The sequence below is a fragment of the Onychomys torridus genome, chromosome 13, assembly GCF_903995425.1.
Source record: "Onychomys torridus chromosome 13, mOncTor1.1, whole genome shotgun sequence".
Taxonomy (NCBI): Eukaryota; Metazoa; Chordata; class Mammalia; order Rodentia; family Cricetidae; genus Onychomys; species Onychomys torridus.
In genome coordinates this window covers 25779172-25923350 of record NC_050455.1, presented here as the reverse complement: position 1 = coordinate 25923350, position 144179 = coordinate 25779172, and the positions used below count along the sequence as shown (strand labels likewise).

The following is a 144179-nucleotide window of genomic DNA, read 5'->3' as shown; positions in this document are numbered from 1 at the left end:
GTCTGTCTATCTGTCTATCTTAATCTTTTAAAAATTACAGTGTGTGTGTGTGTGTGTGTGTGTGTGTGTGTGTGCATGCCAGAGTGGAGGTCAGGGGACAGCTTGCTGGAGTTAGTGCTCTCTTACCATGTAGCTCCCAGGGATCAAATTTAGGTCATCATGCTTGATGTCAAGTGCCTTTAACTGCTGAGCCAATCTCACTGGCCCTGAAAAACAATTCTTTTTTAAGACAAGGTGTCTTATAGCCCAGGCTGGCCTTGAATATCTTAAGTGTCTGAGTCCTAAAGTACTCCTGATCCTCTGCTTCTGCCCCCCAGTTGTTAGGATTACAGGCGTGAGACACCAGGTCTGGGTCTCCAGCCAGGGTTTTGAAACGATGTGAACTGCTTTGAATTCTGTTTGTGCAATGCAGATGTAGTGAGTTGTTTCTTTTACAGTTCTTGCTTTGGCTCTCTGAGCTTTATCCCCTGACTATTTTATTTATCCCTTTTATTACTCTTTGGTTATTTGAAATACAGGTATCATTTAACGGATTTTTGTCTTGTTCATAGTGATCCCGCCGTCTATGAATAGGGTACATTGAGAATTTGGCATAGTATTAGAATTCTGTTCTGACTTTGGTAAATTTCACAGCTTTGGTTAGTATGTTCTGTTTGAATAAATCTGAATTTGACTTAGGTATTTCCTTTCTAAATCAAAGACTTGTTTTTCTTAGGCCTTCACAGAGCTTCAAGCCAAAGTTATTGATACTCAACAGAAGGTGAAGCTTGCAGACATGCAGATTGAACAGCTAAACAGAACGAAAAAGCACGCACACCTTACAGACACAGAGATCATGACGCTGGTAGATGAGACTAACATGTATGAAGGCGTAGGAAGAATGTAAGTAAAATGCAGCTGGAGCGGCGTTTGCCTACGATAGCCTTCTGTGAATTAACTGGTGGAATTATTTATTTTAAAACTTACAAAAGCTTTCTTCCTTCCTTCCTTCCTTCCTTCCTTCCTTCCTTCCTTCCTTCCTTCCTTCCTTTCTTTCTTTCTTTGTTTCTTTCTTTTTTCTTCCCCCTCAAGACAGGGTTTCTCTGTATATTCCTGGCCATCCTGGATCTCACTCTATAGACCAGGCTGGCCTTGGACTCACAGAGATCCCCCTGCCTCTGCCTCCCACACCCACAGAGGCATTGGATTCCCTAGGACCTGGAGTTGTAGGTGTTTATGAGCCTCTTGATGTGGGAGCTGGGAACTGAACCTGGGACCTCTGCAAGAGCAGCTGGAACTCTTACCTGCTGAGCCATCACTCCAGCCCCGCCCCTTTTAAAAGTTTATTTATTTCTTTATTTGGAGCTGAGGATTGAACCCAGGGCCTTGCGCTTGCTAGGCAAGCGCTCTACCACTGAGCTAAATCCCCAACCCTAAAAATTTATTTTTATTAACTATGTATGTACAGTGCGTCTGTGCATTGGTCTGTGCCAAGTGAGTGCAGGCGCCCACTAATTTACTTTTGTACTAATTATCAACTATTTATTTGAAGTTTTTAATGAATGGAAATAGAGACAGTTTACTGAGAAAGGAAGAGCACCGCTCCTGAGAATGTGTGAGTGGGCCAGTGAGGAGGGGAAAGGCTTAAAAGCCTTGGATATTAATATAATTAATATAATTGTCTTGCAATTTTTTCTACCAGAAACGTTCTCCTTATGAGAGAAATTAAGTCTGCTTTATATTTTCTGAGAAAATGAAGAATGGGAAAGCCCTTGTGTATGGGTCACATTCCATTACAGTTAGCTAAAGGGGAAGAAGTGATTTTTTTTTAAAGTAGGGAGGAGGGGGTCCTGTGTTTGGCCTTTGGATATTATGTTCTTACAGACCTCTACTTTAAATTTGGGGATCTTTAGAATGGAATTTGACCTTGGTCTCAGGATGACTTCTTTGTGATTGCCTGGGAGCAAGCAAGTGTGTAAAATTCTGTAATAACTTTAGAATGACATCATGACAAGGTGACCCTTCCCGTGACTAATTCATTCTTTCTGCTAAAAGAGAAGTGATGATTAATGCTGGTTTTGCTTTCTCAAGTGAACCACATACATTTTCCTTTATGTTCATATTTTTCATTTTGTCTTCTTTTAAGAGAATGAGAGTCCCTTTTGTGAGTTTTTGTTTGCTTTTGTTTTTATTTTTGAGAACGTCTCACTCTTGCTCCGTCTGGCCTCAAACTAATTGTGTAACAGAGGGTGACCGAACTCCTGATCCTCCTGCCTCCATGTCACCAAGTGCTGAGATTACAGGTGTTCAGCATTGGCTCCAATCTGTGAGGTTGTTAATGGTATAGAACCCTTGATTGTGTGTCTGTGTAGTGTGAAATACATTTTTGGCATTCACAGAAGGGTAATTTAATCCCTCAATTTGAATATACTTAGGTCTTAAAACAGTAATGCTAGCCTATTAATATCCTTGGATTTTATATGATTACTTTAGCCTTTATTTATAACAGCCAAAGAATTTTTTTTTCTTTTTAATAGTCTCTCTATGGAGCTGTGGAGCCTTGACTGGCCTAGAACTCACTATGTACATCAAATTGGCCTTGAACTCACAGGGAACCATCTGCCCCTGCCTCCTGAGTGCTGGGATTATGCATGTACCCCCATGCCCAGCATTTTGTTGTTTTTTTGAGACAGGGTCCCACATAGCCCAGGCTAGCTTCTTGCTAGCTTCTGATCGTGTATTTTCCAAGGACTAGGATTACTGGGATGTGCTGTATTGGAATTAATGTTTTCAATTTAAAAAAAAAACTTTTCAATTTTAATTGTTTTATGTTTGATTCTGAGAGTCAAAACTAGGTAGGGCTTTGTGCATGCCTGACAAGTCCTTAGCCATTAAGCTGCATCCCCAGCCCTGAAGCGTCATAGCTAATTAGAATAATGTTATTTACTAAACATTCTGCATACGTGATAGGAGTTACTTTTTTTTTTTTTCATTCTGTCCCAAATTCTGCACATAGGTTGCATTTCATGGAAAGAATAATAGAATTTTACTTACTTACATATAAGTAGTTAATGGTAGAATGGTATTATTTCATATAAACTATTTCTTAAGAGTTGTGTGCACTTTTAGAGTTTTGGACAAGCCTTGGTTTTAAAACAAGCTTCTTTGAGTTCCACACTTCATGCAGCCTGAGTCTGCCCTATGTCGTAGGGCATGCGAGGTAACAGCATCTGCCATTTGGACAGAATATTGGTGCCTCAGGGCAGGAGAGATTTGCTGAGTGCCAGTCTGGTCATGAGGATGTTCCCTTTCTTGAAGCCAATCCTGGAATACCTACTTCTGAATTCATGGTCTTGAGAAATCTTGAGTCTAACACTGTTATCCATTTCTTCAATTCCATCCTGTGCCTTTGTTTTTTGAATGCTGTTTGAGAATTCTAATTACAAGAGTTTACCCCAATTTTTGTTTAGAAATGATTTTAAAATCTAGAACTCTGCTTTTGTTGTAGAGCCAGGTGTAGACTTTTCTGCTTCTCTTTTGGCCCACAATTACTTTGATAGCCCAGGTTGGCCTTAAACTATGTGTAACAAGGGTAGTCTTGAACTCTCATCCCTACCTCCTAAGTGCTAAGATTACAGGCCTGCACTGCCATGCCCAGCTTCTTGATTCTTTAGAGAAAAGTTATGCTTAGAAAGTGTCAGAAGTTCAAGAATTAGAGTTTATAATCCTATTTTAATATATGATTTGGTCAAGATGAAATTATAAAAGTAGTATGTAAAGCCATGTGTGGTGGTGAATGCCTTAAATCCCAATACTTGGGAGTCTGAGCAGGATTGAGTTTTTGGCCAATGTGGGCTACAACGGGAGTTCCAGGCTTGCCTGCTTACACAGTGATACCAGCTCAAAACTGACAAAGTAACCATGACTAAAGTCGAAGGGATTGTTTCTTAGCAAAATTGCTTGGTCTGCCTTGATTAATCTGCTAGGATTACTTCTTTTGAGAAAGTTGACTTATTTTTATTGCCAGGCAGTTTCAGAGTGTCAAAACTGACAACAAAGAAATCCCCAAACCTTTAGAATTGTGCTGTAGGCACACTTCGTGGGTGACGGAGACCGTTCTGTACAGTGTCTGGCTTTCTTTATTTTCACGCAGATGGAAGACAGATTTTCCTTTTCAGGGTATGTGTGTATTTAAACAGATCTTTGCAGGCCCACATGCCCTTCCGCTTATATTTAGAGAGAAGGTTGGCAGTGTTGAATAACTTATACGTGGCTATTTCGGGGTTAAAGTGAAGAAAGTCAAGCTGCAGGGTCAGGGAAGATGAATTGCTCTGCACTGTAAGCTCTGAACTTCGCTGTTCGAAGCTGTGTCTGTCCGTCTTTTGGGACGGTGCCAGCACATTCTCGTTCTCTGACTTCATATGCTTTGGAGAGGTGTTACGTAGCCTGATACTACTACCACCAATTTCTAGTTTTGCCGCTGAAGCTGTCTGTGCGCTGACCTCACCACACCGCTTTGAGAAATGTGATGCTAGTCACAACCGTGGGGCGGTCTGTCTGGATACTTGGAAGTGCTGGACTTCGTTTGCGTCTTTCTAGCGTGTAAGGAGGGAATCCAGGTTTCCAATGAGTGTGATGTGAATAGTTCTTGTATTTCTTTCACAAATAAGGAACAATTTCTAATCATGTGAGTTTTCTTTTTTACTCTGTATAGGCTAGGATGAGTTTTTAAAAAATAATTTTAATGTTTTGATAAGAATTCTATTTAAATACACACAAATAACATTTAACCATGCTAGTGTTTGAAAAGACTGTATTTTTATAAACAATAGGCACGATTCTGACCTTGGTTTGATGTGAGAACTATCCTAAATTTTGTTGAGCAGTGCATAAATAACACTTCTAATTTTCAAAACAGATAAATTGTCCTTTTATTTCTCTCTCTCTCTCTCTCTCTCTCTCTCTCTCTCTCTTTTAACATGGGAGCAACTTGAGTAGATTAGCCTTTGAAAAGAATGATAAGTCCCTTTTTAAAGCTTGAAGCCAACTAAAAATAACTTGGTGCCATATTTAAACCAATTTAGAGGTATGCTACCATTCTGTGGGTATTTTTTACATTTAGGGAACTAAGAATGAACAATGGTATAAATCTACCAGCTGGATAAGCGTCTAGCAATGCAGAGGTTGCTGGTGGGGAGTGTGGCTATTTCTACTTGTTGGAGTAATTTTACGGTTGATCTTTGTTGGTTGAAAGATCTAGAAGTATAAGCTTCAGTTAAATGCTGCATAGGTAGAAAGTAAAATAGTAGGTGCACTCCTGATAGCCAAGAGATGCTTTGTAAAAAACGCCCAAGCGAGTTTTCAGCTAATTAGGGTAAAGAAATCTGAACTGTTCATCACAGCTTGGTCAGTTTGCCCTTTGTTTAAAATCGTAATGTTGTCCATGCTTTTGTCTCACTGGTTAGCGTGACCGTTGACATGTCATTTCACTGTGACCTCCGGTCAGGAGAGGTAGGACGAGTAGTTTCCGTACGTTAAATACTAATGTAGGTGGTTGTGTGCCATCTCACGTTTGCAGCCCTTTACAGTTCATGCATCTCTTTAGAGCTTATCTTCCAGTTAAGTGAGGTCATTTTAAAATTTAAGAAAGTAATATTTTATTCCCAAGAGATAAGAAAATAAAATTTAAAAAGTGTAGCACAGCAGACATTGTTGACTTTGTTTATACTGCTGTTGTGGTACAATAATCTATGCTGTTGCTCTTACCAGAATCAGGTTTAGCTATTTATTTATTATTGTTTTTAAAGATTTATTTATTTATGTGTTTTGTCTGCATGTACACTTCCACAGCAGAAGAGGGTATCAGATACAGTGGATCCGCGGTTGTAGCTGGTTGTGAGCCTCCATGTGGTTGCTGGGAATTGACCTCAGGGTGTGTCTGGAAGAGCAGCCAGTGCTCTTAACTGTTGAGCCGTCTCTCCAGCCCCAGGTGTAGATATTTGATGCTAAGTACAGAAGGGAAAAATGTGTCGATTACTTTTAGTGGGAGAGCCCTATTGTAAATGCAAATTTATAAGTTCCTTTTATATTCTCTCCAGAGGGATTAACCTGTATTTTAGGGTTTTAGAAAGCAATGCAAAGATGATTTTCAGAGGTAATATTTTTATTTTTATCTTTTTACTTTAAAACATTTTTATTTTTAAAAGAAGAGGTCCTTGCTGTTCATCTGCTTTTACTAATAGAACACGACTCACCCTTCTTAGGTTTTATGAAGAGCCATTTTAAGTCAGGGCTTTCATTGCTCAGAGTTCTGAGGAAAAGCAAAACAACTTTTCCTGTTGTGTGTTTGGGAAAAATGACTTCAGCTGTGTTGATGTCGAATATGTATAGAACCCCAGATGGGCACATCTCTGGAGAGAGGGACCTTTGAGTAATCTTAATTTTCTTAAGTTGTCAATGATTTAAAAATGTGATGCTCATTATGACTTGTTCTCCTGCTGTGTACAGTGACGTAATTGTTTTTAGGCTGCAGAGCTTAGCAGACATTTGCGTAAGATTACATAGTCATGTTTCTTCTGCAGAAGATGTCTTTAATAATTCTTTCCTGTCTTCCCTCCCATCTTCTCCAGAATGTAAACATTCTCACTGAAACACAGGAAATTAACTTAGAAAATGTTGTGTTAATTAGAGTCAATTGTTAAAAAAAAGTCTCTTGTCTTAAATAGTGCAAACATGCTAAAATGAATTGTTGTTTAATGTGTCCTTGTTATGGGGTTGCTTATTTTTAGGCTTTATGGTTTCTTTTTGTTTTTTGTTTTTAAAGAGTCTAATCCATTCATTCTGTTACTTAGCATCTGCAATTCCCGACACCAACAGACCTGATATAGGGGCTGGAGAGATGACTCAGTGGTTGGGAGCACTGGCTGCTTGTTCTTCCAGAGGACCAGGCTTCACTTGCCAGCACCTACGTGGTGGCTCACAACCACTTGTAACTCCAGGGGATCCGATGTCCTCTTCTGTCCTCCATGAGCTCCAGGCCCACATATGGTGCACAGACATACATGTAGCAAAACACTCATATACATAAAATAGAAATCGCTTTTTAAAAAAAAGACCTGATAAACGGTTTGGGTTTGTTTGGTTATCGTTGTGTGTCTTTTGCACAGAAAGGATTAAACATCGTCTGCCTTGGCGCTATGAAGGCAGCAGGTTCTTCAACAACACAGCAGGGCACCTCGGTGGGTCCTGGTTGATGACAAACAAGAATCCATGGAGTTGGGGCCCAGTACCACTCACAGACACTTGCGTGACCTGTGTTACTCTGTCACCGAGGAACTGTATTCTAGCTGACTTAACTGAGAAAAAAAAAAAAAAAACAGTCAATTTTAAGTTGTACTAAAGAATTTTAACTGCCACTTATGTCAGAGTGACAGATTTAGGCACAGTTTGCTGTCTAATCTGAATGAGATGGCTGACATGCTTGTGTCAAGAACTGTTCAGTGAAATTCCCAAAAAGGAAAGAACTGCCCTAGAGTGTGAGACTAATGGCTTGTTAGTATTCTCTTCTTTCTTGTTACTTGTATCGGCATTGCTGGGATCCAGGCGTGATGGCACACTCCTGTAACCGTGGCTGGGCCCTGAGCTGGACAAAAGGACTGAGAGTAAGCCATGCCTGAGAGAATGTCTCATTGTCTCGGTCAGGAATTCTTACTACCTCTCTCTCTCTCTCTTTTTAAATTAATTTTTTTTTCATTTTACATACCAATCCCTGTTCCCCCTCTCCCTTCTCTTACTCCCCCACTTCATAGGGGAACCTCTTATCACAACCCCCATCCCCTCCTCATAGGGGGTAAGGCCTCCCTTGGGTAGTCAACACTGGCTGACATATCAAGTTGGGGCAGGACCAAGCCCCTCCCCACTGCATCACAGTTGAGTATGGCATTGCACCTTAGGGAATGGGCTCTAAAAGCCAGTTTGTGTACCCAGGGTAAGTCCTGGTCTCATTGCCAGGGGATCCACAAACACATCAAGTCATGCTACTGACTACCTCTCTAAAAAAACAAAAAAATTGTGTGTGTGTGTGTGTGTGTGTGTGTGTGTGTGTGTGTGTGTCTGTCTGGCGCGCGCACACACACATGCGCATGTGCCAGAAGATGTTGTGTCCCCTGGAGTTACAGGTGGTTGTGAGCTGCCTCATGTGGGTATTGGGAACTGAACTTGGGTCCATTGGAACTGCAGCAAGTACTCCTAACCACTGATCCACCCTTCCAGCCCCTATCTCTCTTTTTTAAAATAATCATTTTAATTAATTAATTTGTTAGTTAATTAACTAATTAGTTAATTAGTTTGTGGGAACACATGTAGTAGTCAGGACAACTTGAGGGAGTGGCTCCCCTCCATCCACCGTGTGGGTCCCGGGGATTGAACTCAGGCGGTCAGGTTCGGTGGCAGCTGCTCTTTCCTGCTGAGCCATCCTTCTTGTCTTGAGGCATGTTGGTTACTTTGAAATGGAGCGGGTGTTTGGAAGACATTAGCCTTCTGGCTTCAAAGAGGACTTAAATTATTCTGATATCAGAACTTTCAAGCTTCTAGAGCCTAGTATTAAAAATCTGTCTCTAAATAGGTAAGAACTCATGACTGTTCTCTGCCCATCTTTTTATGTTGTCTGAGAGTAAAAGATTTGGCTGGCAATGTGCATTCTATTTTTTGTTTTGTTTTGCTTCATTTTGAGACATGTTCTCACACAGTAGCCTGGTCTGGCTTGGAGGAATTCACTGTGTAGATCAGGCTAGTCTCAAACTAACATCGATTTTCCTGACTCAGATTCCCAAGAGCTAGGATTGCCACACCAGCTTCCAATATGCATCCTTTATGTAAGTCTCTGACTTTCGACATATGTTAGAAATACTTTTTATAGGGGACTGGAGAGATGGCTGCTCTTCCAGAGGACCCGGGTTCAATTCTCAGCACTCACATGGTGGCTCAGTTCCAGGGGTCTGATCCCTTCACACCAGTGCACATAAAACAAAGTTAAATAAATTATGAAAAAATATTTTTTATCACTTTCTGCTCTTTCATCAGTTTCCTGTCTGTATATGTCTATCAGTACTCATTGAATAGTAACTTTTTTCCTTATCCTTGAGTATATTTTTCCAGCATTTTAAGCTACTAGTGAAATAAAGAGCACATCATAAAAAAAAAAAGAAAAAAAAGGTAAGCTCTCTCACTACTTCCTTCAACATTTGCAGTTTGATGAGGCCAGAATAAAAGTGGTAAACATCAGAGGTGAGTGTTTACCAGAATACTTAGAATGCCAAATAGTAACCCGAAATACACATCTGTTTGAAAATAGACTAACGTACTACAGCTTCCATTTCAGGAGTAATGGTCTTGACTTAAAAATAGATGGCGTTTTTTAAATTAGCACACGCTGAACCTTGCAGTGTACCTTGCATACCTAGAACACAGGACGTTTGTAGGGGGCCCGGGGTCCTCAGGAGCCGGGACGGTCCAGTCCCTGCAGTGAGCGAGTTCTCAGTCTTCACTTCTCCCGCCGGGAAGGACCAGTGTGCCTTTTGTCTTCCAGCTCTTGACTTTGTACCTCACTAGCCTTCCTTCTCAGTCACAGTTTCCTTTTCTTTCACATTTGTAAATTTTAGATCGACTTCGGCTTACTGAGTAGATTTTTTTCCCTCTTTTATATTTAATTGTCTTACTGGGATTCATATTTCTCTCTCTCCCTCTCCCTCTCCCTCCTCTCCCTCCCCTTCCTCCCTCCCTCTCCCTCTCCCTCCCTCCCTCTCTCCCCCCCCTTCTCTCTGACAGAGTATCATATGTAGCCCAGGCTAACCTTGAAGTTCCTCGTGTGTGCGTCTCTCTGTACATGTTCACATGTGTGCCTGTGTGTGAAAATGTGGGTCCTCTGAATTCAGCAAATGCTCTTAACCACCTGAGATCCATCTCCCCAGACCTACCCCCCCCCCCCCTTTTTGTCCCGAGACAAGATTTCACTGAACCTAGAATTCAACAGTTCAGCAAGACTAGTTGGTCAGTTAGCTCCAGGGAGCCTCCTGTCTCTACCTCCCCAGCCCAAGGATTACGAGGTATGCAGTACTAGGTCCGGCTTTTTATGTGAGTGCTGTGGCTCCGAACTCAGATCCTTATGCTTGCAGAGCATGTCTCCAGCCCAGACTTTAAAATCTATGACTCGCTTGCCTCTACATCCATCCTAAGTGCTGGGTTTATAGGTGTGTACTACCATACCTGGCTTACGGTTCAGGAGTTTGAACCCAAGACTTTTTGCATACCAGGCCAGCCCCTAATGACTTAACTACATCACCAGCCTCTAAATGTCTTCTTATATACTGACAAGTCCCACTTTAAAAAAAAAAAAAGATTTATTTATTCATTATGTGTTCTGTTTGCTTGTATCCCTGCAGGCCAGAAGAGGGAGCCAGATCTCATTACAGATGGTTGCCAGCCACCATATGGGTGCTGGGAATTGAACTCAGGACCTCTGGAAAAACAGCCAGTATGAGCCATCTCTCCAGCCCAAGTCCCACATTTTTATCTTTAACTTAGGCTGTCTTCCTGAATTCTGAGCTTGTTTATCCAGCTGTCTACTTTACGTCTCTCTATTGGTGGTCTAATATGTATGTCAGAATTAACTTGGCCAACATAAAGTTCTTGCTCTTTATGAATAAACCATGTTGTTCAGTCTTCCTCATTTTAGCAAATGGCTTTTCCATCCTTCTGTGCTTCCAAGTCTTGGAGAATTCCTTTTTTATTTGATCTTATAGTCAATCCAATAGCAAATACTATTGTTTCTCTGAATTTAGCCTATAATCTGAGCTCTTCTATTTAACACTAGCCTAGTCAAAACTGCCCTGGATTATAACACTTGCCTACTGATTGGGCTCCATCTTTACCATTGTATAGCCTTCTTTCTTTTGTCTTCCCTCCCTCCCTCCCTCCTTTCTTTCTTTTCTTGGAGTGTGTTTTTTGGTTTTTGGAGACAGGTTCTCTTTGTAGCCTTGGCTGTCCTGGAACTCGCTCTGTAGACCTCGAACTCACAGAGATCCACCTGCTTCTGCCTCCCGAGTGCTGGGATTAAAGGCGTGTGCCACCACTGCCTGGCTTTGGTCTTATTTTCTATAAACAATTTTTAGAAAAGATTTATTTATCACTTTATTTTATGTGTATGAATGTTCTGTTCACATGTATGTCTATGTGCTATGTGCATGCCCAGTGCCCATGGAGGTCAGAAGAGGGTGATGTAACTGGAGTTATAGATGTGAACCACCATGTGGATGCTGGGATTTGAACCCAGGTTCTCTGCAAGAACAAGTGCTTTTAACCACCAAGCCATCTATCCAGCCTCTGTAGCATTCTTTTCAACAGAGCAGTCAAAAATGTAAGTCAGATAACTAGTATAAACCTTCTATTACACAGATTTTCACCATGTAGTCCTTGGCTGTCCTGGAACTGGCTCTCTAGACCAGGCTGACTTCTACCTGCCCCTGCCTCTCCAGTGCTGGAATTAAAGGTGTGTGCTACACCCAACCTATTATGACATTTCAGTACAAACTTGCAATATGTAATGATTGGATTAGAGAAATTAGCACATGATTCAGACATAATTTCTTTGTTTTGGTAACATTCGAAATCATTGTCTGTGTGTTTTGAAAGATTTCATTACAAGTTATTTCTCCTTATTCAGTGCTAATTAAGACATAGATGCTGTCCTCTTTAAAGCTTAGTTTTCCTTAGTTCCTCCATTGTAGAAGAGACGGTGTAGAGAATGTAAGAGCCTGAGTGCAGGAAGAAGGGCTGTGAAATGCATTTAAGGACTGTAATTTATTTATACATGTGGCGCATGCATGCGCGCGCACGTGTGTGTGTGTGTGTGTGTGTGTGTGTGTGTGTGTGTGTGTGTGTGTGTCTGGGTTGGGGACATGCAAGTGTATGGAGATCAGAGGATAGCTGATGGGAGTTCGTTCTCTTGTTCCAGGATTGAACTCAGGCTGTCAGCCTCGGCAGCAGGTCCTTTTCTCCTGCTCGCCATCTTGCCAGCCCTAATTCTCTTTGTAGTTGAGGATGACCTTGAATTTCTGATCCCCCTGCTTCCACTACCCAGAGTGTTGGGATTATAGGCACCAAAGCTGGTTTATTGGAGGATAGTGATTGGACCCAGTGTCTCATACATAAAAGGCAAGCACTTTACCATCTGACCTATACCCCTAGCCCCAGGGGATGATTGTCAGCTCTCTGTATTCTTGGTGTTGACCCTTTTCACATAACAGTTGAAAATGTTTTTTCTCATTCTGTAGATTGGTTCTTCGCTGTTGGTTATTTCCTTGTTGTTCAGATGATTACTAGTTTAATGGAATAGCATCTTGTTTCCCATGATGTTGGAGGAGGGGTCCTGTCCAGAAAGTCATTCTGTCTCTATCTCTTTTATTGATTTGAGACAGGATGTCCCACTTATCACTCAGGCTGGAATTTACTGTGTATCCTAGGCTGGCTTTGGATTTATAGCGATCTTCCTGTATGAGACTGTTGAAATGCTGGGATTACAGGTAGGAGTCCCCCCCCCACCAGGACACCCAAACTGTAACAGTGTCTTGATGTGCCCTCTGCTTCCCTCAGGTAGTTTAAGACTGATCTGGATCTCGGATGCAGTTTTGTGTGGGCTAAGAGAACCAAATCTGACCTGCTGCGTCTGTGTCTCCAGCTTCCCCAGCACCGTTTATTGAACAGGCTGTCTTTTCTCCAGTGTGTATTTTTGGTGCCTTTGAGAATTAGCTAGTTATGGAAAAGTGCGGGTTGTCTGTCTTGCAGACAGGGTCTGTGTAGCCAGGGTTTGCCTGGAGCTCACTGTGTGCCAGGCTGTCCTCAGACATAAGCCTATTGCTTTCCCCCTTCCAAGTGCGGAGAGTGTACCCAGGGTCTTGCACATGCCAGGAGGGCGAGTGCGCTGCTGCGCAGCTTTGTCCCCAGCCTCTGCGCTTCTCTTGGTGGAAGAACTCTTTGCGGTATTCCTTATGGCGGGTGTTTGCCAGGATAAATATTCTCAGCTTCTGTTTGAATTTCTCTTTTATTTTTGAAGTATATTTTCACCTTGTATATAATGCTGGTTAATCCTTTTTCTTTTTCTGTACTCTGAAAATGTCATGCCATTGTCTTATTACATGGTTTATATTATAATTCTTATCTCTGAATATAATGTGTCATTTTTCTGGCTGCCCTTCAGACTGTCGTTATCTTTGGTTTGCAGTAGTTTATACTTTGTCTAGTTCTTTATGTGTTTTCACTTTTGAAACTGGCTGGGACTCTGAGTGTCCTAGAGTGATGGTTTATTAGTTTTAGAAAGTGCAAGTTCATGATCTCTTTAATGGTTTCTTTCCTTGTCTCCTTTTTCCTCCTAGGTCTAACTATATTACATAACTTGAGGCCTTTTTTGTGTGTATGTTTTATTATTCATGTTTCTTACTTGACATAAATAAGAGAAGGCTAATTGTTTTTGTTTTTATTTATATTTATATATGTGTATATGTGTATAACACATGTGTTTGGGGCCTACAGAGGCCGGAAGAGGGAGTTTCATCTTCTGGAGCTTATCGTAGGTGGTTGCTAGCCATTGTGGGTGCTGGGAACGTAACTCAGTCCTGGAAGAACAAGTACTCTTAACTCCAGCCCCTGTGGTAGTCAGTTTTTAAAAGTTGAGATGGGGGGATATGGCATGTGTGCGTGCCATGGCATGCGTATGCAAGTCAAAAGACAACTTTGTGGAGCTGGTTCTCCCCACCTTCATGTGGGTTCTGAAGATCAAACTCAGGTCCTTCGGCTCCCACAGCATTTGATTTATCCGCTGAGCTGTCTTGTCGGCCCCTAGAGTCCATTTTATTAGCTTTTCTTATAGTTAACTTTGTAGTTGGATGTTTCTCCTCCACCTGCCAGTTCCAAAATAGCCACTCAAGGGCTGAATATTACTTGTAAATGCTTGACAGATAGCTCAGGCTTGTTACTAGCTAACTCTTACACTTAAATTACCCATATTTCTTATCGATGATTTGCCATGTAGCCCATGGCTTGTTACCTCATTTTCTGCATGCCCTGCTTCCTTGGTGGCTGCCTGGCATCTCCCCTGACTCCTCCCTTCTTCATCCTAGCATCCTCAGTTTGATTGTCCCGTCTAACTTTATCCTTCCTTGTTATAGGCCAGTCAGCTTCTTTATTAACCAATGAGAGTAATGCATATTCACAGTGTACAAAAGGATTATTCCACAGCAGAACTTGAATTGTGCCACTTGGCTAACTAGGAGCAACTGTATGTTAAGTTTTGAATTTGACATATTTGGGGATCTGTGGTTGTTGACTACTATGAGAAAGCTGGCTAATGGTTATTGTTGTGGCCCATGTGGCTGGGTGCTGGAAACCTGAGTGGGAGCAAAGGGAGACTAAGAAAGACAGGCACAGTTAATGAGAAGCTGGGATTGGTTGGGCTGCGCACTCAGATGAAGGTGCACCAACAGCTGTATACTAAGTGTGTTCATTAAGTACACAATGAAGGAGGAGGTGGGCTATCTGATTTTGGTAGGGGTCTTTGTAGGGAAAGGTTGGGGGGTGATCATGTAGCTACCATCCGGGAAGAGAAAGCTGAGGTTGGCAATTTTTGCAGATACTATTTTTAGCTAAAGATTGGCTATTTCTCAGCATTTGTACTTAGACCAGGGGAAGCCTTGCCCTTCCCATGAATCTGAGGCATTGGCATCCTTGACATGACTGTGCTCATACCGTGAATGCTTGTTCACGCAGAGGCACACTCACTCCCCACAGGCTTTTTAGATTCAATTTTTGTTGTTGTTGTTGTTGTTGTTGTTGTGTGTTTTTTGAGATAGGGTTTCTCTGTGTGGCCCTGGCTGTCCTGGGAACTCTCTCTGTAGACCAAGCTGGCTCGAACTTTAGAGATCTGCCTGCCTCTGCTTCCCAAGTGCTGGCATTAAAGGTGTGTTCCACCACTGCCCAGCTTAGATTATTTTTATTACTTTAAATTTTGTGTTTGTATATCTTTGGGGTGTGTGTGCACATGTGTGAGAGACCAGAAGTGTTGGATCCTGGAGCTGGACTTACAGGTGGTAGTGAACTGTCTCACATGGATGTTGAGAGTCAAACTCAGTCCTTTGCAAGAATGGTATGCTGTCTTCATGGCTGAGCCATCTTTCCCGCACCTCTGTATATGGATATATAATATTTTAATTTATTTTGTTTTGATTATTTTATTTTATATGTATGAATGTTTTGCTTGCATATATGTATGTGCACACGTACATGTCTGGTGTTATAGGTGGTTGTGACGTAATCATATGGATGCTAGGAATCAAATCTGGGTCCTGTAGAAGAGCAATGAGTACTCTTAACCACTGAGCCATTGCTCCAGCTCCTGGTTATATATTCTTTTTTATTTGTTTGTTTTGTTTGCTTGTTTTGAGAGAGGGTCTCCCTATGTAGCTCTGGCTGTCCTGGAATTTACTATGTAGACCAGACTGACCTCAAGCTTACAGAGATCTGCCTGTTTCTGCCTCCCAAGTGCTGGGATTAAAGGTGTTCACCACCACCCAACTTCAAATCCAGAATCTTTACTTATTTGTTTATAGAAACAATTAGGCAGTATCTCTGTGAGATTCTCTTTTAGAAACTGTGTTTAATACTTGGGATAATAAGACACGTTGCGATAATAAGATACATTGTCTCCAAATTATTTACTGTCTCTTAGATCGTAGATAAATTATTTCCTAAGGACTTTTCAGAAGTCTTAGCCTTTTGGAGATCTTTCTAATAGCTGTATGGAGTAGAGTATCTGCAGCACTTTCTGAATTGAGGGCTCAAACAACTTTCCATACATTTTGTATTTGAATTTTTTTATGTAACAACCCTTTTAGGCAAACATTTGGGCTTATAAAATTCTCATCTTGTTTAAAATCTGGATGGCCGAGATGTTTTAGGCTCACAGTAGTAGATTGGCTGGGTCTGACTGTGAAGTTGGCCTGGCTAACATGGCCACCTTAGGTATGTGTGACCATGAACAACATGTTTCTGTTGTTTACTGTTCTTGCTTTCTAGTGACTTTATTTTCTGCTCAAGGGATTTAGTGTCTGTTCAGATAACTTCCTTTTTAAAGGCCACATAAAGTAATGACCTCTAATCTTAGCCTTGAAAATTTCCCAGACCTATCATTTGAGAATTCTACTCAATGGTAGGTAACCAGTGCTGTTTGAAAATGTGTATTTTACTTTGAAAATTACTTCCAAGCCTAAATGACTTTAATTAGCAAAATGGTGCATGAATGGTGTGATTGGCAGTTCCTGGACCTTGCCTTGTGTGATGCTTGTCATGTCCTGTCACTAAGACCCAGTGCTGTTCAGAACAGCACTTCCTGAGCAACGTCACCTGATTCTGAGTGAAAACTCCCTTCAATTACAGATTCAGGCTTATCTGAAATAGCACTGGTCTCTTGGATCCAGTAAGAATGTTTAGATATGATAAGTTCTATAGGGAAAGACCTACAATTAATCCTTTTGTTTGTTTGTTTGTTTGCTTGTTTTTTCAAGACAGGGTTTCTCTGTGCAGCTTTGCGCCTTTCCTGGAACTCACTTGGTAGCCCAGGCTGGCCTCGAACTTACAGAGATCCGCCTGGCTCTGCCTCCCGAGTGCTGGGATTAAAGGCGTGCGCCACCACCGCCTGGCAATTAATCATTTTTTATGAGTGTGAGCAGTCTTTCCAGGATATAATAAACAATCATAGTTAAGATAGCTGAACTATGGGTGGCAATGGCGCACGCCTTTAATCCCAGCATTCGGGAGGCAGAGCCAGGCGGATCTCTGTGAGTTTGAGACCAGCCTGGGCTACAGAGCGAGATCCAGGACAGGCACCAAAACTTCACAGAGAAATTCTGTCTCAAAAAGGAAAAGAGAGAAAGAAAGAAAGAAAAGATGGCTGAACTAGGGCCTAGAGAGGTGGCTCAGCCATTCAGAGCACCTGTTGCTCTTAGAGAGCACCCTGGTTCATTTCCCAGCACCACACGGCGGCTCACTACCGTTTGTAACTGCAGTTCTAGGGCATCTGATGTCCTCTTCCAGCCTCCTTGGATGCCAGGCACACGTACAGTGTACACAGATACACACAGACAAAACGCTCATACACATAAAAGTGAAATAAATAAAAAAAAAGATATATGGGCGATTGATATCATGGATAAAGTCTAGTGGTTAGTGACGTGATAAAGAGTCCGTGGGATTGCACTGATATGTATGGTAAGGTGTATTCATGAAGGAGAGTAAGAAACAGTTCTTCTCAGGTATCAGATCTCTAGGTGCCTGGTAGTCTCCTTCCACTGTCCAGTAGCCACGATAACAGGGCTTCTTGGTGAGGTCCCACCTAGGCACAGTAATGTTTCTTTGAAGTTGGCAGAGAAAATTACATGTGGTTACCTTATTTGTTTGACTTCTTTGTTAAAAAGAATGTTTAGTTCTTTGCTGCTGAATCCTTAAATGCAAAGAGGTGAAATCATGCTCTTAAGTAATTGCAATTGTTACTTGAAATCTATTTTAGCCCAGTTAAACAATCCTCAAAGTGATTTGAGTAATTCGGGGTTTTTCCGTGGTTCCAGTAGAAGAGAAATACTTCATTCAACTCTCTTACTTGAGGCAGTGAAACGGTTAGTTCTTCCTTTCCCTGCAGCAAGAATTATGAACATAACGCCCCAAAACAGATTCAGTGTTAATACATAAAGCTTCCCCATATTTGGATCCTCAGCAGTGGTAAATAATGTGCCTGACTGTTAAATGGAAAAAGTTAAAACTCTGTGTTTGTGCATTTTGAGCTTTTCAGAGGTATTACACACTCTGGGAATAATAATAAAAGACAGGCAGGCTTATAGAATGCCTTTGTGTGAGGAGCTCATAGAGACACTAAGGCATTGATCTTAACACAGTACTTGATTGTGACTTTAAAAGGTCATGAGTTACTGCTGTTACAGAAAACCAAGGAGATGGAAGGACGCTGCAATTTACAAATACTGCTTTAAAAAGTCTACACAAAAGTTAGACAGCTCAAATTACCGGAAATTTTGGTAGCTTATATGTTGACTTTGTGATTTTTTTTTTTTTTTTTTGATGCTTTCGCCATTTTTTTCTATCTGGAAATATTTTCAATGTCAGATTGTCTTTAAAATAAGAAAGTAGAATGTACTTTTAACTCTTAATTTTTCCTTGGCCAAGAAAGCTTAAAAACCATCATGGTTTCCAAAGTATTTAATGTAACAGGTTTAGTTTAGTTTCCCCCTGAACCTAGAGCTCACCCTTGTTAATATCTGTGGTGTGTAACTACTGATTTTTGCGTACAGTGGCCATGTGCCTTAATTTTGAACTGTTTTGTTTTCTAGGTTCATTTTACAATCCAAGGAAGTAATTCACAACCAGCTGTTAGAAAAACAGAAAACAGCAGAAGAAAAAATTAAAGAGCTGGAGGTATGTCAACTTGTAGGGAAAAGAAGTGATGGTCCCACGTGTCACATTAAATGAAAACATAGGGCTGACAGCTTAGGTCATATTTCCGTTTTATCTAATTTATTTTAATTGTGTTAAAACCATGAAACAGCCATATTCATGTCAGTATTTGAAGATAAGAAACAAACTGTCTTTTTTTTTTTAAACTGTGGGCAGTTTTAAAGATAAGGTATTGATCTAAATGTATTTTCTTCATTGCCTTTTACTGGACAATTTAAAAAAAAAAAAAAAAAGCCAGACGAAAGGGTACTGCATTGTTTAAATAGTAGACTGTGTCAGAGCGGCAGAATAATGGGCAGTAGTTAACAGCTGCTGGAGGGCTTACTGGACTGTCTCTTTTCCATGCATCTTTTATCTTAGATTTGGGTTTTAGACAGTTTTGAAGTAGGGAGCCATAGTTAATAAACAGTGTGAGGAGTGGTGTGTACTCCTTCAAGTATAAAGTATATAAATGATAATAGATTAGGAAAGTGCTGGGAAACTCAAGCTTATTACAGTTTCCTTACGTGTTGAGACCTTTGATGGGATTTCCCCTCCCCCCCTGGGGCTTTGGTGAAGGGTCTGTCCTCTCTATCACAAAGGTTAGATTAGACCAAAAAATTGGCAGTTTCTTAGGCACCAAGATTTCCTGTGGTCAGGGTGGACACACCATGATTTCATAGGTCACGTGATCTAATCTCTGTCAGTGCTGTTGAGGCAGTGGTTTAGAAGATGATTCAATCCTCTGCTGAATTGAGGAAACATCCCCTCTAGTCTGTGGAGATTTCTCAGGGCACTGGTTTGGCATGGCCTGGGAGTATCTTTTTAGACCTACTTTAGCTTAACTGATAGCTTAAACTAACTTGATATATTAGTGGCTTGGAAAGATGCAATGTAAAAAATAAAACAAAACAAAAACTATAAAGAAAAAGCCCATCAGCCTCTTGTAACCTCATGCCTTTATGCCTCGCAGCTGCTTTAGAGTAAATATCCTTTCTGTTAGTTTCATTCAGAAAAAACAAAAGCATTTGAAAAACCCAAATGAAACTATTTCATATAGGTTAAACAAAAAAAAATTTGTTTTTTGCAGCTGAGTAAATCTAAAAATTGTTCTGATGAATAAATAGCAGAATACAATTTTTTGCCTCTCTGTGTGTGTGTGTGTGTGTGTGTGTGTGTGTGTGTGTGTGTGTGTGTGTGTATGCTATGACACTTGTGTGGAGATCAGGGGCAGCTTTTGAGAGTGGTTCTGTGGGTTTGGGGTTCAGACTTAGGTGGTCCAGCTTGTGTGGCAGGTGTTATACCCTCTGCTCTTACCTTTTTAGCTTTTATATTTAAACATTTTCCAAGGAGGCTGGAGGGATGTTTGTGAGTTTGAGCATGGGCAGCTCCTGCAGGAGACCTCTGTTCAGTCCCAGCACCCATGGCAAGTGGCTCACAACCATCCATAACTCCCAATCCAGGAGATCCAGTGCCCTCTTCTTGCCTCTGTGTGCCTCTGCATTTAGTCTCCCTCTTTCTCTCTCTCTCACACACAGGTTACCAAGGTAAAATCGCCACAGATGATGCTAGCTTATTGCCCAGTTGTAATGAGCACTAGGGAATTTACTTTACAGAGCTTTCCTCTCAGATCTCCCAAATACTGCTGGGTAGTTTGTGTAGTAGAAGCGAGTTAGGGCCATGGGGCCTATCTGAAAGGCTAATTAAAGCTACAGAAAACTACCAGGGCTAATAACATCTACTCTAGGAAGTTAATTTCCTTCTCAGATCTTTAGTTTTACATGTTATTTATATTATAAAAATAATACGTCTACACTAAAACAAAAAATTCAAACAACAGAAAAAAATTAAATATGAAAAAATAATCTTGCTTTCCTGTATTTTTCTGAGTGTTACATGCATATACTTGGTATGTATTATTTTAAACTTCGTTCAGTGTAAGTATTTTTATGCATAATACATATATACAGGCATACATTAAAAAATAAAACATTGTTCTCTGTCACTTGGTAATTGTTGATAGCTTTCTGGCTTAATAATGTAAATTTGCATTTGATTTCTTTTTTTTTTTCAAGACAAGGTTTCTCTGTGTAACAGCCCTGGCTGTCCTGGATCTTGCTCTGTAGACCAGACTGTCCTCAAACTCTCAGAGATCTGCCTGCCTCTGCCTCCTAAGTGCTGGGATTAAAGGCATGCGCCACCACCGCCCAACTTTTTAAAGATTTATTTATTTATTATGCATACAGTGTTATGCCTGCATGCTGGAAGAGGGAACTGGATCTCATTACAGGTGGTTGTGAGCCACCACGTGGTTGCTGGGAATTGAACTCAGGACCTCTGGAAGAGTAGCCAGTGCTCTTAACCTCTGAGCTATCTCTCCAGCCCTGCATTTGATTTCTCAGTTCCCATTTCTTCCACTGTTGCTGGCTCTTACTACCTCTACATTCAATTATGGCATGAGCCTTATGTCTGCATTAGCATTCAGACAGGCCTTGAAGATTTCCCAGATTTGGGTAACAATAAAGCATATTTTATTAAGGTTAAAATGATCATTTTGTTTTGTCCCAGTGCCTATGAGAGTTGTGTTTGCATCATACTTTACCATAACTAGCATCTTACATCATTTTATTTAGAAAATGCATATGCCTTAATTTTTAAAATGCTTTATCAGGGCTGGAAAAGCACATCAGTGGTTAAGAGCACTTGTTCTTGTAGAGGATCCAGTATAGATAGGTTCCCAGCACCCACAGGGCAGCCGACGACATCTATAAATCCAGTTCTAGACTCCCTCTAACCCCTGTTGTCACTAGGCACATAGACATACATGCAAGCCAAACACTCACACCACGTAAGATAAATATGATTTAAAAGAAGATTTAAAACGCTCTATTGCAGGAGGCGTGAATGATCATTTGACCCTTTGGTGAGTGAATCTTTTTCATGCTGGAAGGTCTGTGTTGAATATAGGTGGCTGCTGACTGACTATCAGGGTGGTGGTTGCAGGATGTTGGGGTGGCTGTGACAACTTTAAGAGACAATGATGTTTGCTATCTTAGGGCTCAGTGGATAGAGGGAGTGAGGGAGTGCTTGCCTAGCATACCCAAAGCCCTGGGTTCATAAACAGCATAAACTCAGCACTCTAGTTCTGTAAGAAGTTCTACTGTAGGCAGAATGCTTTCAAGACAGTGTCATGTGTTACATTTAAGAGTCAATCAATGTAGCAATTTTTTTGAGTCAAGTAGCCTAGGGTAGCCTTTAATTCACTGTATATCTGACAGCTACCTTGAACTTCTCTTCTTAAAGTTTTTATTAGTTTTATCTTATGTGTATGATGTTTTGCTTGCATATATGTATGAACACCATATGTATGTGCTTGGTGCCTGAGGAAGACAGAAGAGGTGTCAGGTCCCCTAGGGTTGGGGTTTTAGATGGTCATGGGCTGCCATATAGGTGCTAGGAATTGAACCCCGGTCCTGTGCAAGAATAAGTGCTCTTGACCTCTGAGCTATCTCTCCAGCCCCAACCTTGAGCTTCTGAATGCTGAGGTTGCCAGCATGTACCACCACACTCAGTTTTGTGTGTTATGGCGTACGCTGTGCTGGGGATCCATTCCAGGACCTTAGGAATGCTAGGGAAGCACTGCCGGCTGAGCTATGTCCCCAGCCGGCCTGCAGACTTGGGGTAATCTTGACCTTTCAGCTTTCTCCTGTGAACTACTGGTGTTCTTCATGGCCTTGAAAATAATGAATCCTTTCAACTTACCCTGTCCAGGTCCATCAGAGATGCACCATCTGTGACAGCTGTGATGGACAGCTGTGCTCAGGCCCTGGTCCAGGCACTCTTCCTCTCTCTGTTCACTGTTGTCAGTGAACACACAGTTATCAGTTACATTTGCCATCTTATGAGGACATCGTTTCTAGTGCCCTAAAAACAATAAAGACTAGTGACACCAAAGTGATGCCAAGGACCCAGGTTCAGTCTCCAGCACCTGTCTGTAACTCTAAACTCCTTCTCCTTCTCCTTCTCCTTCTCCTCCTCCTCCTCCTCCTCCTCCTCCTCCTCCTCCTCCTCCTTTTTTTTTTTTTCCAGAGCTGAGGATCGAACCCAGGGCCTTGCACTTGCTAGGCAAGCACTCTACCACTGAGCTAAATCCCCAACCCCTAAACAGCCTTCTTATGCACTGCACAAAGGTGGTACATATACATGTATGCCAGACACAAGCCTCATACACAGGAATAAAAATAAATCAATCTGAACTCTAAAAAAAGCTTGCTCTTGAGCTTAGATCACCTGTAACAGAATAATTAATGAGGAAGTTTGAAGTATCCCGAAGTTCTACAAAATGACACAGACGGAAGTTAGCATATACTGTTGAAGAAGTGCATACCTGTCCAACACAGGCTTGTAAGACACCTTTGAGTGTTAGACGATGCTGGGGTCAGTGAGTTGGCTCAGCAAGTGAAGGTGATTGCTCCCAAGTCAGATGACAATCCCTGGAACCCACCCAGAGGCACCAGGGACCAATTTCCGAAGTTGTCCATTTGACCTACACACACACACACACACACACACACACACACATACACACACATACACACTCTCGCTCTCTCAATAATTGTATAAAAAAAGTAAATAAAAGAAATGCAGTAGCCACAAAACAGTGACATGAGATGCCTTCACTTTCCATCTCTGTCTGTAACCCCTGATTTTTGTTTTTCGAGACAGGGTTTCTCTGTGTAGTCTTGGCTGTCTTGGATCTCGCTCTGTAGACCAGGCTGACCTTGAACTCACAGAGATCTATCCACTGGGCTCTGCCTCCTGAGTGCTGGGATTAAAGGTGTGTACTGCCATGGCCTGTTTCTTAGGTTCTTTTTAACTGCACACATTAATAGTCTGTTCCTGCATCCTGAAACCCACTTGTGCACTTGAACAGACTCATACTAATTGTAATAATTCTCTCTGCTTCTGATTGTTCTTCTGCTTATTCAGTTAGTGATGAGAGATTGGTGGGATCTCCTTCTGTAAGTGTATTGAGGAATATACCTTTCATCCATCAGTCTAGTGGACGGTGGTACAAGAGACTATTGCACGTGTGTGAGTGTCCATGGTTACTGCACGCACACCTCAGAGCATACATTTTATATTTTCAGGGATTTCTCAGCTCTTCTAAGGTAACATTCCACTGGTTTCTGGCATCTGTCGTCAGAGTTGTCAATTTTATTGTCGTTAACCTGTCTCTGTGCTTTTCTGTGTTTCCCAGGTGCTCGATCGTTCTCCCTTCCTTCCTTCCTTCCTTCCTTCCTTCCTTCCTTCCTTTCTTCCTTTCTTCCTTCCTTTCTTTTTTTTTTTTCATTTTTCTTTATTAAGAAATTTTCTACTCACTCCACACGCTATCCACAGACCCCGGTCCTCCTCCCTTCCCCAGGTGCCCTTTCGGGGTCTCTGGGTGTGTGGACTGTTGAGGCTGGACCCTCTAATGCTCTCTTTCCGAAGTTTTTAGGCACATCTGTATGCTCTTTTGCGCCGCCTTTTCCTTCCCTCTCCACCAGGGTTACCACCCTTTCCACCACCCTGGTTAGCTCAGCAGTGACAGAAGTGAGGAGATGCAGGCCTCTGACCCTTGGCTTTGTGCCCTTTCTGAGGCAGAGTGTTGCAACATTAGGGTTGTTGCAATACTTCCCTAACCCAGGCTACACGTAAAATCCAAAACATTTTACTAAATCCTGAAGAAAAGTGATGTAGGAACTCGATAGGAGGTGCCTGTGATCCTGCAGCTGGCTTAGCTCTGACCCCTGATGAGAACATATTTTGGAGGAATTCCCACAGCTAAGGAAATCTTACTCTTCCCATCCCGTTGAGGGTAATTTTTCCAGAGCACAGGTGGCATCTGGACGTACGTCCAGTCTTGCTGTAAGTACTTCATTTTTGAGCTGGCACTGCTTGTGTTGGGACCTGTCTTTGGAGGTCCTTGGATTGTCTTAAAAACATTAAGCATGAGGCTGGAGAGATGGCTCAGTGCTTAAGAGCATGCCCTTTCCTTCAGCAGGACCTGAGTTCAGTTCCCACCGCCCCGGTCGCTTCTCACAACTGCCTGTAACTGCAGCTCCAGGGCATTGAGACGTCTAGCTTCTGTTAGCACCTGCACTCACATGCACATCTCCTTCCCCACCCCACAATCATAAATAAGTCATTCTTTAGAAAAACTAACACAAAACTTAGGCATGGACTATACCCAGTTCATCTACTTGCATAACTCAGTTTAGCATCCATTACAATTTTAGTCTATTTTTTTGTAATGAGATTTGGAATTCAAAGAAATATGTATTAAATATAGTTTAAGAATACTCATAATACTTATAATAATACAGTACTCATAATAATGAAAAGGCTGAGAAATCAAATATGGACAAGATACCAGAGGTGCCCCAGATGTTTGTTTCTCACTCCCTGTTACACTGCCATTTCCCTCTGCCCCCTCCCCACAGGCAGCTGCCACCCTGACTCTTTGAGACAGGGTCTCACTGTATAGCCCTGGCTGGCCTGCAGCTTGCTATATACATCAGGCTGGCTTCAAACTCAGATCCTCCTGCCTCTGCCTCCTGAGTTCAGGGTTTAAAGGCATGCGCTACCATGCCTGGCCACTATCTTACCTGTTTTTTTCTTTTATTCTCAAGACAAGGTTTCTCTACATAGCTCTGTCTGTCCAACTCCTCTGGAGACAAGGTTGATCTTGAACTCAAGAGATCTGCCTGCTTCTACCTCCCAGTGCTGACATTAGACACACGTGTCAGCATGCCTGACTTTTAAAAAAAATTTAGTTAATTATTTTCACTGCCCTAACTTTTGAGGTAAGCATTTCATTTTTCAAAAAAGACTTATTTTGAGGCTGGAGATATGGCCTACCACTTGCTGCTCTTGCAGAGGACCCAGGTTCAGTTCCCACATGTCAGCTCACAACCATCCATAACTCAGTTTTAGGGGATATGACATCCTTTTCCAAATTCCAAAGGTACCAGGCATGCATGTGGTACACATACATGGGCACATGCAAAACATTCCTACACATAAGATAAATTAAAAAAAAAAATCTAAAACACATGTTAAGTTTTCTTTCGAATGATTCAGCATGTGTGTTGTCAGTGTGTGGGTGTGTGCATGAGAGTGCAAGTGCCGGAGGAAGCCAGTGTCGGTCCCCTGGAGCCGGGGTTACAGGCACTTCGGGGTGCTGGGAGTCAGTGTGGGACCTCTGCAAGAGCAGCCAGTGCTCTTAACACCTGAGCTGTCTTTTCAACCCCGGCTGTTCCACTCTTTATGGGTCCAGAGAGGTTGTTCAGCCTTTAAGAGCACTGGCTACCCTTCCAGAGGACCCAGGTTCAATTCCCAGCACCCACACGGCAGCTCACAACTGGAACTCCATTTCCAAGAGATCTGGCGCCCCCTTCTGGCTTCTGTGGGCATTAGGCATGTACATGGTACACAGGTAGACATCAAGGCAAAACACCCATACACATAGAATAAAAATTTTAGCATTGTTACCTGTGAATGTGTCCTAAAAATAATGTAACTTAACCTCTTATTGGACTTTATGAACAAAATTACTCTATATTCTCTTTTCCCTTGTTTCTTCTGCGTAGTGTGTGTGAAGTGTTGTTATGTTATTGGAGGTGACTGTTCATCCTCCTTCTGTCTAGACACATTATATAGATGTTCTAGCAGACATGCATTCTTCTCCTTAGAGATCTCATAGTGCCTGGCAGCTTATGTCACACTCTTGCTGAGGAGGGGACTTTTTATTTTATTGTTTTTTTTTTTAATTTTTAGATTATCCTCTATCTTCACCCCAGCAGAATTTGAGTCCTGGAAAGAAATAGAAAATGTGTCAAAATTAACTACAAACTTCTAGCTTTCAGTAGTAGCTAGTTAGCAAGGCACTTACAGCTAGATTTCTCTCTCTCTCTCTCTCTCTCTCTCTCTCTCTTGGTTTTTCGAGACAGGGTTTTTCTATGTAGTTTTGTGCCTTTTCTGGAACTCACAGAGATCCACCTGCCTCTGCCTCCCAAGTGCTGGGATTAAAGGCGTGTGCCACCACTGCCTGGCCTAGATTTCTTTTTTTATTTTTAAAACATGCAAAAGCCAAGTTTCCAATCAAGTCCTTTGTTTTCACTTGGAATTTTGGACCATGTGATGCTTTCTGGTGCTTCATACATTGAGATTTCAGACATGGCTGGCTAGTTCTTCATAGAGTTCATTTACATTCCCAGCATTTACAAAAGTGGGTGTTCATTTTAAAATAGTTTTTGGGTATTTATGATATAGGTGTAAAAGAGCCTGGTGGGTGGAAACCCAGAGTTGATGATGAATTCTATGTGATCCCTGTGTCCTGATGTCATAAGGAGTAAAGTAGCTTCAGGTCACCTGCCGTAGCCTGCAGCAGTGGTGTAGACATAGGCCCCTCAAAGCCCACAGATACTCCTGTTCTCATCAACTGTTCCCTGGGTCATCAGTTATCCCCAGTGCCTCAGTGTGTATCTGTAAAGTTGGCCAAGTAGAAACTCGGTATATCTCATATCCTCAGAAGAAATATTAGTGGTCTGAGAAGAACTTAGATGTAAACAGTTCAAATGGACTGTTCCTTTTAACTAGATAACTCTTCTTATTTATCTGTAAAATACACGTTAAAGATGCTTTATATATGCACATACCTTTGATTTGCTTTGATCTACCTGTAAAATACACATTACAGATATTTTATATATGTACATACCTTTGATTCGCTTTGATATGCCACCACGCCCGACCTCTGCTTTTGTTTTCAAGAAAATAGTTGTGAGCATGGAACAGTATTCCAGTTCAGGAAACCTTATCAGTTTCCACTGGTGCTTTATACTGAAATACTATTTTTATATGTGACTGTAGAGGGTCAAACTGTGTGATGCGGCAACGATGTGGAAAAGGATTCTTTCTTATGGTTGGAGGAAGTGGTGACTTGGTTGTTGTTTTTTGCTGGTCGTTTCTGATAATCCCCTCCCCTTAGCTGTTCTAGGCTGGTTTAATTGTAAGGCGGTGTCCACTAGACTGCTAAAAATAACAAACAAGCCTAGGGAGTTCTAAGACCTTTGCCAACCAGCTACACCGTGTAGTGTGCAGTTTAGGTCTTGAGGAGAAAGGCAAGGGAACCTGGTATACTTCTCATTGAATGGATTGGTTTGTTTGTTTAAAATACTGGCAGAAACACTGAGCCCTCTCTTTTCTCAAACCCCATAGGGCTGTCTACTCACATCTATTTACATTGGAGAGCCAGAGCCTAGGGGCTCAGAGAGCATGCTGTGACTCACTGTTTGTGCTAGAGATTAGCCATGCAATTGTGGTCTTGTGTTTATGGCTTTTGAAAGGGGGGCGTGTGTTGAGAGAGAAAGCTAGCAGGCAGATGAGGGTTGGTAGTTTGAATGGGAAAGTGAATGTGTGAAAAAGAGATGTACTTAGGCCTAACCAGGTGTTTTGAGTCAGGTTGTTTAAAAAAAAGTTAACCACACATGTGACTCTAGTTCACCTGCATTTAATTTAAAAATGTAAACATTATTTATTTTGTACGTGTTTGTGTGTCATTTACCTGTGGTTGTCTGAAGACAGCTTGACAGAGGAGTAGGGACCCAAAACCAGGCTTTGCAGCAGGCTCCTTGCCTCACTGAGCTATCTCGATGGCCCATCCTGCATTTCATTTTTTCTTTTCTTTTTCAGCTATTTTTTAAAAATAAGTTAATTAATTTTACATCCCAGTCAGTTTAATACCAGAGCCAAAAAATGGGTGGTTTTTATTACAGGTTTGTTTGTTTGTTTGTTTGTTTGTTTTTTGTTTTGGATGGAGGGCTTGGGCATGTCTGAGAGAAGTCTGATGTTCATGTGAAGCTTCGCAGTCTTGAGCACGTGGATACTGCAGACTTTGGGAGTGCTCACTTTTACACCCCCCTCTTCTCTCTGTCTCTTTGGGGCGGGGGCACAGAGTCTCACTTTGTAGCCCTGGCTTTCCTGAAACTCACTATGTGGATTAGACTGGCCTCTGTGCCTGCCTCTGCCTCCCGAGTGCTGTGATTAAAGGTGTGCGCCACCATGCCCGGCTTTTACTCATCTCTTAAATTCCCTGCTTGCTTCAGTAAATAGTTTGATGAAGGCTTCCGCATCATCCAGGTGGGAGGTACTGGCATCTTGGACTGTGGCCATGGCAGTACAGGTAGTCAAGGTGGATAAATTTGAAGGCGGAGAAAAGATGATTGTGTCTTAAGTAAGAAAGAGAGGTGCCAGTCATGGCTGGAATTTTGTCCTGTGATCCTGGAATCATCTCTTCCTCCTGCATTTTACATTTGTTCTCTGGTTGGAGAGGGTCTGGGACAGGTTTACAAGATGGAGACATTCTACATCCTTTAAGATCTGGTGGAATTCTTTGGTTTTGTTTTGTGTTTTGCCTCATTGTGTAGAGGTGCTAGGACTGTAGACATGTGGTACAGCGCCAGCTGATAAACCGGAACTTTGTACTGGTCTGAGCTCTCTGGGGGAAGTGTCACTAATGACCGGGGCAGAGCAGGCAATAAACAGCATAGTGCCATCAGGTTAGGGCTGGCGGTCACATCCCCACAGTAGAGGGGCTGAGGCGGAGCAGAGGGACTTACATCACAGATGATGGGGGCCCTGCCATGTCAGAGTGGAAAGGTCTAGGAGGGGGGTTGGAGGTCAGAGAAAACAAGCCCGTTACCTTCACTCACCTTGTCTGAGTTCTGATTCTGAGGAAGTAGCTGCTCCCGGCACCAGTGAGATTCATTCGGACGGTTTGCATACACTGATCCATGTGCCCTGGGTCCAGAGGTAATCCACTGTAGTTATTCCACGTGTTCATAGGAACGGATGTTGCTAACCTGTGCACCAGTGTTCCCTAGTTAATCTTGAAGTTTCAAAACTAATTTTAAAAGGAAACTGAGGCAAGGCAGTCAAATTTGAAGTTAACCTGGACTGCACAGTGAATTTTGGGCTAACCTGGCGTATGTAGTTCTCCCAAGTGGATATGATACAATTAAAAGAAGAAGGTTTGTCTTGGGGCCAGAGCTGCTCAGTGGTCAAGAAGGCAGGTGTACTGCTTTTCCAGGTGACTTGGCTCAATTCCCAGCACCCACATGGTAGCTCACAACTGTCTGTAACTTCATTTCCTGGGGATCCAACACCCTCTTCTGACCTCTGCAGGTACCAGGCACACAAGTAGTGCCCATAGGTTTAACATTTAGGCAAAACTCTCATGCCTATAAAATAAGAATCTTCAAAATAAAACATTTAAAAAAGAATTGTCTCAAGGATCCAGGCTGTGTAGCTCATCGGTAGAGTGCATTCTTAGTGTGTCAGTGGTTCCTAACTCAAAAACAAAACAAAAAAAGAATTCTCCATAAATTGAGAACTCACAGAGAGCATTTACAGTTACAGAACTTGGGGCTAGAGAGATGGTTAAGTGATCGAGAACAGAGGCTGTTCTTCCAGAGGTCCACACGGCAGCTCACAGCCCAGTCCCAGGGGATCCTCTGCCCTCTGATGGTCACCACGGGCACCAGGCACACTTGTGGCATGCAGATGTACATGCAGACAAAACACGAATACACAAAATGAACAAATTAATTAAAGTATCAAATTAATAAAGTTATGGAACTAATTTAATTAAAAGAAAGGATAGAAGGGTGTGATGGTGCATGCTTCTAATAATAGTACTTGGAAGGCTGAGGCAGGAGGATTGTGAGTTCCAAGTGGGGTGTCAGGATTTAGGCACTGAGCCCTGGGTTACTGCAGTGAACGTAAAGAGACTCCAGAGAACTGAATGAATGTCTACTGTAGGCAAGCTTCTGGCTGCTGGAGAGAAGGATCTGGGCTAAAGGATAGCTCCATCCACAGTTAGAGGGGTGCTTTTCCTTGGATTTTATAGCAGCAGAGGCTGACTGCTTTTGTTTGCTTGCTTATTTCTGTTTTTGTTTTTTTCTCTCTCTGTGTGTGCGCGCGTACATGCCTTGGGGTGCTGGGAATTGAACTTGGAGCCTCACATATGCTAGGCAAGCACTCTACAGCTGAGCTCCAGGCCCAGCTCAGCGGCTGTCAGTTTTCAGTCCTAACCTGCAGATCCCTTTTCTGGCGTTCCATCACTTGCACTGACCTTGGAGCTGGCCACGCCTAGTTTGGCTGAGGAAAGCAGGTTTGCTCAGTTGGGAATGCAGGAGGTGAAAGTTGACATCAAGTTGGCTTCTGAGCTGTGTGTGTTCATGGGACACATGGGAAGGAGTGGATGGCAAAAGACATTAGCTTCTCTTTTTTAAAGACGATTTATTCATGTATTTTATGTAATTTGCATGTATGCCTGCATGGTCAAAGAGAGCATCAGAGAGAAGAGAGGTTCAGATTACATGACAGATGGTTGGGAGCTACCATGTGGGTGCTGGGAATTGAACCCAGGTCCTCTAGAAGAGCAGCCAGTGCTCTTAACTGCTGACCCACCTCTCCAGCTCCAGACATTCATTAGCATCTCTTTAGGGGCCTTTTAACCTTCAGAACTAGAGGCGTGTTTCCTCTTGACAAAGGAAATGCCACCTCCTCAAATTTTACTGATGGTATCACAGAGATGGCACCGTTTTCTGTTTGTTTGATTTGTTTACCGAGATAGAGCTTCACCTGGTAGCCCAAGCAGGCTGGAAAGTCTCTATCCTCCTGCCTCAGCCTCTCCTGTGTAGGGGTCTTTCACCCCACACACTTGAAAAAAACAAGTCCTTTTCTTTCTATGCACGGTCACACATATGCTTGTACGTTTTTCTTAAGATTCAAGTATGTACTAAGAAAAACTTCAACTTTCTCGAATAATGTGTTTACCTTGAAGAGTCTTAGCCTGTCATGGATGCTGTTTGCCGTGACACACACACACACAATATTAACAGATGAGTAGGATGTGTAAGAACAAGAACTCTCTCACTTATTTCTGTGTTGAGGAAATCACTGCTTCTGAGCCCAAACACACCTGTGTGAAGTGTTCCTGGAATGGAGGTGAGAACAGAGAGGTTTCCCACCAGGAATGGAACTAATTGAAAGTCAGATGAATATTGAAGCCTCATCTTTTTTGTTTGTTTGTTTGTTTGTTTTTCAAGACAGAGTTTCTTTGTGTAACAGCCCTGGCTGTCCTGGAACTATCTGTGTAGACCAGGCTGGCCTCGAACTCAGAGAGATCCACCTGCTTCTGCCTCCTGAGCGCTGGGATCAAAGGCATGCGCCACCACCGCTCAGCTGGAGCCTCATCTTAAAAAGCCATTTTTACCTTCTTTATTGATGAGGTCGGGTTGAAGGGGGTGGTATAATGTGCAGCAGTAACGTGGTTCTGATAGTGCTCCAGAATTAGGTGTATAGGCGAAGGGTGCAGCAGTATGGGTCTGCAGAGGGAGACTGAGCTTGTCCAACTCAGAAGGAAAATGTGTGCTGTGCAAGCGAGTCTCCTCTCCTGAGTCAGTCAGCAGCGCCAGTGGGCTCAGGACCATAACTAGCGGGGGTGGGATGAGGAGGAAAGCGTGTCTCCCTAAAAATGTGCCTGCCTTTAGCTTCATATATGTGGACTGCTTAGTGCTGAGCCTCGCCCACGAACATTTTAGTATTCACTCATGGTATAAGCCGACACCAATTTGTTTGTTTGTTTGTTGTTTGTTTGTTTTCTTTTTTGGTTTTTTCAAGTCAGGGTCTCAACTCGGTAGCTGTGGCTGTCCTGGAACTCGCTCTGTAGCCCAGGCTGGCCTCAAACTCATAGAAATCTGCCTGCCTCTGCCTCCCGAGTGCTGGGATTAAAGGTGCTAGTCCCTGCACCTGTTTATTTATGCATATTGTCATCAAGTGTTTATAAAAGTTTTTTTTTTAAATTGGAAAAGAATCAAGACACATAGATAAGCAAAATTTAACCAGTGTTGGGGACTGGGATGTATCTCAGTTCTGAGTTTGGTCAGCAGTGCCCTTTAGACCAGGTGTGGGTCACAGGCTTGCAATCCCAGCATTCAAGAGGAAGATGAGAAATTGAAGGTCTTGGCTAAATAGTGATTTTGAGGGAAGCATGGGTAATGTGAGTCTCAACAAACAAACATGTATTCACTACCCAGAATTAACAAGTGCAAGCTTAATTTTTTTCCCTTTGGCGGTGTTGGAGATTGAATGTTTACTATAGTTTTAGTTTTTACAAATCCAAACTGGATGCAGAGGCACACACCTTTCAGTACTCTGGAGATAGAGGCAGGCCAGCCTGGTCTACAGAGTGAATTCCAGGCCAGTCGGGGCTACATAGTGAACCAAAACAAAATGACTTAAAGAGAAACCAAACAGCCCAAACAAACAACCCTCTTCCATACATAAATGCTGCCGCCACCACCACCATACCACCATACCACCACCACCACCACCACCACCACCACCACCACCACCACCACCACCACCACCACATAATACTGATGAGCCTGGGGTCTTTGAAAATCCCCCCACGTTAGTCTCATTGTGTTTGCCGGAGCAGCTACTGTCAGGGGTGCTGGCTGTTCTGATGCTACATCTGCATGATGGATGACGTTCATATCTTTAACAACTTCGTTTTTTTCACATAATAGCAGGATTTAAAGCTCTATCTGCATAAGTAGATGCAGCTCATTAATATTGAACTGTTGTAGTAAATTCCACAAGAAAAAATAATTTTCGGGGCTGGAGATGGCTCAGCGGTTAAGAACACTGGCTGCTCTTTCAGAGGACCCGGGTTCAATTCCCAGCACCCACGTGGCAGCTCACAACTGTCTGTCACTCCAGGATTTGACACCCTCGCACAGACATACATACAGGAAGAAACAACAATGCACATAAAATAAAAATAAATAAATATTCTTTTAAAATCCTGTATTTTATTCGAAGAATCTACTGTTGGAACCATAGTTTACCCCACATGAGTGTGGCGACTGGGTCTTAGGACACATGATTGGTAGGGCTGGCTGCTGGGCTTGAGGATGTAAATATGGTATCTGCTGCTCTGATTTCTTAATCGCCACGGAGAATGAAGAACACTGTCTTGTGAATTGGTGTCTTTTGCCCATAGTTGGGAAATAAAGATCACGTGTGTTTTTCAGGGCTAGAATCATTCAGAGAAAGAGAGGGGTATCAGAGTAGGAACCCAGGATTCTGGGTTCTAGACCCCAACTCATGCCATCATTCTCTTTGGCTCTAAAGAAATGAAAATTATTTCAAACATCTCTCTCTCTCTCTCTCTCTCTCTCTCTCTCTCTCTCTCTCTCTGTGTGTGTGTGTGTGTGTGTGTGTGTGTGTGTGTGTGTGTGTGTGTGTATCTTGGTTCTCTCCCACTTTGTGGGTTTCAGAGATTTGTAGCAGGCACCTTTCTTTACTCTGAGCCATCTTACCAGCCCAAAAAGTGGAGATTCCTATGGAATGCTTGAATATTCTAGGATTTTTTTATCTTTTTATAAAATGATTAATTCTCTTAAACCTCAGCTCTGAATGGAGATTATGAATGGTTTCTACATAGCCTAGCATCTAGGGGTTGAAGAAAGGGCAAAATGAAACCACTCCTTGAATCATGTTTGCATAGAGAATTGTGCCAAGAACACGTTTATTACTCCCGAGTCATTATAAATTTAATTGGTATTATGTCAGCTACTTAGATCAGAGCTAATAGCACATGAAACTCAGTCTATTTACACCAGCTCCATGGTAACATGGGTGGTGTAGAGCTGGGGACAAATGGCACTGTGACGTTTGATCCGTGAATGATTTCATCATGGTCTGAACTCTGTATCAATCACCCTGGACAGAGAAGTGGGTGATGTGGACCTGGTCTTTCCATCAGAGCACTTGGCTGGGAACAAGGTCCTGGTTGCTTGTCTAGCCTGGAAGTTTAGTTTAGAGACAGCAATGTTTCCTGGGGTGACAAGGACAGGTATTACTGTGAGCCTTCTTCCTTTCCATTTGATGAAGCAGAAGCCAAGGTTTTTGGAAAGCTTTATAAATAGCCTTTGATATCGGAGTGGGTTTGTAGCCTCTGTTGACCCACACAGATCAGCCAGGCGGTGCCTGTGACTCATGCATCTGTGCTTGCCATGGCTTTGAGCTTGTTTGCACCATCTCCAGGTCCTTTTATGGGTTTCCGGTTGCCCTATCTCTATTTTTTCAGTTGTATAAATATGTTAACACAATTGGGGAGTAGTAATGTGATCACATGGAAGTTTCCTTGTCTTTGTTTGCTCATTGGCTCTCCGTTCTCTATTAAATCATCAGTCTGTATGCTTAGTGTTTCTGCTCACAGCATTCAGGTTAATTTTCAGAAATCAGCGTGTTGGTTTGTCTTCCTGCCCACTGTCTGCTGGGCCATTTGCGTTGCTGGGTGGCTGCAGGTTGCTGGGGGTAGAGCTGGGGAGTATCCTCTCGAGCTCCTTTTCTGTGGCACCTGGTTCACACAGGCTGCAGCAGGAAGCCTCAGCCATGTGGTGCACTGGTTTGAGAAGACTTTTCTTAATTGAGTTAAAATGCAGCTGACACAACACTGTTTGGTAACATCACTGTCGTGACCCCAGAAGAGCCCGTCTTGCTTACTGTTGCAGTTCCCTCGCATTCCACCTCCACAGGGCAGCCATTCATCTTTTCCCTGTTTCCCGATTGCCTGATTTCTCTTTAAAAATTTCACTACGCCTTTATTTACTCATTAATGTGCGCGCGCGTGTGTGCGCGCGCGCACACACACACACACACACACACACACACGTATTATGCATAGTGTACTTGTGCTATGGCATCTGTGGTGAGTCAGTGGACAGCTTTTGGGAGTCTGTTCTCTCCTGTGTGGGGGTTCCAGGAATTGAATACAGGCTGTGGTGGGGCTTGGCTCCAGCCACCTTTACCTGCCAATCATCCTAGATTGATTTATTTTTGATATTTGTATAACATGGCTTTTGGGGGTTAGCTAATTGTTTTCAGGGTTTATCTGTGATGTAGCATTTATGAATATTTCCCTCCTTACTTTGTCTGAATAATAATCCATAGTGTGACTATTCCATAATGTCTTAAAACATTCGTGGGCATGTGCACTGTTTCTGCTTTTGGTCACGGAAAGTCTGCAGCAGGCATTCTCAGATTTCTTTGGAATACCTGGGTTTGTTTCCCTTGGTATTCTCCTTCCCGTGAAAATTGTCATATGGTTTAATGTTTGGCCTTCTCCCAAGCTGTTTCCCATGGCATCTGCACAGCTTATATTCTTACCATTAGTACCCAAGGGTTCCAGTTTCCCTATATCCTCACCAACACTTGTTATTTTCTCGTTTTGATTATAGTGGTCCCAGGGAATGTAAAATAGTATCACAATGTGATACTAGGTATTTGTGGTATTTGCAATTTTGTAATAAATAATGATGAACATCTTTTCATGGGCTGTTTGGTCATTAATATGTCATTTTAAAAAATAAATGGCTCAGGGGTTAAGAGCACTGGTTGCTCTTCCAGAGATCCTGAGTTCAAGTCCCAGCCACCACATGGTGTTGCAAAACCATCTGTAATGAGATCTGGCTCCCTCTTCTGGTGGGCAGGTGTACATACAGACAGGACACTGTATACATAGTAAATAAGTAAATTTTTTTTCTTAAAGAAAGAAATGTCTGTTCACATCCTTTGGTTTAATTTATAAATTTTGTTTATTTATTATGTATGATGGTGTGTATGTGTGTGGATTGTGTGGAGGTCAGAGGACAATTTGCCATAGTGAGTCTGCCCTTCACTGTGTGAGCCGGGATTGAATTCAGATCATCTGCTTTGGCAACAAGTTAGTGCACTTACCCACAGAGCTGACTCTCCAGCCTCTTTGCCTGTCTTTTTAATTGCTCTTTTTGTTGTTGAGCTGTAAGAAAACAGCAGTTCTTGATTTAGTTGGAGCAGAGAGCCTGGCCACAAATCCACACACCTGCAGGACTCTTACCCCAACTGAGCTGAGTCAGTCACACCCCCGCCTGGAAGAATGTGAGGTGTTGGCTCCTGCTTCCTCTCCCAGCCCTGGCACGCCCCAGCCACCCTGCTTTACTGTGCCTTCAGGCCAGACTCTACCAAGAACACTTGATTTCTGGATCCTTCTGAGACTGGCAGTCACTGGCTTTGAGATTACTGCTGCTGGAGTTCGAGAGTCCTCCATCCTTTGTACTGAGACCTCTCTTCTTTTTAACCACCTTGAAACACTTGATGTATGTCTGCGTCTGTGTCTGCCGTGTGTGTAGGTGCCCAGGGAGGCAGGAAAAGGGGTCTGACCCTCTGCAGCAGAGTTGCTGGTGGTTCAGTCACCAGGCAGTGTGGGTGCTGGGAACTGAACTCGGGAAGAACAGGAAGCATGCTCAATTGCTGAGCCATCTGCCCAACCCTGTGGGCCAGTTCTTAATCTTGGAAAGACAAAAGTAACATATATTAAGAAAATTCTTGGGTTTTTTATTATTGTTATTATTATTATTTTTAGTGTCTCCATGTTCCTTATTGTAGAAGTACTCGTTTTTCTCCTGTGAGAGAGACGTGAGGTGTGCAGGCTGTAACGTTCATCAGCTGAGAAAGGGATTACACAGGGTTTCTGTGGGGATGGAGGTCGTTCTCTGGGCTGCCTTTTGCTGAGCCCCAAGTACTTAATGAGATTCTCAGCCTTGGCCTTGTATGGTCTCTGAGGACATTTTCTTGGCTGCTGTATTTCCTGAACAAAGCATTTCAGCCCTTCTCAGCACCTCTAGGGGTGATTATACCCATGCTTCTTCAGCAGTCCTGGGTCTTTACAAGGCCCAGTGTCTCACTGGAAAAAATTTGACACTTATAATATTGCCTAATTTCTTTCATGAAACTTTGGGGTCAGGCCTTAAGGTAGAAGATTGCTAGCACTTCTTCCCCTTCCTGCACAGCCCAGCTTCCCCTTCCTTCCTGCACAGCCCAGCTTCCCCTCCACCCCTCCTTTCTTCCTCTCTTCCTCCTAGTTTTGTTATGTTTTTCTGAGACAGGGTCTTGATGTGTCCCTGGCCTGACCTTTTCTAACCCGTCTCAGCCTTCTGGAGGGCTGGGATTACAGGGGTGTGTGACCACATCAGGGCTGGGATTACAGGGGTGTCTGACCACATCAGGGCTGGGATTACAGGGGTGTGTGACCACATCAGGGCTGGGATTACAGGGGTGTCTGACCATGTCAGGGCTGGGATTACAGGGGTGTCTGACCATGTCAGGCACCGCCTGTGATATTGTCACGGCTCCCATTGTCTGATCTCCTGTCCTTTCCTATTCCTACAGCCATAAAACGTTGAATGTCTTTAAGGTTAAATCCCCGTACTCTAAGAGTGTTATCCTTCCTCATGACTTCAAGTGTCACTAATATTTTCTTAATTTAACTTTGATTATGTTTATCTGTGTCAGTGGGTGTGCACATGCCAGTGTGTGTAAGTCAGAGGACAGTTGGCAGGAATGGGTTCTCTCTTCCATCATGTGCGTCTTGTATCAAACCAGGTGGTTGTAGTGGCAGGCACCCTTACCTACTGAACTATCCTACTGCCCATACATACATAAATGTGTGTGTGAGGGAGATTTCATTTATATTTTGGTGGTACTGGGGACTGAATCCAGGACTCCACATGTAGTAGGCAAGTCTGTGCTCTGAACTACATTGCATCCTCAACCTCCCAAATTATACTCCCCAGCTTTCTGTTTTATTTTTTTGAGTCAGGGTCTCACTGTGTATCTCTAGCTAGCCTGCTAGCCTGGAACTCACTGTGTAGCCCAGGCTGGTTTCAGACTCAAAGATCCTCTGGCCTCTGCCTCCTGAGGGCTGGGAATAAGGGCATGCATCACTTTTTTATGCTTTATTTGTTCATGTGTGTGCAGGCGCTTGTGTGCATGCACACATGCGCGTGGAGGCCAGAAGTCAGCCTTGGGTGTCATTCTTAATGGTTTGAGACAGGGTCCCTGAGGGGCCTGGAGCTCACCAAGTAGACTAGGTTGGCTGGTCTGTGAGCCCCATGGATCCACGGCTCTGCATTCTGCAGTTCTGGGGAGTGTGTACCACTGTCCACGGTCCAGCCCATGGGTTCTTGGGACTGAACTTGGGTTCTCATCCTTGAACAGGAAGTGGTTTCCTAGCCAAGCTCTCTCCCTACCCCTAAAAAACACATCTTTGGCTAGCTCTCCTTCATGAACTTCAGATCAGTCTAGTCTTGATCTCACACCTACCTTGGGTATGTTACAGGAGCCTTATACGTAGTATGTGGGAAATAAAGTTTGTAGTCTTCCTTTGCAGTCCTGGCCCTGGGTTCCTCAGTAAAAGGTAACACCAGCCGGCCGGCCAGCATGCAAATCCAAGCAAGGTGTGTTGGGAGAGCATTCCTGTCCTGTCCTCTTCCCCAATGTCTGCTGCCTAATGCAGGGTACAGTGCAGGTCTTGGTGAAATCCTGTTCTCACTCTTCCTCATGAGTCGTTCTTAAATCTCTCTACTTTTCTTTATGTTCACTGTCACCATGAAGATACTGTCCCTTTGTTTGTTTGTTTGTTTTTGTTTTGTGTGTGTGTGTGTTTTTTGTTTTTTTTTTGTTTTTTTTTTTTTTTGAGACAGGGTTTCTCTGTGTAACCCTGGCTGTCCTAGAACTCCTCTGTAGACCAGGCTGGCCTGGAACTCAGAGATCCTCCTGCCTCTGTCTCTTAAGTGCTGGGGTGATGAGCACCACCACCGACTGGCTTTTTTTTCTTTGGGAGGTGATAAGAGGTTGTCTTTTAAAGACTGTTTAAGCACCCTTTAATAAATTTCCAACACTCACAATGTGTGTTCTGTACACAACATATCTAAATTACCGAACTCAGACAACTGCATTTGCACATCCCAGGCAACTGGTCCAGGATGCTTAGCTGCGACTTTGGCTGCCCTGGACAGAGTCAGTCTGGGGGACAAAGAGACACTGTCTTGAACACACCTGTTACCTGTTCATGACTCATAGGCTCTTCTGAGGAAAGCTGTATTCGTTCTGAGCTTCAGTCAGAAGGAGGCTTTGTGAAAAGACTTGACCTTTCTCAGCAGAGTTTAAAACCTAGTGGCTTTATTTTGCTTTTAAGATAAATACCAAAACTTTGGTGGCTTAAGACTCTGTATAATTGATTGGGTATGGTGATGCATGCATTTAATCCCAGCACTCAGGAGGCAGAGGCAGGTGGATCTGAGTTCCAGGACAGCCAGAGCTATGTAGATAGATCTTTCCTCAAAAAACAAACAAACAAACAAACAAACAAACAAAAAACGGAAAGAGAGAGAGAGAGGGCCCTGAAGTGATTACTTATATTGTTCTATTATTAAGTAAAACTCGGGAGTCAGATATCTGGGTAAAAACTTGGTTGATCAGTGAAGCAACCAATGACCTCCTTTCTTTCTCCTCCCTTGATCCAAAAAAGGCCTATGACTATTTCTAAGCCCCTCCCTATTACTTCCTGTATCTCTTTATATGTCCTTGGTCCTCCAAAACCTCTATGGCTAATTCTGGTCAACTAGTTGCTAGCTCTGCCCTCTGATTCAAGCTAAACTTTATTGGCAGTCTCGGGAGTGTCAGTGTGATCAAAATAATCCCACAACAAGACCCTGTATAATTCTCACTGGCCCCATCTCTGTGCTTCAGTTTGATTGATACCCAGTTCTCCAAACACACCTGCTCTGTTCTGTGTTCAAAAGCACCTCTGCGATAGACTGATTACCTCAGATGCTTCCTCCTGTGGACTGTGTCTTTCCTCAGTGCCCTTATTACATTCTGTGGTGGCTTAAATAAGAATGGCCCCCAAAGGTTCATATATTTGAGTGCTTAGGGAGTGGCATTAGGAAGTGGTTCTATTTGAGAAGGATTAGGGGGTGTGGCCTTGTTGCAGGAAGTGTTTCACTAGGGGTGGGCTTTGTGGTTTCAAAACCCACCAGGCCAAGTGTGTCTTCACCTCTCCCCTTTAAAACATCTTTAAAATTCACTTTTATTTTGTTTTGGAGTGCCCTTATATATGCCAGGAGTTCACTGTTGTGTGTGCCCTGGGACAGTGAGTATGAGTGTGACTTGCTCACTCTTCCAGTCCCTGTGCTTTGTGAGCCCGCAGTGTGCTGGGTGCTTGCTAAGTGTTGGCTAAATGAATTGTGTACCAGTTCTTGGTGCTAGGGCTGAAGTGTTTACCCTGTCAGACAGGCTGCTACTCTCACAGAGTTTGTGCAGACATACAGACACAAAGTGAGCTAGAGACTACTGGGGGAGAGGTCATGTTTTGGAGTTTCTTGGGGCTGCCTTAGTTGAATGTTTAGGGAAGGGTTGTCTTCTTATCTTTTGAGATAGATCTCACTGTAGTCTGGCTGACCTGGACTTGCTATGTAGACCAAGCTGGCCTTGAACTCACAGAGATCTGCTTGCCTCTGCCTCCTGAGTGCTGGGATTAAAGGCATGCGCCACTACACCTGGCTGCTATGTAGTTTTTTAATTTTTAAAAATTGAACAACTGGGTGAGTGCCATTTACTGAGTGAAAATGCCTGAAGAAAGTAAGTATAAAGCAGTTGCCTTTGTTGTAAGCAGAGAGGATGTTCTATTACAAAAAAAAAAAAAAAAAGCAAAACTGAGGCATAATAAGATATTTAAATGTCTGAGACTCTGAGAATGGCAAGGAGGTTGGCTGATCAGTATGAGAAGAGTTCAGGACAACTTCTGGGAACTGCCAGGCAGCAGAGGAGGGCTCTCAGGAGGGAGCACTTAGGCAGGAAGCAGTGATGTAGGAGGTAATGTCTAGCGGCCATGAGAGCTAAGACAATCATGATGAAGTTCTAGTGCTTGGGCAGCGGGCCCCCAGGGTAGAGGGGAGGTCCTGTGGAGGTCGAGGAGGTCGGATCGGAGAGGGCTGAGGAACTAGTAGGAGGCGGGGCAGCTCTGGAAACCCTTGCCGTATAGGGGTGCTCCACTCCAGAATGCCGGCACTTCGGGATCCTGAAGCAGGAGGATCACTGTGAGTTCCAAGACTACAGAAAGAGACTCTCAAGAAACAAAACAGGACTAGGCAGTGGTGGTGCACACCTTTAATCCCAGCACTTGGGAAGCACTTGGCCAGCCTGATCTACACAGTGAGTTCCAGGTCAGCCCCAGCTACATTGTGAGACCGTCTCAAAGAAAACAAGCAAAAGCTCCCTGCCCCGGGGCTGGGGGTGGGTACCTGCACCACACTTAGAATTTTTGCTAAGAGGAGGAGAGAGTAAAGAGGCAGTGTCTACGGGGTGCCTGCCCTGAGACCAAGAAAGTCTGGTTTTTAAGAGTGTGTGTGCGGCTTGCCTGTGGGAATACCATGTGTGCAAATGCCAGAAGGTGTTGGATTCGCAGGAGATAGTTACAGGCAGCTGTAAACCACCAATGTGGGTTCTGGGAACCAAACTGGGGGGTCCCTACAAGAAGAGCAAGGATTCTTAACCACTGAGCCCTTTCTCTAGCCCCCCAAAGCTTTTATTTATTTATTTGTTTGTTTGTTTGTTTGTTTATTTATTTATTGTTTTTCAAGGCATAGTTTCTCTGTGTAGCTTTGCGCCTTTCCTGGATCTCACTCTGTAGCCCAGGCTGGCCTCGAACTCACAGAGATCCGCCTGGCTCTGCCTCCTGAGTGCTGGGATTAAAGGTGTGCGACGCCACCACCCGGCAGTTGTTTTTTTTTTTTAACCTGAATTTTATGATATGTGTACATGAGTGTGGGCACCCATGTGGAGGTCAGGGAGCTGCTACCCACCCCTTTTACCTTGTTGGGCAGGGTCCTGTGTTGTGAGCACCCAGGCAATTCTCCTGTCTCTGTAAGAGGGCCAGGCTGTAGATCTTGGCCCCTCGCTGGGCTCTGCTGTTCTTGGTTGGTCCTGGGGATTGAGCTTGGCTTGTCAGGCTTGTGCAGCAAGAACTTTTCCCATGGAGCATCTTGGTGGCCCTCAGGAAACTTTTTCAATATTTATTTTATTTTAATGATTTTCCTCTTCAAGGAAGGATCTTAAACAGCTTAAGGAGAAAGAGGGGCTGGCTGGGAGTGGGGCTTCTGGGAAGGCATGCAGGATTGCAGTCAATGCTGTCCATTCTAACAAGGGGAGAGGTGGGTCGCATAGCGTGCATGGCTTGATTAGATTCAGCAATAGAAAGCAGTGGTGGTTGGATTTTCTTTCCTCGTTGTGAATGGATATTGATTGGACTTAACATAGGCTAACATTTTCCAGGTAAGCACAACAGAGGGAGAGGGTAAAGAGAAAAGTGTTTGCGTGGGGAGTAAGGTGGGGTTTTGTGTTTTGTTTTTTCTTTAAAATTTATTTATTTTATGTGTATGAGTGCTCTATCTGCATGTACACCTTCATAATAGAAGAGGGCATCAGACCCCTCTGTAGAGGCTGTGAGCCACCATGTGGTTGCTGGGAATTGAACTCAGGATCTCTGGAAGAGCACCCAGTGCTCTTAACCTCTGAGCCTTCTCTCCAGCTCCTGTTTTTGTTTTTTAATGAAAATTTAAGAATCCTTTCTGGTCTGTGGCAGCTGAGCTGGGTAGGTAGGAAAGGGACACGGTGGCGCACTGGACAGTGAGTGATAGGGCTGAGGGCATGTTAGAGCGGAGTCAGACACCAGCTGTCCGGACGGTCTCCAGGTTGTAGTAGTGAGTGCTCAGCCTGGAGGGGCAGGCGACTGTGGTTGTGGAGTCTAATGGATGCCCTGAGCTAGGGGCAAAGAGCGGGACTGTCGTCTGCTTTCCAGGCTAAGTCACTTCATAGGCAGGAAGGCAGAGAACCCGCAGTGAATGGGGCTCGTCCAGGCAGTTGGGAGTGGGGTGCCGTGAATGTCTGACACCAGGATTGCTGAAGGAAAAAGTAGGCAAAGCTGTTCCATGAGGTGAGCTGAATGCCTGAGTGAATGACGGGAAAGATGAGTGGAAACAGACAGCGTTGTTAGCTTTGGAAGTTCAAAGTCACTATGCTCTCAACCTGCAATGCTCACTCCACCCTGGAAAGCTCCGTCTTTTTAAGGAGAGGTAGGTCAATTATTGCTGCTGCTGAGCAGGTCTGAGCCTCAGTCCCTTCTCAAAGGCCTGCTGTGCCCATTAGAGAGGTCTCAGCACTGCCTCATTGTCGATGGCCACTTGTGTGCTACAGCAACAGACAGCCCATAAAACAACTATTTATTATCTGCCCTTTTATTGGAAAATTTTACTGACTCCTGATTTGGAACAGTGGCCCTGAGACTTCAGCAGGTTTTGGAATCACCGGATGGCTGTAAAAACACAGATTACTGGACTCAACCCAGAGTTTCTGATTCAGTGAGTCTTGGTTGGGGCCCAAGAATGTGCATTTATGACAAGTTCTCTGCTGCTGCTGTGCTTCTGGGGTGGGAACCACATGAGAACCGCTGCCCTTCAGGTCCCTTCTCCCCGTAATCTACCAGCCTGTATCAGTGGCAGCCACCGGACGGGACATCTGGGTTTTCTTCCTCACTTTTGATGGCTCTTCGGATGAAGCCTGTCCGTTTGCATTGGACAAGCCGCTCTCCCGTCCCTGCGCTCCCTGTAAGCTTTCCTTCACCCCTGTCTCTTCCAGCTTTCTTGGAGCTTCAATGGAACTCTCTGGCAAGGCAGTAGTAGAGGTCACGTGTCCTGGGAGGGGGTGAGGGTCTACACTGGTTTAGAAGAAAGCTTCCTCCCACTGCAATCCTGCTCTGACGTGCTAGAGCAGTGTAGCCCTTTGTCGTGGTGGATTGTGTTGAACAGGGAGTAGAGGACCCAGGCGGCTTGGGGCTTGACCCCACATGGGAGCAGCATCAGCTTCTCTGCAGAACTACAGTCTATGTTTCCTGAACAAGTTACGGGTTCCTGTCCTTGGGCAGAATGGCCTCCAGAGGCTGTTGCTAACGTGTCAGATGCAGGTACTGTGCCTTGCTGAGGTGCTTGCTTTCTTTAGTGTACCGCTCAACTCGGTGCTGAAGCTCCGCAGTGGCCGCGGGGCCTGGCATCTTCAGTGGGTTCACAGAGTCAGATCCTGACTCTCTGTCTTTGTGGTGCCCTCTTCCACAGCTCAGGTCATAGACATCCTTGCTGTCCGAGATGCTCCCCCTGGCTGTGGAGGCCTCCCATTTTGCCTCCTGCTTCCTGTCCTGCCTTCTGTGTCTTCCCTTTCTTCCTGTCCCCCTGGCTTTCCACCTCAGCTCCTGACTGTCAAGACATGCTCCCCTCCCTACAGCACATCTTGGCCTTTTCCCAGCTTCATTAGAGTGGGCACTGCCATCCTCTGACCAGCCACACTCCCGAAGCCCGAGGACTGTGTTTGTGTGCCTGTCTGCATGTACACCAGTGTGTGAGTGCGGGTGGGGGCCAGAGGTCAACACTGGCTGTCTTCCTTAGTCCTCTCCACCTTAGCCTTTGAAGCAGGGTCTCTCAGGACCCGGAGCTTGTCCATTTGCCTAGACTGGCTGGCCAGTGGAATCCAGGGGTGCTCCTGTCGTCCTCTCTACTACAAGGATCATGGGCATGTGCTGCCACACCCAGCTTTATAAGTATGTGCTGAGAACCCAAACTTCACCAGCTGGCCACTTTTGCAACACGTTTTGTTTTGTTTTGTTTTTTTTCCGAGACAGGGTTTCTCTGTGTAGTTTTGGTGCCTGTCCTGGAGTTCATTCTGTAGACCAGGCTGGCCTCGAACTCACAGAGATCCGACTGCCTCTGCCTCCTGAGTGCTGGGATTAAATGTGTGTGTGCCACCACTGCCCGGCTTCTTTCTTTTTTTTTTCTTTTTTAAGTCACAATTGGGTGCTGGGTTCATTGACGTGAGCCACCATACTTGTTTCTTGGCGTTTTAATCTGGGACATCAAGGGGCAGATGAGGAAAGGATAGCCTTTGCCTTCAGTTTGCTGATGAGTAGGAAAACCTGAAGCTGGCAGGTGTCTAGAGAAGCTGGAAGCCAGGATTCACCATAAGGACAGAGTCTGTGGCTGGGAGAGGCAGAGGGTCTCAGAGGACATGAACCTTACAAAATACCTCAAGCAGAAGAGAGCCTGAGTCGACCCTGCCTGCTGCCTGCACAGCCTGGATTGCAGGCATAGTGCTAGCCAGAGGCGGCCTGCTGTGGAGCTAAGGAGAGAGCGACATTTGAGAGGCATATTGAGGGTCCTGTGGAAACCCTAGTAAGAGCAGAGCCTCAAAGAGGGGAGCTTACAATAGCTGGTGTGGCGGTGCACACCTGTATTCCCAACATTTGGGAGGCAGAGGCAGAAGGATTGTGAGTTTAAAGGCAGCCTGGGCTTAAAAAAAAAAAAAAAAGGAAAAAAACAAAACCCTTCTTTTTTATATCCTAAGGCATGGCAGACAGGAAGGAGAAAGTACAGATTTAGAAGAGAGTTAGGGATCAAGTTCCTAAGAGAGAATCCAGTCTGTCTGTCTCAGAAACTGTGTCTGTCATGTTGGGAAAGTTCTGGGTACTTGAGTGTCGTCCCCGATGAGACTGAAAAACCAGCCTCAGACTGTCTCCCAGAAAAAGAAACTTGGATCTGTGAGCAATAACGCCGGCAATGTCACTTCCCTGGCCATGCTGAACCCCACAGGAAGTCTCAGAAATTCTTACCAAAAGAAGGTTCCATAAGAATGTCGCTGCACCCACAGCTCTGTGGTTTGATGAACTAGAGAATTTCCTGGGGAGGGAGAGACAGGAGGCGGCTGCAGTAAGGACAGCGGGCAGCACATGCCTTTTCCAGGACGCCTGCTGGGGGCCGGGGGGGGGGGGCGCAGCTGGAGCTTCCAAGTGACCGCTGTCCCAGTGCAGCTCACAGGAGCCCCGAGGCTGGCACCAGATGCTGAGTGTCTTACAGATTCCAGAGTCTGAAACCTGGGAACTCGAGAAGGTTTGCTTTAGAGCTATAATAGTTGACCTGCCAAAGTCTAAGGGCCTGCTGTGTTTGTGAGATCAAGGCTCTGATGTCCCTGTTGGCATCAGTGAAGATTTAGTTTAAATCTTTATATCCGGGAGCAAAAGATTAGGGGCCAAAGCCCAAACAGGAAAGCTATTGTGAAGGATGGTCACTGTGTGCCTTCGCTCCCTCTGGTACATGGTCCCCATTTATTGACCTTGAGAGGGAAACAAGAACAGTGTTGTGCGCCAGTACTCCCAAGAGTCTCTCAGTGAATGCATGCTACATGCAGCCAGCAGGCGCTGCTGCTGTGCACCAACCATGCTTCTAGACTGTAGGTCCCGGGCATGGACAGAACCAAGTTTTGCCCCCTGGACATTTCCGTCTCAGATAAGGTGAAACTGGAGGAGCTGGTTTGGGAAGTGATTAGGTCATGGGGATGGAGCCCTTTCAATGGGATTAGTGCCTTTATAAGAGACTAAGGAGTTCCCTTGCACACTGTTAGGAGGTACTGTCGTGGGCCAGACAGTGCCAACCAGATCCTCAGTCTGCCTTGGTCTTGGCCGCAGCCTGCAGGACATTTGTGTTTAAAGGCCACACAGGCTATGCTTTTCAGACTTAGTAGCCCATAGACAAAATAGCTTTCCCTTTCCCTCTAAGATAGAAAGTTATTGGAGAGAAAGCTTTGAGCGTAAAAAGGAGCCCCCAGCCACGATGCAGAGGTCAGGAGCAGAAGAAGGACACTTCAGAGGAGGCCCTTCATGATACTTCTGAGACAGGGCTAGCAAGGTGTGACCGACTTGAGGGCGGTGCACAGTGTCAGAGCCAGTTCAAGAAAGGAGCTGACTTTCTGATCCTCTTAAGAATAAACTAGAGAGTCGAGCGAGAAGCAGCTCTCAAGTCTTGCCTCCTTCATTTCTTTATCCTCGCTTATGGTTTCCTTGTGTTTTTGAGAGAAGTAGAGACATTTACCAGTTGATGTAGCCAGAGGTGTGGCAACATTGGGTCCTTTAGGTTCAGAGGGGTCTTTGGTGTGGGCTGTGTCTGGGACACACATCTTCTCAGTTACTGTGCTGATTTCTTAGCTACATGAGAAGTCACCACAAATTCATAGATTAAGAAAAGAAAACAATTTATTTTCCTGTTTCTTGGAGGTGGAGTCCAGAATGAAGGTACAGTAGGCCTGTGCTTCCTTTGAATGCTTGCTCTGCCCTTCCAGCTTGTAGACAGACCACTCAGGTCTCTCCTTAGAGCACATGTGACATCCTCTCCCTGTGTGTGTCTTCATATCACCTTCTTTCAAGGACATTAGCTGGATTTAGAATCCATAATGGGATCAAATCTGGAGACCTCTGTTCCCAATTAAAAGTGTGTTCAGAGGTAGTAGGGATTAGAACTTCAGGACACCTTTTGTGAGAGAGTTCACCTCCCAGCAGGTGCTGTGGTCTGCATTGGATGTCATTGGGCTTAGTTGTACTTGAGGCTAAGATAGGAATTATTGGGTTAGTGATTGTTGTTTTTTTGTTTGGTGTTTTTGTTTGTTTTGTTTTTAGAATTGACCATTACATTTAAACTGAAGATTTAAAGAGCTGGGTTTGATGGTGCACACCTGTAATATCAGCACTTGCAAGACTGAGGCAGGAGGATTACTATAAATTCGGAGCAAGCACAGGCCACATACTGAGTACCATTCTGCCTCTAGAAACAAAAACCAGGGTGGTGGTGGTGCAGGCCTTTAATTCTACCACTTGGGAGGCAGAGGCAGGTGGATCTCTGTGAGTTTGAGGCCAGCCTGGTCTACAGAGCGAGTTCCAGGACAGCCAGGGCTACACAGAGAAACCCTGTCTCAAAAAAGAAGTTAAAAAAAGAAAGAGACAGTTGGGCAGTGGTGGCACACGCCTTTAATCCCAGCACTTGGGAGGCAGAGGCAGGCGGATCTCTGTGAGTTCAAGGCCAGCCTGGGCTACCAAGTGAGTTCCAGGAAAGGCATAAAGCTACATAGAGGAACCCTATCTCGGAAAACCAAAAAAAAAAAAAGAAGAAGAAAGAGACAACAAAATAAAAACCAACCAGACAATGACATTTAAAGAGAGATAAGCTTATTTACATTATCTTAAAAAAAAGATGATTGAAGAAAAAAAAGTCATGGGATAAAAAAGCATTCATGCTGAGGATTATAACCTGCATTTGTTCAGAAGCCTGGGCAGGATGTTGGGGCCCTTATGATGGTCTAAGTTTATGGCTTTGCCGTCTGTGATCTTGTTAGAGCAAAGGCAACAGACCCAGGTCCCTAAGCGTTTTCTCTGGCAGCGAGAGTCCTGCTTTCTCCACCAGCCCTGTCTGCACTTCCCAGGAGGCTGGGTCCAAGGTGCCCAGGTGGTATGTGGCACCATGACTAGCTCTCCTATGTGGGCACATTCTTCAGTGATGAGGCAGCAATTATCAGTGTGTGCCTTTTAAACTCCCAACTCAACTCTAAGGATTGTTTATCAAAGGAAGTTCAATCTCCACACTATCACAGTGATAGGCTGTATCAGGGTTAGCAGTGTACTTAAGCAAAATTCCTTAGCAACCGTACACATTTGGGGCTGCTGAATTGTCACAGTCCTGGTGGCTTTTATGGTCCTCCTGGTGTTGTAAGGAAGTGGATGAGTCAGGGGACTGGGCTTTTCCTGCCCAAGAGGAGGTTTGACTGGAAGGTCAGGCTGGAGACATGCTCACACAGGAGCTGATACAGGTTTGTGTTGCTTCTGCAGAGTGAGCCTTGGAATCATTCTTATCTGGCCAAATGGGAGAAGTTTAAGGCAGAGACCTGAGACCATACATCAGAGGTTTGATGCAAATGGCCACTTGGTGGATACGCACTTTCCCTGTCTTCAGTTCCCAAGTGAGGGCCTGTCAAGCAGGTTGTGATGTCCCTGGAAGCATGGTGATGCGTGGCCCACCTGTCCCCTGCCTTAGGCTTTCCCTGGGTCACATAGGCACTCTGGGTGAAGTGGGGAGGGCAGAAAGGAGGGCACTGGTGGTACCACCCCCAGTGTGGCTCCCTCAGTCATATGTATCCTGAAGGCAATGCTTCTGAGTGTCCTTTGAAGACATGGGCACTTTCATGTCTGCTAAGTAGAAACACAGCCACAACTTTGTTCCCAGGGCAGGAGCCTGTGGTAAAACTACCATACTTTTGAAATGAGCACAGGGCAAGTAATGTACACACATCATTTCCTTTGACTAATCTTTGTGGTCCTGGTCCTGATGTGTCTTCTGAAACTATGTTTCTTTGCTGAAGTTGAGATGTTAATTTAGGACCCAGATGGGACAGAAGGTGAGCTTCTCTAACCGCTTTACTAAACCGTGTGTCATGGCTCTGGATTGCAACGGTGGCAGCAGCAGATTCAGTAGAAAAGCAGATTGCACCCTGACTCATCTGCCTGCCTGAGCTGTGCAGTCGACTGCCCTGGGCTCGCCAGACAGTGTGTGCATGTGTCTGCTCTACACACCAGGGGCTGTGGATGCCTGGCTCAGGCCATGGAAAACCCTCAGAGGCGACAGCCCATTGAGGGCCAGCAGCTTTGTCCTGGAATGTTCTGGCCTTTAGCTGGGGTAATCTCATGTACTTACTTTTGGGTAAGGGTGCTATGGCCTGCCCTCTACAGGGCACTGGTATACCGGGCTAGGTCCTCCTGCTGCCTGAGGGGAGTGCTGTGGACAGGTGAGCTTACCTGCCTTTAATTTGGCAGTATACTTCTGGGGAAGGACACCAGAACCTGTGGCTGTAAGGGCCTCACTTTGGTCCTAACCCTTCTCTCTCATATTACAGCAGAAAAAGTCCTACCTGGAGCGGAGCGTTAAGGAGGCGGAGGACAACATCCGAGAGATGCTGATAGCGAGAAGGGCACAGTAGGAGCTGCTGGCAGAGTCTCCCTCCGACCTCTCCCGGCCCGTCAGGCGGGGGCTCTGCAGGGGCCTGACTCCCTCGGCCCCCACCTGAACGTCTGCCACCCCTGCCCAGGACACTGTTCTCCGGGAGCAAGCCAGGAGCTCTCCACAGAGGGAAGACTGGAAGGCCGATGGAGAAGGCTGTCCAAGCCTGCCACAAAGCATGTGGGTTAGACCAATAAAAGGCTACGTCTTGTTCTGTGACATCTGCTTTTCTCCAGCGGAGGAGGGAGTGAGAAGCAAGTCTTCCTCGGCTCTTGTTGTTCTTCTTCTCTTCCCTTTCTGGCCCTTGGACGGGTAGTTCAAGGGCCTCTACGTGGGCATAGGAGGAAGGAGGAGGAAGAACATGCTACAGTTGCCTTCAAGATCTCTTCCCTGTTTTCTCCCCAGATTCCCAAACCAAGTTTAATAGCAAGCAGCATCTCTGAGGCTCTGTCTCTCATCTGGCCATGGTGGGCTAGTGGTTCTGCCTCCTTGCATCCCCCAAGGGAACAGTGGTGCTGGGGAGGTGGCTTGCACGTTCTCGGGGCAGCTCTTTTATTGTAGAGCTTTCAGGAATTTTATTGCAGGTTGGTTAAACACATCTGTTACTGAAAACTAGGTGTAAACTTAACATTCAGAACTCGTCCCTGCCTGCTGCCCCGCACTTAGCCACTGCAGGGACTCAAGGTTAGTTGCTAAGTCCAGACAGGATGTTACTATTTGGTGGTGGTGGGCTTTGTGCCTCAATAAATTGGGAGTATTGATCCAGTGTATAACGATATAAAATTGTGGGTTATTTCTGAGATACAATACTCACGGTTTGGCCACAGGTAACCCTCACTTCCTGATGCTGGGGACACACGTCCCCTCCCTGCACCCTGTCCTCCACTGCTGCCCTGCAGCCAAGGACACTCTGACTTGTTTTTTTGACAGCTTAGCGACACCCTGTGGCCAAATGTGAGGCGAACAGGCTGGTTAACTTGTTTAGGAGGGGACGGGAGCAGGAAGACCCTGTGACTGTGGAGTCCTGAAGAGCAGCCCTGGGGAGTCAGTCACCCAGAGGTCCCAGGCAAAAGCGAATGTGAGCTATGTTGGTAAATAGGCCTGTCCAAGCCATCCATCTTTGAAGAGATAGCTGGAACAGAAGAAAAGTTCCTCTTTATGAACTAACTGGACAGTGGTCACAGCTGACCTGCTCACCTCTTACAAGCTCTGGTGGATGGAATACAACAGAGTCCAGCCCCGGGTGGTTTAAATTATCTAGAATAATTCAGACAGCAGGGTTTGGACAGGTTTATTGAAACATACAGGGTGTGAGCAGAGAGATCTAGTAGTGTATCACATATTGCCATTACCTTGAGTGTATAATCTAAACATTATAAATATATATTTCATAACTAAGCCTTTGGCCAAAAAAAAGTAAAATTATTTAGCACATTTGTTAAGGATCAGTAAGAAATGACGTTTGAACATTAAAAAGATCAAGTCACTGAATTAAATAGCAGTACCCCTCACTAATCTAAAACTCCGTAGGACTGAAGGTAGAGGTGTCGGTGCAGAGCTAGCCGCTTAGTACAGCAATCAGAAGAGTGGAAGCAGACACACCTATCGGAGGCGCACAGAGCGGCCAGGCACAGAGCTGGGCTCATCAGGTGAGCATGTCCCAGAGGCAGCAGCAACAGAGAGCAGTCCAGCAGGCTGTGAGGCAGGTGGATGGGCCCAGGTCATCTCTTCTTTGGTCTTCTACCACATACACTGGAGAGGGAGGAAAGGAGAATGAGAAGGGCCTGCTGTAAACCTAGACCCTGCAGTGCCCTCCAGGACCACAGCAGATGGACAGCAGAGGTGCCCTGCAGCTTGCCTCTCCTGCCTTTGCCAAGGATGGATAGAGGGAGGGCGGCTCACCGGCTCCTTCCTCTCCCAGCACTCGCAGATAGTGTTCTTCCCTAGGAATGAATACTAGGAACACTACAGAATGACCCTAAGCCAGGGCAGTGAAGCTGGCGGACCCTAGGCAGTGGAGAAGTCAGGAAGTGCTGGCCTGCTCTGCAGAGCTTGTGGGGAGAGGCACTCCCTCAGTTCAGCTAAGCCAAGCAGAATTCAAATCTGTGCCTTAAAGGGGTAATTGGGAGTTACAAACACACACTTGAGTGCTACTCAGTAGCAAACTACAAGGTAGAGCAGGCAGAGAGGGCAGCAAGGTCAAGTGGGGCAGACAGCTGGAGGCCTTCAGAATGGAGCTGAAATCTGAGCCTACTCTGCACACCTCAGTTTCTCTTCTCCTAGGGCCCTATTCTGAATGGGGGGTGGCTGCTACTTTAACCTTAGACAGTCATCAAATCCATAAGCAGTAAGGACTTCAAACTTGCAGAGGAGTGTGTGGATTTTGTGAATCGGCCCAGTTCTCCTGCAGCTGGCCTTCAGCTCTAGTTTTGTGGTTTCTGTCTATTTTTATACCTTGGCCACTCCGGAGCTGGTATAGGAGAGTGTCCTGGCTTGCCGGGGATCTGGCACAGACTTAATGCCAGACCACTTGGCCCCACGGTCTCCAGCTATCACCCATTGGGTGGTTGCTCACAATGCCAAAACTTAGTCAAAAGCCCACAGAGTGTCATCCAACCCTCCACGTCTGTCTCTGAAGGACAGGCGTGGGGCACCAGGCACAGGGCCTTCCCTCCTGTGAGAACCAGTGGACCTTGAGCTCTCGGCTACATCAACACAAATACCAAATCCTGCTTCCTTCACTGCCTTTCCACATCAGCCAAGGCCATTCCCGACAGGTCTCAATTCACAAATTCCTAGACACCTGGGGCCTAGAAACTTCCAGCTCATTCCTCCTAGACTGCTGACAGAGGTTAAAAGATGCCCAAGGCACCCATTTCCAGAGGACAGAGTCTCCCCCCACAGAACCTAGGAGGATGGGGATGGGGACAAGGTGGGGTCTACCCGCCTCTTTCTTGCTTTCAAGTTAACCAAAGCATCAGTGGCCCAGGAGCAAGTCTGAAGGAAGTCCTTCCAGATCCTCGTAGCATGGCTGTGGGCCGAGAAATGGTAAATCTTCCAACAGTCCCTTCCAGATGCCCACCTGCTCATGGGGGGGAAGGCCTTGTGTTTCCAGAGGGTATCTCCTGTACTGAATAGCAAGGACTGGTCTCTGCCTCAGGATCTCTGTCCACCCGGGGCCTCGCTGTCCCTGTCACCTCTGTGAGGGCAGCTGCCTGGGAATTCTCACGCCTTCCCATCATCGAGTCAGTCGTGTATTCTCTGCTCTGTGGGCACGTACTGAAGCTGAGAGTACCAGTCAGTCATAGTCAGATGGACTGTCCTGGCAACTGCCTTCTATAGCCAAGCGGAGCGTGTGCTGCCGAGTACCTTTGTAAGTTGTGCTAGCTCTGTGGGATTTCCCCCACATACCTCCCTCAGTCTTTTTCTTTTAGGAAAAGCAACAGGTAGGTGTGGGTGCAGACTGCACCCGGCCTGGAAGGAGGTTCTGGCACTGCAGAGCTTGCTCGGTTGGAGATCAAGTGCCCCCTTGTGGCCAGACTTGAGACAAAGGCTGGGTTCTAGGTCCTGTGCTTACATTCACTTCAAGCATTAGTAGGAGCCTCTCTACTGGTCCCAGGCAAGGAGGGTCTGCAGGGGCTCCACTTCTAATGACCAGGCGGGGGTGATACCAGATGTTTTGCCTCTTGTGTTAAAGCCATCTCCCCTCCCCCCCTTGAACCAGCTGTCAGTTTCCTCGGCCCCAGCCTGGTATGGGGTCTACAGAGGGACAGGTACCTAGAATACTGCAATCTGGGTGTAAATGCAAGTTGGTGGTGGGGTAGGCCTAAAGGCCCAGCGAAGGTCAGAATGGTGAGAGCATCCCCAGAGGCCTTGGGTGCAGAGCAAGTTTGGGAGGACTCTCTTACAGGAAGGGCAGTTAGTTACCCGTGCCTTGCCTTTGTGCTAGAAGGAAGGTAAACAGGCCATGCTAGCAGGCACAGAGCTTCCTGTGACCACATGTCTACTCACCTATCCCTGGGGTCTTTCTCCAGGACCACCTGACACACCACACTACAAGTCCCTTGGTCCCAGGACAGTCTACGACCTCACAGGTGTCATTTACGAGGGCAGGCAGTGGGCAAGTGGGACAGGGTAGGAGTGAGTCACAAGAATGTGAGCAGAGGCCTTCTCAGGTGATCACGTCAGCTGACATCTGAAACTTCACTGGCTCTGCTCTGACCTTCTAAATGATTAATCCGAGGCTCTGGTATGCTGCTAGAGTCTTCATGGAGACACATGCTTGTGAGTACATCTGAGCAGGCTGGCCTAGGAGTACCGAGGAGAGGCACAGCCTGCCCTCACACGGTTCTGATGCCACAGGCCTTTTCTTTTCTGCAACGAACAGGAAGTGAGACTGCACCTTCAAGTGTCATGTCCCACACCAGTGACAGGCTGGGGCAGGGGGTCCTCCATTGTGAGGACCACATAGCCATAGTACCCCCTGAAAAGTGGGGTCTGAGTTGCCATCACCCCACATGAGGCATCTCGTTAAACAGAAGGCAGCTAACTAGCCTAACCTTCCGGAGGTTACAGAAGATGCCAGAATGCCTTTCTACTGCGTAGACCAAGAGGCAAGTCAAAGGAGAAATCCTGAGCATCTTCATTATACGTAGAACCTTGAGCAGCATAGCATGGCTTGCACCCCTCATGCAGGGAGGGGAGGACATGGACACCCTGAAGGGCTCAGCTCTGCCTCACCCTTTGGAGGATGTCCATGCCAGTGACGTCATTGCTGACAACAAAACGTTCACAGGTACCTGCTTAGTAAGTATGTGAGGGAGGTGGGCACATGCATGGTTACCCGGGACTACAGCAGGGCAGACCCAGCCTCCCCACCCCCTACCCCCAACCGCCCAGGACTCAGCTGGGCAGGCTAAGTCTGTGATGTTTACTCTGGACTCCAAGGCTGAGGGTGGAGAGGTTAGGAGACCCTTCCACACGCCTGTCTCTCCCATAGGATATGGTGCCGTCAGGACTTGGCACAGACTCAGCCAAGTCTGGGACCACAGCTGCCTTTGCCTGCTGAGCCTGGCTGTTCCCAGCCCCTTGTGCCTTCCCTGCCCCTATATTCCTTTCCAACCACAGTTTCCCCTCCCTCCTCTCTTCCCATTGCCTCCCCCCTGCCCCATCCACTCCTCCTCTGTCCAGAAAGGCCTGCTCCTCTATTTCACGATGCCCTCGGAAGCTTCAGTTCTGGTCTCATGATCTTCTATGAAACTGAGCCATGAGAAACCTGGTCTCCTAGATTCCTTTCCTCTCAGTGTCCCAGGATACTCTGAAGTAGAGCAGCCAGGAGCCTGACAGGCAGCTTTCCGCTGATTTAGGAAGTCTCTGACTGACAACCACTTGCTTCCATGTGAGGTCGGGGTTCGTGGACTGATTTGGGAAAGGCAAGAGTGCTGACCTGGGCGTGGGTCCTGTGCCTAGTCTGAGTGAGTGCCACCAGCCTATCTGAGAGCCTGAGGAAACAAACCTAGTGAACCCCTGGGTCATCCAGAGGAGCCCCCAAACAATCCCACCTTTGCCCAAGGCTCAGTCACAAGGTCAGCGTGCTAGTGAGCAGTCCGCCCCCAGTGCTGTGAGCAGAACACCAGACGGTGACTTTTGGATAAACTAACAACTGAAAAGCTGCGAGGCGGCCAGCGCATACCTATAAGCTCAGCACTCCAGAGGCTGCACAACATAGCCCTATCCAAACCATAAACTACAACTGATGCATCTGCACAGACAGTACTGCACTGCCCCGTCTAGCCAAGCACAGGACAGAGCTGGCTACAGTCTCAGGCAGCTCTGAGCCAGAGATGCAAGTCCTGCGTAGGATGGACATCCCCTTGGCCAGTCATGATGGATCCAGGGTGTCTAACAAGAAATCTGTGACTCTGTAGTGAGTTAAAGGTGGATCCTCACCTGTTCATTCCACCCTACTGCCTCCTAGACCTGGGCACTGCACATCAGGATGGCTCATCTCAGAAGACAAGCAGTCTGGCGACACCTGCCATGGGATATGACTCTTGTGACAGGAGGAAGCTCTCCTTCCTGTGCCTGTCCTCCCTTTGAGGCCAACAAAGGGTCAGCATGGTGGTCAGGATCTAGCTTGTGCCCTGCTCCAGAATGTGCTCTGAAGTTGGGGCCCATTCCCCAAGAAGGACCTGCTCCAGTGGTCAGCTGTGACAGTGAACTTCCTACACGCCTGGTGAATGGGTGCCCTGCTGGCCCTTCAAGACATCTCCTTTAGCTTTTCCTCAGCTGCCTGACTCCTCACTGGTGCTGAGAATGGCGGGTATGTGCACAGGCTCCAATCTCAATCCTGACTCTGCTACAGACCCACTGATAATGCGGAACAGGTCAAAGTTCTGACCTTCTCACAAATTGGAAACTAACACGTACAAAGGGTATTATGAACAAAATGAGGAGGTGAAGTGTTTGCTGGGACCTCACATGGGGTTGAGAAGGGAGGACATCCCAGGAGCTGCAATGAGGTGACACCCTACGGGTCAAATCATGAAAATACAGGTTTTCTTATTCTGGGTCTGTGAGGGGAGGGGCTTCTATCAACCTATATTAAGACGTGTTTATAAGTGTGCTTCCATGTTATTAAAGGGTGACAAAGCAGTCTAGACACAGGATGGATCGTGTGTATGTGTAGGGGAGGGAACACACAGATGATGTGCAATCATCCTTTGTGTGGCAGGCCAGGGTAGCAGGCAGGTCCACACAGCTTTAGCTGGTGAGATCCTGCAGGGACTGGAGAGGGTGAAATATCCAGATGTTTATTTCCTTGGATAGAAGGAAGGAGAACCTCACATAGATATGAGACAACATCTTGGGTGTGGTGTCCACAACATCACTAACACACCAATACTAAGTTCTGAAGAGCACAGGAGACTGAGCAGTCGACATGGACATTTAAGGTGCAGGGAGATGGCTCAGCTAGTGAAGTGCCTGTCACACAGTTGTGGGGACCTGAGTTCCATCCCCAGTGTCCCTGTGAAGAAGCCAAGTGTGACGGTATGTGCCTGTTATCCTCACACTGGAGAGATGGAGACAGGATCATCTCCAGCACTCATTGGGCAGCTGGTCAACTCAAGGGTGAGTTCCAAGTTCACTGGACAACCTTGTCTCAAAAAAGGAAAGAGACAAAGGAAATTGAGAGCTACTGCACTCAGGTCTCCATGGTTGTGCGCCAAGCACACTATATAGGCTCCTCAGCTTCATTTCACTTTGGTTTTCAATCAGGGTCTCCACCTGCAGCTCAACAAGGTGACCAGATGGGCTGGGCAGTGAACTCCCCCGTGCTGGGTTTGGACTACGGCTGATGCCACCACACCCAGCTTTTTGGGTGCTGGGAATGGAACCATAGTCTTCAAGCTTGCATGGCAAGCGCTTTGCCGACTGAGCTGTTTTTTAAAGGCTACTCAAAGGTGAGCAGTCTGAATGAGAATGTAAAATCTCCCAGCAAGCCTTGGGGGAGCAAGAGGCTAGAGCATCCCAAGTGCTTACTATTCGCCAGTGAAGATGATGCTCCAGGGTAAGCAGGTAGAGAAGATAAGGACTTTGGTTAGGAGTTGGGGGGCTTGATAGGGCTGAGTTGAGGTGCCAGAACTATTCTTCTGTAGTGGAGGGGCCTCTTTGAAAAGCCTCTGCCTGCTCTACTCTGAATGAAAGGACAAAGTTGTGGAAACTACTACCCAGGCTAACAGCAAGATGCTGCTGAAGAAAAAAGGTAGTATTTACTAAGGTCAAAAATAAAAGCTTTATATAATAAAGGCTTCATATTTGTACATTGAGTTTCTCAAACACTTTTCACAGGGTGTCAGAGGACAACCTGCAGGACTTGGTTCTCTCCTTCCACCATGTGGACCCTGGGGATCAAACCCCAGGCTGGGAGCAAGCACCGTTACCCACTGAGCAATCTTGCCAGCCCAGAGTGGCTTTCTTGATTTGGTAGACATTACACTGTTTTGCCTGACCGAGGACACTGGAGAGTGGAGAGCCCTCCAGTACAGCACAGTACATGCAAATCTTGGCCTTGCAAATTCCGCAGCAAACACCACAGCAAAGCCCTCACACTATGCCACACCCTGCGCACCAGCTGCCTAGGGCTCTATCCAGATGTGTCTATAAAATGAAAGGCTTACGCATTGACTTAGGTAAAACAAAGAGTTCATTTTGCTTTTGTAAGTCTGAAAGAATTTCCCATGCTGTTGAGAGAAGGAAACAAGCCACAGAGACAATCTCAGATGGCCATTTCCTGCCCCAGACCTTGGCTGAGCACTCGGATCTGCCCCAAAGGGAAGAGACCCTTAGCAAATAATGCTTCACATTTAGTAAGACAGAAGCCCAGCTTCCTTTGATCCTGAGGTCAGCCAGAAGACTTCATGGGGGAGACTCGGGGGAAGCAACCTACTCTGAAGTGCCTTCTGGATCACAGCTTAGCTCAGACTGGAGGAAACGAGTGGGAACTGGGCCGATGTCACTGTGAGGGTCAAATGGGAAGGAGGAAGGAGGCACCAAGTCTGGAAGGCTCCAAGGTGCACTGGGGAGAAGACAGTTTGTCTACGGCTGAAAACCCAGCCCCGGGTAACATGACAGCAGAGGATCAATGTCTCCTATTACAAACAGATCCTAATGCACGAATTTTCTTTTGTGTCTTGAAACAGGGTCTATGTAGCCCTAACTAGACCACCACTTGCTATGTAAACCAAACTGGCCTTGAACTCAGAAATCTGACTGCCTCTGTTTCCAAGTGCTGGGATTAAAGGCTTGTGCCAGCACACCTGTCTCTAATGCAGTTTTTAGAGAAATAATTGTGATTGTGTCTGTTAACAGTAGGCAGAAAGCATTCAAATCCAGCCTGCTCATGCCTACTGTACAACAGTGTGTGTCCTGACTGCATGAGTCCTGCACCTCACGTGCTGCCGGGTTTCAACGGAAACCTACATCATCAAACTGGACCTTAACGCCAGTCACCACGCACAGCAAGTGAATGAGCAAGTTGCCTGTGTCATATAAAACAAGCGAAAGATCCATTTAAATACCCGTCAGGATGGGGTCTCAGCCAGGGCTACAAGGTAAGACCCTGTCTCAAGTAAATAAGTAAAAATAAGCCCAGGCTCCACAGTGATCTAGATTTAATGCAATTCCAACAGAAATCACAAGACAGATCACAGATAAAATGTAAGGAAAAGAAAGAGAACATGATAATGAAAACAAGATTCCCTATATAGTTATAGTAGTCAAGACAGTTAACTGATGAATGGTATCTATGTCTCCATGGGTCAAGAATAGACAGACCAGAAAGACTGGCATGAACTTGGCTGGCTGGCTCACAAACATGTAGGGCGGGCCCTGAGGAAGGGGAGCTTCTTCATAAAGAATGCTGAAAACTGAACAATCCTAAACTATCTGATTGATTAATTTATTGATTGACTGACTGACTTGATTGACTGATAGATACAAGGTTTTTTTGAGAGTAGCCTTGGCTATCTTGGAACTCACTCTGTAGTACAGGCTGGCCTAGAACTCAGAGATTTGCTTGCCTCTGCCTCCCAAGTGCTGGGATTAAAGGTGTGCACCACATCTGGTCCCACCCCAGAACTAAAGCATTACATTTTCATTTAAAAAATTAACCTTAGCTGGGCAGTGGTGGCCCAAGCCTTAAGCCCAGCATTTTTTTTTTTTTTTTTTTTTTTTTTTTGGTTTTTCGAGACAGGGTTTAGAAAAGCTTTGCACCTTTTTCCTGGAACTCCACTTGGTAGCCCAGGCTGGCCTCAAACTCACAGAGATCCACCTGCCTCTGCCTCCTGAGTGCTGGGATTACAGGCATGCGCCACCACCGCCCGGCCCCAGCATTCTTGAGACAGAGGCAGGTGGGTCTCTGTGAGTTTGAGGCCAGCCTAGTCTACAGAGTCAGTCCCAGGACAGCCAGGGCTACACAGAGAAACCTTGTTAAAGGAAAAAAATAACCTTAAATGGATCATGAATCTAACTATATAATAAGAAAATTTTTGGAAAAACAACAAAATCCTCATTACCTTAGTTTAGCATTATCTATAAGAAAAATTGGTAAACTGAATTTTATCAAAAATAAAAGCTTTTATTGTATAACATACTGTTAGGATAAAATGGTAGACATAAGGTATAATCCCAGCATTGTGGGGTAGAGGCAGGGGTATCAAGAGCTCATGGTTATCCTTAGTTTCATCACTAGTCCAGGGGTAGCCAGGGCAACATGAAACTCTCTCCAACAAACATACACAACAAGAAAACAAAAATGAGGTTGGGTGATCATGCAGTGGTTAAGAGCCTTTGCTCTTGCAGAGGACCCAGGTTCAGTTCCCAGCATCCACATGGTGGCTCACAACCATCCATAACTCCAGTTCCAGGAAACCTGAAGCTCTCTTCTGACCTCTGTGGATACCGGCATACACAGTTGCCTATACATAAGTGTAGGCAAAACAGTCACACATAAGATACATCTTTTTTTTTTCTTTAACTTTTTTAAAGCTGGGCATGGTGGTTCACACTTTTAATCTCAGCACTCAGGAGCAGAGACAGGTGGATCGCTATGAGTTCAAAGCCAGCCTGATCTATATATCAAGTCCCAGTATAGTCAGTCAGGGCTACATAGAGAGACCTTGTCTCAAAAAAGAAAGAAATACCTCAAACGAAGACCTGCAGCGGATCTGTGCCATACTGACAGTCTAGGGGTCTTGATCGGGTTCCTGTTTTCTTTCAGTTAGAGAATTAAAGGAGCTGATAAAGCAGACACTTACATTCCTTTTTAGATATGGGAACTTGGAAGACGGCAAATCTTATTTCAAATTAATGGGGAAGGGATATATATTTTTTGTCGGTAGCTCATAACTTCTTCCCAGGGCAGCAAAGACACTGGGATTTCTCTTCTTCAAGGCAGGAAAGGGAAGCTAATCTACCCCTACCCCCACCCCTACCTCGGCCCTGGGTCTGGAGCTGGCCATGGAGAAATTCTTTGTGATTTGCCCTGTCTGAGTAATTAGGAAGGAAGGAATTCTGAGTGGAGAGAGAGGCCTGGCAGGGTTCCTCACTCAGTCTGTGGGTATTAGACCAGACCCCTTCCTTCCAGTCCCACCTTACATACAGCCACTGCACTATAGTGACGTCTCCAGGAAAATCTAAAAGAGGGTTCAGGAAATTCAGTATGTAGAGCCTCCTAAAGGGTAATGAATCCAGAAAAAGGCACAAAGGCTCAGCACCCCCTCCTCCACTTCCCCTGCGTCTCTTCACCGGCTCCCTCCAACTGTAATGTCTTTATAATAAACCAGTCAGCAGGATCCCTGAGCTCTGTGAGCCACTTAAGGAAAGGCTGTGGGAATGATTTATGTAGCTGGTATCAGAAGCACCAGGAAAGCTTCCTGAGGCTTGGCCCTGCCATCCGCTATGGGGCCAGTCCTGATAACCCCCACCCTACCCCCACATGTGGATCTAATACCATCTCCTGACAGCGTCACCAGAATGAATGGAGTTGAGGGCACTAGGCTGCTATCTGCCTCTGCTGTACAGACTGCTTGCTTGGTGCCTAGAAAACTTCCCATGTCTAGTGTCAGAAGTGGCCTCTGTTGTGACAACATATAGAGGAAACTGATTCAGGATCTATTTTTTCTACCAACAACCCAATCAAACTGGGGCTGCGGATGGCGGCACATGCTTGTAACCCAGCACTTGAGAGACCAGTCTAACTACACAGTGGACAACAGACACTGGATCAAAGAGTCAACGTTAAGAGGACTAGAGAGATGCTCAGTGGTAAGAGTGTTCGCTAGGCATCAGACTAGAGTTCAGATCCCAGCACCCAGGCACAACCAGCTTCCTACATGTCCTGTGCCCGGCACTACTCAGGGAACAGAAACAGTATCCCTGGGACCTTCTGGCTTCCAACTCAGAAACAAAACCAAAACCAAACCCAAAACACCAGCTCAGGTTCAGGGAGAGTCCCTACCTCAAAGAAATTGAAGGAAAATGATAGAGAAAGACACAGAAGCTTTCCTCTGGCCTCCACAGAGATACACATGCACACAAAGTTAGATAAAACAACACCTACAAGCATACTATAAACAAGTTAAGAACCCGGTAGAAGACATTTGTAAGCCTGCAAGCTTATCAACCAGACAAGCATTGTATCAAAAAGGGACTTCTCAGCTGGGCACAATGGCACACACCTTTAATCCCAACATTTGGAAGGCAGAGGCAGGTGGATCTCTGAGGTCAGCTTGGTCTACATAGTAAAATCCAGGACAGCCAGAGCTACATAGTGAGACCCTATCTTAAATGTTTGCCCCTGCCAACAAAACAAACCAGGCTTCTCTAAAACTGAGCAGGAAAAGACAAATTAATAGGAAAAAAATGGCTCAGTGGTAGAGACACATACCACACCAAGTTCACCTCCTGGGATCCACGTGGTGAACAGAGAGAACCAGCTCCTGCAAGTTGTCTCTGACCTCCACATGTGTGTCACAGCACATAAACACATGGGCACTTGTGTACACATAAATATAAAATAAAATTTTAAATATATAAACAATTATACATCCATACATGATATCTGTTCAAGGTCAATGGTAATCTGGAAGGTAAGAGAGAAATACTATTTCACACCCATTTACAGATGCTAAAATTTTAAAGTCTGCAGATTGGATTTTTTTTTCCAAAGAAAGAAAAAAATTGAACTTGTATAACACTAGCTGTTTATTGCAGTAACAGGAGCAGCAGCCGCGGGGAGAACTGGATCTTGGCTACTCAGTCCAAGCTGTCCAGGAGGCAGCAGCAGCAGAGTGCAGCCCAGCACGCAGCCAGGACTGCCTGACACCCGCCATCCATGTCCGTCTTCCTTTCCCGTTCCAAAACGTACACTGGGAGGGGGCGGGCGGGAGAGAGAGACCAGTTAAGAAGGGGCTTGGAGCAGTGGTGGTCGGGCAGCACTTACCACACTGTAAGACTCACACAGCGCTGTCAGCTCCGTGAGGGCACCACAGGGAGCACTCCAGTGTCTGGCACTCATCAGAAGCTGTCAGGCCACTGATTCCAGCCACCTCACTTTCCACAAGCTCTTGAACCCCACCCAGCACTTCATTCAGTGTTGTCTAGAGTGACCCAATTTACAGCCTTCGTCCTAAGCCCCATGTGTGTGGCTCTGGGAAAGCTTTACCTCTCTCATTTAATCCTTACAACCACTGTATTGCCACCATCGAGGTGACATGCCCAGACGTCTGGGGGGTGGGGGTGGGCATGGCCATCTGGGAAGGGAAATTTTCAGGGATAGGCTACAACTTTGCCTAAGGGGGAAAAGAAATCAGTATCTAGAATTTTCCCTAGAGTCCAATGAGCTAAAGGAAGACAAACACAGAGCAGAACACGAGTCTTTGAACAGAGCTGGGTCGGTCTTTATGTGACCAATAGCGTAAGAAAGGGAGGGATAGAGAAATGCTGTTATATTATTTATATGGAAAGGGTTACCCATGCTTCTGAGACTTGTAAGAAACTTAAGTGTCAGGGTGTGGGGAAGAGTAGAGGTTTTACTTCAGGTTTTCACTTTGCTTAAATCTAGGCTTATTGGATTCCAAAGCCACATTCAAAGATGCTCCTCTAGCTAAAATGGAAGAGAGAGAGGGGAGCAGAGAAGGAAGGTAGCTGTCTGGTTTTGGCTGCCTTGGACACACCCTCCCATCCTCTCTGCAAGTTCCAGACCTGGTGCTGACTGACCTGGACCACTTCCCAAGTCCCAGTCAATTACAAGTCCCACTTGGCCCAGCTGCACCCAATCTATGCCCCCCCTCACAGCCACATCTGCAGCTCTGATCCCTGTCCCGTCCATCCAAAAGCCTCAATTCTAGTTGGACTCCTCCAGACCTTGCTGCCTATGGGCCCTGGGTGAGCACAAGGGCTCAGGCCAGGCAGCAGAAGCCTCATCAGATTACCAGCTCTCCCCATCAGCAGCTCAGGGGCTAGACGGCGGGCACCCAGGTACTTGTCATTCCCAGAGCTGGGCCCTGTGAGTACAAATACAACCCCATACGCCATGACGCAAACATAGTGCTGTCAGGGTTCTGTGGAACCCTCCTCCCTCCAAGCAGCACTCAACATCAGCCACAGCAGCACCAGCCTTACCCTCTTTTCTCTGGGATTTTGTAGGGAGCTGAGAGCTCAGCTGAGCTGGGTCATGAGGAAGAGAGCACAGGAAGCAGTCTGCTGTGAACATCCAGAAGGATTCTAGATCCTGGATCCCTTCTCTGCTCACCTCAGTATAAGGCGCATGCTCTTCTCCAGTCCTAAGTAGAATCCCTGCATCTCAACTCCAGTTTCGGTCACTCTCCACTGGTTCCTTAGGGTACCCTATCAGGAGAAACTCCAAAGCCTTCTCACTTCCCATCCACCAAACTGAGCTCAGCCCGCTGCAAACATCACCACATAGGGTCCTAGGCCCAGACACGGCCTTCATAATTTATCATCACCATCATGGGGCCCACACCCATGAAGCCCTGCACATTTACAGGTGGCCAGCATACTGTGGTCCAATTTTATGGAAAAACAAACTGCTTCAGGTAGAGTTACACGATTTTGTCCAAAGTCAGCTGTCAGCACCCCCACGACAATCTCCCAGCGAATCGGCTGCGGCGGCACCTTCCTACTGTTCCATTTAACTCACCAACCCCTGCACTCAATAGCTCAGCCCCACCTAGGCCCCCTGGCACAGCACTCTTTACTGCCTGCACTATTCAGACTCGGTGGATCCTGTGGTGTGCAGCGCCTCAGCTACCACAGAGCCAAGTGACCTTCCTTGCACTTAAAAGCCCTGGATCTGGCCTGCCTGTCCCCAGGCACGCTGCTTAGCCGCATGACTACAGCACAGCCCGTAGGGAAGCCTTGTAGTGTCCACGGAGAGCAGTAAGATTCAAGGGACCTAACTCCAGGCACACATGCAGTATAAAAGCAAGTACCAGGCTGGGAATGAGCCAGAGAGAAGTGTGAATTCCACGTGATAAAATTCTGTTTCCAGGATAGGGCCTGTGTTTGGTAGCTGTGGAGCTCTGCGGAACTCTGGTCTCTGAAAGCGAGGTGAAGGGGGACTGCTCTGAGTCAGCCAGTGTGCTTGGGGTTTATATCGGAGATTAAAGGCAAAGTCTGCCAGACAGGGGCCTGCATGGCTCACAGCTGTAGCCTGCAATGTGTGCATTAGCATAGGCTCCCAGGGCCCCGGCCAGCTCTGTGAGCACAGGACATCCAAGTGCCTGAAACAGCAGACCCTAGCCCCAGCCTGCAATATGCAAACAAGCAGCCCCTATGTTTTCAAGATCCCTCTGTTCTTATCTCTCGGCCCTTCTCCTTACCTCAGGAACCTGAGGTAGAGCAGGAAGTAGAAGTATGGGAGGGGTGAAAGGGGCCGTAGGTGCTGCCAAGACTCATGATAGAAATTCCCATAAAAGCAGAGAAGGAACCCTGCTGACGTGGCATCTGTAGATGGAAGGATGTGATGCCTCCTTAGTTCTGTCCCAGACTCTGGCTCCTAACTCCCTCCAGAGGCAAGCCATAGAAACTAGGACTTCTCTGCCCTAAACCGGGTTCCCAGAAATACTAAAGCCTTCTCTGCCTTTCTGTCTTGGAGCTGGCTATAAAGAATGAACTCCCTCAGGGCTGAGCATGGTGGCACACACCTTTAATCCTAGTATTTTTGAGTTCGAGGCCAGACTGGTCAACATAGTGAGACCTTGTCTCAAAAAGCAGAACAAAACAAAAATGAACTCTCTGGTGTACCTTGAGGTCAGAAGACCCTTCTCATTCCCTGAGGGTCCTGCCCAACACCCTGAAGGGCGGAATGCTACACTGACAAGCCAAGCTGGTTTCCCTGCTCTATTTGTGTTCTGTCTGACCCTTTAGTCCAATCATAGCCACACGGCTCCCTGTGAAATGTCTCCATAAAGCATTCCAAAGAGCAGAGTTCGGGGCTTCTGGGCAGCCCTTCATGGCAGTCCCTACAAGTGTCAGGCCTGGAGAGGGCACAGAAGCACCACTTCCTGCGATTTCCATGCTCTATGCCTCTTCACCCATGTCTCTGTACTGGCTTTTATAACAAATCAGCAAACAGAAGTGTTCCCTGAGCCACTCAAGCAAACAAATGAACAAGAGGAGGGGTTGTGGGGTCTCCTGTTAAAAGCAAGTTGATCGGAACTACAGGCAAAGCGAAGAGACCAAGACCGGCATCTAGAAGGGGCATACTTAGAGACTGAGCCTTCAGCCTCTGGGGTCTGATGCCATTCTGGGTGGACAACTTGAGAAGCAGATCAGGGGATGCCCAAGGCTGACGTCTGATGCTACAGAGCCAGATGCTTGCCTGTTTGGTGGGAGAAACCTCCATGTTGTTAGAAGTTACAGAAGTCTGCACTGATGGATGATACGGGAACATATGGAAAGGGGTGCTTCGGTTTTCCTGGGTATCCTAAAGGGATGTTGTGTTGATTGTTTTTGCCAACTTGACACAAGTTGGAGTCACCTGGGATGAGAAGGCCTCGGCTGAGGAATTGCCTGGACTGTCCGCAAGTCTATGGGGCATCTTCTTGACTGATGATTGATTAGGGGCGTGGGGCAGCCCACTGTGGGTGGCGCCCTTCCTTACAAGTGGTCCTGTAAGAAAGCAGGCTGAGCGAGCCATAGAGAACAAGCCGAGAGGAGCAGCATCCCTCCAGGGATAGACTGTGATGAGGATGTGTAAGACAAACCCCCCCCCCACCTGACCAGGGTCTTTATCACAGCAACACAAATGAGGGCAGATGTCCTCCATCCAGGTCATAAGCCTCAAGACACCGTGTCTCAATCTTGTGAGAGGCACTACATTCAGGGTTTCAGAATAGTGGTTTTAATAAAACATCAAACTGAATTTAGACATACAGTCATCTACTTCCTAGCCAAGTAATCTTGTGCAGGTGACAAACTCTCCTAGCTGGTTTCCTCTGCTGTGGGAGAGGGTAATATCTTCCACAGAATTGCTGTTGAATTGTTACGGAATTGTTACAACACTCAATAAACATCACTGAGCTCTCACTGTGATTCACATGACTGTGAGCTTTCAGGCAGATCCCCCCTAATCAAGTGAAGAATGTTCCTGCTGTGTAGCCCAGGCTAGCCTTGAACTCTCAATCCTCTTGCCTCAGACTCCCAAATGCTGGGATGACAGGCATGTACCACCATGCCAGGCAAGAGTAGTGATATGGATTCACAACATGCCCCCATGGTTGGGTATGGTTGCGTATGCCCGGCGGGACCTAGTCACTTCCACCTAGTCATTTCAGGGTCAAAACGTCTCGCGTGACCAGGACCCCATGGCTTTGTGTGGTTGCGCGCAACCATGTGATCTACACGCATGAGTGGACTAGCCACATAAGCCTGTGTGTGCAGGAGCTGCCCAGCCTTTATAAGCTGGCATCATGATTCCTGGCCCATCTTTTCTCATGTGTCTTTCCACAGGCCTATGCACATCTGTCTCTTTCCCTTATCTTAATAAAACTCTTGTTAGTGGATTCTGTTGTGTTTTGTGGCATCTCCTTGCAGGGAAAGAGTGCCACAAATAAGCCAACAGGTAGGCCTCTTTAGGCAGATCTAGATAAGAAGGATACAGAGGGGCTCCCTTGGACTCTGGGGAGAAGCTTCTGAAGTCAACAGGAGGTCAGGGGGCAAAGCCATATGCTGTTCCGGAAGCAAGGGGCCCCATGTAATTAGGAAAGAACGGTTCCTTTATGAGGGAAGAATGTGCCACCATGAGGGACAAAGGAATGCAGGTCAGAGCTGGTAGGTGTGGTGATCTATTGTGTACCCTAATAAACTTGCCTGAGGATCAGAGGACAGAGCCAGCCACTAGATTAGACATAGAGGTCAGGCAGTGGTGGCACACACCTTTAATCCCAGCACTTGAGATCTCATGCCTTTGCTTGGGAAACACACAAGCCTTTAATCCCAGGAAGTAATATGGCAGGGCAGAGAAAGGTATATAAAGTGTGAGGAAACAGGAACTCACTCTCTTTAGGCTGAGGAATTCCTCCTTTTCGTAGAGGTAAGAACTAATGGCTAGCTGTTCTGCTTCTCTGATCTTTCGGCTTTTACTCTGATATCTGGATCTGGGTTTTTTATTAAAGGACCATCTAAGATTTGAACAACATGTAGAGCCATGGGAGGAGAATGGAAGAATGTTAGCTTGTGGGTGGCCTTGAAATCAAGGTCTTGCCTATGTGTCTTCCCTCGCTCCAACACACACACATCTGCATACAGTTCCTGTCATTTTTCCTCTGGCCTCAATATAACTGGAGTCCAGGTCACACCTTTGGAAAGCCCAACTCTTAGAAGTCCAGGCAAGACCCAGGCACAGAACTTCCAAGGGCAGTGGAGGGGATCTACATACTGAAACACAGGAACCACTGGGAGGGAGGCACAGGGGTATAGACCAGGGACACAGAGACAGTTACAGCCAGACTGACAGATCCATGCTCAGTAAAAATGTGCCTCACCCACTGAGGGCCTGGATATCCTGGGCACCCCAGCAGGAACCCTGCTCCTCTCATGGACTTCACCTGCACCTGCCTAATCTAACTGCTAGGCCTCAGCCTTTCAAAGCTCCAGAATGGGCGGTAGCATCTATGAATAAACATGCCTGTCCACCTCCAGGAACTGGTCCAGCCGCATACCCTTCGACTAACTCTTCTTTCTCCTTTCCAAGTCAAAGGAATGGACTGCAGGGCTCAGGGCAGAAAGTACCCCCGCTCTGAGTCAGCTGCCTGATTCATTACCTGGTTCCACCCAAGCTGATGCTGGAGACTCGGTTCAAGGTTGGGTCACCTTGTGAGTATCCTCCTTACTCTCTACCCCATAAGACCTCTGATCCTGAGAGGTATCTGATTGTCCTCTAGCACTCAAGACAAATTCAAAACAAGAGCAGGCCATAATCCAGGCCACAGCCCTGACAGCCCTCATCTAGCTCAGCTTTGCCTGACGCCCCTTCCTTCCCTAGTTCAGGCTCTATCAGCCCTGCTCCTAACCTGGGGTGTCCTTGTCACCTCTCAGAGCTGAGATTGCTGCTTTGCAGTGAGTGCCCACGATGAGACTGTCAACAAAATACCACCTGTCCCCGCAGCCATGTGCCAAGCGTGGGAAAGGGGCTGCTCCTCCGCTCTGCACCATCTGGAATCTGGCACTTCTTGAAGGAGCCTGCCATGTGCCAAGCGTGGGGAAAAGGGGCTGCTCCTCCACTCTGCACCATCTAGGATCCAGCACTTCTTAGAGGAACCTTCCTCGCCGTCTCCAGCCCATCAAGGCTCTTTGGAGCCTGAGGCTCCTGCAAGCACACTCTCACTTGCAATCATGCAAGACCAGCCCCATTAGCTGAGCACGGAGGCAGAGAGGGCTAAGTGAACATTCAGATGAGAAGGGCCGACTCCAGGCCAGTCCAGGCTGCGCAGCACACCTGCAGGAAAGAGTGTGCTGGAGTAAGGCAGGCTATGCTGGTGATGCTTTCCTCTCTGCTCTTGTCATCAGAACACAAGAACATGGGACTATCCGAGACGTCCTCACATCCTAACGGGAGTCTGAGTTCTTCGTTCCCACACTGCCTCCACAGGGTCTGAGATCCAAGGAAGGGTGGCAGGGACAGGGGCTGCAGGATCTCTGCGCCATTCACATGGGCTGCATGGCCCACAATCTAGGTCCTCACCTCATGTCTGTGGCTATGCAAAAGAAATCTGGGTGGCTCATCTGTGGGCCTAGAGAATTAAAAATGAACACAGAAAGCACCAATGACCATTAAGACCACAGCTTCACACAACCAGCCATGTCCATTTCTAGCACTAATGCCAGGTGAATACAGAGGAACACAGGCCCAGGAAGCCTTATCTATGACAGGACAGCTGCAGCCATATAAAGCCCACTCCTGTACGGGTATGTCATTAGCCAGCACAACCAGTCCAGTGGCAATTCCTAATGTCAAGTAACCTACAGGTGGACCAGATTTCCTAGGGGACTTCTACATGTAATTCTACGATTCTCCGTGTCCTCTAAGAACCAGTTGAAACAAAAGCAGACCAGAGCCATCAAACTGGGGGACACTGACATGCCTACACAAAGCTGCCATGAGTGGAAGACAAGAGGCCCCAGGCTTCAGCAGCTCATGGTTTCAAGTCCCAGATGGAGCCCTTTCTAGGGAGAAGCCCAAAAGAGAAGCAGGGTTCTGTCTAGCCCAAGACCACCCACTGAATGTCAAGGGTACCCCGACAGTTGCAAGGAAATCACAAACTCAAGAGTACTTCATGGAAGGTGATATGTAAAACTACAACTGTAGCCTATTATGAAGGCCAATCAAATATCCAAATGTAGTGTGGTGCTGAGGTGACCACTCCTGGGTATGCTGCAGTCCAAATTTAGAAGGTGAGTAAAGCTGACTTTGGGTCTGAAGTCCTCAGTAGAGAAAGGTAACTCATCAGCAACTAATCTTTAAAGATATCTTGCCTTAATTTCCTCATCCAAATTATTGAATGAGAGGACCTGAACAAATACTGTAAACCTATTATCATTATTTACACTATCTGAACTTATTTACAGCAGCTGAAAGGTGAACAGAACCTAATATTCACCATGAATGAATAAACTAAATGTAGAATATACCTTCAATGGAATATTATTCAGACTCAAAAAGGAAGAAATTTTGGACACACGCTGTAACATGGATAAACCCTAGAGACACACTACACAAAATCAACCAATCACAGAAGGGCAGATACTTCATGATTATATTTATCTGAAATACATTCAGTAGTCAAATCTATAGGCAAAAAGGAGAATGGCATTGTCAGGGGCAGGACAAAGGAGGGTGTGAGGATCTGTTATTCAAGAGGTGCCAAGTTTCAGTTTAGAAAGAAAAGTTTTGGAGACAGCGACTGGCCAACCATGTGAATGCAACTAACATTAGCCAAAGGGCTCTGTCCTTAGACAAAGTCAAAAGAGCAGGTTTTATGTTATAAATATTTAACTACACATCCTTTCAAGGATCGTGAGTGGCATCAAAACCTACATTCTTTAGTCTTCTACTGATTCATGAGGCTTCCAGGGCTCTTCACATTCAGGAAGTCAGGGCACCACAGCTTAGTTCACAGTGGCGAAATTCTGGTGGTATGGGGTCATTTTGTTCCAGCACCATCTTTGATCCTCCTCTGTCCTGTACTCTCCTGTGTCTAGCCTGGACTCCAGTCAGCCAGAGGCATGTCATGGTTATCAAAAAACCAAGTCTGTTTGGTGCCTGCCTGTTCTGCTTGTAGACTATCCAGACTGCTCCCCTCTGAGCACCTCCAGTGCTCCCGGAGAAACCAGCTGTGGCTGGTGACCCTTGGCTCAGTCTTCTACTTCACATGCCCGCTTCTCTTCTCCTGACACAGCCAACCCTGGGGGGGGGGGTGTGTCTAGAAAAAGAAGACACGGTCTAACGCAGGGAGTTCCCAGAACACTTGGAGAGAAGAAACGAAAAGGGTGCACCCAGGCACACACTAGGAGGTACAGGCAGAATCAACAGGAAACACAACTGAAATTCTAAGTCAGGAAAGGGTCTTCTCATAACGAGCTGAGGGGGGAATGATGTCAATCCTGTATCTCTTTTGATTGGCCCTGTCTTCTTCTGACTAATTCAGTCCTCACAGTCTGGTGGTCCCATCCTCCCAGGATGACATGGTGGTGAGGGTGGTTAGCACATGACCTGTTATTATACTGTATATAGCAGCAGGAAAGATGTTTGGAACCAGAGAACTGGGGGGGGGGGGGGGGGGGGGGGGGAGAGGGAGGAGAACAGAAACATAAAGTAACTTAGCAGGCCAGGCCTAGTGGCTCGGGAGGAGGGTTGCTGAACTCAAGGCCAGCTTGAACTTGGACTTTTAGACTGGCCAGGGCAACTCTGTGAGACCCTGTCTCAAAATTAAAATCAAAAACTGTTTTAAAAGAACTGGAGATGTAGCTCCAGTAGACTGTGCCCGGCCTCTAATGTGGGTGGCCCTGAAAAGAGGCTGCCACAGTGATTTGAGAGAGAGAGCTGACCAGCAATCAGGGGAATGGTCCTGGGTTACAGGAAAAGGGAAAATGGAGAGGTTACTTGGAGGGGAGCTGGCACTTTGCAACCTGCCGAATGGGCAGAGCTCACCCAGGAGGCAGCTGCTGGCTCTTACCTGCTGGTGTCCAGGCACAGAAAGGCACAGGCAGCCGTTATCAGCAACGTCAGCCCGACTCATATGCAGTGCCAGCCCCAGGAGTCTGCCACATTCTCCAGGAGAGCAAACACAACCATATCATTTCTACTGAACACAAAGCATGTTTTATCTTAGGTATACAGACCACAACTGGCTTCTACCCGGAACAGATTTCCAGGTTACTAATTAACAGCTCCCACAGATGTATTTATGCAAAAACACCCCAGGCTGTTTTCTTCCCTGACCAGCAGACATAATTATATGACAGTAAAAATAGCTCTTTTCTCCTGAATGCAGTTAGAGCCCTGGACACAGTGAGTTTTGAGGTCAAGAATGGGACAGGATATGATGAGATAGTACAGATCTCACTAGTAAGAATTGACTGGTCCATGCCTCACCTCTGTGTACTGAGCACAATGCAGGAACAAAGGTTATCCTTGAACATCTGGAAAGAACCGTGTGGGGAGTTCTGTTAGTGCCGTTGTTCTTATAACACTATGACAAGCCAGCATCCACCTGAAAGTCAATGACAAAGGGTCCTGAACACTACTCCCTTGCTCACACAGACATACTATTTGTCAAAGGAGAGGCCAGAGGTTTCCCCAGAGGAGAAAGGGAGACAGAGGCCGTGCTGGGCTTTATGACTGGAACTCTGCTAGCCTTGGAGACAGCCAGCATTTAGAGAAACACCTTCCTCCCATGATCAGTCAGGCCAGCTTACCACCGAGGCAGTCAAAAAAGCCACCACCGTCACATTCCCACTGAAACAGCCGGCCAATCTGTGCCATAAAACCCTGAAGTGGTTTGGCCTTGGAGGTGAAGCAGGTTTACATGGAGTCTCCGCTCTGCCAGGAAGGCTAGAACATGTTTGATTTCTCACAAACTAGTGAGGAGAACTCAGCTGCCCAAAGCAGTGGGCTTATTTTAGTCGCGTCCATCTGGTTAAGGGGAACTAGAAACAGAACAAAAGCACTCTCAGGGAACTCAGAACAAAAGCACTCTCAGGGAACTCAGAAGTCCACCAGGCCACACACTCACCCTCGGGCATGCTCTTGGACCTTCTGCAACATTCCACCATCTGCCTGTGCACAGCAGACCGGTATCTCACCTGGCAACCAGCCCTGCCAAGGAACACTGCAGAGAAAGGAGAGCCAGCCTAGAGCGGGGTACCCCCAGCCAGCCCAAGGCCACTCTGAAGAAGCAATAGCTTCCCATCTGTAAGATGCACAGTCCCCTCCCTGAGATAATCCACATAGGCCAGTGTCCAGAACACTTCAAGTATTCAGTGTATACTAGCTGCTATTGCTACAGACAGACAGACACCCAAAGGGGGAAAGGCAGAGCCACCCCGCCTCCCCGCCAGGGGCTGAGACATCTGGAAGCACTTTGGGCTTTACTTAAAGCTGACAGAGCCCATACATACTTCAATACAACGGACTAACTTGTTTCTGAAGGACCAACCAGAGACAAGGAACTGAGGTATCAATGCCGGGTAAGTGGGTGACAAGCCAGAAGGGCTAGGAGTGCTGCCTCCCAAGAAATAAAATCCACAGCCACACACCATCCTCCTTAGTACTTATGCCCACAGTTCCAGAGGGCTGGAGTTGGCTGACGTCAAGGATTCTTCTAGTACCCTACCCTCATCTCTCTTCTCTCATGACTAAAGGGGCAATGATCATCAATAAATCAAAAGGATTTAGGAATCCTTTTGTCTTCAAGAAGAACCTTGGTGAGCTGCCGGCTCCAAGTTCTCCCTGGGTAAAACTGCTCAGGTCTTCAATGCCAGTCACCACTCTTTGCCCATAACCTGCCAGAGGGAATTCAGAAGACGTGAATAAGCAGTTTGCTTAGAGCCTGTTATTGCCACTGCCATCGCTGCTATCCAAGCCTCACTTTGGAAGCAAGCTGCAGGTATATATTTAGCTGGTTGTTCTCTGAAGAACTATAAATATTAGTAAGAAGAAAGCACCCATCCAACCAGCCTCAAGAGATTAGAAAAGACAGTTAACCATATAGCATTTTTTTTTCCTTTTTTTTTTTTTTTGAGACAAGGCCTCATTATATAATCCAGGCTAGGTTCAAACTCACAACCCCCTGCTGTGGCCTCTAGACTGCTGGAACTACAGGCGTGTGCCGCCACACTCACCTGCCATTCCCCTTCTCTCGGCTGACATGCTTCAAACAAGATCTGGACACACCCTAACGTTTCTGTAAAGGGGCTGACGGCAGTCCCTGGCACCAGGACCAGCACTTTAGACTGTCGAGAGACCTTGGGAGAGGATCAAGCAAGCAAATGGAGCTCAGAGCAGGGGTGGTGCTGAGTTGTTGGCTAGGGAGATCAGGCCTTGAGCCACAGAATGCACCTTCCCACAGGGGCCTTTTTGGAACCTTTCCTTCAGTTCTACAGCACCAGAACATCCTGCCCACAGCTCTAGGAATGCATGGTTACTCAAAGGCTCACAGAGGGTCTTGAAAGGAGTTTTTGGGGACTCTAGAGTAAGGGAAAGGAATTGTAGTCCTTCACACAGGTACATGATACAATCAAAAACTCATTCTGCTCATTTAAGAACCCACAATACAATCTTTCGGGGTTGTTTGTTTGCTTGCTGTTTGAAACAGGGTCTCATTATATAGCCTGGAACTCACTATCACTAAGTAGACCAGACTGGCCTCTTAACTCACTAAGATCTACCTGCCTCTGCTTCCCAAGTACCCAAGTGGTGGGATTAACAGTGTGTGCCACCATGCCTGGCTTTCACATGCCCGACCTTCACAATTCAACCTTGTACTGCCTCGGTAAAACCCTCTAAGCTAGGCAAGTGCTTGGGAGTTGGTGGTGTGGCTCTGTGGTTAAGCATATGTGAGATCCTGGGTACTATCTTCAAAGTTCAGAGAGCATTTAGATACTATCAAAAATCAAATAAAAACGTAAGGAGATTCTACCTTCAAGAAAAGTATAAATGAAAGGCATAAAAATCTTTTCTAGGGGCCTAGAGAGATGGCTCCATGCTTAACATCACTGTTTGCTCCTGCAAAGGACCTGAGTTCAATTCCCAGCACCCACATGGTGGCTCACAACCCCCTGTAACTTCAGTTCCAGGGAGTCTGATGCCTTTTTCTGGCCTCCATGGGCACCAGGCATGTACATGTTACACATACATACATGTAGGCAAAACACCCATTCACATAAAATAAAAATAGATAAACATTAAAAAAAAAAAAAGCTTTTCTAGGCTGCTCCTACGGTCTCTGGAAAGGGATATCTTAGTTAAAGGGCAAAAGGTCTGACATCAAGAAGAAACCTGGACTAACCCAAGAACAGGACATTGTGAGAACATGTACAATCTGCTCTTCCCCATGCTTCAAAAAGCTCCTAATGTCTAACATGCCAAGAGTGAGTCAGGCCAGCTCTAGGAGGGGGATCTTTTCCAATCAGTATCCCAGTCTAAATGCATAAGCCAACTCCCCCAGCAGGGGAGGAAAAAGAAGAGCATCCTATTGGCTTCCCAAAACTCAAGGGTGGCAGCTTTGATGGCACAGAGCAGCAGGCTTCCTGGCGCAAGCTGGTCAGACTTACCCAGAGCTGACAGGAAACTATTTCCTGGAGCATAGCCCTACTCTTCCAGGAGCAAAACAAGAGGATAAGGGCACTGACTTGAGGACTCGGGGTCCATCCACGGGGTCCCTGCCAGCTTCGCTTAGCTGGGGGGGTGGGAGAGGTAGGCTTCGTCAGTTCTGTATGCCCAAGGTCCAGCTCTTATAGACACAGGCTCACTGGATTTAGGTTATGCTTAAAACATTTGCCATAGTCCATTTATGTCAAATGCAAGTCCCTTACCCTCTCTGTGGCTCCGTTTCCTCTCCTGAAAAGTGGCTACACTTATAGCACCACCTCTTAGGACGGTTATAAAGCTCTTATGAGAAACTCCCTGAGAAGCAGATAGACAGCACCTAGCACAAAACAGAAGAAAAATCATGGCTGTTACTGTTATTATTCTTTCTAAATTAGTCAAGGGCTAAAAGGAAAAGCAATCTTTCCGTAGTGTGTTACACTGCTTTGAGATTAAAAAACAAAAACAACTAGTCAGTAAGGTGCTTGCTGTACAGACATGAGGATGTGAATTCAGAGCTGCAAGACTCACATAAAAAGCTAGTCATGATGGTACATTCCTATAACCCTGGCACTTGGAGATGACGGTGAGCAGGCAGATCCTGGGGGCTTACTGCCAGGCAGTCTAGCAGAAACAGTGAAGTCCAGGTTCAGTAAGAGATCCTGTCTCAAATAATAAGGTTGAGAAACAACTGGGGGAGACAGCCCAACATCAACATCATAGGTGAGGTAGACCGGAGTGGAGGGAAACACAGCATGGAGTCAGCAGAGAAAGGCTAACCTCTGAAAGGGAGACCTCAGTAAAAACTGACACCCATTCCTGAAGGCTCACATTCTCAGGGGCCAAGACACAGCCACTGTCAGCCTTGACAATTAACAGAAACAAGGACATCACAACATCCAGGACACTTCTGAGTACAGGATTAGCTTCAACTAAATCCCCTGCATGAAGACCATGTACTAGATGAATTTCAAAAGGGGCTGCACCAAAGACTGGTTCAGCCAGTAAAGCCTGCTGCCAAGCCTGACCGAGTTCAATTCTCGGAACTCCCGTGGTGAAGTGAGAGTACATGCTGGCCACAGGCTCTGCCCTCACCCATCCAGGCTCTGCCCTCACCCATCCAGGCTCTGCCCTCACCCATCCAGGCTCTGCCCTCACCCATCCAGGCTCTGCCCTCACCCATCCAGGCTCTGCCCCTCACCCATCCAGGCTCTGCCCCTCACCCATCCAGGCTCTGCCCCTCACCCATCCAGGCTCTGCCCCTCACCCATCCAGGCTCTGCCCTCACCCATCCAGGCTCTGCCCAACTCAGGAAGATACAGCGGTGTAACTCAGGAGGTTATTTTAAATGATTTATTTTTACTGTTTTCAATTATGTGCGTGTGTGTATCTGTGTGTGGGTATGTGCATGTGTGTGTATCTGTGTGTGGGTATGTGCATGTGTGTGAATCTGTGTGGGGGTTATGTGTATATGAGTGCTGAGGCCCATGGAGACTAGAAGCATCTGATGTCCCTAAAGCTGGAGTCACAGGAGGTTGTAGCGATCGTATATGAGTGCTGGGAACAGAACTCAGTCTTCTGGATGGGCAGTACTTTCTCTTAACCACTGAGTCATCTCTCTAGCCTCCACAAAATTATTTTTTTTTAAGTACCAGGTTTCTTGGTATAAGAACTCAGGCCTAACCACAGGCAGAAGCCCTGGGTATTAGGAGAGCTAACTAAGCTGGGCTTTGGAAGAAACCAGCTCTTCTGGCCACAGATGATTCTGGATTTGGCTTTTCAGCTACTACTGTCTGCCAGGCTAGGTCCTCACTCAGTAGTACAGACACCAATCCTTGTTGTTTTCTTTGTCAGCAATCTAATGACAATCATCCTGTGGCATATCCCAAATCGTACAGCATCTCTACTTGGACAGCCAGGATACTGGTAGAGTGCGGACTTTGAAAAAGGCATCATTCCTGGGGAGCCAGTTCTCTTGAAAGTGACTTCCATGAAAACCCAAGGGAGACATCAGTTGTAAAGAGGTCTTCCTCGGGTTTCCAATATGGCTAACCACACTGACCACTGGGCAGATGGTGCTAGGTGGCTTTGGGCATTGTGCCACATGGGCGGCTGGTGTGACAAGAGCCACATTGCCTAGGTCTTTGAAGTGCAGCTAATGCCTTATTACTATTCAGAAGGAAGTATCCAGGGGAGATCCCTGTCACCTCGGTGTTCCCAGAACTAGTGAGCTGAAGTACATTGGTCCTGCCCAGTAGAGTGAAGCTTGCAAAGAGAAATTCCAACAGTGTGTGCTCAGCCAGTTTTTCTGAGACTGACGCACTCCATCTCAGGCACAGCTTGGACCTCCTTCATGTTTGTTTGTGATTTGTTCTCCTTGCCCACCACACCAGGGTCCTCATTGTTCCTACTGGCCTAACTATAAAAGGCTATGTGAAAAGTGAAGGAGGATATGTGAGCATTTTGTTCTCAAGATGAGGCAAAGTAATATTGGAGCAGAAAATCTGGGCTGTATGTGGGTAAAGGGAGGCTAAGAATGCAATGAGAGAACTGGTCTCAACAGCCCAAGCCTGCTTTCAGCCAGCAGGCACTGGATGTAGCCACCAGCTAGCCAAGAAAAAGGAAATCTACAAGGGGGGGTTGTGTTTTCATACTCCATTATCTCTGAGAGCTGGGCAAGCCAAGCCCTTCAAAAGGAAATGCAGAGTATTGCGTATAAAGCACGGGTCCAAAGTACAGTGTGTCTTGCTCTCCCAAAGAAGGGGAAAGAGAGGCCATCTTTAGTAGCCTGCAGTCCCCTGCTGTCCTCATGGCTAGACTGTCTTTTTGTTTGTTTTTAGAGACAGGGTTTCTGTGTAGCAGACCAGGCTGACCTCAAACTAAGAGATCTGCCTGCCTCCGCCTCCTGAGAGCTGGGATTAGAACCGTGTGCCACAGCCGGGCAACGGTATTGCATGACTTTAATCCCAGCACTCAGGAGGCAGAGCCAGGCGGATCTCTGTGAGTTCGAGGTCAGCCTGGTCTATAGAGCAAGATCCAGGACAGGCACCAAAACTACACAGAGAAACTCTGTCGAAAAATAAAAAATAAATAATGTGCCACCACACTTGGCTAGGTTGTCTTTACATAACCTACAGGTACATAAGACTTAGCACAGTTACCACACTTAAAGTGCTGGGCCTACCTGGTGCTAAGTCCCCAGGAGACTCCTAACGGCCATTCTCACCAGAGGGAACTCACCAACAAGTCCTTTACAACTAACTATGTGCTATTGCTAATGCTGTATTTAGAGGCTATTCCTTCAATGCAAAAGGGCCTAAAAGTTAAGAAAGCAGCTTGAAACTAGACAGATGTAGGCACCAAGTCAGGCAAGTTCAACTATCTACTATTTCAACAGACTGTAGGAAAGTCATTTTATTTTCTCTCTCCTCAGGGGCTGCTGCATGGGTTAAGGACGATAATGTTTACAAAGCACTCGAATAAGGTCTGATTAGACACAGTAACATTTGTGACTGGCCCTAAATAACAAGATACACATAGCAGGTGTCTGCTGAAAGAGTGTGGCTCCAAGGTTATACATTTCTTAATCTTTTAAACATATTTGTGTGTGTGGATAGGTGGGGGCCCTGAGGAAGTTGGTTCTCTCCTCCACCATACGGTCCTGGGGCTCAAACTCAGGCCATCAGGCTTGGTGGGAAGCACACTTACTCACTGAGCCATCTCCCCCTTAATGTTTGTGTAGTGGGTAGCCATCCCAGCATTGGCCTGGAAGTTCCAACCCCCATTGAGGCTTCGGTAATGGTCACGCCCACAAGGCAGGGCAGAGGAGGAAGCGGAAGACCAAGGATCGGGAGGAGGTCGCTCTCTCTGGGTTCCGGGACGCTGGACGCTGGAGGTAGACCGAGCAGAGTTCTCCAGAGAACACCGCCGGACTGCCCTATACCTTTGCCAGACCCTGCAACCTATCCCTTCATTTGTAAGTTACCCCACAAAATAAACCTCCCTTTTAACTACGTGGAATGGCCTTAATAATTTCACCAATATGTTTGTTTGTTTGTTCATTTGTGTATAAGAGGCCACATGATACACGGAAGCAAGTCAAGCTTTCGACCAGAGTCCCGAGGGACCACAGCAAGACCTTATAGCTTCTGTGAGTCCATGGTCTCATGGATGTTGCCATGTGCCCTGTTTTGTAAGAAATCAGAAATTAATCAGCCCAGAACCAAGGATTGCAATAGGTGCTCTGTGAGGTGGCCAGTGCCAAGGATCCAGGCTCCCGAGTCGGACTGCTGCACCTGAATCTCAGCTCTACCAGATCTTTCCTGCCCAGGGGCATGCTGGCCCTTACATTTATCCATATGGCAGTGATAACAAGAAGGCTTGCCTCAGAGAGTTGCTCTTAGGACTAAATGAGTACATATGTAAAATCACCCATCATACATAACTAGTCAGCAAATATTTTCTGTTATTTAGCTATTATTTATTCTTTAATAAAAGAACTTCTTAATATTTAATATTAAAAACAAAACAAAAACACTGGCCTGAAACTTTTTGTTCTAATGGCTTTAATACAGGAATTGATAGCATCCAGCTCTCTAACCCCAGGCTGCATAGAAACTCAGAAATGAAGCCTGTCCAGACCAGAAGTTCTACTAACTCCCAATTCCATCAGCAGGGACACCAGGACACGTCCTGGAAACCCAGGACCTGACAAAGTGGGTTAGGAAGGCCTTTTCCTTCTCTGGGTTCAAAGGCAATGATCCACCAAAATGTTTAACGATCCAGACTCTACAGCAGTGGTTCTCAAGGGAGGGTGATGTGGAGAACATCTAGTAAGATCTGGAGACATAACTAGAGAGCTTCTGCTGGCAGCCAGCAGCTAACGCACAGGAATGCTGCTGGTCATACTACAATGCTGCAGGAAAACACTCATAGAATATTTCTGGTAGAAGGGTAAATAATGCTGAGAAATCCTGCCCTACAGGAAAGTTGCCTGTAACAAATACACAATGTTATCCACGATATAATAGCACAGTGTCAGCCAGATACAAAGGACATGTGCATGTACGCAAGAACTGCCCAGGAAATAACATGAGAGTGACTGGAGAGGATGGGATATCTGATCATAAGTGGAATTTTTTAAAGTTCTAAGACTATTATTAGTATGTTGAGACTGAAGAGAGTGGGAGCTGGAACTCAGTAGGATATGAATGCCCACAGCTACACCTCTCAGTTCAGCTTCCTCAGACATTCATGACTGCTGGCGTCTTTACAATGCTCCAGGCTCCCACTATACAGTAAATACTCTGCTCTAGTCTCAGACCAAAAGTGAGTAAGGGACAGGAAGGAAGTGTCCAGTCTTTTCTGTAAAATCAAGCTGGCTCTTCCAGTTTCCCTCTGTGCTGTCCTACATATCTCTAAATGATTCCTTTTCTCTCTCTTTTATATTTTTAAATTTTTGAGACAGGATCTCTCTATGTATCTTTCTATGATCTGTTTGCCCTAGAATTTGTCATGTAAAGCAAGCTGGCCTCAAACTCAGAGTGTGCCTGCTTCTGCCTCTTCCCCCCTACTGTTGATATTAAAGGCATATACCACCATGCCCAGCTAACTGTTCATTTTAAAATTACTTCCAAATAGTTACTGGGGAATCCAGTAGTGGTCAGTCAAATTGGACAAGATCTACCATGATGCTTTTAGATCAGAAAAAAGAATTCTTTAACTAAAGGCAAGGTTATGAAACTCTGAATGAAGACAGCAGAATGAAGGACAGAAACCTAACTCCAACTGGGAGGTGGCCACAGTCATGTTAAGGACTAACGCCACAGACCCATGGGAAAATGCAAAGTCTTCCCCATCCCTGGGCTCAGAATGGCAAAAGCCTTTCTCTGGTTCAAATGTGAATGTTTAGGAAAATTGACCAGTGTGTGCAAAAACTAGCAGCTGTGGCTTCTTCCTCCCAGGTGTTTACAAAGAGTAGCTAACCCTCCCTCCCCTCACACTGAGCTGTATATAACAGCCATGCTGAGGTTCCAGGTTGTGTGGCAGTTGGAGCCATTACATCAGCGTGCACACAGCCCATGTGACTCCAGCATTTCTGTACATATTTCTGTACTTTCCTCATTCCCTTGCTGTCCCAGGCAGGATATGAACACAAAGAAGTCGCAGGGACTACCTCGAACCAGCCATTCAGAGAGGGGTGAAGATGTCCCAAGCAATACAGAGGAAATGGTATTTGTAAAAGCTCTGTGGGAATGGGTGCCTGGTGAGACCACAGAACGAACACTGAGCCTGAAGCAGGGTACACCAGGGCGGGTCTCAGGTCCTCTGAATGCTGCTATTACTCTAAGACTCAAAACTTGAGGGAAGGCTTATGGTGTTTTATATTCAGCTTCTCCCACCTGACACATGCAGTGACAAGTCCCTGCAGTGGGTGGAGCCTCCACCTTAGGAGGGCAATGGAACAGAGCAAGGAGGCAGGAGAGGGCTTCCTTCCACATCCAGGATCAGAAAGTTTCTCTGGTGCAGAGGAAGTTTCTAAGATGACCATGAGGATGAACTAGGGTCAGAGCCCCTATCAAGTGCCACAAACCTTGGAAGGATCCCATAAGCAACCTGTCTTCCTCCAGTTGAGAGGCCAGAGCAGTCGGTCCTGATGGCCACCAAGAGCTCCATGTCTCCATTCTAGCAAAAGGATGTGTCCAGACCCATGTGCTGGGTCAGGCAGCAAAAACATCTGCACCTGTGACATGCCCAGATACCATCTTAAGAGATGCTGTTCAGGCCAGGGAGAACTTTCCCAAAGGATTCCACTAATTCTATCATTTGAGCTTTGGAACACTCAAACCAATGTCCTGGGATAGGAGTTAAGAGATAGGAAGGTGAGGGCTGGAGAGATGGCTCAGTGGTCCAGAGCACATGCTGCTCTTCCTGAGGATCTGAGTTCTATTCCCAGCACCATCAGGTGGCCTAAATTGCCTATAACCACAGCCCCGAGGGATCTGACACCTCTGACCTCTGTAGGCACTCATGTGCACATACTCCTCCCCATACACATAATTAAAATAATAAAAACAAGTCTTTTAAAAAGAGGAGAGAGAAAGTCACTCCCCAGACTTCTCCCAGCGTAGTGGAGATGTGACTGAGGGAAGAGTTTTAAGGATCCTGAACACGATGAACAAGGATCACTACAGAGGGTACCTTGCACAGCAGCCGCTCTCGCTATTAGACAGAGAGCGGGATGAACCGGGAGGCCAAGAAGGAAGCAGCACTGGAGGCCCAAGGCACACCAAGTGCAGCCACAGCCGGATCTGGAGTAGGCCGGCAACAATGGAGTAAGCAGAGTCCAAAGGAGCTGGCCGACTCTCCTGGGGGTGGGGGTGGGGCAGCCAAGGCAGAGCCTGTAGAGAACAGGCTCCAAGCCACACACTGCTATCAGATGCCTGCTCTGCCCCTGCTAGCTCACATCTTGCATAAACCAGCTTTTCCACTAGACTCCACTTTACAGGTTTAACTGCCATGCCGGTTAGACGATGAGGCTATGGATGCAGGGCTCAGCACCAGGCCGGATGCATGACAGTAACGCAGTAGGTTCAGTCCAAGTAAGACGGGAGGAGAAGGGAAGGCTGGAGACAGAACTGCACGACACCCCAGGGGCACTCAGAATCCAGTAGTGACCCCAACATGAGGAAGACCCTGCAGGGATGGTGACACATGCTTTCAGGCCAGCCTAATCGACATGGCGACATGGCGAGAGCCTTTCTCAGACAACGACAAACAGAAGCCCTGGCCTTCAAGGAGCTGATATTACATGGGGAAAGGGACAGCAATGTGCCAGTAAGCAGTGTCAGGGAGGGAACAGAGGGGTTTGAGCGCTGTACACTAAGGACTAAGGGAGAAAGTAGCAACTGGAAGGCCGTTCTAGCTATAAGAGGTAAGCAAGAACCAAAAGAGAGCAAGGCTATAGGGCAGACACAGCCCGGGGGCTGGGAACAACCTGTGCAGAGGGCCAGTCCTGAGGCCTGGCAACTGCCCCGGGGGGGCTGTCCAAGAGCACAGCAAGCAGCAGGCTGGGGACTGAGAGGGTGGCAGCAGCCAGCTCACAAAGGGCCTTGCTAGGTACCCTGCAAGGACCCCAGCAGGGTCTGGGTAGGAAATACCCAGCCGGGGTACAAGCAGAGGGAGGAAGACCAGCTGCAGGTGAGGTGACTCGGACCATCCCCCTTGCCCCAGGCCAGTGGGTCCTGCAGAACAATCTGGAACTAGCAACCTGTCTCTCCTTTCTAGAGCATTTCCTGCTCTCTCCCGCTGCTCTTCCTCTACAGACAAAAGCTAAACAGTCCGCTGATGTGTTCGATGCAGTGGAAGTTGCATTATTTATTTTTTTTACCATGGGTCTATAACCCCATTTTTACAGGATAGGAAGCTAGCGTTCACAAACTAGATAAATGCTTCTTGGAGTACTAGATTAATGTGGCTTTTGGTGTCACTATTCAATGTCCTTGGGAGACATTCTGTCATCTGACACCTAGCAAAAAAAAAAAAAAAAAAGGAAGCACCAGACTGTCTAGGCTCGGGAGGCTTCTCGGGGAACAAAACTGCTTGATCCGAGTTTCTGATGAAAGACAGCAAGAAGGCTCACACAATGCAGGCTGCAGTCCCACACCCAGGACAATTAGCCAGAGGGGTCAGAAACATCACGTTCCAGTCCCTTCTACCCTCACCCTGACTGATGAAAGCAGGTGAGACCTCAAGAATGGAGCGCAAAGAGAAACACGCGTCTCCATCACCTCCCCACAGTTCTGACTCGCTTTTTATTAGCAAGAGAAGGCAACCCCAGAAAACACACTCCCATTCCTTCCCTCAGATTACAAAGGACCGAAATGGGGTCAATGGGAGGTTCCCAACTTAGAAACCTAGTTCCAGGGCCAATTGGGCTTTGTAGCTCCACATGGGCATCCCAAAGGATGGTGCTCTAAGTAGAATCCATTTTAAATCAGTACGTTGTCAGATATCATAGTCCTGTCCTAGAAGACTATGTATAAAACCAGGTCTTGTGGCTAAACAGAAGGAGAAGGATCTCAGAGAGAGAATGGGGAGGGCCAGTCACCTAAAAAAAATTCACAACCATCTTCTGGGACATTTCCATTCGCCTAATACGTATTTACTGAGTTTTGCATGTGCATGTCCGTTCTACGTGTCCATACATACCTATTTATACCATGTACTCAGCACTGTTCTGGAAGAGACAAGAGAAGAAACTGCCTTTATGAGACTTCCAAGTGGAGGTGGGGCGTAGTCAAAGACCAGAGAGTTGAAGAAACTTGCCTGGATTTTAGAATTAGGGGATGCAAGTCTAGTTTACCAGATGCTAATTTACTTCTGCTATCAAGAAACTAATATTTTGCCAGGCAGTGGTAGCACACACTTTTGATCCCAGCACTCAGGAGGCAGAGGCAGAGGCAGGTGGATCTCTGTGAGTTCGAGGCCAGCCTGGTCTACAGAGTGAGTTCCAGGAAAGGTGCAAAGCTATACAGAGAAACCCTGTCTTGAAAAAAAAAGAAAAAAGAGAGAGAGAGAGAGAGAGAGAGAGAGAGAGAGAGAGAGAAAGAGAGAGAGAAGAAAGAAAGAAAGAAGAAAGAAAAAGAAAGAAAGAAAGAAAGAAAGAAAGAAAGAAAGAAAGAAAGAACGAAAGAAAGAAACTAATATCTAGCATGGTGGTGCATGCCATTGATCTCAGGACTTGTGAGGCAGAGGCAGGCAGGATCTCTGGATTCGAGGCCAGCCTGGTCTATATAATGAGTTTCAGGACAGCTAGGGCTACATGGTGAGACCCTGTCTTTAAATAAATAAATAAATAAACAAACAAACAAATAAATAAGGAGAGGGAGGAGAAAGATGAGGAAGAGGGTTAAACTTTTGGCCTTTTTTTTTTTCCCCAGAGCTGAGGATCGAACCCAGGGCCTTGTGCTTGCTATGCAAGGGTTCTACCACTGAGCTAAATCCCCAACCCCTGTTTGTTTTTGAAGACAGGGTTTCTCTGTGTAGTTTTGGAGCCTGTCCTGGATCTCGCTCTGTAGCCCAGGCTGGCCTAGAACTCACAGAGATCCACCTGCCTCTGCCTCCCGAGTGCTGGGATTAAAGGCATGCTCCACCACTGCCAAGCACTTTTGGCCTATTATAATTACCAGATATTTTATTTTATATGTCTGTGTTGTGAGGAACAGTTTAGAGAGAGAAAAGACAGATAATTTCCTTTAGTGGGTGCTTCAGAATTTCTGGAAAATCTGTGTTGAGTTTCCAGAACTCAAGGAAGACATGTGCTTGGATTGAAATCAGAGCCTTCTGTCTTAGTCAAAATTGAGTTAGCCAGGAGTTCTGGCTCACACCTGTAATCCCATTAAGCAGGAGGAGGACTGTCTTAAATTTGAGGAGACTAGCCTTGACTACAAAGTAGGACCCTCTCTTAAACACAACCATACCTTCCCAAACAAGACTGGTAGATCACTAATGGTTTTGAGGTATCAGTTTCTCTAAAAGGAGGGAGTTGGCTTAGGAAGAAATGATGAATGGGTCCGTGTGAAACTCAAACTTAATAATGGCTGCCTAGCACGCTCCAGTGAGGACTTAGAAGCCAAATCCAGGCACAACAGTAAGACTGATAATGGATTAGCGATGTTTGCTGTGACTCAGAACCTGAGTAGACCTGCTGCTATGATTAACCTGGGGTCACCTGAGCAGGAGTTGTTTTAATTTCATAAAGATTAAAATCCCTATTCATGACCTTCTCACAGTGTACAGAACTCTCCTCAAGGACAGAGTGCTTATCTTCTCTGTAGCCGGGCAGGCCTCGAATGTGACCCTCCTGTCTCAGCTTCTCCAGCAGCCAGAACGGCAGACACCCACCACCAGGGCTGGTGCCTGTTTTCTGACACAAGGTTAGAGATACTGTCATGTTCAAGTCTTCACTCAACTGTTTCTACCATTGCATGTCCATAAGAATCTACAACTGTACAGGATTCACCTGCCTCTGCTGGAACTGTTTCCAAAGATGGTCTATTTTGCAAAGTGATGCCACCATTCCCTCCTCAATCAAGGGGTGGTCTACCTACCCTCTCTTGCAATGGAATATACACTAGAGAGTTGTGACTGCTTACACTACAAGAGTGGGCTGAAGCAGGGGATAGGGGTGCATGCCTGTAACCCTAACATTCAAAAGGTGAGGCAGGAAGACTGCAGGCTGAAAACCAACCTGAGCTACAGACACATAGCAAGAACCTGCCTTGAAGAGTACGGTAGAGAGAGATATCATCCTGGGATTTCTGAGGAGCAAAAGGAACATAACAGACTACCACACTGTGATTAGATGTGGTTTAGGGAAATCTAAGTGATCTGTACTACTTCTGCAATGTTTATGTGCATCTGAAATTATTTTAAGATACAGTTCAACAAGAATTTTGTTTATTTTTAAAGGAAGATTTGGGACCTAACTTCCCTGAAGCTGCCCATAGAGGGAGGAGGTGTGGGGGGAGGGAGGGAAGGAAGGAGGGGAGGGGAAGGGAGGGAAAAGCAGAGGCAGAGACCCCCAGTGCACCAAAGTGTTTCAACAACCCAACTAAGATGTTTTTGGTTGGTGACTTATTCATTTATGGGGGTCTTGTTAAAAATGAACCAGAAGCACAAATTTCCACCCAAATTTAAAAACCTGACAGAGAAGGTGGCTGAACTGAATGAAACCTTTAAGGGAACTAAGAAGTCATGCATGGCCAGTGAGCATGGAAAGCCCGAGGCTGGTGGGGAACACACAGAATAAGGGCACCTGGGTCCAGACTTAACAGTCTTCTTAGGCTGCCTTGTAGTCAGTCTGCCCCCTGCTTCTCTCCCTCTCTGCCCCTTGAAGCCACGTGGAGAGGAGCAGCTCTCTCTGCAGTGCGGGGTGAAGCACACCAACAGCATGACTTGACCTTGATGCAAAGGCAGCAGCAATGTTGGTGAGACTTACCACAGGGCAGAGAGGGCACACTGGTGCCTGGCATGGTAGTGCAGGTCTGTAACCCAGCATTTGGGAGACAGACACCAGGGGATTAATGCATTCAAGGTCATCCTCACATAGTGAGTTTGAGGCTAGCCTGGACTACATGAGACCCTGACTCAAAATACAGGCAGGGGTTGGCAGGGAGCAAACACACTGTTATTATGGTCTATATCATGCAGAGGAGAAATGAACTAACCTTTCCTGCAAAGTCCTATCTAAATTACAATTATGATCTCTAATAGCTCAGAAGACCAACATGTATACTAAACTACCACTGATGGCAAAAAGCCTTAAATTCTGGTCGGGCAAGACCCAGCTGCCAAACCTGTCTCATAGTCGATCCTGTGCTGGGATCCTTCATACTCTTGGCTAAGTGCTTCTGTCTTGAGCTCCCTTTTACTCAGCATTCTGCTTATTTACCTGCCCACACATCTTAAACATATTTCAGAGTCCCTTCCCTCTATGTTGTACGAGAGTTTATGCTCCCAGACTTCCTTTTATTCCGTTTGGATCAGCACCTTTTATCTTGGAAGCCGTCTTTCCTCGGGTAGCTGGTGGTTCTCCATTGCTCGTTAGTGATAAGGGCTGAGGTTCTGTTACATGTACTCTTACAGTCTTGACTAAAACAAATAGTAAGAGCCTAAGCTACTGCCGAAAAAGCAAGGCGACTTGATTTGAGCCCTGAGGAGCTAAGCTGGACATAAAATGAACAGTGAACTGGAGAGAGGAGACACTGTGAGTGCATTAGTGTACAGTGATGTACATGGGAGGTGGTGACAGGTCTCATGCAGATACTTTATTTTGATCTGCAGAGATGTGTAGGACAGGATGGGACCGACTGGGAATGAGGAATGAGTGCCAAACAGTAGTAACAGGCCTAGACCACATACAGACTAATTCAATGATGGATTTTTATTTTTATTTTTGCTGTGTGTATGTCTATGTACCACGCGCATGCCTGGTCTCTGCAGAGGACAGAAGAGGGTACTGCATTCCCTGGAAATGCAGTTACAGATAGTTATGAGCTGCCATGTGATTGCTGGGAATGGAACCTGGGTCCTCTAGAAGAGCAGCCAGTGCTCTTAACTGCTGAGCTTTCCAAACCCTCCAATGGTAGACTGTTTAAGCTCATGTAGTTATTGGCTGAGATACCTGGTAGTCTTGGATATGAATCTATTTGATTCGTGGGAGAGATCCGAACAGCAAAATAAATCATCTTCCAAGACTGGGAACTAGTCTACCCAATGAAGAGAGATGCATACAGAGTGCCTCATGCAGGCAAACCAACACTCTATTCATGAAAGTGAGACCATCGTGGACATCCCGGCCCTAGCCAGGCTGACAGCTGAATTCAATCACACAAGAGACCCCACAAGAGATCACACGAAGTAAAAGAATCTCCCTGTCTGTCAGCTCACAAAATAATGATAATACAATCATCACTGTTTTAAGTCGTTGAACTTTGGGGTGTATTGTCCTGTAATAAGCAGCTGAAATACGATCTCCATAAACCTCAGACTCTACCTCTGTAGCATGGAACTGAGGTCACAGGCTTGTTGTCAACATTGCACAAGAAATACTTGTTGTTATAGCTAGGAAAAATCACAAGAGATTCTAACCCTAAGTCACAGGCTTGCCCTCTGGGAGGCCTTACTCCCACGGGCACTTGCACTTACGTGATTTCCAGAGGCTGGTTTTCTGAGACAGAGAAAAGGCTTTGTTTTGGTCGGCTGGTTCTGTTTGTTTGTTTTGTTTTTGTTTTTGTTTTTGTTTTTGTTTTTGTTTTTTTTTTTAGTTTGGGCTACAATTTCTTACTGAAAATCTATTTGTTTGTGTGTTTATTTGCGTGTGTGCACATGCACCTGTCACAGCTCAAGTATATGAAATCAAAGGAACAACTTGCAAGAGGAGGTTGATTAAGAATGGCTGAAGGACAGCCCCCTTCCTTTGAAGAAGGAACCATTTCCACCTGTGCAGCTATTAACAAAAGGAACTGCAGTATACACTGAACTACAATAGAAAGAGCTGGGGTAGATACATCTAAAATCTTCTAACTGGAGAGAGGGCTTCACTTTCCATACGAAGCTCAGATACATGAACAGGACAGCCTATGGTTCTGACTGGAGATCCCAGAAACAATTCCAAGAACCAGGGGTGACACAGTCCCCCAAAGGCTCACTCTAATAGTGAACTCACCCCCAGAGTGCCAACCCAGGTCTGGGCCCCACGGGAGAAAAGAAGCTGACCAGCTGGCAGCACCTTCTTTGTTTGGGTACACAATGAATGCAGGTAGTTAATGATTCACAGTCACAGGAAAGAATGCTAAATTGCTTTCAACTGCATTTGTGAATTCAATTATGATTGGTCTTTTAATCTTAAGAATAAAGAAGCCTTTTCTCAAAATGGCTGACATCAATACTAATTAAACCAACAAAAGAGAATCAAATCTGCATTTTCTGCATGAAGTCCACCAAACTAAGGACACACTTGTTCTAGACAAACTGCATCAAACTCTAAAGTCATCAAATGCACACTAGAGAGCAAGCCTGGGAATGGCAAAGCTGACCATGAGTGTCCTGGGTGAAGGGTGAAATGCCAGACAAGCACTGGGCAGAGTCTACAGACAAGCTGGGCGCTGCACAAATTTCTTCTACATAACCCAGTAAAGTACAACCCCTAACTAGACACCGCGGAGAGTGCATGCCTTGATTAACCATAGGATACGATTTGCAGAAGGTCTTTCTCAGGGGTAGAGCACTTGTTTAGCATACACAAGGCTCTAAGTTTTGCTCACAGAATTATTGCAAGGATTAAATGTTGATGTACATAAAGCTTTCGGGACACCATTTGGTATACACTAAGCGCTTGATGAGAGCAGCTATTCTATAAACCAAAGGGTTATAAACAGTCACGAGACATGTATGTAGCACAATGCTTCTCACCATGTTTTATTTTTAATCCCACACTGATTGACAGTTTTTGTAAAGTTTGGTTACATGCTTGACTGTCAGGAACGTCAAATTGCTTTTTTTGTTTTTTTAAGATTTTTATTTATTATGTATACAGCATGTATGATTGCAGGCCAGAAGAGGACACCAGATCTCATTACAGATGGTTGTGAGCCACCATGTGGTTGCTGGGGATTGAACTCAGGACATCTGGAAGAGCAGCCAGTGCTCTTAACCTCTGAGCCATCTCTCCGGCCCCAAATTGCTTTTTTTTTTTTTTTTTTAAAGCATTTGCTCACTTTCTTTGGTTCTCACAGTCTAATAACCGTTCAACTGCCCAATGAACTGCCTTGAGCAGCACTGTTCTAACACACAGGAAGGACTCAGAACTAACAACTGCAATCTCAAGCAGCAGATCAAACAGAATTATGTAAAACAACCCTAGCACCAAGACTCGAGGATGACTTGAGGGCCAACAAGCTTGCAGATAAAATAACCCCAAGAAGCTAAAACAAAATAAAAACAGCTGCAAGAGAAAGATACCAACTGGTATTTTCCCCACCAGTGCTGTGCAATAGTGGTTCTCAGCTTCAACTTGACCCCTCTGGGGTCACATCTCCTGCATATCAGATATTTACATTACAATTCCTAACAGTAGCAAACTTACAGTTCTGAAGTAGCAGTGAATAGTTTTGTGGTTGGGGGTCAGCACAACCTAAGAACTGTATTAAAGGGTCGCAGCATCAGGAAGGTTGCCAACCACTAGAGGTAGCCCCTGGAGAGCAAGTTGGCCAGTAAGTCATCTCCACAGAGGGTACAAGAGAGAGGCATGACGGAAGAAGACCGAACCGACTGGGGCCTCTTGAGTGAGAAACCACTCTGAGCCATCAGCACCGGACATCAATCAGAAAACACAAAGGTCAGAATTTCTTCCTTGCCAACAAATCATGCACACACACTCTCTGGTGGGTGACACTGAAGACATGCACATTCCCAAATTCACAGACACCCACCTGTGGTCTTAGGAGGCTCCTGAGGTCCACCCTGCCAGCCGTACTGTGGATATCCTTGATAGGGGTACCCCTGAGGAGGTGGGTAGGGGTACCCCTGAGGAGGTGGGGCTCCCATAGGCCCCATTGGCTGTGGTGGGTAAGGTGGGTATGGGGCTGTTGGGCCGGGGCCCGGATATGGTGGAGGGTTCTCTGGGTTCATCAGGAACCTGGCAATGCACCTAAGAGACAAAGGAAATAAAAATGATTTTCACATGGAAATCATTAGGAAACATTTTTTCAGCTGGTGAGATCATTTACCAAATGCCTTAAAGGTGCCTCAAAGACTGGAAAATCTCTAGCCTTGTCCATCCTGGTTCATTCTCATCATAACCACCAGGCTATTATCATACATATCTGCTTGTTTCCCTTCTATCTTCCCTTCTATTCTGGATCACAGGCTGTGACAATGAAATCAATCAGTTCCGGATCACCACCATGTCCGCAGAGGCCTGCCTAGTGCCTGCAGTCTCCTAAATAAATGTGTTGAATGAATAACAAGATGCTTTGTTTTTAAGATCCCTGAAATGTCCACAAATGTGGTTGGACAGCTTTAAGATAGCAGAAAATCTAAGAGCACTATCAACCAGATCAGGAGACACTGGTCCAGTACAAGAAAACCCTCCAAAAAACAAGGTTAGCCTACAGCAGTATCTCCTAAGGGTCGGGACTGCTAGCAGTGACCAGACACGCTCCCTGCCTCAGGCTCTGGGATAATATGGTTCTTTCCAGACCTACTGCTCTAAGCAGTGAGCTGTCTATGGGGAACGCGGAGCAAAAAGTTTTCCCCAAGCTTTCACACTCCCAGGAATCCTCACTTGTGTTCACAAGTTCCTGTGTGCAGTGGTTGTTTCTATGAGGGTTGTTTCTATTAGCTTCCTAGCCCCTAAGCCCATTAAATAGTCTCTTGATTGGGCTTGAACTTTGAGGGCCAACATATTGCTTTCATCATCTCTACAATCTCCACAGTGCCTGGCACAGAGACTTCCAGATTAAAGCAAACAAATCATAACTTGGGAACAAAGTATATTCTACATGAGTCACAAAATGACGTGTTATCTGTGATACTGTACTGCCTTACTGTTAGCCATCTCCTAGACAAATATTTAACTTTTCACCTATTTGAGTATCTTCTAACCTCAATTAAATAGTAGGAAAGAGTCTAATAATTACAACTTAGTAATCTCATTATTAATTCTTTTTTAGACTATGTAATCAATATTAAGTGATTTCATGAAGGCCAGAATAGTCATAAGGTTCCCTAGGGATTATGGATTAAAGTAACAGATTTTTCTGGTTATCTATATAACTTCCACATTCCTCCTTCCAATCAGATTTCCTGTTAGATACCATCAGTTCTTCTGATAGCTTGAGTGCTTCAAGAGAAGCTCATCTCATGCTAGCTCCAGAAGAATTCAACTGCTCAGCCGATCAAGGTCAGCATCTCCCTTTGCATCACAAATGAGACACAGAACTCAGAACTAAGCTGGTCATAAATGCCATTTCCTGGTCACTGGGACTGGTTCTGAAGTGGTTCAGTCAGTAGAAAGCTCTTAACATGCTTACCCAAGCTCCCCTTGCCATTAGCACAGACATACAAAGTCTACGAATGCTACAGCCAACAACAGAAGAGGGGCTCTCTTTCAAACACTGTGGAGGGTAGGGACCAACACCAGAGGATGTCCTCCACACATGCATCATGGCAAGTGTGCGCGCACACACACACACACACACACACACACACACACACACACACACATACTGCACATCCCAAGAACAAACAACAAAAACCACCCTTGATTTTTCCTGTTCTCTGACCTCTGCTGCATGCCAACATGGCAACCCACCCTACACTAGGAAGCCTTTTCTCACAGTGACTAATACTACAAAGTGTCACCTGAAAGCAGACACAGGGAAACACTGAACACTTGTGTATTTTGCTTCTTCTCCTACCAGGAAGTCTAGTTAACACAGAAATCAATCTCATTAACTCACATATGACCACACCTTTATTTATTTACTTACTTACTTATTTACTTATTTTGGTTTTTCAAGACAGGGTTTCTCTGTGTATCCCTGGCTGTCCTGGAACTCATTCTGTAGACCAGGCCTGCCTCTGCCTCCAGAGTGCTGGGATTAAAGGCATGGGCCACCACTGCCTGGCTCCCATTATTTATTTTTAAATCACCAAAGTAGAACACCACCAGCCAATGTAACTACTCTGCCTGACATTCATTCTATGTGACCTAACTCCATTAGAATTGTGTTTTAACTGATCCACCCAGCAAGCCTACACCTAATGTCCATTCTCATTCCAGGCAAAGTCAGAGGCTATTTTTCCCTGAAGATACTCTTCTGAGAACAAGTACGGTGGAGAAGAGAACACGGAGAGAAGTATGGCACCGCCATACTTCGTGACTCTTCTCAACCCGTGTTTTCACCCTCACTGTCCTGTGTCCTTCTCTCCCTGAGGCCCTCAAACACTACTCCACATGAACATGCCTTTGCCCCTCAGTCACATTTCCCCCTCATTTTTGATGTGCCTTTCCCCCTTTGTTCAAGGGAGGGGGGAAGAATCTGTTCTTTGAGACACCTACAGAAAGCAGAAGCCATCCAGTGGCTCCAGGAACCATGACTCCCTCCCCTACACACACTCCTGCATTTCCCAGGCAGCCCACCTTACAGATGCAGAGACAGGTCTACGTCCAGTTTCTTCTAAACAAAAACAAACAACAACAACAACAACAACAAAAACCCACTGACAATAAAAGAACATCAAAAGCCACAGAAAGAGAATCTGAACTGTATCAAAGGTCTCAAGCTAGGATTTGAAAAGCAGGACTTCACTTGGAGCAAAGCTACTGTTCTCCAGCCACTAAAGAAACAAGCCAACCTGACCAAGATCCCCTACTCCAGACACATGCATTACAAACCTCGCTGCATTTGCAGAGTACTAACGAGTTTTAAATTTGAGACCCTGAACCTTGTAGCTTGACTGGTTTCCCTCATAAATCTGGTAAAACATAAGCCTTGTTACAGTAGAGTATTACTAAACGCCAAATGGAAACAGTAGGAAGCATTAAGGACAGACGAGAGCTTCCCAGGGAAGAGCTGACCCATCAACAGACTAGCTGCCCACTGTTCTCCTGAGATCTCATTCACGACACACACACAACACTGTCACAAGATCACCATTATCCTGCAGTACAGTGAGAGGGCAGAAACTATTTGTAAAAGTGGTTCACAGAGGTACTGTAAGGCCTCATCAAAATAGATAGCCAAGAAATAGAAACATAACAACCTTGAAAAATACCATTGTTACAATGAACCCGGTAGCTGCGGGCACTGCCCCTGTGGGCAATATGGTGAATGTATTTCCTCCAGAAAAACTGAACAATCTCAGTGGTGAAAGTCAGATACCAGCCAGGCAGTGGTGACATATGACTTTAATCCCAGCACTCAGGAGGCAGAGCCAGGTGGATCTCTAAGTTTGAGGCCAGCCTGGTCTACAGAGTAGATCTAGAACAGCCAGGGTTTCACAGGGAAACTCTGTCTCCAAAACAAAACAAGCGCCGGGCGGTGGTGGCACACACCTGTAATCCCAGCACTCAGGAGGCAGAGCCAGGTGGATCTCTGTGAGTTCGAGGCCAGCCTGGTCTACCAAGTGAGTTCCAGGAAAGGCACAAAGCTACACAGAGAAACCCTGTCTCGAAACGAAACAAAAAACGATACCAATACAGGCAAGGACAACAAAGAAACGACACTGGTCGACTGTGGTAGATCATCACAGAGGACTTCTGACTCTTTATTGCTTCAGATATCAATGAATAGACAAAGATTATCAGACACCGAGGGTGAGGCCTTCAACGTAAACGACCAAAAAGGGGCTGGCAGAACGTCTCAGCAGGTGAAAGTTCTTCCTTCCAGGCCTGATGCCCCGAGTCCAATCCTTGGAAAAAAAGCACTGACTTTCCTAAGTTGTCCTCTGACCTCCACACTGGTACTAAATAGATAAAGCAGGGAAAAGAAATCACAATCTACATACCTAAAGAAGAAAAAGTTACTCCGGCACAGCTATATAATTAGTTTGTCTATTGGTGGGTTCTGTTCTCATGTGTATATATATATATGTATGTAAGGGGTCTGGTGCTGAAGATTGAAGCCACGGCCTCACACATGCTAGGCAAGTGCTCTACCATTAGTCTACACACTCAGCCAACGGTTCCATGTATGAAATACAATGTAATACTGTGCAGGAAATTTTAGGAGCTGGAGAGATGGCTCAGTTGGTAAAGAGCTTACCAGGAATACATAACAACCTGAGTTCAACCCCAGAACCCATGTAAACAGCTGAACACAGCAGCCATGGATTTATAATCCCAGTGCTGGGGAAGAGCAGACAACAGGATCGATGGGGCTTCCTGGCCTGCTAGTCTAGCCAAAATGGTGAGTTCCTGGTTGAATGAGACCCTGTCTAAAAAAAAATAAGATGGGCCGAGCAGTGGTGGCGCACGCCTTTAATCCCAGCACTCGGGAGGCAGAGGCAGGCGGATCTCTGTGAGTTTGAAGCCAGCCTGGGCTACCAAGTGAGTCCCAGGAAAGGCACAAAGCTACACAGAGAAACCCTGTCTCAAAAAACAAAACAAAACAAAACAAAAAAGATGGAAATGGAGAAGAGGGGAATATGAGACTGGGTAATAGGATGTGAAGAAAACGACTCTGTGTGTGTGTGTGTGTGTGTGTGTGTGTGTGTGTGTGTGTGAAACTGTCAAAATTAAAAAATAAAGTTAAGTGGTAGTGGCTGATAGAGATATATGCCTTTAATTCCAGCACTCAGAGACTGGAGGATCTCTGTGAGTTCAAAGCCAGTCTGGTCTACAGAGTGAGATCCAGGACAGCTAGGGCTACATAGAGAAACACTGTTTCAAAAAAACCAAAACCAAAACCAAAACCAAAAAAACCCCCCAAAAAACCAAAAAACCCCACAAACAAAATAAAGGATGGAGACTAGAAAAATACATCAACCTCTGACCAACCCATGTCCAACCATGTAATATACACACATATACCCCCCCACACGCACACGAAGAAAAAACTTGAAAGCTACATAATCCACACAATCTCATGTTTTGTTAAAATAAACACTGATAAACAGATCAATGTAATACAACAGAACAGTCCTGGGCTTGAAAGCTCAGTTGTAAACGGAATTGCCATGCAAGCCTGATGACCTCCACATGTCTCTGTCTCTGTCTCTCTCTCTCACACACACACAACAACAACAAATTGAATTCAATTTTTATTGCAATCATCGAATTTATTATGTTTATTTATTTGTGTGTATGTTGCGAGCATGAGTGTGCCATGACACTTGAGTGGAGATAAGAGAACAACTTGTGGGAGTCAGTTCCCCCCTTCTACCACGTGGGTCCCAGGGATTGAACTCAGGTCATCAGCCTTGGTAGTAGGTGCCTGTAACTGCTGAGCCATCTTGCTAGCCCCTAAATTAAACTTTAAAAAAATTTAAATAGAATGAGTCCTAAAACAAATTCACACAGTACAGTTGCTTAATTTAACAGAAAGGCACCACTGCAATTCAAAAAGGAAAAGACTGTGTCTCCAATAAACAGTCTGGATTAACTGGCTATGGGGGTGGGGTTGATTCCTAGCTTTATAGACAAAAATAACTCACAGTACATCATAGAACTATAAATAAAAGCTAAAGCATCATACTTTTAGGAAAAAGCATGTCATATGGTCAACTTGTCTTATGACTCAGCAATTCTCTTTCCTGATAACCAGTTGCTCCTTACTTAACACAGGGATGTTTCTGAGAAATCTGTGTGGCTACAGAGCCGTTTAACTACAGTGTGCATTCTGAGGGACCGTGTCATTGCTGATATTTACCTGCTGTGCAAACTACAGAGTATCTTTTACAAACTACAACTCCTACTATATCACCACTAAGCAGTTTAAGGGGACCACTGTGGTATATGCAGTGCAGTTGGTGGTCAAAAGGTAGTCAGCATGTTCCTACATGCTGAAGGGAAGAAGTTCACACACCTACCACAAGACAGGTACACCAGAGTAGCTTTTGATTATGATCGATCCAAACTGAAAACTACCCAAATCACAGGGCAAACCACCACCACCTAGCAATATAAATGAAAGAACTATTCCTGCGACAACACAGTGACCCCCAGAGCTAGGCAAACAATATCAGCTGGACACTGTTGAGGCACCGTCACGGATGGGCTCTGATCAAGTACTGCCACTGATGTTCTATGATTCCATTCATCTGAGGAGCAAGAGCAGCCAAGACTTGAGGACGCTGTGAGAGACAGACAGAACCTCCAGGGTGGCAGAAATGCTCTGTATCTTGAGCTGAGTCATGTTTGCATAAAAATACATAAATTCACTGAGTTGAGCAGTCAAGTTATCATGTTATACATTGTAAAACAAATAAATACTTAGCTAAGAGAATTTTGGCTGGGTATAAGACATAGGGTTAAATACAAATTGTTTTGGTGACATTCACACTTCCCCACCTTTGTTTTTTTTCTTCTTCTTCTTCTTTTTTGTTTTTTGTTTTTTGTTTTTGGAGACAGGTGTTTCATGATCAAGTACCTCCACTGATGTCCTATGATCAAGCACCCTGTGTAGCCCTGGCTGTCCTAGATCTCGCTCTGTAGACCAGGCTGGCCTCGAACTCACAGAGATCTGCCTGCCTCTGCCTCCCGTGTGCTGGGTGATCCTCTATTGAAGCCTGAAGTCAGGATATTTCTAGCCTTAAGCATCCTTCCAGGCAACCTACTTGTCTTTAAAGTTAAAAAACACGAGGACAGTGGCATTCCAACACAGGGCTGGAACTTCCACACAAGACCTGACAGAGCTTAAAAAAGGATTCTAAACACACAAAAACAGAGTCATGCAGCTTCTTGGTAACCTCCTCTTCTCAGGTAGGCTCTGTTTGCTATTGGCAAGTAGAGACAAGGCTCTTTTAAGAGACAGCTTCCTGGCTCAGTGCCAGTGGCAAAAAATGGACACAACTCTGTTGTTCTTTCTCTTTTTCGGGGGGCCTGCTACCCAGCTCCCAAATAAACACATACAGAGGCTTATTCTTAATTTTGAACACCTAGCCTTAGCTTGGCTTAGTTTCTAGCCAGCTTTCCTTAACTTAAATTATCTTTTTCCCTCTGGGCTTTCCCATTCTCTTACTTCTGTAAATCTTACTCTTACTCTGTGGCTGGCTGTGTAGCTGGGTGGCTGGACCCTGGAGTCCTCATTCTCTGGCTGCTAGCTCTCTTCACTCCTCCATCTTTTTCTCCTCTTCCCAGATTTCTCCTTCTATATATCCTCTCTGCCTGCCAGCCCTGCCTTTCCTTTCTCCCGCCTTGCTATTGGCCAGTTCTTTACTTGACCATCAGGTGTTTTAGACAAGCACAGTAACACAGCTTCACAGAGTTAAACAAATGCAACATAAACAAAGTAACACACCTTAAAATAATATTCTACAATATAACTCTTTTAAGAGGCCCTGCCACAAAACACTTAAATGGGGTTTATGAGCAGTGGGCAGCACACTATTCGGTGGCAGCATGGATCCAAACCATGAAGGTTGGTTCTCAGGGAACCAAGTGTTCCTTAAAGTTCTTTTAAAAAGGAGTAAAACAAAATAAAGTAATAAAAAGATATAATAAGCCACATAAAGATGGGAAATACACAGTCTGGATTCTGTATGCTATTGTATTGTCTTTAGATTTTCTGATTGTGAATGAAGAAATGACAGCTGCTAAGACACATTGGATTATGAAAGCTGATAGATTAGAACAACCTGTATATTTAAGAAATATCTTGACTTCAAAATGGAAGTCAAAAGATGTGTTACTTTGGGAGAGGTTATTTCCTCTTTTACTTCCATAAGAAATGAGAGGCTATGGATTCATTCCAGATTGATATAGATCAGATTTAATCAGGGAAGACCCCCTGAAATCCTGGCTACAGACATAAAGAAATAAACCTAGAAAAACTACAAAACATGTAACCTATATTTTACCAGCCCAAATATAAAACAAAAAATCATCTTTAACTGATTTGTGAACACCACATCTTCCATACTTGTAATGTATGTTCCCTTAAAACGTTTATGTATTTTCAGAACAAACAGACCAGACACTAATAAAAATGAACAGCTCTGGTGATCCAGCATCTCAAAATGCCCCTGTTACAGTCTCCTCAGAATTCTGCATCCAGCTGGGCGGTAGTGGTACACGCCTTTAATCCCAGCACTCATGAGGCAGAGCCAGGTGGGTCTCTATAAGTTCAAGGCCAGCCTGGTCTACAGAGCAAGATCCAGGACAGGCACCAAAACTACACAGAAAAACTCTGTCTCAAAAAAAACCCAAAAAAACCCAAACAAACAAAAAAAGAGAATTCTGCATCCAAAACACCTTCAAGGCTACTGGTGATCCAGCACCACAAACTACTCCAGGCAACACCTAACAATTATCCTGGTTTTCTCAAGGTTCCCCCAAAGATGCCAGTGCTCCCAAACAATAAATAGCCTAAGAACAACACCCACATTCCCAAGAGATGGGGTCTGGGTGGGCTTTGGTTATTCAATGGATTATGAATATTTGTCATTATTTAGGGGGGTTGGTTACAAATTGTTATTGGTCTTAATAAAAAAAAAGACTAAGCAAAAGAGTTAAATTCAAAAATCTCTTTCTAAAGGAAAAAAGGGGGATATAATATAGAAATTATGAGATAAAAGGGTAGATTATTGAATCTACTTTAATCCAAAAAACAACTATTAATCTCAAAATATTTTACATTGGTATGGATTTTAATTTGACACAAATTTCAAGTTATTTTTGCTATACTATATGTATCTGCCTCCTCTTATTTGTGGTATTGTGCTTATGCAACTCATTTAAACATGTAGCATATAATTAAAAATACAGATTAATAGTCTATAATATCTATAATAGTTAAATTTATGCCACGTATGTTTTCAAGATATCTAGAGAGATGGCATTCAAACACTTCAAAGACCTACAGAATATGGTATTTAATATGTTTGATAACCTAAGGCTTTTCATGACAGTGAGACAAGTCTGCTCCTGGCAGCACCAATCTACTTCAGATAATGGGCATCAAAGAACCTCCATATGTAGTTTGCTTTCTTTATGGCAAAAGCTAGCCATTTGGGCAAAGAAACTGCCCTTGCCTCAATTACTAAGTATACTGTCCAAACTGGACCAGCAGGATACAAAAGAAAATGACTACCAAACTTTGCCAAGACAAGACAGTCCTTCAAAATTCCTTGCTTCTCAGAAATGTCTGTCAGATACACCAGGCCTATGGGCCAAAGTTGGATGCCCCAATGCTACAGAAGAACCTAGGGTGACTGTCCAGATGTCCCTGTCTTTAGATAACATTACAAACTTCTGGGGTCTTTGGTGGAGTTGAGGACTAGATAGTCATAGTTAAAGTTTTCTTTAATTATGATGAAAGATAAATTAGGTATAAAACTTTAGAGTCACAAAGATAAGATAAATAATAGAGTATTTTCTCTAAATTTGCCAAATACAAATGGACTGGATATTGTAACTGTAATTCTTACTTAATAATTGTTTTTGTTGTATTTAATTTTACTATGTTAAAATTAAAACCTTCCTTTTTAATTAAATAAAAAGGGGGGAATGTTGTGGAATAATCCTTTTGTACACTGATTTTGTACAAAGATTTGTCACTTGAACTGGTTTAATAAAAAGCTGACTGACCAGAAAGTATAGGTGGGACAACCAAACTAAGGATGCTGGGATGAAGAAGGGTAGAGTCAGAAGAGATGCTAGCAGGTGCAGAGGAAGCAGGGTAGGAAATGAGGTAATAAGCCATGAGCCATGTGTCAGGGGGTAGATAAGAAATATAGGTTAATTTAAAATGTAAGAGTTAACACAGTAACAAACCTGAGCTATTGGCCAATCATCTACAATTAATATTGAGTCTTTGTGTCAGTTATGTGGGAGTGAGCAGCTGGTGGGACAGAAACCTCCATCTACAGGACAGCTTAACCTAAAAATTTCCATCTCTAGCTGCCCTTTTGACAGGACCTTTGTAAACAGATTGTTTTATATTCTAGGCCCCTCAACTTTTTTGGATCTACACCCATAATTTTGTGTGTACATTGTTGAGCTTTAAAAAAAAGTCTAGAATTATTAGGTTTCATGTAGTCATCTATCTCCCTGACTTACAGTTTTCACTAAAATGCTCACTTAATTGTAACTTCGGTGTGTTAACCTTACGTAACTCACAAGCATCATTTATTCAGCCCATGAGAACTTCCTGGAACATCAACTATAATTTAACACTGGTGGTTCCAGCACTACTGAGACAATGTGACCAAGATTCAGTTCCTGTTCAGACTACAGAAACAGCAGCAGCAGCAATACAGACCAGCCTATAAGAGGGGACGCACACAGAGAACTATGTGCACAAAAGTCGACAAGTAGACAAGTCGGTTTCTAAGCAGAAATGATGATCCTATCAAGACCTAAGCAGATTATTCCACAACAATCTGGGAAATATCAAAGAAAAAACAAAGTACATTTCAGGCCTGGATGGAGATCACTATGACAGGTGCCTGTTGTATGGAATGAGGCTGAAGGTGAGGATCACTGTGCTAAAGACAGACTCAGGACACTCTTTTAAACACCTTTTTATAGTTACTCTTTACTGTTTCCAAAAAGCATCTTAGAACTTTATCCCTGCTTGCAGGTTACCGCCAGCAAACCCAATCACTTACTTACTCAACCACATTATGAAATACCTACTGAACATCAGGACCAGAGCTGGGCAGCGGAGAAGAGTTCTAACATGAGCTTAGACTTAACAATCTTCTCCATTAGTCTATGACTGCATCAGGAAGGAAAATCTGATTGATTTCTAATTTCAAAGGTCTTGTTAAGTGGTCCAGCTACTCAGATTGGACAAACTCAAGTTATGAGGTCCCAGGGCTGCATCTCAGAGCTCCACAATGTCACTGAAAATGAAGTACAAGCAGAACTACCCTCAGAAGGAAAATCAGGCCACAACGTCGAATGGGCAGCTAGCTGAGGAAAATGATCTCAGATGCAACCCACACTCCTAAGCAAAGGTGTTTACTGGAGGACTCCTACCTTCTCTTTCCTTCCTTCCAACATTTCCCTATGCTGCCCAGACTGGTCTAAATTGAGTTCCTCCTGCCTCGGCCTCCCAAGTGCTGGATTACAAGTGTTTGTCACTGTGCCTGGGTCATATTTAAAATTATAACCCAAATAAAGAAATAAACATTTTATCTCTTGATAAACTGCCCTACCTTCAGGAGGTTCATCTTACAGATACATATTACAGTAGTATGCTAAAAATCTAAAACTTCATATATATATATGCACATGTTATTATTATATTTTCATAACAGTGACATAACACATACACAGTATACATAGCATCCTAGAAGTCCATCATAGGTGAAGGCAAAATAAAACAGCTACTCCCAAACTACAGAACCAACACTGCTGAAACCCTTCAAAACAACAAGACAGAATCACATGAACCAATGCAGTTAAATAACAGCAACAAAGCAAAGCAGCGATTTGCCATACAGCTACACAGATTTCAAAACAAAGTTTTAAGACAGGCATTAATCCCAGCACTTAAGAGGCAGCGGTGAACAGATCTCTGAGTTTGAGGCTGGTCTACACAGTAAATTCCAAGCCAGCCAGCAGTGAGATCAATCAATCAATCAGTAAATAAAAAATCAAGTTCTGCCAGGAGTGGTGGCACACGCCGTTAATCCCGGCACTCAGAATTAAATATGCCTAGCCCATATGGCATAGTTAACAATAAAGGTTCAAAAATCCCTGCTGATTATCCCTGACTAAAAGCCACATGAAGTTTAGGGGAAAAAATAATTTATGTCTTAATTTATTGAGAAGGAAAGGAAAGTAGAAACTGTTCCAGTCACGATGTGGAACACCTGGCTCCAAGGCAGGACCCCTGACTGCAAGCAGTCTGGTAGGTTCCCAGGCAACGGCCTATTTCAGCCTTCACTGTGTTCGGTCCTCCGCAAAAAACCACAGGCTGTCTGAATGCAGGACTCCCTTCTGCCTTGGGCTTCCAAAAGGAGTCTCTAAGGGCACACACAGCACAGCTCCTTGCCTAACAGTTTAAGAACAGCTGGCAAATCCACACCAGCTTCATAGGAGGCCACACAGTGGAGCCTCACTCAGCCAAGCAGCTCGCTCAGTAGCCCACCAGCGCTGTTATCGGAAAGCCTATGGCTAGTTGATCCTCAGGAAAAAAGGACGGGCCTCTGAATAACATCCAGTCACAGGACAACTGGAACTTCAAACAAGGCAACCCTCAAAGTGAAAACGGAGAGAAAATGAGGCCCAGCAAGAGAAAGGATCAAAGGAGGGGGCAGCGGTGAACAGAAGGGAAGGGGGAAGAAAGCTATTAACACAGAAAGTGAGTCAGGGAGAGGAAAGGCGAGGTTGGAGCAGAGAAAGTCAGAGAGAGGAAGAACTCTGCCCCCTGCCAAGTTGAGAGGACACACTATAAAGGGACAGGGCCATCCCTCCCCACAAGCCTGATAAAGCCACTTCCCAGGTCAGGTCCCCCACCAGCACAGCCCCTGAAAGGCAGGTTCCACCAGCCTCCCAGAGCATTAGCGTCGGCTTTGTGGGAAAGTTGACATCTTGATGGCTTAGTAAAAGGCCCCTACAGCTTAATGTGCTGGCGATTTAACTGAGCACTCCTGATTCCTGATGAATACCCAACTGGTCCTCTTTGCTCCACCATGAAAGCCACTTTTCTAGCCTCAGAGAGAGCCACAGCTCTGTCAACACAGCAGGGAGCTCATAATAGACAACAGGAGGTTTCAGTTCACACCTGCAGAACCATGGATACCTACCACGTGGGGCTCCCAGAGATCACACCACCCCAGCTGCACTCCCCAAGCCCTTCTTCTGTTCTCCTAAGGTATGAGCATTATGGATAATAAAGCCTAGAAGAAACAAATGCCAAAGGACAACTTTCTGTCACTAACACCCACAAGGAGCACTCTAGATGCAAAAAGACTCCAAGCAGTTAGGGGCATTGGTGATACTAGCAACCAATAGGACTGCCCTCACCACCAGGACAAGCCTGAATTTTCCAGGGGCACACTTGCATAGAAAGGACACCACCACATTACAGCATCAGCAAAGCCAGGCCCTGACCTCAGGCCTGACTTAACTAACACACAGCACTGCCACCACTACCTCTCAGGCCTCCTTATGGCAAACAACATCAAAAGGGCAGTGATTAAAATAAACACAAAAACAAGAAGAAATAAAAAAGCAAAGGCGGAGGTTTCTATATTATACTTCTTTTCTTTTTGTGGAGGCAGAGTCTTGCTGTGTATCCTCATCTGGCCTTGAACTTGCAATCCTTTCAACACAGCTTCCTGAGTGGTATGTTTGTAGGTGTGTGTCACCAGAGCCAGCTACCTAATCTCAGCAACTAGATTCTTCATTCTGCGGCTTTCTTTCTATCAGACTGTCACACAAGTTTAAGGGCAGGGTTTAAGGAGACGTCTCTGAAGGCCTGCCTACACAAAACAGCCCTACCATCCACCGACAGCACCTGGAGAACTCACTCACCATGGGTGACTCACTGGGTGAACATGAATGCACTATGATTTAGAGAACATACACAAACAACTCTATTTTAGCTTATAATATTCGCCTTCTATTTGTGGCAGCTGGTACAGTGCTTTTCAACTTAAAGGCAATGATAGTTTCCCTTGTAAATAAGATTTTAAGTTAAAAAAAAAATTATTACATGTACTGCATGCGCGCACTCCAGCACACATGTGGAAGTCGGAGGGTAATTTGTGGGGGGTCAGTTCTCTCTTTCTACCAGGTAAGTCCTGGTAATTTTGAAGTTTAAAAAAGTAAGATGAAATGAGAGATAGTTACTGATAGCTTCACTAATTAAGCCAATTAAGAGGATAAGAGTCAGAAGTGGGGTGGTGCACGCCTTTAGTCCCAGCACTCAGGAGGCAGCGGCAGGCGGATCTCTGAATTCAAAGCCAGCCTGGTCTACAAAGCAAGTTCCAAGACAGCCAGGGCTACACAGAGAAACCCTGTCTCGAAACTGCCCCCCCCTCGGGGGGTGTGTGTGAAGAGCATAAGAGTTGGGCTAGAGATGTAGCTCAATGATTAAGAGCACTGGCTGCTCTTTCAGAGAGCCCAGATTAGACTCCCTGCACCCACAAGGCAGCTCCTGACGTCCTTTAACTCCAGTTCCAGGGGAGCCAATGCCCTCCTCTGAACTTCACAGCACCGGGCATGCATGTGGCACACAAACAGACATGCAGGTAAAACATGCATACATATACAAAATTTTAAAATAAAGTATTTAAAAATAGCAAAGAAGGCATAGAGCTAGGCCAAAAAGCACACATATGGAACACAAGTGAAGGGTGACAGAGACTTGAGGTTTCTCTTCTTCACTTGAAAGCTTCTGTCCCACTAGTTCATAGCTACCCTCAGACATTGAAGAGCACCAAGAACCGTAACTCAAGAGTCAGCAGAGGCAGAGGGCTGCAGCAACTGGGCTCTACCATTAGCTTGACAGTGGCCTTTTCTAGAAAGACTGAGCAAAGGAAGACTCAGGAACAGCTGGGGTGTTCACAGGGCTACTGTGGGCATCAGGAAAGCATCAAGCATCAGGCTTACTGAAGACTCGAGACAGGCATGTTCCTAAGTCTGCTACTTACACATCTCTCCAACTGCTCCTGCCTACAGTCCTGATGCTGAAACCAAGGGAAGAAATCCAGATTTTCTTCTCTCCGGATATTTCTGCAGCTCAGCTGTTTACCATCTGCCCTTTCTTGCCACTGAGCACGTCTAGATAGTTTTCAAATGTGATCTATTTTCTGGCAATGCTCTCGGGACTAGCTAACAATCTTAAGCACAAGTCATCAGGGAACTAATGAGAGGCATCTCTGAATAAAGCAAGCATTTACTCCCCAGTGAGGACATCAGGTAAAGCACACCTTCCTCCCACCACAGCTAACAACACGCCTTTAAACCATCTAATTAAGAGTTCAGAAAGCAGTCAATCGCCCTGCTTCCTGCTGCCCAGAGGACTCTAACCATTCCCCCCCCCCACCTTGCTTCAGATGTGAGGATCCTACCAGTTACACACATTTGGCCCTGGGGCCTAAATCGATCCCAGTGTCCCTCCAATTATCATGAGGTTACATCCAACCCATAAGCTAAAAGTAGCATAAATTTTAAAAAATACAGTGAATATTGTAAACACCATAGCATGCAACACTTAACATTAGCCAGCAGTTGTACAAAATCATCCAAAAAGTGCATTATATAATAAACTATTGGGAGCCAGGTATGGTGACACATGCCTATTATCCCAGTTTTGGGGAAGTAGAAGCAGGAAGATCAGATGTTCAAGCCTAGCCTCAACTATATGGCAATTTGAGACCAGTCTGTGCTAGATGAGACCCTCTCTTTAAAAAAAAAAAAGTGTGTGTGTGTGTGTGTGTGTGTGTGAGAGAGAGAGAGAGAGAGAGAGAGAGAGAGAGAGAGAGAAGGGAGGCAGGTGTATTAAAAATCTCTTGTTATTTATTGAACACTCTATTGGGGAAAATCCAGAATGGTTATATGGGTAAGATTTTGTCCCACTGTAAAGTAGAAAACTGTTAACTTGAACCCTGGTAGGTAGATCAGGGTAGCACTAGTCCACATTTCCTAAAAACTTCCTGTAGTACAGCCCTTGGGATACAGTTCTCAAGGTGGCATGAACCTTTCTAGGGTGAGGCTGGAGAACCAACTGATATCTAGTGCCCTTGCTTTGGTTCTGCTGCTTTTCACTGCTGAAGTGAAAAGCCAATTAGTTGGCTTGGACAAAATGGAGCTTTGAGGCCTGGGACACAGTGTAAGTAAATTGGTTGCAACTCTGTGGTTTTGGTCCCAGTTTTGGCACCAACAATGTATGTAACTTTGTTGCAACAACTATGGGGAAAGGTGTCCTGACTACCTGGGGAGTCAGGCAACACCTTGAGCTGCTTAGGATAGCTCTGATGGCTGAAACTGCAAGGAGACAGTTCAGCCCTGGAGGGCGAGGTATCCCAGACTCCTTGAGCTGCTCAGAACAACAACTCTGCCCTGAAGGTTTCCCAGACATCTGGAGCTGTTTAGCACAGCTCTGGCAGCTGGAACTGCAAAGCAGCAGCGCGACCCTGGGAGGGAAATTTTTCTGACTTCTCGGGAAAGTCAGGCCTGGAACTGCTTCAGCAGGGGAAAGTCAGGGTATACCTGGTGTGATGGGAGATGATCTCCCCACAGGATAAAGCAATCCTGCTCCTCTCCTGGACAGCTGCTACAGCTGGGCTTTGCTCAGCCCCCACTTAAGGGGGTTTCCTAGCAGAGCTCTGCTTCTCCCGCCTAAGATGTTGCTTCTTTTGCTTCACTCTGCAAAAGGGGAAACCCCTGCAGAAGTGTATCTGTCTCCTCCGGCTTAGGAGAAAAGTGTTACTTTTTCAGCTTCTCTTGCTCTGTCCACTGACATCTCAGTAAGGATCTTCTCTACGCCAGTGAATGAAGATTCACACCCAAAACTCTTTTGAGAAAGAGATTTATTGGGAAGGAGGAGTCCAGGAGGGTAGCTGCCTCTACCAGGGTGGAGAGAACAGCCGCCCCCCCCCCCCCAACTGACTAGGCAGGGCAGTTTATATAGGATGTCTTGGGGGTGGAGTCAACCAGGGGTTGACTTGAGGCCCAGGGTTCTACTGTCCTGCTCTGTGATTGGTTGGTTTCACAAGTCAGTTGGCCAGGGGCAGAGATGGCTCTGATCTGACTGAGCCAAACTGGCCTTATATGAGCCATCTTTCCCTAGTTCTGGGCTCCAGGGTCAGGGTGGGTTTCTTTAGCCCTTTTCCCTACACACAGCACTGAGCTTAGCTTGAGGAAACAGGAATTCTCTTCTGTCTAAATTTCTCTCAGGTAAGAAAGTTTTACCCAGGCAACAATGTCAGGGGTCTAAGTGCTGATGTCATAGCTCCCTAGTGTCTTTGGAACAACAGGAAGCGCCTGAATCTCTCTATAGCCAGCCCTGTGGCTGAACAAAATAGGAGATTTCAAAAGATGACAATTTCGATCCTCATCTAATTTAGTGAGCAGTAATCCCAATTTCTACCTCTGAAGAGCTTTAAGGACTAACTCCTCAAGGGCTGAGACAATTTCCAGTAACAATCTTGCTATCAAAGGATGCTGGGTCGGAAGCTGCCCAGCCCCACAGCCTGCTGTTACTGGCTTACTGTAAGTGACTGAAAGAACCAACACGTGGTAATAGGGAAAGAGTATAAGATAATGAAAACTGTGTGCTTATTTGCACACGAAATACAAACAGGTGCTTAATCTCAGGCCTCCAGGTCTTGATCATTGGCTGATTAGTAACTAAGCCCACAGAACTCTGGGGGAGATGGGGGGAAGATATGGAGGGGGGACAGCAAAAAGGCCTAAGTGTAAATGGGATGTTAGCAAAAGTCTGTAACTTTTACCTCTTTTTTAAAAAAATCGTTATATCTCAAAATACACCACCACCCAGGAACTAAAATGCCCTGCTTTGGAGCAATTTGAATTTCATATAGCTTCTGATTAATTCTCCTTATATCTCTGTAAAGAGGGTACCAACCAGGACAAGAAGGGAGAGACGAAGTAACAAAGATGAAGGGCTCAAAATATACCCGCCTGAGCCTCTCACCTTAGCCCAATTCTTCTGATTACTTGGCTCAAACTCAGTACGTAACCCACGACGGCCTGGAACTGGCAATTTTCCTTCTCTGCCTCTTGAATACTGGAATTACAACACCAAACAATTTTTCCCTCTTTGGTGCTGGATCTACCCTATGTGGGTCATGGTGTATGCTTGGCAAGCACTCTAACATTGAGCTACATCACTGATCCTTGGCCCTGTTCCATGTAGGGAAAACCATGTGTCTTGAATACTGGAAGGCCAGCCCTGGTGTTTATCACAGCTTGTGTTTAGGAAAACACACTAACATTTTTTTTCCCTGACAATGAACTTTTTAGTTCTCTACCAATTTGAAAAACATGTGGGGGAGGCAAGGATGAATGAAAGTGGAAAATTTCCAAAAAAACTCTCAGCCTACTTAACTGTCCAGACAGTTCCCCGTGACTGAGTCTGGGAAGGGGAGGACCGGAAAGCCTGTTTCTTTCCAGAGGAGATAGAATTAGTTGGACAGCTGAAATCTGATCAGAAATTTGGAAAACTGTTAACAGAAAAAAAAGATGTTCCCCAAGGCATCTAACTACTCTTTTTTGTTTGTTTGTTTGTTTGTTTGTTTGTTTTTTCAAGACAAGAGTTTCTCTGTGTAGTTCTGGCTGCGCTGGATCTCGCTCTGTAGACCAGGCTGCCTCGAACTCACAGAGATCTGCCTGTCTCTGCCTCCCAAGGTGTGCACCACCACTGCTCAGCAATTTCTAACCTTTCTTAAGAGGTTGCTGCAGAGACTCTTAAGAACCTCTGTGGTCTAGCTGGGTAGGGGTAGTGTGCACCTTTAATCCCATCACTTGGGAGGTAGAGGTCGGTAGAGCTCTGTGAGTTCTAGACCAGTTTAGTTTACAGATCGAGTTCCAGGACAGCCAAGGCTACACTGAGAAGCCCTGTTTTGAAAAACCATTAAAAGAACAAAAACAAACAAAAAACCTCTGAGGCCTTTAGGTACTTTGCAGTTTTGTGGTTGTGTCTGTTTTAAAATCATCTATCTTAGGACTTCTTTTACAGAGCCTAATTTCACTGAGCTGGCTGGAAATTCACTTTCCTGGTCTCAACCACTCTAGATAGGCTCTCCAGAGTGCTGTACCATTTTCTGCATTTACCTGTAAACCAGCTGAGGCCACCTTCCTAAGTTCTCAATTCCCTAAACTGCTTTTTACTGTACAAGATCCCTGGAGGTCCAATTTTGTTTTCTGAAGTGAAACAAATACAATACAAATTGGTGGGAAGATTTGGTCATTTCAGTTCTTTACAGAAAACAAAAATCAATATATTTCAGGAATACAAAAAAATATAAATCACCAAATCATAAATTCAAAGTACACTTTTCTGGTTTCTCGGGAAATCAAGATAGAATAGCCCAATTAATATTTAAACAAGGCTGGGTGTTTATGGTGTATGCCTGTAAACCCAGTACTTGGCAGGTGAAGACAGGAGTATATGAGTTTAAGGCCTTGCCTCAGGCACATTCGAGTAGAAGCCAGTCTGGACTACATGAGACTCTATCTCCTCAAAATCTGAACTAGAACCAGACACACGAACACCATCCACATACAAAGTTAAGCAATCTTACTCAGAAAAGACCAGAAACTGACAGAAGTTGAGTAGAAAAAAAAAATCGTGACTGGAAAGCTGTTTCCCAGTTTACATCTTACTCAACATTCCACAAGTATGGTTTGGTGGGAAGTCCTTTCGTGGCTTCCCACATTAAAAACTCCTGCAATCAGATCGGTTTGAGTTTCACCCTAGGAATAGGGGTATTTTTGCAAGACATTCCGAGTTCTCCGAAGGGCAATGTGCTGGGGACATTCCAGTCTCCATGCAAATCGAAGGAAGAGTCTCTCTCTCACCCAGTCATTCTACCCAGCCAAATGGGATACAAGAAAATAAGACACAATTGGGTATGCCGCTTGGAGAATAAAAATTAAAATGGGCTGGGTGTTACCGGCACTTTGGCCGCCTGAACCCTCACCCATGTCTGTTATAAATACATCAGAGTTCAGACAGGTGTTGTCAACTCTGTTCCGGAATATCACACCAACCACTTCTGCGTCTCCCCATCATAGTTCCCCCTTTCCCCACCCAGTCTTCATGGCTCCCCACTTCATACAATGCCTCAGCTCGACGCTCAAGCTTTTCCCCAACAAGTCCCAACTTAATGCTCCAAACTCTCCATCCCAGATAGCCCCAGGACGCACTCCACAGAGTTCAAGACTCGGATTTCCTTCCCCAGAGGTCCCCTCTTTCCCTGTCCTCACTTAGGACCCTCTCCGGTTTCACCTCCTCAACAGGTGTACACTCGGATCCCGACCCTGAGCTCTCAGCAAGCGGCCAGGGTTCGCTGCGCCCACACCTTCGGCTCCGCGTCCCCCCACCCCCACGCCTTTGCAGCTCACTCCGCGACGGGTCCCCCCCACTCCCAAGCAAGCTCGCCCCGAGCGCGCCTCGAATAGTCGCAGAAATCCAGAAATCGCAGCCCAAAGCGAAGAAATCCACCCAGCAGCTTCCGGCAGCCTTCCAGGGAGGCAGGGTGGGGCGAGCCCGCTCCGCTCCCAGCCCGCGGACTCCCCGGCCCAACGGACCCCGCAGACCACGGGAGACACTCATTTCGCCACAGGGCGCCGGGCGATGGCACCGTGGGATGGCACCGTGGGGTCCCTCCTCCTTAGGAGCCGCTCGCCCCAACCAGCTACGCCGCGGGTCCCGCCAGCTCTGCCCGCGCTGCCGCCCGCGCCTCACCGGCCCAGGCTGGCCGCCCCGGGCGCTCCAACCCCAGCACCCTCACCTCTCTGCTCCACGCAGCGGCCGGGTGCTGCTGACCGGTTCTTGATGGAAGAAGACTGGACCCGACTACGCCAACAGCACCGCACCTGCCGCGAGCCACTGAGCCGCTGCGGCGCGCCTGACGTCAACCCGCGCCTCGGGCGCTGGAAGCCCCGAGTCACCTGATCTCCCTGGCAACGCGCGAGGGGGCGGGGCCAAGCGAGGGCGGTGTCATAGCGCGAGCCCCGCCCCCTCCGCGGCTCCGCAGCGCGGAGGGGACGACGCAGCCCGGCCCTTGGCACCTTGCGGTTCCTTGGGCTGTCTCTTAGAGTTCTTCTCCAGCTCCTTGCGAGCACCCCGCCCCACGATGCTAAGGCTAAAGACTGGCAGAAAGGGCAGGGGCCCTGGGGTCTAGCTCGGTGCACAACACGTAGGGTCGTTGTGAGCTGCGGCTGCCCGGCCTCTTCTCCGCTGCTAGCTAGTCGGTTCAGGAGCCGACTTTGGAGCTGCACTTGAGAGGATAAGGGCTGAGGCTGATGATTAAAATTGCACTCTGGCAACTTCCCATAAACCTTGCTGCAGTAGTGTGACCAAGGCTTGAGAATGTAACGAGACTAACTGCAGGGATGGGAAGAGTAATCCTCCAGGTCTCCTGTTCCCACAGAGAAAGAAATCCCTGATAGGGTCCCCGACAACACGCTATAACAAGCTTCCTGGTTCTACTTGCAAAAAGAAAAAGAAAGAAATTACTTTTTCATTTTGGAAACTGATTTTTTTTCTGGGCTGGAGTATATTTCAGTGGTTGGGTGCTTGTGAAGCATGTGCAAAGTCTAGATTGACTCCCAAAACTTGCAAAGAAAAGGGGGACAGTGATCCAAATTCCTCATGTTGATTGTTACATTGGTATCTTTACACCCCTGTAACTATCCAGTCTTTCCAAACAGACTAGGAAAATGTAAACAAATGAAATGAAAATGAGCCGGGCGGTGGTGGCGCACGCCTTTAATCCCAGCACTCGGGAGGCAGAAGCAGGTGGGTTTTTTGAGTTCGAGGCCAGCCTAGTCTAGAGAGTGAGAGAAAATGAAACACTTTCCCCTCCTCTACCCCGCGGGGGGGGGGGCTAATTTTGAAAGTACTTCTTGCTGACTTTCATTTCATGTTTAGCCTCCCACTCCCTGAACCTCTACAGAGATTTTCTATTGTGTCCTTCCAGCCTTTCACACAATAGGATCTTTGACCAAGAAGTTAATTTACAACTAACTTCTACTGAGTACCCTTTGGGGCCAAGCTGGTTGAGATATAGCATTGGGAGATCAAGAATACATCGGTAGCCTTTAATGCCAACATTCAGGCTGAACCTGGAAGATCTGAATTTGAGGCCAGACTGGGTCACACAATAAAACCAATTCTATATTTTTTCTTATAGTACCATTTTTTCCACTTTGTATATCTTATGTACTATGTATTTATTTTGAAACAGGATTTCATGTTTCCTGGGCTGGTTTTGAACTCCCTGTGTAGCTGAGGCTGGCAAATTTCTGATCCTCCTGCCTCTACCCTGAGTTCTAGGACTGCAGGTAAGTACAAATGTACCTGTTTTTATTTGATGCTGAGGATCAAACCCACGCTGGGCAAGAACCCTACCAACTAGTCCCTCCTAGTTTCTATATTTATTTATTTAAGAAACAGCACATAAATGGAAGACAGCTGTGGAAAGTGACGCATCATGGCTCTGAGAAAGAGCTCAGGAAGAAGAGAGACTGAAAACACAAGACCCTGTAAGGTGCCAGGGTGAGAGGATAAGAGGATCACAGCAGGTTCAAGGTCAGCCTGTGCTACAGAATGAAACCCTGGTTTGTGTGTTTCAATGACAAAAAGGAAACATGAGCCCAGGCAGAGACCAGTGGGGAGAAAGAGAGTGGGCACAGGGCAGGCAGGCCTCGGGTGTTTGGCTGAACAGAGGAGACCTTGATCTAGAAAACAAGTCAGAGCTGGGATGAGGGGAGAGAATTGGGCCAGAAGGAGGTGAATGGGGGTGGGGGTAGGGAGAAGTGGGCAGGAGGTCTGGAAAGGGAATTCTGAAAGGGTAAAGGCATGCTAAGAGCATGGAAAGAAGGAAGTCTAGTTGGGCGGTAGTAGCGCATGTACTCGGGAAGCAGAGGCAGGTGGCTCTCTGTGAGTTCGAGGCCAGCCTGGGCTACAGAGTTCTAGCACAGCCAGGACTGGTTCATAGAGAAACTCTGTCTCAAAAAATAAATTAAAAAAAAAAAAAGAAGGAAGTCTGTCAGGCCGAAAGAGTGAAGCCTGAAAGGAGGGAAGGAATGGGATGGGGAGGTGAGAGCGCACAGCACCAGCTGCAGTTGACGGAGAAGAGCAGCACTGTTCATTAGCCTCCAAGGACTAAAGGTTATCCAAGTGTACCCCCCACAGTTATCTCTGGAACACCATGTGGTTTGAGCCGCCCTTTACAGAATTGTGAAGCAGAGGGAAGAGCAGATGTGGCTACATCCATAACTACATCCTGACAGTGTTCATCAAGACGGGCACATCTGGAACGACAGTGCACGCCCCTCTGGAAAGGAAGGAAAATCTCAAGTTGAAGCTATACACCAAGACTCTGTCAAAAAAAAAAAAAAAAAAAAAAAAAAAGGAAAGAAAGAAAGAACTTTGGTTTTTGTTTGGTTTGATTTTTGGTCTCCCTGTGTAGTCCTGGCTGTCCTGGAATTCACTCTATAGACAGGATGGCCTTGAACTCACAGATCTGCCTGCCTCTGCCTTCTGAGTGCTGGGATTAAGGAAAAGGGATTTGTGATGGCTATTCTTGGCTGCCAACTTGACTACATCTGGAACTGACTAAACCCCAAGCATCTGGGTACACCTGTGAGGGATTTTTTTCTTAATTAAATCACTCTAGTGGGAAAGTACACCTTTAATCTGCACATATAAAGGACGTGGAAGGAGGAAACTCGCTCTCTTTGCCTGCTTGCTCTCACTGGCATTCGAGCTTACTTGGGGATTCTGGCAGATACTGACGACCAGCTGAGACATCCAGCCTTGTGGACTGAACTACTACTAGATTTTTAGGCCTTCCATTAGATATATTTCTTCTGTTAGATCTGTTCCTCTAGAGAACCCTGACTAATATAGGCTCTTCCTTCCTTCCTTCCTTCCCTCCCTCCCTCCCTCCCTCCCTCCCTTCTTTCTTTCCCTCCCTTCTTTCTTTCTTTCTTTCTTTGGTTTGTTTGTTTGTTTGTTTGAGACAGGGTTTCTCTGTGTAGCTTTGGAGCCTTTCCTGGAACTCACTCTGTAGCCCAGGCTAGCCTCGAACTCACAGAGATCCACCTGGCTCTGCCTCCTGTGTGCTGGGATTACAGGCATGCGCCACCACCCGGCTGGCTTTTTCTTTTTGTCTGGAATATTTCTAGGCCTTTGCTAACATGTCTCCTTGTCTCTACTCTGGGCGAGCAAGGTGGAGATGAGGTAGAAAGGTAAATTGCCTTATGGCGTCTGCTTAAGACTGGGACATATGAGGGCTGTTCTGGGTTAGCATCTTTTCAGTAAGGCCCCTGATGACTCCCCTTTTCCTGAGTTAGTAGGGGTGACAGTGAGGGAACCATTATCCATTATCAAAAGAAAAACAAAACGTTCCTTCCCCTACTTCCATCACTGAATAAAGGGGTGCTGCCATGTGAGTCAAAACTCAGGGTTGCTGCTGACAGGGTCCAAGATCTAGTGGCATGGCCAGTGGGCACAACCACATGCCTCTCTTCTAGGATTTGACCATGTCCCAGGACTAAACATTAGGCCTTATGCGGAAGCTTCTGGACTTTCATCAGATTTCTTCTCAATGGCGGTTGGTTTCTGTGCCTGGAAACAATGTGTGGTAAAGCGTATTTTCTGGGAAGTCCACACGTGTTCATCTGTAAGAATCATCCAATGATTGTGGAGGCGGTGCGGAGCAATGAGGGGAACCTATGCTTTGGGGAAGTCTCACTTCTGTCAATAAAAAACGATGATGCTACCTCACAAGTCCTCATGAACTCTAGGTGACAGGCAACGAGTCCAGATGCATAACTTTTGATTTTTGTGGTTCCTCACACAGCTAGTCAGGGGATCTCTCACTGAACTACACTTCCAGAGCCTTCAGAGTTTTTTAAAAGCCTATTGCAGAAACCATTTTAGGAGTTATAGATGTAGTTTGGCTGACACAATGGGCCTTATGCATGCTAGGCGAGCATTTTCTGATGCCTAGCACCTGGCATAAACCAGGCATGGTGGTGCATACCTGTAATCATACCAGTTAGAATATAAAGACAGAAGGATTCAAAGTTCATCCCGGGCTATAGAGAATTCTCTGGAAGAAGAAATTAACAGTGTTTCTTGGACTAGAGGTATGGGTACATTGGTAGAGTGCTTGCCTGGCATGCATGAAGTCCTCGGTTAGATTACCCAGAACCACATAAAACTGGGAGTGGTGGTGCATAGCTGTAGTCCCAGAACTTGGGAGGTAGAGGCAGAAACATAAGAGTCTAAGGTTGTCATCCGCTACATAGCAAGTTCCAGACCATCAGAGAATACACAGACCCATCTCCAAAGGAGAAGAGAGAGAGTTAGTTTCCAATCACCCTGGCTGGGTCTTCCAGACAGCCAGCTCCTGCTCAAAGATCAGCCAGCATGGGAGTTTGCCAGGCCACAGTGAATTGTAAACCGCCATATCCTTGGCACCCTCATTGTTCATGGAATGAATGTCATGCCAGCCACATTGGCTACGGTATACTCTAAGAAAGGGAGGATCTGGACTACAGCCTTGAAACAGGCAGAAACTGGAAAAAGTAAGCATCTGGGTCCCAGCACATCTGCATCAGGGGCTCAGTTAGTGAACAGATGAAGGAATGAGCAAAGGAAACCAGGAATTACCAGATAATGGTGTAAGATCAACCTGACGAGTGCTTTATTGATGAAGGAAAGGATGAATGATTTGACTTGTAAGCAAAGATGACAAAGAATGGAAGAATGGTGGACACGCATAAACCAATGTAAGCTGACTGAAACCAGGAAGTTCTGGAAAAGAGAGACAGAAATGGAGATAATGGGTTCTTCTGATAGGCACAAGGGGTGTGGATCTGGACAGACAGGATCGCAGTGAGACTCTGTGACTTGCTGGCCACGTGACCCGGAACAAATCACTTAACTGCTGTGCAAACAGTTTCCTCATCTGTAACAATGGAGATAAGATGGCTAAGTGCTTTACAGCATCCCTGAGGATTGAGAAACCTATGGAACTGAAGCCTGGGGCCCAGCATACAATAAAGTGCTTCAAACTATTTTTATTACTAAGGGCTAAGCAGAAGAAGGTGTCGAGTATAGAAATGAGAAGGAACCCCTCAAGTTCCTTCAATTGGGAAATGAGACATTGTTTCGTGACAACAACAACAAACGTTTGGGAGCAGACTTCAGATGAAGTCAGTAGCCATGGCAATGGTGCAGTTTCAAAGGATTAAGGGCTGGCCAGGATCGAGAGCTACCACTCCCAAGAAAGAAAGCCTGCTCCCCCCCAAGCCCGTGTGTCCCTGTGTGGGAGATGGAGCAGGGCACCTGGCATCCTCAGTAATCCTATTAGTGAATGTCAGTGGGCACACAAATAGAACATCTTTTTGGAGCTTACAGGGCCAATGGCAAATGCTAGAAAATTCTCTCCAGTCAAACACAGCAAAGTTTAAAGTTCTGGAGAAATGTACCAAGACCTGGTTCATCTCAATGACACTCCCACCCCTGAGGTAGACAAAAGACAGATGTGAGTGTGACCAGACATGCTCAGAACCCAGGGGAAAATGGCCTGTGTCTCCTTCCACGAAGCAGGATTAAAGAAATGAGGGGGGAACGGGCGGTGGGGGTGCACACCTTTAATCCCAGCACTTAGGAGGCAGAGGCAGGTAGATCTCTGTGAGTTCGAGGCCAGCCTGGGCTACAGAGTGAGTTGCAGGACAGCCAGGGCTGTTACACAGAGAAACCCTGTTTCAAAAAGGAAAAAAAAAGAAAAGAAAAGAAAAGAAAAGAAAAGAAAAGAAACAGGGGGGGGGGTGTAGTGGGGAGGAAATCACTTCTAAGCTGATAACACACACCTGTAAATCCAGCATTTGAGGTGGGGGCAGGAGGATCAGAAATTTAAGGTCAGCCTCAGCTACAGAGTTGAGGCCAGGCTGGGCTACATAGCCTGTGACCTGTCTCAAAACCAAATCAAAACAAAACTACTGTTTCCTGGTCCAGTATGCTCGTGGAATTTAAAGTGCATATGAAGGAAAAAGGCTCAAAGTCATTGTTAGCCTCGGGCCATGGTTTTCAATGGGTCTCAGTTTTGTGCCTTTTTCCTATCTACATTTTTCAAATTCAGATTTGTTAGTCAGAATGGTCTTTGTTGCAAGTACTGAAACATTAGTCAAAGTACTTTAAGAGGAAGTGATTACATGTGAGTTCCTGAAACCAAAAGTCCATGACTTCACCCGAACTCCAGGTGTACCTGGATCCTGGTGAAACTGGCAACAGGCATCTCCTCTGTGGTTATTTCCTCCACATCTTCTTCATTCGGGACTAGTCAGGTCCTTCAGTGTCTGAGTACCTGCTCCCAGCTGAGACGCTTCCCACAGCACTGGGAAATGCTCTGGGGTGAAATCTTGGGTTTGAATGGTATATGGAACTGGCTTTCTTCTGAATGTATGGTTGTAGGCAGGGCTGTGAAGCCTTGGCTGCTCTGTGTTCACCTCTGGAGCTAGAAATAAACTCATTCTCCTTCAATTCCACAGGAGGGAAGAAATGGCTTCCCAGGGAAAGTGGAAGTTTAGTAACCAAAAGTAGGAGCTGACCCCTAGAGGCCACCAACACCAACAGCATAAGTCTATTGAAAGTTCCAGAAGGCTTATGTCATAGAACACTCTAGTAGGCTTGAATTCCCTTGAGAATCACCCACCTTCTCTGGTGTTCCAGCAAAAGAACATCTAATGAGGAGGCAACCCGGGCACTCAAGAGTCCAGCCACTGAGAGCAATGGACCGGCCTTTGATTTTACGGGAATAGACTTCTCTGAAAGCATGGCTTCAGAGGAAGGTGCTTTAGGAAGCACTAAAGCCCTAAGTGTGTTTGTACAGCGGATGTGGCTCTCAAGGGCAGCACGTAATGCATGCATTTCTAACTGTAACTCTCCGAAGCACTGATTCCTGACCTGGCTTGGCATCCTGATCGCAACTTAGAAAGCCAGCGCTGGAGCAGAGTACATTTTTCTCCTGGGCTGGGTCTCAGCTGACTATAACAAAGAAGGTTCCCAACAACTCTGAAACATCTTCCGGCCTTTTAACCTTTTAAAGAAGAAAAAAAAAAAAAAAAGGAAAAATAGCACATATAATTTGGAAATAATAAGCCCCCTGGTTCTTTTGCATTTATTTTTATAAAACAGGCCAAGGATAATTTAGTATGTAACACAAGAAGAATGAAGTCTGGGAGATATTAGACCTACATATCTAACACATTTGCTGAGTAACTACCGTGTGCCAGGGATTATATCAGGCTCTGGAGATGTAGCAACAAGGGAAATATTTTAGCCAGGTACAGTGTCTAAAATGTAATCTCAGCACTGGGGAAGTGGATGGAGACAGGAAAATCAGGAATTCAAGGCCCTCCTCTGACACATGAATTTGAAACCAGCCTGGAATATATGTGACCCTGTCTCAAAAGACAGAGAAGCAAATAGCTGTTCAGGAGAACATGGAGATTACATGGCAGGGCTGAGGCTGAAATCCACAGGCCCATATCTACCTTTGGCTTTTGCTTACTTCTAGCCTGCAGACGGGAGATGATTGGGAGTGGTAGGGACCATAGTGAACCAGAGAACAAACTTTATGGAAAGAAAGCAACTACTCTATTCAAGTAGCAGCAATCTGTTATGGGGGACCATGCCCAGAGTGGCCAGGCTCTCTGATTTGTTAAAGTTTTTTGAGACAAGGTTTTACTAGTTAGTTCTAGGTTAGTTCAGTATGTAAAACAGGGTGCTTTCAAATTTATGTTGATCTTCCTGTGCCTGTCTCTCTCTGTCTCTCAAGTGCTACCATGTCCAACTCAGATTTTTGTAATCTCTGTGTGTGTGTGTGTGTGTGTGTGTGTGTGTGTGTGTGCGTGTGCGCACGCGCGCGCTTTCCATGTGGAGGTCAGAGACAGACCTCCATGGTAGGTCCTCATCATCCACCTTGTTTGAGGCAGGGGCTGTAGATGCTTACCCGTGCATACCAGGCTTGCTGGCCCATGGGGCTTCTGGCTCTGCCTCCTCTCTCACGTAGGATTGCTGGAATTACAGATGTGTGCTACTCTGTCCATCTTTACATGGGGATACAAACTCATGTCTTCATGCTTATGTAGCTAGCACTTTCTTTACACACTGAACCGTCACCAGTTCCCATTTTCTTATTTTTCAACAAAACCCAGCAAACAGAATTTCAATGGAAAAACAACAAAAACAAAACAAAACAACAACAACAAAACCAAGTTGCAAAATACTGTAATAGTCAAACAAAATCTGCTGGGCTACAAATCTGTGCCCACGGGCTCCCTAGGAGGTCGGATTCCAGACCGCAAGTCTGAAGCTACCCATGAGAAGAAGCCTGCAACTTTGTGATGCTTACATCTCTTAGGTTGATTTTTTTTTAATTTTTTTTTTAAGGACTAAGGTAAGACAGCAGAGACCTTATTTACCCAAGAAGCAAAGGGCTTTGGGAAAGGTAACAGGGAGGGAAGGAGGGAATAGCTGGAGCATTCCAACCCGTGTCGTGGAGGAGGTTGGCCCAGAACCGTCTTATGCGGGGTTGACAGGCCACACTTCTCTGGAAGGGAAAATTTAACTTTAGGGCGGGCTTCATGTTATATCTGAGGCCCTAATAATGATCATTATGCTGTCAGCATGCAAGACTTGGTTCAAAATAATTCTCCTCATGCAAGTCACAATCTACCCACTTCTTGGTCCTTCTGTGTTGCCTCTGCCTGGGGCCTCCTATACTCAGCAAGGCTTTCATCCTGCTGGTCCACTTGTCAAGAGACCGGAGCAACAGAGAAGCATATGGAGGGCTTATTTGGGGTGGTCTATAGCTGGAAGTGGTCTCTGGTGGTGGCAGCACCTCTTCCTATCCTGGTCTTTTGACAGAAGAGGAGAGAGGAGATGGAGAATAGCTTCCACCACCAGTAGAGAGTACCAGCTGGACGTTATGGAGAATATCTGTAATCCCAGCATGGTGGGAGACTAATAAAGAAGGATCAAGGAGTTCAAGGTCAGCATTGGCTATATATGGAGTTCAAGGTCAGTCTTGGTTATATATGAAGTTCAAGTTCAGCCTTGGTTATATATGGAGTTCAAGGTCAGTCTTGGTTATATATGAAGTTCAAGTTCAGCCTTGGTTATATATGAAGTTCAAGGTCAGCCTTGGTTATATATGAAGTTCAAGGCCAGTTTTGGCTTTATGAGGAGACTCTGTCTCAACAAAACAAACAAACAAACAAACAAACAAAAAACAACACCCCAAGCTGGACAAATTAGTCAGGGTTTAAGAATACTGGCTGCTCTTGAAGAAGACACACCCTCAGTTCCCAGCACCCACACAGTGACTCACAGTTGCCTGTAACTCTAATTCCAGGGAATCTGGTGCCCTCTACTGCTCTAAGAGGGCTCCTGCAGACATAAGGAACAGATACACACACACACACACACACACACACACACACACACACACACACACACACACATTTGCATCAAGCCAAGTGTGGTGGTCTATGCCTATAATCACAGCTTTATAGAAGCTGGTACAGGAGAATTACCCATCCACCAAGCATTCAAGGTCAGCCTGAGCTACACACACTGTCACAGACAATCAAACAAACAGGCAGATAGACAACAACCCAAAACATCCCTCCATCAACAGATCATAACTCTGCAAGGAAATATTCATAGTTAAAAAGTGTAAAGGAATCCCCATCCTTGGATCTTAACAAGATCAGAAAACCTCTGTTTACTACAAGAATTGTTTCAGAAGGAAATGAGATATGTCACAGGAAAAAAAAAAATCTCATTTCTATCGACTCTCAAGATAGTAACTTTACAACCATCTGCCATGTGTGTCTCATCAGAGCAAAACAGCCCTGTGGAGCAAGGGGGACAGATTGGCTGTTGCTGTTGCTGCTGCCTCCACCACCTCCTTCTGTTGCTTGGATAAAGTGAGGACACATGGTACTGCTGTGAGATTCTTAGAAGATGCAGGCAAGTGCGGCTGGCTGGAACCTACTACTTTGCACCATGAGGCTCCCAATTCCCACTCCTCTGGGTCTGAGATCCTTCTTCTTGTAGGAAGACACACACACACACACACACACACACACACACACACAGAGAGAGAGAGAGAGAGGGAGAGAGAGAGAGAGAGAGAGAGAGAGAGAGAGAGAGAGAGAGAGAACCGGAATACCTTCTGGGAGGCAGGGACATAGCTTATACCCATACCACCCAGCCTTCTTGTTGTGAAAATCATTCACGATTACCCTGTGGCTTCTCTTAGTTGAGGGGAGATAGCACAGTGCTACATAGGGTGGGTCTCCTACATCCTCACTTTGGGACCCAGAACCATTAACTGAATCTTTCTGAGCCTCAGTTTCTTCATCTGTTGATTGGGAATAACACGAGTACCAACTTAGAAGGTTCAGGTTCAGCCACTGTGTGGAGGCGCCTGGGGCAAAAGTGTGGTCCAAATAGCTCCCTTCACAGGTACTTGTTCTCCAGTTTACTGTAGCCACACCCCCACCCCAGAAACCTCCTGCTCATGCCATTCATACCTTACAAGTTAAAAGGCTGTGCCACTTAATTGCTGTGCCTCTTAGTTTTGTTTGTTTGTTTGCTTTTTGCGTTTTTTTTGTTGTTGTTGTTGTTTTGGGGTTTTTTTTTTGTTTGTTTGTTTGTTTTGTTTTTTTGATACAGGGTTTCTCTGTGAGGCTTTGCACCTTTCCTGGAACTCACTTGGTAGCCCAGGCTGGCCTCAAACTCACAGAGATCCGCCTGGCTCTGCCTCCTGAGTGCTGGGATTAAAGGTATGTGCCAGCACCACCAGGCCTTAGTTTGTTTTTGAGACAGGCTGTCATGTATCCAGGCTGATCTAAACTCTCTAAGTAGCCAAGGATACTGTGAACTCTGGTTCTTCTGCCTCCACCTTTTGCTGTTATTACAGGAATGTGCCACCACGCTCAGTTTAGGCAGCCCCGGGGAATCAAGTCCCTGAAGGATGATCGGGAACCATGGTGGTGCATATGGCCAGGACCAATCAATTGCAATTCTTCAGCTGCAGAGGTAGAGATACCAGCTCTACTGCTGTCCACATCACACCCAGGGCCTTATGGGAGATGCTGACTTTACCTGGCTCCCTGGGCCACTGCAGCCTCAATCCAGATGAGAGTGTGCTCATTCTTCCTCACATTCCAGGAGGCTGGAGAGACTGGATTGGCAGCCACTTGCATCAGAGAGAGTGTGAGCCACCACATCTGGCTGGTTTACTTTCTTCTTCCTGAGGTAGAGCTTATGTTCGGTAAGTTGCACCCCTTTTAAGGGGGGCAGTTAAATGAATTTGGACAGAGTCCCTCATATCCATCATGCCATGCAAGTATAGAACATTCCCACAGACTGTCAGATGTTGCTGCATGTTTTCATGTGTGCAGATTCTTGGGTTCCTTACTAGACCCAAAGCTCCTGAATCCAGAGTTCGGAGCCTATGGATCTTCCCGGGAGCAAACGTACACCAAAGTTGGCAGTTATATCCTCTGGCTCCTCAAACTGTGCAGCTCTTTCCCTCAGCCCAGATGGGCATATTGATGAGTGGCAGAATTTGTTACTTCTCCAGGACCCGCCCCCTCTCCTTCTCCATTATCTCACACTACACCCTGGTTCCTGCTCTCTGCCTGCCTGGAGATCTTGCTTGAAGTATGACTTAGAGTTTTTCAGGGGGGTTCCATGCCCGGCAGGGTCTAGGCTGAGAGAAGTTCAGAGCCTCCTACCTCCCACAGGAAGCACTTCCACAATACTTACAGCACGGGAGGTCTGTGACTGTCCCTGGCCTCATGCCTGTAGGCATCTTAGACACAGTACTCTCCACTGGACTGACCCATCCCCTCTGCCACCCTCCTGGTCTCAGGTAAAATGTCACCTTTGTGAAGGCTTCCCAGATGTCCCCAGGTGGCACTGGCTACGCTCTGCTGTCACTCATGACTCGACTATGTGCCCATGTGTCTCTGCTCACCAGACTGTGAGGGATTTACGGTTTCAAATTCTTCAGTCTTTATCAGGGCTGGTAAGTCCCTGCCGGATCTGGTTTCCGCTTACTCTCTATCCTCTCTGTCCATCCCGACCTGGCCAGTTACCACGGCCTCAGACTATGCCCAGACTCACCAAATTTCTTCCTGACCCCAGGCTTCTGATCTTTAGCGCTCTTCGCCTGGAATACCCTCCACCTTGTTTTGCATGGGTGGCTCCCTCTTGACACCCACTGCTCAGATGTCACCCCTTGAGCTGCCTTCCCTGGCCAGCCAATCAAAATACTCCCTTTCTTCATCATTCTCTCTTACAATACCACATTTCCTTCCTGCTGGGACTTATTACACGATACTGCTACTCATTAATTCAGCATCATTATTATTGTTTCGTTTGTAAAAATTTGGTCTCCTGTACCCTGGGCTCTGTCTCCCTTCCCTGGTTTGGCTTGTTTTAGAACTGTGACTGGAACATACTCACACATCACGCATGCACTCTTCTGTCTGGTTTCTCTGAGCTAGTGTGTTTTGAGGTTCAATCATTGTATTGCTTGTTTTCTGTTTCTGTAATAAAACACTGACCCAATACCGACTCGGGGAAGAAGAGTTTATTTGGCTTACATTTCCACATCACAGTCCATCATTAAGGGAAGTCAGGGCAGGACCTCAAGAGGAATCTGGAGACAGAAACTGAAGCAGAGACCATGAGGAGTGCTGCTCACTGGCTTGTACCTCATGACTGGCTCAGTTTGCTTTTTATACAACCCAGAACCACCTGCCTAGGGGTGACGCCACCCACAGTGGGCTGTACCCTCCCACATCTATCATTAATTGAGAACAAAACATCCCCAGACATGCCCACAAGTCAATCTGATAAGGGCAATTTCTCAACCGAGGTTCCCTCTTCATAGATAATTCCAGTTTGTGTCAACTTGACAAAAACTAATCAGCACGCTCATGTTTAGCACTCGTCGGTCTATTGTTTCTTTTTATTACAGAATGATAAGACATTGTAGGAATCTACTGTAATTTATTCACCCGTTGATGGGTACCTGGGCCATTTCCAGTTTTGGGTGTTATGAGAAAAGCTGCTCTGACAACACCTGTCTTTGTATGACCAGCTCTTTTCTTTCTTTCTTTTAGTGAATTCTTACTATGGAGCTTGCTGGGCTTATGGTAAGAGTATGGTCAATTTTATAAGGAATTTTGACTTTTTCCCAAAGTAATCATTCTAGTTCACACTCTTGTTAGCAACATACTAGCTTTCTTTAAAACTTTAATGTTTATTTTTAACTATGTGTATCTATGTGTGGGTATGTTTGCATGAGTGCAGGTGCCCTCAGAGGCTGGAGGCATTGGATCCCCTGGAGCTGGAGTGACAGGTAGCTATAAGCTACCTTAGTGGGTGCTGGGAACTCAATCTGGTCCTCTGGAAGAGCAGCAGGTGCTCATAACCACTGGGCTATCTCTCCAGCCACTAAGCTAAAGTTTTAATTGTTCCATATTCTTACTAACACATGTTATTTCCAGTCCTTTTTTTTTTTTAAAGAAAAAAATATTATTAATGCTTGTTTTCTTTGAGACAGGATCTCACTATACAGTGCTGGCTGGCCTGGAACTCATTATGTAGACCAGGCTGGCTTCAAACTCATAGAGATCCACCTGCCTCTGCCCCCTGGTTGCTAGGATTACAGGTATGTGCATTTGAAAGGTTGGCATTTCCAGTTTTTCAAAGTTTAGCAATTCTAGCCAGGTGTGGTGGTGCATGCCTTTAAACTCCAGCATTTGAGAGGCAGAGGCAGGGGGATCTCTGTGAGTTCCAGGTCAGCTAGGACTACATAGTGAGACCCTGCCCCCCACAAAAAAGCTTACCCATTCTAATTGGTGTGTGGTATTACATCATTATATCACTGGGATTTTCATGTACAAGTCTCTAATGACCAATGATGTTGAGAAACTTTCCATGTATTTATTAGCTACAGCTTTGAGTACTTGTTAAACTCATTCACCCCTATTTTAATTTGGCTGTCTTAGTACTCTGAGTTACAAGATTTCTTACTAAATAGAAATCTTTTGTGAAAATTATATATTTAGGGCTGAAGAGATGACTCAGTGTTAAGAGTACTCACTGTATAAACATGAGGACTGAGTTCTGATCCCAGCACCCACATAAAAACTGTGTGGTCCCTCACATACCTGTAATTTCAGCATTGCAGGGGGCAGAGGTCAGAAGATTGCTGGGGCCTGACTAGCAAAAAAACAAAAACAAAAACCAACCCACAGAAGATCCAAGCTGCCACAGAGGATCTCTGTTAGTTACAGGCCAGACTAATCTAGTGAGACCGTGTCTCAAAAATAAATAAGAATAAATAGAAAATGTAAAAAAAAAAAAAAAAGAAGAAGAAAGAAAACACCGGGGGCTGGAGAGATGGCTCAGAGGTTAAGAGCATTGGTTGCTATTCGAGAGGTTCTGAGTTCAATTCCCAGCAACCACATGGTGACTCACAACCATCTCTAGTGAGATCTGTTGCTCTCTTCTGGCATAAAGGCATGTATGCAGATAGAACTCTCATACACATAAAATAAATAAATAAATCTTAAAAAAAAACACCAAAACAAACACACAAACAACAAAAAAAACAGAGAAATCCTGTCTCAAAGGAACAAGGCCGAGAGCCTTCTTTTGGCCTCTGTGCACATGCGCACTTGTACATGCACTAGTACACACACACAAATATATGCAAGTAGACAGTGCAAAGCTGCTTCTAGTGCAACTGTGACCTACATGTTCACTTCCCCGTCTTCCTCTCTCTGCTAAGGATCAAACACAAGGCCTCACACATGCTACACAGCAGCTACTGAGCGAGGGCCCACAGTACTCCTTCAAAAGACAATCAGTTTTGGGGTCCATTTTAAGCACTGTGTGAAGTCAGGATTGAATTGCAATGCTTTCCATATGGACAGTCAATAATTCTTTTTAAATTGTATTTATTACTATGCGATGTGTGGGTTTTATCTATGATGTCTTGTGTGTGTGTGTGTGTGTGTGTGTGTGTGTGTGTGTGTGTGTGTAGGTGCTCTTGTCAAGGTACTCCTGAGGAGGTCAGAGGATAAGTCTGTGGCTTTATTTCTCACCTTCCATCTTTACATGAGATGTGGGATCAAACTCAGCAGGCCTTCAGGTTTGCACAGCAAGCTCTAACCACTGAACTATCTTGTCGGGTCAGATAGTTGATGATTCTACCACTATCTGTTAGAAAGTCAGTTCCTGGTGGGGCCTGGTGGGGCCTGGTGGGGCCTGGTGGGGCCTGGTGGCTCAGATCTTTAATTCCAGCACTTGGGAGGCAGAGGCAGGTGAGTCTCTGTGAGTTCAAGACCAACTGGTTCACATAATAAGTTCCAGGCCAGCCAGGACTACACAGTAAGATCCCCAACTCACAAAACCAAAAAAAAGAAGTCAACCCCTGGGAAGACCTATGGGGAGGAGGTGGGAAATAAGGATAGAAACGACCAAGATACATTGTATACACGTATACATTTTTCAGAGAATAAATTTAAAATGTTATTTTTTGAAGTACCAGTTCACCTATAATCATTCAAATTTTGCATCTTTGCATTATTATTGATCTCTCCCACTGGTCTGTAAGTTCTGTATATTCGTTCTGGTCTAACCTGGGCTCTTCTCTGCCACTTCCTTGCAGGCAGACAAATGGAGGAAAGGGCTTGCTTGATGCCTTGAAGACACAGTAGTTAGGATCCTGGAGAGTAAGTGATCCCCACTGTGACGACTGGGTCTTGATCCCGCAGAAACAGTGCAGTAGGGAGAGGGCCTCCGAGTGCCCAGAGAGCGTCGGAGGAGGCACTGTATTCCAACACTCCCAGTGTGGGCCCAGAGAGCATTAGAGGAAGCACTGTATCCCAACACTCCCAGTGTGGGCCAGTCTTCCAGGCTGCACGGCAGGAATCCAGAGGGGGCACAAGAGGACACAAGTCCTAAATGAGGCAGCCGGGCCAAGTGAGAGGCACAGGATGAGAGGAGGGCCACATTCACCCCACAAATGCTAATGCTTTTTGTGCGCCACAAACCATCTTAAACCCTGGAGATCCTTAGCCAAGCCTAATTCCTAAGGAGAGAGGGAGGATAAAAGGAAGAAGTCCAGTGATTGTTATCAAGCTGGATGTGTTGTTGATGATGATTGTAACCTCAGTATGCGGCATGCTGAGGCAGGAGAGTCTGCAGTTTGGGGTTAGCTTGGGCTATATATAAGTTTCAGGCCAGTCTGAGCTACGTAGCAAGACCCTGTATCAGTAACAAAACAAACAAGAAAGGCCCTCCCCAGTGCAGCTGCAACTCACACACTACTGGGGAGATGCAAACAGTGTGGTTTGCAAGAGTGCAGCTGTTTCTGGAAAAGACAGATATCTACTCCCCATGTAACACACAATCCATCTTACACCTACTTAGTTCCTCAGGTGACATGAAATTCATGTTCACACAAAACCTATACACAAATGTAAGGGTGCTGGAGAGACAGCTTGGTGGTTAAGAGTGCTTGAAGCTCGTACAGAAGACCCTAGTTTGATCCCAGCACCCACACTGGGCAGCTCACAACTGCCTGTAACTCCAACTTCCTGGGATCCAAGTGCCCCCTTCTGGCCCCTATGAACATGAACACGCACAGTGAAAGTTAAATTAGGCCCACTTGCAATTAAGAAATAATGCACTGATGTTAATTTTCTGGTTTGTCCTTATATTAAAGCTATATATTATAATACTATTGGGGGAGGCTGGCGAAAGGTTAGGAGCCTGCTGGTTTTACAACTCCGCTGAGAATAATTATTTCAAAATTATATACAAATACATTTACTGGCCTATTTGAAAGTCATGTACAAGGGCTGGAGAGATGGCTCAGGGCTTGCTGCTATTGTAGAGGGCCTGGGTTCAGTTTCCAGCACCCAAACAGAAAGTTTAGAGTTTCAAAAGTTTAGAAATAAAACAGCCAGGTTTCCTGCCTTTAATCCCAGCACTCAGGAGGCAGGGCCAGGTGGATTTCTGAGTTCCAGGCCAGCCTGAACTACAGAGGGAGTTCCAGGACAGCCTGGGCTACACAGAGAAACCCTGTCTGGAAAAACAAATGAACAAACAAAAAGAAGGAAGGAAGGAAGGAAGGAAGGAAGGAAGGAAGGAAGGAAGGAAGACCCCAACAGTGAGTAAGAAAACAACACCAGACTTGTAAAGATTTACATTTCCTTTTTATTTACATGTATGTATATGTATATGTGTGTGTGCCTGCAGATGCCCTAGGGAGCCAGGAGAGGGTGCCAATCCTCTGGGACTGGAGTTAGAGGCAATTGACAGCTTCCCGATGTGAGTGCTGGGAACTGAACCCAGGGCCTTGGCAAAGGAGCAAACACTCTGAACCACAGAGCCATCTCTCCAGCCCTTACAAATTACTTTCAAATGCTTCAGTAAATGTATGTCTCTATATAGAGATGTCATTTAAAAATATGACAAAATGCCATCAACTACTGAATCTAGGTGGTAGGCATACAGATTCACTGTATTAGTCTCTTAACTATATATTGGGGAATGTTCATAATAAAAAGTTAAAGGGGGGGGGGAAACGAACCACTGATATGCACATTAAAGAGGAGGTATCTCCAAAGCACTGTGGCAGGTCAGAACATTGGGAGCAAAAGGCTCCTTGAGGGTGGGGGATAGAGCTCAGTGACAGAACACTTGCCTAGCAAGGGCCAGGTTTCAACCCTCGGTACCAAAAAAATAAAATAACTAGACAGAAGTGTAGCATGAATCTTAAAAGTTCTTATTAATAAAATCAAACCTGAAGCCAGGTATTGGGGTGAATTCTGGAAAACCAGAGAAGCAGAACAAGCCACAGCCACCTCACCTCACCAATTCCTCAGCTGATTCTGTTTCCTCAGACTGGAAGCTTCTGAGTCCTCATCCAAATGGGTCTCAGCTGAACTGCTGCTCAAAGGCTAAAAGCTTAACCAGGTTTAGTTCCTGGTCCTCACGCCTTATATACCCTTCTGCTTTCTACCATCACTTCTTGGGATTAAAGTCGTGAGTCACCATGCCTGGCTGTTTCCAGTGTGGCTTTAAACTCACAGAGATCCGGATGGATCTCTGCCTCCCAAGTGATAGGATTAAAGGCGAGTGTGCCACAGTTTTATGGCCTCTATATCTAGTGGCTGTTCTGTTCTCCCAGACAAGTTTATTAGGGTGCACGATATATTGGGAAACACATTATCACCACACAGAAGGCTGTGCCCTGGACCAGCAAGGCCCGGAGGGCAAAAGCACCTGCCACACAAGCCTGGTAACCTGAGTCTGAGACCTGGAACCCACTGTGGGAAGTGCAAACTGGCTCTGGAAAGAAAGAGTCGGCCTCTGATCTCACAGGCCCACCACTGTTTAAAAAGGCTACCCACTATAAGGCTGCATTCAGATGAAGAGAAGCTACCAGAAGAGGACGGGAGCAGTGGTGGTCAGTGGTTAGGACCGAAGGGCAGATTAGTCCAAAGAGGAAGACCATAGAGGCGAGGACGTCGTGATGGCCGATACACAGCTGCCTTCGTCAGCACTCACGGGAACTAGAAAGGCAACACATTGTGCCTGTAAAAAAAAAAAAAAAAGCAGAAAAGTGATAAAGTAGAGGACATACCACGGGTAGAGAAATCGCTGAAAGACAAGTTGCCTGACGGCAAGAATCTCGCCATCTTGTTTCCTGTCTTCTAGAACAGTGGGCACCTCGTAAACTCAGAAAAAAATATGAGTCAATATTCACAGCGAAGGGAGTCACTAACACCTTCCGTGTTTTTTCTCAAATGCAATCGCTGTGTTCCAGGGACCCTCTGGCTGTGGATCGCTGGGGGGCCACCTTGACCCACAGCTGGCGCTCAAAGGGTGCTTGCTGAACCTGTGGTTGGGCGTCTCATTCCTGTGCGGCTTCCTGTATTTCCCATCCTCTGGAATAGCGTTCTTCAGTGTCCTGTTGTCTCTGGGTGGAGGGCATTTATGGGACAGTAACCACTTCAACAGGTGACAACCTGATGTTCTAACAGGGTCCCCAGGCCAATTTCCCTTTCTTCGGTGAAGGCAAGTCAAAGCCTTATTTTCTCCTACATGCTGGAGAGACAAGGTGTGTGTGTGTGTGTGTGTGTGTGTGTGTGTGTGTGTGTGTGAGAGAGAGAGAGAGAGAGAGAGAGAGAGAGAGTGTTGTTTTGAGATAGGGTCCTTACTATTTAGCCCAACTGCTCTTGAATGCTCACTATTCCCACCCTAGTCTCCCAAATGTCGTACTACAAGGTATGCGCCATCACACCAAGCAAGACTGGCCTATTTTAAAGAGAAGAAAGATGTTAGGAATTCCTTTTGCATCCTTGAAGTATGGGAAAAACATATTACATTGCTTTACATTACAACAGAATTCACCGTTTTTTAGGGACTCAGCGTCAGGTTCCTGCTATCCCCACATATCCTTTAGTGTGGTAGCTACTACTGTATGGGGTGGTGGCCTGTCGGACAGGTAAAGACCTAAGTACCACTGAGGAGAGGCAATTCGCCTTTGGCTGCATCCCAGGGAGCTCAGACAGACGGTAACACCCCCACCCCCCCACCCCACCCCATTACCTGCTCTGCAGAGCCTTTGGCCTCCTCCAGCATTCCTCTGGGATGGCTTTGTAAGGAGAGTCTCTGTGGGGGCCCACAGTACCCTGTGGGCTATCAATGTCTTCTCTGCTGCTACGGAACAGGAATGTCTTTTCTTCAGTGAGTGAGCGGTCCCATCTAGGTCAAATGGGGAGCGAAGGGGAAGACAGACTGCAAAAACACCAGCTGCTCTTCCTAGCTTTTCAAAAACCACAGGCATTAGGGACACAGATTTTTATCAGTCTGCTTCATTATGAGGGAGACGGAGGGAGGGAGGAGCAGGCTGTGTGTGGAGGGAGGGAGGAGCTGGGGTCTAGAGTGCAGTGACAATAAAGGTGACAGGGACGATTAAGACCCCGTGTGCCAAGTACTGTGCTAATTATCCCAGATAACCTCTCTACTGTCATTCCCATCTGCAGAATTAGAACACACAAAACACGTGTGTGTGTGTGTGTGTGTGTGTGTGTGTGTGTGTGTGTGTGTGTGTGTGTCTGAGGAGCCACTGCTGGGCTACCCCTCCAACCCAACCTAGTGTTTTCCATTCCTGCTTCCTGTCTTTCCTCTTTTGTCTAGTAGTGTTAGACTCTGAATCTAGGAGCTCACCACACGCTAGGCAAGCTCTTTATCCACGACCCTCTCTTTTAGGTTTAAAAAAAAAAAAAAGGCAAAGAAAAGAAAAGAAAAATTGAGACAAGGTTTCCTTTAAAATGCCCTGGTTGGTCTTGAACTTTCTATCCTAACCTCCTACCCTGGCTTTGGGAGTGAGGAGTTGGGCTTCCAGGCCCTGCCCCAATGAGACATTTTTATATGCACAAACTGGGATATAAATACATTGAATGGGATCAGGCAGGGTATACAGTAAAGGAATAATACTTACCTAAGGTGTGCTGGCCAAAAGCGGCAGCTTTAGTTTTTATTACATTGCGTAATACCTTTTACATTGGAAATGTGTAACTATGTGTGAGCAATTTAAAACACACACACACACACACACACACACACACACACACACACACACACACACACACACACCACAAAACTGGGCGGTGCTAACGCCTGTGCACAAGGATCCGAGAACCAAGCCTGGTCGCACAGACTGCAGATCCGGGTCTTAGGCCTCACGGCCTTGCAGGATCCGCAGCCTGCCTCCTGCTGGTGAAGGACCGCCAGCGGACTCCCAAGAGCCACCGGCCACAACTGCCCCGCCCTGTGAGTTTCCTGGGGAGCAGGGTCAGCACGGCGGCGTCTCGGCCTTTGGGGAGCCCGAGGACGAGCGGCCAACCCTGCAGCCCGCCCACTGTCGCCAAGAGGATTCCTGGCCAATCAGACCCTGGTGATGCCATACTCCAGGGATGAGAGTGGCAGGAAATCAAGGTCAAGGCCCCGGACACAATGAAGCCATTGTCGGTCCCCAGTCAGTTGACTTTCAAGCAGCGGTTCCCTATGCACCACCCTCGCTCCTTCTCTCCACCTCTGCCCCCGGCCGGGAAGTCACCCAAACCTCCTGCGGGTTCATTAGCCTCTGCGCAAGGAGAGCGGCGTCCTGGATCCCACCCCAGGCGGCGGGGTCCAGCCGCCCTATGCAGTGCTCGCTCCAACCACCAGGTGGCGACAAAGCACCACATTCTGGGTTGGGGAGGGCGGCAAGGGGCAAGGAGCCAGCTGTTCAAAGGCATCAGGGTGTGGAGGACCCTGCCCTTCCTGTTTTATCCCAGAGCAACCCCTACCCTCCCAAGCCCCAGAAAAGTCACGTTTGCCTTCTGTCGCCTTTTATTCTGAAGTCATAGTGATCTCTAGTCTCAGCTCTTTACTTGAGCAAATGGCAAAATGGCCGTGAGCTGCAGCATCCCCCACCCCCTCCAGGAGAGGAAACCGCGGGAAAGCAGCAGGAGGTCCCGACTGCTTCTCCTGTCCAGACTAACCAACCGGCTGATTAGCCTGTTGCATGAACGTATAAATGTTATCTTTGGCCACCCACCCGTCTAAATCCTGTCTCTGATGTTCTCAGTGCCTGCTCTGAGAACATTATGGTTGTTTGCAATGGGACATACGTTTGCCTAATTCCTACCATTATAGGTTCTGTAAGAACAGGTTCTGAGGGGAGTGCTTTCTGCTTAAGTGTCCCGTGTACTGTTGGTATTCTGTAAATGTCTGTCAACTTAATGAGTTAAGATGCCCTATGGGGCAGCGAGGGTGGAAGTTACCTTCAGAGAACTCAGCATGCATGAGTACTCACAGCCTGCCAGATAGCGCCTCCAGACCATCATCACTTTAGACTGCATGTCCCAGAGGCACAAAGATTTGGGATTAAGATATGCCAGCCCTGACCACGTGGCAGCTAGTTTCACCTCCACTCACTGGATGCGTGGTAGAGATTTTTGCAGATAAGACCTTTCTGAGATTCAGCCTCCTCAGGTGTGAAATGGACACAGAAATGCTGTTTCCAGGGGTCACTGTGAGGTGCTGAAAGCACAGGGCTTGGGACATAAGGACTTCAGGACACCAGTCATTGTCCCTGGGGCTGCTTCTGGAGAAGGAACTGGTGGGTCTGGGGTGAGCAGGCCGTTTCGGTCTGGTTTCTGGTGTGAGTTGGTCCAGGAAGTCCGGATGGTGACAGGTCCACAAGTCATGCCCTCTGCTTGAGGACAGATCTGTTTCTGCTGTAATCACTGCTGGGGCAGGGTGGGGGTGGGGTGCTTCCTGCAGCTTCTCGGCTTCCTTAGGACACGGGGCCTGGACGAGCCTCCATTTCCTTCACTTGTTTAACATTTGGGTGATATGTGATGTGCCGTGCCTTAGGGATCATGGTAAGAAGAGCCACTGAAAACCTGCTCACAAAAATCATACAGCGTGGGTGCAGGGTAATGATGCAAGCCAGAAAGGAACAGTAGTTTTAACTGCATTAGGGGGCAGAGTCTGGTCTGGGACATTCCCCAAGGGAGTGAGACAGAGCTGCAAGAGGAAGAAGTGCTACCCAAGAAAAGTCCTTCCTGGGAACCACTAGGACAACCCAGTGGAAGGAACTCTGCTTTCCTGGGCCTGGTGAGTGGTCATATGGGAGGAGGCAAAAAGCAAACACTCCAGAGGACACAGGCTGCCAGGAACGCACTGCCCTTGCTGTGAGTCCTGCACACACCCACAGGATGTTAGGCCCCAGCTGGACCCCGGGGAAGGAGTAAGAACTTTGAGGTGGCCAGGAAAAGCTCGTCACAGGTTCCAAAGGCAGGGGTAGGGGCTGAGCTCGGCACTTCTGGTTGTCACTGCAGGGGTTAGAGAGCCACCCAGTTGTGGGTGTCCATCCGCACCAGCCAGAAGCACACAGGAGTAGCTGACAACACAGGGAATCAGAGAGTCAGGGGACAGAGTAAGTATCCAGCTCTGCAGCTTGTAATTGAACCCAAGCCCCAGTCTCCTTGTTCACAGCACCGATCTCGGGGTGTGTGTGTGTGTGTGTGTGTGTGTGTGTGTGTGTGTGTGTGTGGAGGCCAAAGGTTGATGCTGCGTGTCTTCCTCAACTACTCCCCATCTTATTTATTTTCTTTCTTTTCTTTATGAAACAGAGTTTTTTCTTGCTGTCCTGGAACTTGCTCCGTAGACCAGGCTGGCCTTGAACTCAGAGATCAGCCTGCCTTTGCCTCGAGTGCTGATATTAAAGGCACGTGCCACCACCACCTGGCTCTGTTTTATTTCTTAAATCAAGGTCTCTCAGAGATATGGAGTTCACTAATTCTGCTAAACTGGCTGGCCAGCAGCCCCAGGGATCCTCGGGTCTCTGCTTTGGGTTACAGATGCTTGGACTACAGGCATGTGCTGCCACACCTGGATTCCTTTGTGTGTGTGCTGGACATTGAATGCAGTTCCCCAGGCCTGCACGCCACGCACTTTACTGACTGAGGCATCTCCCTGGCCCACAGAATAGTTTTGAAGGTTTAGTGAAATAGCCTGGTGTATCGTGGGCACTTGATAACAGTATTAGACATTTTTTAGTGAGTGCTTTGAAAAACTTGTGTGTGATGGGTGCAGGTGCTCTTGCAGGTCCGAGGCATTAGATCCCCTGGAAGTGGAGTTGTATCCTAGGTGGTTGTGAGTCCTCTGCAGGAGCAGTACTCACTCCTCCTTGGTGTGCTGTCCTTCCAGCCCCATCATCCACACTTTTGCCACCATTTTCTACCAGATGGGAGACCAGGAACCCGAGATTCCAAAAGGCTTAGAGTCCCACAGCTAAAAGCAGAGGCATTGAGATTTGAACTCAAGGTCCTCTGGCCCTAAAATCTGGACTGCTTTTGGGAGGTGAGGGAGGGCAGATCAGCTGTTACCTGGGAAGAAACTGAGTCCTATTAAGTCCTATTTTTTTGTGGATGCCACTGATTGGGTACAGATCTAGAGAAAGGTGGAACGGTCCATTCTCTTTTTTTCTCAAGCAAGTCTTCCCATGGCCCCAAGAGTTCCCGAAACGGCAGAGAAAAGCACTGGGCCAGGTGGACACCGAGTCCCAGGGCTGAGAGCTGTTCTGGGGGGACCCCAGATCCCTGAGCATGCCTCTTTGCCAGCTTGAGCTGCAAATCGCTGCATTGTAACTCCAGGAGTTTGTGGGACTCTCTTCCTCATTTGGTCTGGGGCCCTTCCTCCCCACTTCTGAATGCAGTCATCCCAACCAACAAAAGCAACTATGGCTACTCCGCCACGCCCACGTGTCCTGTGATGCTCGCCAGGCTGTGCCCAGTCCCAGCGCCAAGTTGAGCTCAGCCTCTTCTCATGTGCCAGGACAAGCTGGCTTGCTTCCTACCCACCCCTCATGAAAACCTAAGTGGCTCTCATTTTTGAGACTCTAGAATTAAACGGCCCTGGGGAGAAGATGAGGGTGTGGGAACAGTAGAATCTTACTGCGTCCACTGTGTTCTCTCTCTAGCTCTGGAAACTCCTAGGCTGGTGAGGGACAGGTGTCTTGCAATGCCAGAATGATTGATGCCCGGGAAGCTTTGGTTTGGGGGGCGGGGCACACGATGCTGGCCCCCTGGGAGAAGAGCTTGGGTGGCCATGTAAGTTCTGGAGTCAGGTAAGCCAACTATGAATCTAGCTTCTGTCACCTACGAGGTGTATGACCTTGGGGAATCCCTTTACTTGCCTGAGTCTTGGGGTTACCCCATCTACAAAACAGGACTAAACTCTCACGAGGGTTGTGAGGGATTTAAAAAGGTAATGAATGGAACACGGGAGAGTACAGCCAGAACACAGCAAGGATTAGTAATGATATCCTAGGATAATGTCACTGAAGCGGCGGCGGCAGCGGCGGCTGCCCGAGAAGGCTCTGAGATGTGTTTCTGTGGTGGGGGCGGTGGGGTGTCCTGATCTAGACTTGTAGCTGACAGCCCATCTTTGGGCATCATACCGGAAGCTTAGAAATCTTCCGAGTCACTTTCTTAGTTCCTGCTACAGCCCTCCAGAAAGCAAGGTGTCCTGGCTGGCCCGAGACGTGGTATGGGGACTTTACCTTTGTCTCCACCAATGCCAGAGAGCCCCGCTTTCCTGTACCAGGGAAAGGAGGCTCTGGGGTAGGATGAGGATGACCGCGGAGGCTCCCTCCCCAATACAAGGAAGGGGCCATCTCTGTGGTTTAATCTGTCTGTCCAGCTGGCCCTCTGACCCCGCCTTTCGGGGACGGGTGCTATTGCTCCCTAGTCCGGACCTGAGGAGGAGAGCAGCAGGACTGGACCTGGAGCAGGTGATGTACAGCCCTGGGTTGTAGCACCTGGGTCTTTCAGTCCTTTCCAGAAACAGCGGCCCAAGCAGGGCCTCCCAGGGCCGTGGTGACTCCCAAGTCCCGTTTGGTTCCGGACAGGATCTTTGTGTTCCTCCCCGACTTGGGGTCTTTGGCTCGATACCCACCCACCCCTCCAGTTCTATCCAGTTCCCTCCCCTGAACCTGGAGAGAGGGGAAATCCCTGGGCCTCTGGCTGTTGGAGGGTTTCCGAAGTCCCCAGTGCGATCGGCTGGGTTGCCCCGGGCGAACTCGCGAACTCGCGTCGGGCGGGCGCCAGGTCCGAAGGCTCGGCCTCTGGAGCTGCCGATCAGAAGTGCGATTAGGCTGGAATGTTCCCGGGCTGGTTCGCAGGGAGATCCGGGAGACCATGGGAGGTTCCGGCTGCCTCCTCAGGCTTGGAAACCCACTGGTCCTGTCTCTGGGCCTTGATTTCCTACCTGCCCATCTCTCTTCTTGTCTGTCTAAGCCACCGACCCTACTTCAGCAGCCCCCAAAGGCTCCCGTGCAAAGGGGCTCTTCTGCGGGGGAACCTGCGCCTACCACCCACGTCCCTCTGTCTTGCTGATTTCTCCTTCCCTTCGACTCCCTCAAGGCAGATCCGAGGATCTCCCCCCCTCTCCCTCCCTCTTTCAAATGGCCGGGCTATTTCCGGCATCTGTCATAAGTACCTGGGGCTTCCCTTTACTACTAGTGGCCGTCATTACGCTATTTCCAGAATACTTGTCTTGTCAAGGATCTGTTTCATCTCACAACTGCTATTGGCCAAGGATGGGGCAGGTCTCATCTTTGGTCCTAATACGTAAGACTTCCAAGTGGTAGGCGCCCAGAGGGGTCCACGCAGTGAGTGGTGGCCAAACCTGGTAACTTTAAGAGCACACACAGTTGAGCTGTGGGTGTTGAGGGGAGGGGCAGGCACAGGGGAGACTCATTTCCCACACCTAACATCGTCCCTTCTGTAAGATAGGAAGGTGAGGTCTCTTTCCCTCCATTCTCCTCACCCCTTTGTCTCAAGATGTAGTAGGGTGACTATAAGGACCAAGACACCTCCCACGGGTGTCGCTTCTCTTTCCATGTTCACGGAGGAAATGGGGGCCTCTGGAGAGGGGACGGTAGCTCTGAGGGGTTCCTGCTGCTGCAGCAGCTCTGAACTCCCCATCTCCACGTCCAGCTTCCCTCTCTGGGGCCACTCTGCAGTGCTGTGGGGGTGCCCGATAACAAGAGGCTGTGCTGAGCTCCAGATTTGGAGGATGCCTCTGGTTTTGTGGATCCTCTGCCATCATACTCTGCCTACCTGCTAGGTGCCAGAGGAGTTGGGGGGGGAGTGTCACTAATTAGACCCAAGGTGAGAGTAGACCAGGTGGCTGGGGAGTCAGCCACCAAAAACAGGGAATCTGAGAGCCGTCACTGTGGAGGCAGAGAGGATGTGGGGGAGGGCAGAGGGGATTGGGGGAGGGCAGAGGGGATGTGGGGGAGGGCAGAGGGGGTGTGGGGGAGGGCAGAGGGGATGTGGGGGAGGGCAGAGGGGATGTGGGAGAGGGCAGAGGGGATTGGGGGAGAGGGCAGAGGGGATTGGGGGAGGCAGAAGATGGCCACTGCACTCACTGACGCTCTCCAGTGCCCCTCCCATGCCCGGGGACCTGGAGGTAGGATGACAGAGGGCTAGAAAGCATGAACTCCAGAAGCAGACAAACTGCATAATCTGGAGCAAAAGATTTCATTTCTTTGAGCCTCATTTCCTTCTCTTTGGTTTTAGTGGGGGTTTTTTTTGTTGTTTTGTTTTGTTTTGTTTTTTAAATTTGAGACAGGGTTTCTCTGAATAGCCCGGGCTGTCCTGGAACTTGCTTTGTAGACTAGGTTGACCTTGAACACGGGGATCTACCTGCCTCTGCCTCCCAGGTGAGTGCTGGGATTAAAGGCATGAGCCACACCACCAGACTGGGCCTTATTTCCTAAGCTATGAAATGTAACAACAGTAGACATCTCTTAGAGACCTATAAGGGTTAAATAAATAAGATTAAACAACTAATTAATTTAAAAGGATTAAACAAGACGACTCGGCATTTAGCTCTGAGTATACACATTAAGTGAACAACTAATGGTGATATCCTCTTTTAATCCATTTTCTGTTGTGTTCCCAGCATCTACCCAGGATTCCTCAGTGCTGTCCAGACTAACGGTGAATCTGTTTAACATCCACAATACCTTACAGAGAAGCTCAGTGTGCTTAAATCAAGGTAGCACCAGGGCCACTGGGGTCCAAGGCGGGAGCCATTCCTGAAGGAGGGGTGCCTGGGCTGTAATGAGAAAAGGAAGCAGAGTAAATCTCAAGGCTGTCTCAGCACAGCCACTGTATTGTTATGGGTACTTGCATGTCTACAGAAGGACTTAGACGGCCACCCTGGAGCTGTCTCCCAGAGAGAAAAAGAGACTATACACAAAGACTTAGGGTGCTTGGCGATCCTGGCCACACTGCTGCTTCTTAAGGTCTGAGGCCTAGGTCACGTCCCCAGCACTATGCCTTCCCATCCTCTAGTCACGGGTGGTGTGGGCACCATGGTGAGGAGCTCGCCATTCTGAGGACTCCTGTCTGCCTGCTCAGGGGGAGCAGAGGAATTCTCAGCTTTCTCCAAGCCAGTCTGTGGATGGCTGGGCTATTGAGAGGGCTGCCTCTGGCATCACTGTATTAGTTCTTAACACAGCAGCCTCCTGGCTGCCTCAGCAGTGTGGTCCTTACCTGGACGCAGGGTAAACCCATGCCACCAAGACCCAGGCCAGACTGTGGAGTAGGAGAGAAACACAAGCCAGGCAGATCCTGGGATGGCTGTGTTGTTGGAAAGGTCCCCAGCCTGGAGCTCTGCTGCCCAGGCCCTGCCACTATACTGAGGGATGGGGCTTGGGGACCTATCTTAGCTAGACCTTGAAAACCAGCCAGCCCAAGAGCCAGGGGATTGGGGACTAAAGGAGGAGGCAATGTGCAAATACTCGTGTTCAAAACCCACTGCCCCCATCCTAGAAGTGCTTTTTAATTAAGAGTCCTAACCCTAACTGTTCTTGATTGAGGACCAGATGAAGTATGCCATCTTAAGTTGGCCAGGAAACCTGAGTGACCTCCAGAGGACAGACACCAGGACAGGCTCTATCAAGGATGGTCCCTGCCACCAAGACTGACTTCTTCTTTCCCCCACCCTGTTCACATGTGCTCCAAGCAATCTGGAATTCTTTATCATTGTTTGTAATTCTCTACTGATGTCTGCATCCACCACAGACTGGTAAACGTACCGAGTGATGCCATTAGGAGGTCAGGGGCTATACTTGTCTTTTGTACTGTTTCAAAGGTGCTTGGGAGGCAAGTCTCTTGTGGACATCCTGGTGTGCAATGGAGTGCCCTTATTCAGGATCCCCTCCCTCCCTGAAGGACTTGAGTGTCTATCTGACCAGTCATGACTGAGAACATAGGTTGATTTGGCTCTGCCCTGGCATTCCCAGGGTGAAACCCATTCTGAATGCTTGAATGTGAAACTAATGTTTATGTGAGACTCTAACTAAACCAACCCAACCCAAAACGCAGGTGACTGATCAGCAGGCAAGCAGAGAGGTGCTGCGTCAAGGACTCCCTTTAGAATGGAAACATCAACTTGACTTCATTTTTGGTAAGGAAGAATCTCTTCAACAACAGACGTATACAAATGCCTAGAAAGGATGAAGGTTAGTGTGGACGTACAGCGTGCTTCCCCCAGCTCTGACTCTGGCAGTTTTCATAAGGGTTGATTTGTGATTCCAGGAACAGAGTATTTCTCCATGAAAAGAACCCATCGGGCTGTCTAAGGCGGCCCTGGAGCTGTTGTGAGCTGCTGGGGTGTTAGGCTGCAGCCTCGAGGCGACTCAAGGAGCAACTCTGGGATGGAACTGTAAACTCACCCCGCCCCGGGTTTTGTTTTCTTCTATAACCTAAAGCTGGACGGTGTTGGGTTGGGAGGCTACTGCGGCTAGGCTCGGTGGCCAGTGCCGCAGGAGGCCGCGCGCTCGTGGGCGGGGGTGGAGGGGGGTGGTGGTGATGGGAAGTGGGGGGCTGCGGGCGGAGGCCCGCGCTAACAGGTGCGCGCGGCGCCGGGGAGCGGCACAGCGGCCAGCGGCTGGCGCGGGGTCCGCCCCTCGCACCCGGCAAGACGCTGGCCCGCGCGGCTTCTTCCGAGGGGCGAGAGGAGGAAGCCGGGAGGGAAGCTGCGTCTTTCTTCGCCCCTCCTGACATTCCAACGTCCTCGGTTGGCTGCGTCCGGGATGCGGCCTACTCAGCCGCCGGCTTCGAGGTGTGGGCGACCGCGAGGCTGGGCCCCGGGCGACCAAGGGGGCCGGAGGGGCGGGAGGCAGCGCCAAGAGCCCGCTGGGCATTCGCACGCGCTGTGCCCGGATTCCCGGGCGGTGTGACCGCATCCCATCCCGGGGTCTGGGAACCCCAAGCCATGAAGGGCGACCCTGGGCTGGGTTTGGAGGTCGCCGAAGGCAGCGCCTCACCCCCCGCCGGCCGGGCCTCTCCCGGGCGCAGTGCGGGCGCGCCCCGCCGCCCCGGAGCCTGCATTCGCCCCCTGGCGGCGCTGGGACACTCAGGGCGCGGCCGCCTCCGCGGCGGCGGCGGAACTGAGCTGTCCACAGCAGCACTGGGCGCCGCCTGAGGTCACGCCAGAATGTGGCACCGAGCTGGGGACCCGGGAGGCAAGCGGCCTTGGGGAGGAATAGGGGCAGATGATGGGACACAGCCATCATGAGGCTTGAGGTTTTCTCTGGGTCTATATGCTCCAAATCCTGGGTAAGCCTCTCCACTGATGTGGTAAGAGGACACCTAGGGACCTCATCTTCCACCGGTTTCCCACCCTCATGCAATCTCCTGCACTACCTGACAGTGACAGCCTTGGCCAGCCCTAAACCCAGGCCTGCCACACCCAGGAGAGCTCTGAGGAAGTGAGTGTCAGGACATTTCCTTAGAGGAGGCACAGCATTCCTTTGAGTGCCCCTGGGGAGAAAGGCATTGTCCAGGCTTTAATGAGAGTTAAAGCTTTCATCCGACGGTGCTTCCAGTCTCTTGAGGCCAATACAATTGGGGGACAATAGACACAGAAGGGAGACGACACAATTGGGAGGCAATAGACTCAGGCCTGGCAGCAGGTTTCCGGGGGGAAGAACGGGGAAATGGACGGTGAACTCCAGAGCTATCAGAATGTCCCAACTGCAGAGGATGTGTAAAGAGAAACTGAGACTACTCTTGGCTTGTCTGGAGTGAAATGGACGGCTGAGTGGGAGGGGGGTGGCCAAACCCAGAGGCCCAATAAAGGTATGGTTGAGCACTGAGAGATTTGAGGTGGCAGCCTCTCTAGGGAGGCAGGCAAGCGTACTGGGAAGGCAGAGATAGGATGGCTGCCACTGAGCAGCGTGTACTGGGAAGTACCAGTCCCGGGCTTCTTGTAGAGTCTGGTGGACTCCAGGGTATCTGTCAGGAAGGAAGAAACCCTGGATGTGGGGCA

At 46.4% G+C, this 144179-nt stretch overlaps 1 protein-coding gene and 1 long non-coding RNA gene across 3 annotated transcripts; one reads left to right on the top strand and one right to left on the bottom strand.

Moving 5' to 3' along the window:
• The first annotated feature begins 719 nt into the window (after window positions 1-719).
• Window positions 720-18465, top strand: LOC118594703. The gene is made up of 2 exons (XR_004946406.1): window positions 720-882; window positions 18423-18465. It is a non-coding gene; the product is annotated as an uncharacterized LOC118594703 (long non-coding RNA).
• A 33182-nt stretch (window positions 18466-51647) lies between these two features.
• Cystm1 (cysteine rich transmembrane module containing 1) lies at window positions 51648-113135 on the bottom strand. Of its 2 annotated transcripts, none has more exons than XM_036204809.1 (3): window positions 112939-113097; window positions 92268-92485; window positions 51648-52133 (listed from the first exon to the last, which is right to left on the bottom strand). In XM_036204809.1, the coding sequence occupies exons 2-3, from the start codon at window positions 92464-92466 to the stop codon at window positions 52027-52029; spliced, it is 306 nt and encodes a 101-aa protein (XP_036060702.1). In that variant the 5' UTR covers window positions 92467-92485; window positions 112939-113097; the 3' UTR covers window positions 51648-52026. The 2 variants fall into 2 exon arrangements, with proteins under 2 accessions (XP_036060702.1, XP_036060701.1); XM_036204808.1 differs by lacking the exon at window positions 51648-52133 and adding an exon at window positions 63139-63310 and having other exon boundaries at window positions 112939-113135.
• Window positions 113136-144179: the final 31044 nt, after the last annotated feature.

Coding starts and splice junctions, on each gene's coding strand:
- Cystm1 (XM_036204808.1), bottom strand. CDS start 92,466: ATGAACCCAGAGAACCCTCCACCATATCCGGGCCCCGGCCCAACAGCC. Junction 63,311..92,267: donor GGAGCCTCCTAAGACCACAG/GTGGGTGTCTGT, acceptor GCCCCCTCCCAG/TGTACGTTTTGGAACGGGAA.